The sequence below is a fragment of the Trachurus trachurus genome, assembly GCF_905171665.1.
Source record: "Trachurus trachurus genome assembly, chromosome: 20".
Taxonomy (NCBI): domain Eukaryota; kingdom Metazoa; phylum Chordata; class Actinopteri; order Carangiformes; family Carangidae; genus Trachurus; species Trachurus trachurus.
Window position 1 is genome coordinate 16,110,943 of NC_139911.1, and position 125,788 is coordinate 16,236,730.

Here is a 125,788-nt window from a genome sequence, read left to right on the forward strand (position 1 = left end):
TTTTTGGGTTGATTTCCACCTTTAAGCTTGAAGTTGTGTGTGTGTGTGTGTGTGTGAGGAAGGGGGAGAGACACACTCATAGATTTGTGTGTCTGAGTAGCAGCCTCTGAGTCAGTGTTGAATGGGTCCTGGAGTCACATGGCTACTTGTCAGCAGACTGGAGGAGGAAACATAATCCTGAGGAGGAAGGCTGCTGTTATCAGTTGGTGCATGTTGGTCCGAGAGAGCACTCTGCTCCGCGAGAGGCTGGACGCCACATGATCGGTCAGCGTGCAGGCTCCACATCTCTAACTCTTGTTTCTTTTGTCTCCCTATCTCTCTCGTTTCTCCCTCTTGTTTGTTTTCCCCCTGCACTCTGACCAGCCCCAGGTTGCTCTTCACAGCGGAGTTCAGAATTGCACTACAATGTCTGCGGTGGCTTCTCTGCAGTAAGCACACAAAGGTACGGTATTGCTCCCATTTTCTATATCTTAACCAGTTTTCAAGTGATCTTGTTGCTTTGTACTGCTTGTTTCTGTTGAATGTATTGCCTGTTTAATTCATTGTTTATGTGGGTTAGTCCTTCATTAAGCGAGACATGTCTGTTGTTTGCCAGGTCAGGTCCAATCAAACTTAACAAGATTGCTCTTGTTAGTGTCACTCTGTCTCAATATTGTAGTTGAGCTGAAGGAGAGGAGCTGAGTCAGGGTTGGACCATGATGATCTGTATCCATAGGATCAAGATGATCTGTAGCTATGGACAGCTGTAAACAAATCCTGCTCGGCTCCACACGTTACACAGCAGAGCAAACAAACACTTGAGCTCTAGTGGGACAAACAGACTTTTCCACTGTCATGAATCCCAAATTAGAGTCTTTAAAGGCCATGGCTGTTTTAAATGCTGTGGTTGATTTACAATTGACCGTTTATAGCTGCATCAACTCACAGAGCTTACTTTCTTTCGGTTCTTCAATGGCTTTTCAACAGGTTAGAACGGTTTCATTACCATGCAATGTTCAGAACGTTATAGTGCGATATTATATTAGAAGAAAGGCCACAAATTTATCTCTACAACCCTTGGGTCTATCGCTGCTACACAATCTGTTTTGTCTCTTTGGAAAAATGCATTGTCGGCTAAACGGAGGCAGATGAATCACTCACTGGTTTAGTTTTAAAGCCAGTTCTCTAATGAAACCATAAACTGCTCTTTCCTCTCTGTCATTGTCCTGACTTTATAAGTACAGGCCAGGCTGCTGGTTGAGGTTTGGACATTGCGATCACGCTTCTATTCCTGGATAAGCATTTTTATTGTCAGTTTGTATATTTTATTGAACTCTTCTTTAATTATACCGTTTTGATAGAGGTTGTAGATGAGCGCGCAGTCTGCGGTCGACACTCGCGTGCCAAGCTGTCGGCTGAGGCTGAGCTCGGCCGAGACGTCCTGGCAGATCACTGCCTTTAAACGCATGCGGGCTTGTGTCCTGAGTTCAAGTGAGGCTTGAAACTTCTGTATCATTGTCTGACTGTCTCACTCCTTAATACCATTATGAGGAAATAATCTAAAAGGTCACATGAGAGGACAGAAGAGGAGAAAAATGACCCTTCCTGACTGAGATCTTGCCATAGGGTGACAACTCTGTCGCTTTCTTGTTGCTTTTCTAAGATGTTCGGAGTAGGTTTTGTAAAACGAAAAACAGTTTTTCTCTGTGGGACAGATGAGTCAGCAAGTGCATACCAGATCTCAATATCGATCAAAGAGAAGCCAACACCCTGCTGTAATCTATCACTTTCATTAGAGGATATGTCACAATGTCAACAGTTTGGTGACATTCAGATTAATTTCAAATGAAATATGATTGGACTTGGATACGCTCAGCCTGTAGGAAATGTTAGTTTCTGAGAATTACTACAATGTTAATTCAGAGGCTATAAACAGTTTGTTACCCACTGTCAGCTGTCAAGTCACTCAAATAGGAAATATGAATGAATGAATTTTGACCTGTAAATTGAGTCTCCACAGTTCATACTCTAGGAGAGTTGATGCATTCTTCCATAATTTATGTCTAGTACATTTGTAGGTAGTATGCTAGGTGTAGTGTAAACCACAACATGGCTGCAGTTGTTATTTACTTGCTGTGGATGATGGTCTTTTCTGTAGAAGGCAGTATCTGAAACACACTTGACATGATTGTATACTCTACTCTAAGCGTCCTCTGCCTGTAGGAGGAACAAATGAAGATGTCAGCTCATTATGCCGTGACACATTGAATTAACCTATAATGTCACAGGGTAGACATCATTGGTTAATAATGGATTTTGGATTAACCCATATTAGCTCTGGAACATATGTCCAGGTCCTTGCATAGGCATCGTTTTCACTTAACTCTTTCAAAGGCCTGATGTAAACAGATGCAAGAATAAAAAAAATGCCCTGTTGCCATTTTTAAATGAGTTTATAGCTCCTCCTGACCAGCATCAGTCCACAGCAGTTACTTCTTCCTGTTTTCATACTTGCTTCCTCCTAGAAGGATAGTTTTCCCAAAGCCTTGTGGGCACATTTGAGGCCGTGGCTAAATCAAGTACGGAAATGTTTGGAAAATAAATACCACACTTCCACTTTTCTCCTTGTAGGAACAGCTTGTGAGGCGCTGGACTTCTGGATGACTCTGGAAAGACATGATGAACTTCTTCCAGGATAAATACAGAGCATCTTGTCCACACTTCCTCTTGCACTGTCAGCACTCGTTCATGTCCTTCTGGACATTTCAGTTATTACACAAGAACAGTCAGTTCCTCTTTACTCGGTCCTCTGACAGGCAGATTGTGCAGACAAAACACTACAGTCAATTTGGTGGACGATGGCTCTTCTTGTCTACCAATCCACTTTCAGTTGGTATTATTGTTTTCTTCTTCTGATCATTATTGTTATCCTAACGGTATTATTACAGACATGCCCTCAGGTAGATAAGCTGGTTCCCATGGTTTTCGCCCAGGATCCCAGGGCTCTGTAACTTTATCCCTGTGTAGCCAGCCCTGCCTCTTCCACAATGGTGGTGTCTAAGTTTACTGAGAAAGCAATCTCCAAACTAATGCCAGCAGACTCCTTTATCTGCACTACTGCACAGATTGCATTGGCCAAACTAGTTAAAGTTGTTATGTAGCCATAGAACAGCTGATAGTAGGTAATTAACACTTGGTGCAATGACAAGCAGGTTGGCAGAGCCAAGAAGGGTGTTGCAGAAATGGTGTGTGTATGTTGAGGTCCCCTTGCTCCAATTTAATTTTTTTTCTCCCCAGCTCCTACATACTTTTACATCTCTTGTCACTGATATACTCTTGTCATTACTTTCATACTTCTATGAAACATGCTGCGTAGAAAGCCCTGGCTGTCAACAAGGTCATTGATATGATTGTGCTCAGGCATCATAGAGGCTTATCGCTTCTTTGATAGCTGCTGTCAGGAAGCCAGAGAGCCTTTGGCACAGCATGGACTCTTCTTCGAAAAGCGAACGAAAAGGGGGCCCTTGTCTGCTTCTTGTCTTGAGGAACACCATTGTCTATCATTGTTGCTAGGGAAACAGTAGGATCTCAGAGATTTTCTCAGAACTAAAATCAAAGGAACTGCAGGCAACAGGTTTTGCCGTTTGCTTCTATTAGATCTAAGTTTAAATATATCATGTTTAGCAATAATACAAATTATATGATTATAATAATTCATGCAGATACTGATTTGTCTGTGCAGCCAAACACCAAAGTTCAATGATAATTTCAATTAATTATAGACAGATATTAGATTTTTTTCGAATAAAATATGTAACAGAAAAGTATTTGTACATCGAAAAGGTTAGATGCGGGTGTGTAGGAAAGCATCACTCGCGTCTTGATAAGAGGAAAAAATAGATCCGGCAACACTGCTCTTGCAAACCACCACCGTTTAATAATGGAACTGTCAGTGTGATTTATTAAACGGTGATGGTTTGCGAGAGCAGTGTTGCAGGATCTTCTTAAATATGTGAAAAATAGTCTCTTTTTTTTTGTTAGAATCCTAAAGAACACCAGCATCAGTTTTGGGTCCTTTTTGTTCTAAAAACAGCCCAACTCCCAGACAGCATGTTACTGATTACTGTGCTTTATTGTCCACCTACGTCACTCCATCGTACATCTTCATTGACATTTCATCCTGTCTCCGGTGGATTCCTTTGGTCATTTGTCATAACGGAGACTTTAGAAGTGATGGAGTTGGAGGTGAGCTGAGGCACGTGCCACTGCTTATCGAAGGGTCCTCTGCACAGTAGCCCTGTGTTATCTGGCTCTTATCTGCCTAATGGTTAATGACCTTGACTTGGAGTGAGGAAGTGCTGCAGGGCTTCAAATCATGGACCACACAAAAGAAAAAAGACAGATTGTCACCATTTATAAAAGTCTGTGGATTTTAGCATTGTTGCCATTATGTCTCAAATATAATGTGATTGTGTCCCATTTCCCACTGCGTCACAAATATGATATTCACTTTGTGAGGTCTGAAGTGGGGCCCAGAGAACTCAAAGGTCCTTGGGGGTTCCAGGAAACCCTGAAATTTGATTAGTCCTTAGTTGGACCACATGTCACAGTAGAGACAGTGTCAGGACACTGAAGCATTTTGCCTCATGGTTCATATTTTGTTGGCGCTGCACTTCAACCTCATAGCCACTTTTTGCATTGCAGTGTGCTACAGTGCTGACTCATGGCTTTGCTTGCCCACATGTCCAACCTCAATATTTCCCCATCAACCTCAGATGTAGTTCATGTTTAGTGCTAATATAGTAATGCAAATATTGTTTGCATTTAGCTCAGAGTTCTGCTGAGTGTAAGTTCAGCCTCAGAAAACTGCTAGTGTCTAATATTAGAGGACACAAAGTAAATGTGCAACATAACATTTTAAAGCATATTCTTTATTTTGATATTTATGTTGATATATTTTGAAGTCAGTGACAGTGTGATGTCATTGACCCATTGACCACAGCACACTTGGTGTATTTCCATGCGAACTGGACTGCAGCCACCTTCACTTAACCTTTATAGACATTATATTTTCCAGCTCAGTGTGCTGGAATATATCACTTCATATTTAGAGATTACTTGCCCAAAGCTCTTTCACTCTTGTTTTCCTCAAGTTATAAATCTCCAGTTTCTTGTGAACTAATTCCTGGATCTGTGTCTGTCTCCAGGTTATGCTGCCCAAAAGCTGTCTGAGTCCCAGTGAGAAAGAGAAGGGCTAAAGCCGCACTTATCCAAACCAGCTTTCCAGATCCTCTCCAGCAGCGACTCCACTGCGGAGCCATGAGCAACCCCAGCGCTCCCAACCAGATTACAGATGCCGTGGCAGCGGTTATTCACAGTGTAAGTCCACACGACCGCACACACAGAGGCCTCACTCAGGCTGTCCCGTCAGGTCAGGCCCCAGAGGCGTTGGCATGTTAAATCACATGACTTGGTTGAGTTGTCGACCCTGGAAGCAGGTTAAATGCTGTTCCTGAGGAGATGACACTCGCTATTAACAGATTGTGGTCTTTACGACCCAAGACTGTAGCTATTCAGCTAAAAACTTTCACTCGAGTTCACATTCGCCCACATTTATGCTGCATCAGCTCTCTCGGCCCTCTCTGGCGTTGGAGTGTGTATTTTGGATGTGCTGATCCCTCCAGAGCTATGTGTGTACAACTCTAGTCACATCATAGAGCCAATTCCCTGCCTGTGTACTTCTGAGTTCAAAAATAAAAATGTTCAGAATAGCCCCAAAACACTCAAGATCTACGGAGAAAGCTGCTCCTGTTCATAATCCCCTTTTCATTAGAGCACTGGGGAATGTCAACGGTTCCACAACTGAAACCCTTTCCTTCCTCCTTTCTGTATTCTTTATAATTTTTTTTCTTCGATGGGCTGCCAGCATTGGAAACACTGAAATAATACTGGCGCGTGATTATAAAAACTATAATTGCATGGCTGCTGGTGGGATTGATGTGATAAACAGGATTGGCAAAGCTGGGAGGGCAGCTGGGCAGCAGCCAAAGAAAGCAGCATTCCTCGACTCAAGAGCTTCTGAACAAGTTCATCTCAGGCCCATCAAGATGCTGAAGCAGAAAATATCACAAGCTTAAAGGAAAAATCCAAACTTGAACAGTTTCATATTGTTAGATAATAGATATCATCAGTTGCTGAATTCCAGGAATTATTATGCTTGATTTTATCCCAAGAATTACAAGGATTGTGTCCTTTTTCACTGATTTACCCTTCTTTGTCAACCCCCTCTGGTGTACTTCTACTTGACTTAAGCATTTCCTAAGGTTCCCAGAATGGCTATGAGCAACCTGTGTCGATGATAGTTAACTGAGCTGTTGGCTGAATGTGTAGGTGGCTGGAAATGATGATGTTTGTAGCACAGCAGCAGAAAAAAGATTTTCCACTCTGTAACAAGTGATAGAGACTATGACCTCTCCTGAAGTTCATCTTTTATTGCACTGTCGAGAGATAAAGTGAGAGTGAGAGTTCATTGTCTTAATCATATAGTCCTGTTTTGCTGGCAGCACCAGTGTTGTTATGTTCTAGGATAGTATAGACTTACATTCCCTTAGCTTTGCGTTTTAGTCAGCGTTCTGTAAGCTGCTTGCTTTTCTATCGTACAACTGTATGAGCTGAGCACACACCAACAACCCTGGTGTGTACAGTACAGTACCTGTATCTGGAAGGGGCTTCCTCGCTGGACGTAAACAACACAAGTGCTGCCCAAGTTGGAAATCTAATCCCTGCTGTTAAAGCAGAGAATGCAGAGTATTTAGGAGGTGGAAGTGGATCCGTGACACACAACTAGTCATCCATGAACGGTGTGCAGGAGGGCAGAGAGACCATGTATTTAACTCTAGCTAATGTTTTTTTTTTTTATACAAAATACTGCCTGTATAGATTATCCTTTTATTATTACATAAAATTTCCTTTTGAAACAGTCATACACAAAATAAATGAGGGGAAATCTCAACACTGCACTTCACTCCCCCATGGACGGACTCACCTAGTCGGAAAAGTAGAATTAAAATAACTGGGAAAATAGATAACTGGCTTAAGAGATATAAAAGTAATACTGTGATATCATCATGGAATAATGTTTATGATTTGTGTTTTTGTGAGTTTACTTACCGTGTATAATTACTTTGTGATTACAACAAAACAAGCTTGATTTGTCAAGACTGTAAAACAGTTTTCTTTTTATAGTCACAAGAAATCATAACAACACAAGATTTACAAGTCTGTCTTGTCTCAACAACCATTACAAATTAGAGGAACAAAATGCAAAACCACATTAATGTAACATCTAAATTGTTGAATGTATTCCAAAAGCTACTATCTTTAAACAAGATCAAAGTATAGTTGGCTGCTTTCTGTCAAGCCTGTTGAGATCCTGCTTGTATCTATTGCTGATTCTAAACAGACAGTGAGATATAGTGGACCAGAATATGGCTTTGCTTCAATAAGTCTTGCCAGCAGCAGGTAGCCTGGAGATGAAGAAGCTCAGTAAAGATAAAACTGTTTGCTGTATGACAGCGCCTCAGCGGTTATTGGCTGCTCTTTTGCCTCCAACTCGACCAAGTTAATTATTATCTCCCGAAACAATGTGTGTGTTTGTGTGCGTGTGGTCAGGGAGAGTTCAGCTAATCCTTTGTGGATTTTTAAGGGCTAACATTGTGAAACTGAGAGATGTCTTCCTCCTACCACAGAGATCTACCCTGTCATGTGACAAGGGTTAACTGATACAGGGAACGGGTTTCATAAAAGTGGCCGCCGCTTTTATCCTTTACTTTCTACTCTGGAAAAGTAAATAGAGTATTTTCTCGTTTAATATACACAGCAATACTCCAGTGTGTCATTTGATGGACTATCTGTATGCATTCAAGGTGAGTATGTTCAGTTTGAGCATTGAGGACTCAGTGTAACATACGAGTACAAGGCATGGTTTGCTGTCTGTTGGTGTGCATGACGTTCAGTCTTGTTCTTATCAGCCCGGTCAGTTACTACATATACTGTAATCCGCAATAGTTCAAATAGAGACTGTCTAAGCCTATACGTATGTTTCCTGACCTTTCTTCTGTAGGTATATGTAACCTCAACAGGAACTCTGTAGCTGGTTAATGTTCAGTCCAGCTCTTGAGTTCACAAGATGTACTCCTACTTCGTCAGCAGCTTGATGTCTTTTCCCTGGTATTAGAAATCCGAGGTAATAATTAAAACCCTAATGTTTTCTTAATGTGTCACTAGTTAGAGTCGGTCACCCACCTTAATGTCAACAGGTGGATTACGAAAGATACTTTGACAGAGAAGCACTGAGCTCTTGAACTTGTGGTAGCCATTTTTCCCCCCTCTTCAAGCAACCGCTGCGAACATCAAGATAATCTTAAACGTTCAGCCATTGAAAGGTTAAACAAACTAGATACAGCAAGTTTATTAGTGAGCTGTGGAGCTGATTGCAGGTTTTACCTTTGAACAGAGCCAGATGAGCTGGATTCCCCACTCCTCAGTAATTATGCTAAGCTAAGTTTAGCTAACAAGTTGCTGATAGAAGTTTCATATTTAGTGTTCTCAAATGAAAGTGATATGAATCATCTACCTCTTGCCAAGGGAGTGAATGAAAGTGTTTATCAAAATGGTGACCTCTTCGTTTGAAACCACATTATGTCAATAGCTGATTGCTCACCACGTGTTTTATATCTTGCGGTTCAGGCAATTTAAAGCAGAAGTAAGTGATATATTTGTGTTAATATAAGTCTTAAATAGTTATATCTTCCGACAGCAATGACTTACATAGAGTGTTTGGACCGAAACACGGGTCTGTCAGTCACTCTGCTCTGCTCTGAGCCGAGGAGAAAACATTTCTCGTATCCTACAGTTTTTATCCAATGAGGAGAGAGAATGACATGCAGGGCTGTGTGTGCAGCCAAGGGATGCGCCTGAATGTGGTGACGTAGGGACGAGGACTGTTATGGTGCGTTCAAGGCAGCCCGTAACTCGTGTTTTTCCGACCTGTGAAGTTGTACCAGTTCGATCTGGTACGAGTTCACGGGTCGGAAGTTACGAGTGGCCGTTATAGTGACTTTCACAGGTAAAACAGGTCGGAAAAACACGAGTGGGTTGCCTGGAACGCTACAAAGTCATAAGTTGTGACTTGAAGCTGTAATTTACGGTTTCAAAAGCCTGCCTTGAACGCAGCATTAGCCAAAACGACCGGATCGCTTACTTCTGCTTTAATCTTTATATTGTTTTGATGTTTGAGACCTGAAAGTATAAAACTATAAACAGTATATATTTTAAATTCAGTTATCTTTGGGGATCTCCACCCCCAGGTTTGTAACTACTGGTCATGATCATCTTGTGCACCCACATGAAGTACAACTGTGTTGATGCAGTGAGAGATTAGGTTTGTGGAAGTGAGAGCTCTGTCAGACCTGAGATAGGATTATTAACAGAATGTGGTTTACCCCACCTCTTCCGTAGCACTTTTCTGACTTCAGTGACATGGATCTGCCCGCCTCTGCAGAAACCGTCTTACTCAATAAACCGTTATCAGATGGATGTTCTCAACTAAGATAAGCTAAAGAGTGAAAATAGCACCTCAGGCAAATGAAATGCCTTTGCCTGGCTACTGAAAACCCTGCTTGCATTACATTTCCAATAGGCTTATACTGTATGTAGCGTATATCCAGGAATAGAATAGAGTGAATTAGAGACAAGTTGTCCCACTCCCAGACTCTATGGAAGATTTTATGATTAACTTGGCATGTAAATTTATATTTGATTTTATTTTTAGCAGTGCAAAGTGAGGAAAACATGCCTCCCAAAATGATGTAATAGGAAGCTTGTGGAAATCACTGCTTGCCCAGTCCAAAATGCACAGTTGGCTGAGGACATAACTGGGTTACAACCGCCTTGCTCATAATCATAATCAGAAATCCCGAGCATATTGCGTGCTCGGATCTCCTTGCAGACTCTCGTTAAGATATGCAGGAATGCAGTGACTCATCAGACACACTGTACGACATGATCACGACAGCATGCCCAGCCTATCTCACCCTTTCCCCTCCAGTGCTGACTGTGTGAGATTTGAGCCTACCTCACGACACAGATAATCCTCTGCAGCTTCCACACGCTGCCGAGCGTCCGCCACATGCAACAAGGCGGCCACCGCGCATGCACAGTACTTTATGAGACTGAAAGAACTACTGTGTATTAACAAGATGACCTCTTGTCATGGATGATAAACCATTCTCATTTATCAGCTGTGTCAATGCAGTGAAGATAGAGAAGAAATTATCTTTATTTTTCTCTGGTCTTGTGGCCATATTTCTTTTGCCCTTAGGTTATGATTTCAAATGCATGGTGCTAAGCCCTGCCGGCCATAGAGCTCTATCCAGTCAACCAGACTGAAATACGACAGGCTCATAGTCTTGTTCCCTGGCATTCCTTTTGTAGCAGGAAAGGGTTGTACGTTAATTCTTTTGATTTCCAATGCAAACTTTTGTGTCCAGTAATATTTCTGTTGCTGTGTGTGGGTTATAAGAATTAAAATTCCAAAACCTGTGATAATAATCTGCATATATACTGTACATGTGGTGAACTAGCAGCCTAGCCCACCAATTCCTATAAGTGTACATACATTTAAATTCTGAGTTTACCGGTTGCCATTAGATTAGTGTCACTGTTCTCAGATTTAATGACATACTCTGCTCTGTTGGAAATCTACCAACATGCCTGCAGTAATTTAGTACGGACTGAATTAGTCTAATGGAAGACTTTGACATCTCTTCATAAAACTTCCACAAGGCAGATTTATTGGATTTTGTCAGTTCATCCACCTCAGACATTTTGTTTGCCATTTCTCATGTGGTTATTAGTTGTCTGTGGTTTTGAAGGGGGTGCACAACATTTTTAATCGTGTTTCACTCCAGCCTGTTACTTAATACCACTTGAGTCAATATTGGCTATGAAAACCGCATCCTTTGAAAAGTCTGAGATGTTTAGTTCCTCTGCATTTACATTGCCCTTCAAGGCGCATTGACTGAAAGCACCTCAGTCAATAGTTAGGCTTCACGTGGCAAAGTGAAAATGCAGAGATGAATGTCAATGTGAGGTTTTTGTTCCTGGCTGTTCAAACAAGCCTTGTCCTTTCACGCAGCATTTGTCCTCAAAGCGGGAATGACGGTCTTGTTTATTCTGGCCTGGCACAAAGAGCTGACGGGTGAAGGTGGCAGGTTGGCCGATAGGGCTCTGATTAAGGTATCACGAGGCTTTGATAAGCACGGGGGAGAGGGATATCTCCTCTCTGCAGTTCTTAATAGAGGTGTCCAGGGTCAGAGCGCCAGTGTTGTCATGGTGGACGGCTCTGACGCTTGTTGTCACCAAAAAAACCCACAGACTGTGATTGGGCTCACGTTGCCATGAGCGAGGTAAGTCTCCGAAACTCGTCACTGGAGTCTCGAGAAAATACTCGTATTATTCGTTGTCTGGTCATTTGTGTTGTTTTTGCTCGACTCTCCACGTCTTGTTTTTGCACATGGTTTCGTTTGTGGAAAATTCTCTCACCTTCTTGAGGATCCCTCACACATCGCTCCCACCTCTAGGGATTCACTGTGAAACCGTGATATGAATGAGAGCTCTGTAAAAACAAACTGCAGGATTGTGTAGCAGCACTCCGAGGGGTTTCAGTCATCTGGTGAGGGTACGTGCGTTATTCAGGGAGAGATCCAGATGCTGCGTGATACGCATTACAGAAATGAAAAGGTTCTCTTTGTAGTTTTTTCGATATCACTCAAAAGTCTGGAGTATAAAAGAGCTGCATTCAAAGAAATCCTCTCCTCTGCTTTAGGTGTCGGTTTCACCCAGTTCTTCAGTGTCTTTGTGGTTTTGTTCTGGAGGTCACAAAGGGAAATGTGGAGTTTGCTCTTTTTGATGCTCTTGTTGATCTGTCTGGATAAAAAAAAAGCTATATGAGGAACTGAGTCTCAGGTCGATATTGAATGTGAGCTGAACAGACTGATCTATCTGTTGGTCTTCAACCCTGCGAAGGGGAGTCTGCTTCTATCACCTCCGTGTGGCATGTAAAACGCAGGTCAGAGTAAAAGACATCATAGTTGTGTGGGTCATGGGAATCAGTTTTTCACACTTTGTTTGGATGTGCTTTGATTCAGGACCATCTGTGGAGCGTTAGCTATCATGAATGAGGATGAACTCTTGAGTGTCCAGCTCATGATTTCCTGTCTTGATGGATTTGATGAGCTTAATGTGTTAAAAGCGGAACCATGACGTTGGTACGTGACATGCTCCAGAGACTATGGTGTGGCGTTAACAATGTAAAGCTGCTTTCCATCACATGAGAATGTAGCTACATGTCTTTGCTTGTCCATTTGAGTTGATAGAGAGAGTTCATTTGACTTGATGTTAGTTTTTTTTAAGCATCTTTAGATGGTTGTGATGGAGGTGGTTTTATCTACATTATATTTAGCTACCTGCTTTAGACTAGTCTGTCCTTAATGGGAGGTCAAGTCCTCTGCAATGACAATGGATCAATCTGAACTCTGGAGTTTGATTTAAATAGTCATCAAAGGAGAAACCTCACCTGAGACATCTGAGACATTTGAAATATGACATAAGCCGACTAAGCTGTGGTTTTCATAAGGGCTCATAAGCCAGAAAGGTGTAATCATTAACAAACGTGTTGGATTTTATTATTGTCTTGTTTCTTTATGTAAAATAAATATTAACATGAAGAACAAGAAACTTGTAACCACAGCTGTCACATGCCTAGTGAATATTTACCCTGTGAAGTGGTGTGGATAAAACTATAGTATACTGTAGAATGGAAATACTCGAGTGTCTCACTTACAGTGCAATATTTGAATATATTTATCATTTATTAGTATTGTTATTATACATTATGGTATTTGTGTGTGGTCTGCTGTGAGTTAGAGGCAGAGTTATATTTCATTACGTGCTTTCTGTGGCTTCCTGCAGCAGCGAGGAAAACCTAATATATGAGCGATCCGTGAGGTGTCCTGAGAACCACCTGAGGGGGAGTCAGGTGACTTCTGGCCCCTCGGTTTTGCCACAGGAAGGGTTCGCTGCAGGATGAGGGGCACCTGCGCAGTAGCCATGGCAACATTCAGCAAAATCGTGTCAGACAGAGTAGATCCACTCGCCGTATCGTTCCTTATCACAACATCCCACCAGCAGGGCCGGACGCAGCAGGGCGCCCGAGTCCTGCTGCAAGAAAACAGATCTCTTATCACCCACATGATCCCTGTCACACCACAGCATGGAAAAAGAGTAACTGATCAAAGCACATGGCCATTGTTTTCAATTTAAAGCTTATTTTCAAGAATCCATGCACGAGAGGAGCCTGTCATATGATGCCCTGACTGTGGTGCATTCACAGCACCACTACGCCCTCTACTGTTGGTTTAAGGGAAAGACGACACAGCACTCTGTTTCCCAGATCCACACTTTTTTGGGGGACAAAACGTATTAAATATTATGAAAACTTATTAAAAGAACCAATCAAGTATATTTTGGGGGCTTTTTTTGCCTTTAATCGACAAGGTTAGTTGAGAGAGACAGGAAATGGGGGGTAGAGAGAGGGGCAATGACACGCAGCAAAGGGCCAGCTATTTAGATTTGTATACTAAGTTACATTATGTATTTGTCTTCATTCATTTGTATCACAATTAGTTTCCTAATGTCCTGTTTGGAGTTCAACGTTTCTTAATTAGTTGATTCTTATTCTTTTGTTGTGTTTCTGTGTATTCATTTGTTCTGTTGTTTGTTTGTGTTGCAGCCAGAGGCTCCTGCTGCCTCATCTCTACACGGGCGCTCAGAAGAAGAGGACGATGGGGACCTGAACAAAGCTCTGGGCGTCCAGCGCTTTCAGCAGATCCTCAGTCCTGCTGCTGTACCTGATGAGCAGCACCATAACTACCATGAGGAGGACATTGAATGTAAGCATGCAGGAAATTCATAGTTGTTGTCAATATGTGACACATTTTAAGGGGAAACGACAAACCAAAAGGTTTAAGTGTTAATACGGCAGCAGCTTAACTCTGTTTGGTCTCCGTGCTCCGTCTCCTCTGCAGACCACCGTCACTCGTCTCACCACATCCACCGACCTCTGTCCAAACTGCCCCCCGAGGGACGCAGGAAGAAGAGCAGCAAGAAAAGGAAGAAGGACAAAGATCACAAGAGCAGCCATGTTCCCAACAGTGGCCCCATAGAGGAAGGAGAGGATGAAGAGGAGGAGGAGGAGGAGGTGACGGAGACGACTTCTGCTCCGTCTGACTCGGAGAAAGCCAAAGATGTGGAGGTGATTAGTCTCACAGTGAAGCTTTTTACCATACTTCAGGATTTAAAATATTCCAATATGTCAAAAACATATTGAGTTCACTCTAAAAACAAGAAAAACTGCAAATCCCCACATTGGAGAAGCCAAGAAGACAGATTTGTCTGATAACAATCTGCTAGAAGAACATATTGCACGTATCCTGCCCAGACTCCAGTCTTGCTTGGTTTTATATCTTGGTTTTACAGGTTTCATATATCCTTATGCTGTCCAGTGAGAATCAGATTGCACCTCTTCACACCCACAGTAACAAACGGCTGTTTTGCTGTTTTGATTTGCATGGCGATGGGTGAATGAGTGTTCAGGAATGTGCTTCAACACAAATGGACACAGTCCATGCTCTGATACCCAAGCCGGTCACTCACTGTTGTAGCATTACCATATTTTCCTCTATGAATATTTCAGTGTCGTCTTAATCATTCAACAGTGGGTTTCTGGTTTGGCTGTTATTATGATATCCACAAAGCAGAACTAAATTTAACCTAATGAGAATGTAACAGTCGTGTTCACTGGCACAGGATTTATATAGTTTCATGTAACTGTTCTCGTAAATTATTGAACATTATTTGGGTTCAGCTTCTGCTTCTTTTATACTTTTGTCACATAAACCAAGTAGAGTATAAATGTCTTCAGTGCGTCCTTGTGAATGTGATCTGTTTGTTATGTTTTCTGGGAAAGATTTCCACCATTTTCTACAAAGGAAAATACAACACATGTATATCCCTCTCTACATCCACAGGGTTTTATGGATTTATTTGTCCATTGTCTGAATCTTGAATTTTGGCTTCACCGTCTGGTTTTACTGTAAGCGGTGCTCTCACACTCTGTCTTTTCTCCACAGTTCTTTGTTTCAGATGACGAACATTTGGCCAGTCGTGGCAAAGAGAGTCCTGTCTCAAACCGAGAGCTGGATATTGTACCGCAGTCTGGTGAAGCAGCAGACACTGAAGATGCATCTTCCACAGAGTGAGTCAAGCTGAGTTCTTGGAATAAATAAAAAGACAGAAATGAGAGACTCTTAGGTCTCTAATAATGCTGCAGTGGTTGCATAATGCATGTTTTTGCCGTGATGCTGAAGTGTTCTTCCAGCTGCTCTGATTGGGTCGGATTGCTCAGGCACCAGTCTAATTGGACAGCAAGGTACAAACTGTACGTTACCATGTCTCAGGCATCCAGTGGGCCTGCTGGGCCTGATGTGATGTGACCAGTAATCCTCTCCTCAGAGACCCATATATCACCTCTCGCTCTGGACGACACAGCACACCTCAGCTGGCCCAGGCTCCACCTATGACATTTACTTTTTCATTTCATGAGGGTTTAATCAGAGCCAGGATAAAGCGGCTCCTTTTCAGTCACAGCGGATTTGTATCTTAGAAAACATCCTGATAAGAGGATGGACAAGGAAAGTTGAGGGGAAAGTAGTCTTTTTTTATTTTTAGAAAAGTCTTGAAAGACAGCTGATACTCAAAGAACGGTGAGTTCATTATGTTTAATTTAAAAGTGCTTGTCGGTGTATTATGAATATTTAGGAAGTAAAAGATGTTTGTTTTTAGTAGCAAATGTATTACAGAAGGATTTCCAGTAGATGGGTCCAACACTGAAGGTGCTATTTATGAAACATTCAAAAAAAGGGAAATAATAGCAGAAAATTGTGTTTTTGTAAATCATGGAATACTTGCAAACCTTTGTCTTTGTAACCCAAACTTTGAATTATGAATGGATAAAATGGTTAATCAACTAAAGACAAAAACTGAACAAATTCTGAGCCACAACTTTGTCTTGATTCTCTGCTTTATCTAGTAAGCCGGTTTTGTCCGACACCTCCAGCCCTTCCCCACCGTCAGGGCCGCCTGAGCACATACCGCTGGCCCGGGTGTCCTCCGCCAGCCGCAGCTACGACCTACAAGAGCGCCGGCGTACGGGCAACATGACGGGAGCCGAGCAGGCCAAGTACCAGCGCATCCCCACGGATGAGAGCGAGGCTCAGACACTGGCCTCCGCTGACCTGGACGGCATCAAGAGTGAGTGCAGACAAAATGTCGCTGGGCAGATTTTGCTCTTTCATAATTTTTTTTAATGGATTTCAGCCTCACAATAATTTGGCTGGAGTGCATTCCCCTGCCAACAGTGAGAGCATTTTATAGAATGGGTGACGTCAATTCAAAACTGATCCATACAGTTATACATTATAGGCAGTATATGTTTGCTTTTAAGGGATTGTTATTGTTGCTGTTGAAACACAAAAAAATGTGAGTTTCCAAACTTTTCTTACCAGTTTTTATTTGTGAGTTTTTTTTAAATCTTCTATATTCAGTGTTTTTATATAACCGATAGCAGCTCGAATATGAAAAAAGTTACATCTCTGCCGTTCCCCTCATCTGTCAATGTCTTAAAGCCTTTCAGCGCCTAGTGGCCGTTTCCTTGTTGTTTTTCCAGACTGTGTGGCTTTCTGATGGTGTTTTTTATAGTTTTCAGTCCCATCTTTTTATAATGTCATTACTTCTGCATTGTTGCTGCGGGATTAAACGGCAATTAATGAAGTCTTGACTTTGTTGATGGCCGGATTCCTCCAGAAACATCAGTGTGAGGGCGGGGGCCACCTCAGGTCCCTTCCACATTGCAGTCTGCTCCCCGCTGCCCTGTGACGTTCCCAGGCCCCCGGCCCAGCGTGGGGTTGTGTTCGGGGCCGGGGAGATTTACGTCAGGGAGCTGACCCCTCAGCTAAGAGCAGCAGCTTATCAGAGATTGTGGCAGACAGGCCCACATTATTAAATTAGCCGTTCCCGCTGTCAGCTGAGGCCCCTGGACTCAGGCCCAAGCCATCGTGGTATCTAAACCTGGATCTGAGTCCAAAAGCTTTAATATTTGGTGAAGAGTAATAAGGGGAAGGCAAACAGAAGAAGCTGTAGGTTGAGGTATTGGCTGGATATTGTCCAGGTATTTGGACATTATGAGACTTCGTGACAAAGAGCTCCCCTCAGGCTCCTCACCACTTATTCGGTGTCTTCTTTTATCTTCTTCCCGCCACCGTAAATCATCCTGGGAAAGTCTGTGTCTCTGGCTGCTGCTCAACAATAGGAATTATTAGATCACTGTCCCTCCCCTTTTGTCCAACCCGAGGGAGTTAACACCTCGGCTCACTGATGCTTTCTGATGGTTTCAGGTCCTCGCGGGGTCAGACGCAGGGCAAGTAATTGCAGCTTTTTCCGACTTGTCAAAACTTTAGCACTAGTCACACATGCCAGTTTGAGCAACCAGAGGGTCACGTAGTCAGATAGCTGTGCCAGCGCCAGCCCAACGCCCACTACACACCCTCCTCTTCCTTCAAGAGCTCCATGCCACTCAGGCCCCATTTAACTCCAGGGTCTGCCCCAAACTTAACTCACACACCAGTGAACACATCATGGAGCCACTTGGCACTGGACCTGCTCAGTAGGAGTTGGAGAGACTAAAGCTAGTGCAAAGCTGCAAATAAAGCTAGAATGAGGAGAGGATAAGATTTATATATTTTTTTTTTTTGGTGAACCAGGACCTCCTGGTTTTCAGATAATGAGGTAAAACGTCGATGAGGACCCTCCAAAGCTTCACTTTTTGTTACATAGGATTTACAAGTGGTGATAAAGGTAAGACAAAGGGTGTTGAAGAAGGGATTTTGTGATTGCAAATCGTGATATTATAAAATGATTTGTATAGCGTCATAACATGCAAGCCAGAGGATCCATTAATCTTTGACCTTATAAACCAGAGAGGACAGTTTACTCACGGTACCAGCCAGTGTCTCTGTGCACATCCTTTTCAGTGGCTGGTGGGCTGCCAGCATGCGTAACCCTACTCTCCACTGTGGGACTACAGGAACAAAACACAAAGTGCCCTGGTCCTCTGTGACTTGATGGAATGAGATTTGACCTCGGGGTGAAACGTTTTGCACACTAAAAGCTGCAGAGGCAGTCTGTAACAAACTGCAGTATTTTAAACGTTCGTGCAGTGTGACTTCCGTACAGTGTGATGTGCGATTAGGTTTTTGAGGTGGCTAGAAAATGCTCTCGACTCAACTCAGCTCCTTCTCCCCTTCTCTGTGGCCAGGTCACCGTTTTGAAGATGTTCCTGGCGTGCGCAGACATCTGGTCAGAAAGAGCACCAAGGGACAAGTGGTGCACATCAGCAAAGACCACAAAGAGCCGACCACTCGCACCCGAAAGCAGGACCGGACCCCACATGAGGTGAAACATTACTCACTTGTTGCCCATTCAGAATTTATTTTGGTGAAACTATACTTGTATACTTGTCTTTTGTGATTAATTGATTAATTGTTTGGTCTATGAAATATCAAAAAATAGTTCCAGGGACAAAGGTGGTATCGAATATAAAAATATTAAATTTACAGTGACATAAAACAGAAACATTTACTGAGTATTAACTTTCTGTTTATTCACCTGAAGGAAAAAATCGTACCTCACTGCCGTTTCCTGATACTATTGATGATTTCTTAATCTCAGAAAAGTTGATAGAAACTTTCTATTCATTATACACAAAGACAGTTGGATTGATTAATAAATGTAAATGAGTGAACCATGAATAAAAGTAGGCTACTATTCACATGATCACATGTAGCTGCAGTTCAGTGAAGCCTAGTATGACAATCCTTTATTCTAATCCTTTATTATTTTGTTTAATTGCCTCAAATATGGTTGTAAATCCTGGGAAATGACCCCCTGTTTTTCCTCTGTCAGTTTTAGCACAGCCCCCCTCTCCTTTGTGGCTGAGACAGGGAGGGAAGGAAACAATTAAAAATGAATGAAAGAGTTCTTTCCTTTCACACACAGAAAGGAAAAAAGAGGGGAGAGAGGAGCGGAGGTAACCAGACTCCAGGAGCTCCTGAGAGAGGGAGTTATGTTTTATTAACACACACACACACACACATACTCATACAGCGCTTTGAGCCCCCAGCCGCCCTGGTAAACAACAGGTCCCTGTCAGGTGTGTGTGTGACAAGGAAGAGTAACCTATGGGCATGTGTGTAAAAGTCAGGCCCCCAGCCTTTGTGCCGCCGCGGTCGATTGTATCAGTGTTTGAGTCCTTTCCTGCACCGTCTCGCTCCTCCAGTCGTTGCCCGTGGTTCTGTACCGCTCTGTCTCGCGGCCAGACGGCTTCATGCTGGACATGGACTCCTTTCAGATGGGTCGGTACCAGAAGGTGAGGCTGGGTGACCGGCCAGAGTCAGGTCTGACTCGTGTGAGCGTGATTTCCCAGGCATGCAGCAGGTTGACAACGGCACATGACGGGATTTTCCAGCCTGTTTTTTTTCACAGGACTTGACTGACCCGCATGGTGTTGATTAATTACCCGTTAACAGATAGTGGATGCTGAGAGAAGCGCAGCAAGTATCACGTTTTTAAAAATGTTATCGGGTGGTTTTCTGTGTTTTATTCAAGGTAAACATCAAAGTAATAACACGGAGAACATATTTCCTTTTGTGTTGACTGACTTTTAATAAATCACCTGGAGATCCTGATAAGCATGGAGTCTGATGTCTGATGCTGACATGCAAAATGCTTCACTGAGGCCGTTGCCACTAAACCAAGTTTGCTTGATTCAACTGATTAAATCCAAAGGGCGTTGAATATTTGGCTCATGCTGAACATGCGTGTTGTTTGGTTTTCAGTATGGCTGCTTTCTGACATACAGTACCTTCCCCTCATGTGCGTGTGTGTGTTCCTGTTCGATGTTTCCAGGTGTTTGTGGAGCTGAATGAGCTGACCATGGACAAGAACCAGGAGATGCAGTGGAAGGAAACGGCTCGTTGGATCAAGTTTGAGGAGGACGTGGAGGAGGAGACGGAGCGCTGGGGGAAACCTCACGTGGCTTCTCTGTCTTTCCGCAGTTTGCTTGAGCTCAGAAAGACCATCTCGCACGGTAGGATAGACGGGACGTGAGCACGCACAGTTTTGAAAGCCAAAAAAACTGATCCACTTAGAGTCCTGAGCTCAGTGTGTGTGTCTGTTTGCAGGTGCCGTGCTGCTGGACCTGGACCAGAAGACCTTGCCTGGCATCGCTCACCAGGTGGTGGAGCAGATGATCATCTCTGACCAGATCAAAGCTCAGGACAGAGCCAACGTCCTGAGAGCCCTGCTGCTTAAACACAGGTGACTTGCAGCGTCAGTCTAGAGCGAGACGATCATTCGATTAGAAAAATAATCCCACCTGTTCTGCTAATTAATTAATCATCTCAGTCATGTTTCAAGCTAAAGTTGTGAAGAATGCCATGTTTTCAGATTTCACTCGACATGATGACCGTCTACTGCTCCCCTTTAATACCAACAGTGTGCACAGTCTGACTTTCTCAACTAATTGTAGGTGACATTGATCATTGATTACCTCTCAGGTACGGGGAGGAACAGCCTGTAACCACCTTTTCTTTCACTGCTGCAAACTTCCTGCTGCTAGGTGGCTTCATGCCTTGTCACTTCCTCTCTTCCTTCTGCTCAACCTCACTCTGCCTCTCCCTGCCTCCCCTAGTCACCCGAGCGATGAGAAAGAGCACAGTAGCCCCTTCCCCAGGAACATCTCCACAGCCAGCCTCGGCAGCCTCATGACACACCACCACACCGGCAACCACACCCACCAGCCTGAGCCGTCTGTCACCGACCCACTAATGGGCACCGTCCACGCAGCCGTAGAAACAGACACTCGCATCAACATAGAGAAGAACGAGGTGCAGGTAAGGTCTAGTGTTCAAGAGTTTTTCAGAAAACACAATTTTTTATTAAATCGCAAGAATGCCTCTTTATCCTGATTTCGCTCCCTGTGTTTGCAGCAGAAGGAGCCGACCTTGGTGCATGGTATGCATCGGTCCAAGTCCAAACATGAGCTGAAGCTGCTGGAGAAGATTCCTGAAAATGCAGAGGCCACAGTTGTCCTTGTGGGTGAGTTGCAACCGCCCCTAAAACACCTGAAACACTGGCTAATTTGAAGAAAAGCTGAAAACAGTACAACTTCACTTCAAAACCACTTGTGTTCCTTCATTTTCTAGGCAGTGTGGATTTCCTGGAGCAGCCCACCATGGCGTTTGTGCGGCTGCAGGAGGCGGTCGAGCTAGAGTCCGTCCTGGAGGTCCCCGTGCCCGTCAGGTTCCTATTTGTTCTGCTGGGACCCCCCACCACCAGCATGGACTACCACCAGATAGGACGCTCCATCTCCACGCTCATGTCTGACAAGGTATAGGACCAAAGATTTTTCCTTAAAAGTGTATTTTTTAAAGGGATCGTTCAACATTTTGGCAAATTGGCCCATTGCCATAATCCCTATAGTCATAGCAGTTGGTTTGTTACCTTTAATTGTTGGTGCAAGCTATTGTTAGAACGGCGGAGCAGAGCCACGAGCTGCTCAGAGCTACGCTACGGAGGCTAATGGGATTTCTTGGTTTTCCTCATCAAATACACAATCCAACAACTCCAAAACGCTCTCATGGACAATTTGTGACCTGCACATTCACCACGCTATGAGATAATAACAGAACGTTACGAGACAGAGTTGTTTTCGAGGCAAATGCAGCGACTGCTTGCCGAAAAACAGGAACATGCATCAGCGGTTTTACCTTGAAAACAACTCTGTCTCGTAATGTTCTGTTATTATCTCATAGCGTGGTGAATGTGCAGGTCGTTTGGAGTTTGATGAGGGAAACCAAGAAATTCCATTAGCATCTGTAGCATAGCTCTGAGGCTTAGCAGCTCGCGGCTCTGCTCCGCCGTTCTAAAAACATCTTGCACCGACAATTAAAGGTAACCAACCTACTGCTATGACTATAGAGATTATGGCAATGGTCCAATTTGCCAAAATGTTGAATTATCCCTTTATGCACAAAAATCCCAAGTCACAAACTGGCAGTAGCATAACTAAAGGTACAGCACATATACTGTAAGTATGAGGTAAACGTAGAGTAGATTCCTGCAGTTTGCTCATCTTTGTGACTGAATTTCCATGCAGCAATTTCATGAGGCGGCCTACCTGGCGGACGACAGGCAGGACCTGCTGAACGCCATCAACAGCTTCCTGGACTGCAGCATCGTGTTGCCTCCGTCTGAGATGGGAGGTGACGAGCTGCTGCGCTCAGTCGCTCGCTTCCAGAGGGAGATGCTGCGCAAGAGGGAGGAGCAGGGCGTCAAACTGATGGCCAAAGAGCCCAAAAGCCTTGAAGAAAAAGGTAAAGTGTCGACATACGCATCTGTGGCCTCATGAGAGGATATTTCACTGTGATTTAATCAATCATCAGTCATATAATTGATAAGCTGCTCTTCTCGTCACTCAGAGGCCCTTCTCCAGCCCTCAAAGAAGTCAGATGACCCATTACAGCGCACAGGACGCCCCTTTGGCGGGCTGATACGAGACGTGCGCCGACGTTACCCGAAGTACGTCAGCGACTTCAAGGACGCCTTGAACAGTCAGTGCATGGCCGCCGTCATCTTCATCTACTTCGCTGCCCTGTCTCCTGCCATCACGTTCGGAGGCCTGCTGGGTGAGTAAAACACTGTGTTTAGTCTCGTGTGTCAGATCCCTTCATGTTTTTGTAATGATGGTCAGTTAACAGTCTATTGAGGAGGCTTTAGACCATGTTTGTCTTCATTGTGTTAACGAGTTATGTGTGTGTGTCTGTTGCTAGGTGAGAAGACGGAGGGCCTGATTGGCGTCTCTGAGCTGATCGTGTCGACGGCGGTGCAGGGTGTGCTCTTCTGCCTGCTCGGAGCTCAGCCTCTGCTGATCGTGGGTTTCTCTGGACCTCTGCTAGTTTTTGAGGAAGCCTTTTACAGTGTAAGTTGTTGAGCAGCAAATAAACAAGTGGCTCTACATAATAACAGGAGTCGACAATTTTAAAGTCTAGTTGAGATACTTGCTGCTTATATGAAATCTGCTGTAGGTTCATATTCAGCATAGAGATACAGTACGATGATGATTATATGAATATTCTCATCGAATTAAATAAAATATTCCTCTTCGTCATGAGTGATGTTTAATGGCTGTGCTTTTTCACAGTTCTGTAAAGCCAATGAAATGGAGTACCTCACCGGTCGTGTCTGGATTGGGTTTTGGCTCATCATCATCGTCTTCATCACAGTGGCCTTCGAAGGCAGCTTCCTGGTTCGCTTCGTCTCTCGCTTCACCCAAGAGATCTTCTCCTTCCTCATCTCCCTCATCTTCATCTGCGAGACCTTCATCAAGCTTGGCAGGGTACACCAGAGACCTGAAATAACAACTCCTGATTACGAAAACTTTTTGTTGGCACGCTGGGGGATTACGTCCCTGATGCTGAACTGAACAGACTAATCTTTGGACAATATTCAAAAGTCGGGGTCGAAAAGAGTATGTTTTTCTAACAAGAGCACCAAAAATCTTCTGTGGTTGACTGGCCTTGGAAATTAAATGGATTGGGAGTTAACTATTATCCAGGCTTATGGTTTTGGAAAGTGTGCTATTTTTAGCCCGCCTACGGGCTAATTTCATTTTCCAGGACGTGTGGTAGTGCTAGAATATGTGATGCATGCTAATCCGTCTAAAGGAATCACAGCAGGTTCACATGTATGTGTGTAAACATTTGTATGTTGATTTGAGTGAGTAAAATATTGTGTATTTATTTGAACCCTCTTTGTTGTTGGGCAGATTTTCAAAGAGCACCCACTGAAACGCTGCTCCCTTGACAACGGCACAGACCTGGGCCCCTCCTCACAAAATTTCACCATCATGCTGAGCAATAACACGGAGGCGACAGTGACTGTTCGGGGGGAGCCCAACACTGCGCTGCTCTCTCTGGTCCTCATGGGCGGGACGTTCTTCATTGCTTTCTACCTGCGCAAGTTCAAGAACAGTGCGTTCTTCCCTGGAAGGGTAAGTGGCTTAAAACATGGGCCATGTGATATTAACATCTATATCTTCTATTTTAACCTCCTATCATCATACATCAAGGATGCATGGTTGTTTTTCAGAGTTGGTGCAGTTAGGATACTTTTTGAGGTCTGGATGAAAGAACTATTACATAGTGAAATGTGAGGGCAAATTTGTCAAATGTATGTTTTAAATATTTATAATAGAAAGACACAATGACCATTTTATTTCCATAAATATTAAGCTGTTCCATTATAAACTTTTGAGTTACAATTTTTACTTGAAACGATGGATGCTTTCAAGGTTAAATGATATTTTATTATCTTAAAATGTTGCTTTTTTCTTGTGTTAAAGTAATTATTCAATGAGCATAGCTGACTTGTCAAATGTATGTATGTATGTTATATATAATATGTAATGTATGTTATATAAAAATTGAACTCAAAGTTTATATAATTTGTGCTCACACTGTCCCATCTCGTGGTGTTTAGCTTCGCAGGGTGATTGGAGACTTTGGGGTGCCGATTGCCATCCTCATCATGGTCCTGGTGGATTACGCCATAGACGACACGTACACGCAGGTAAGAATCAAAAGACTTAATCTTTATGTGAAACATTTGGCCCGTGACTACAGGTTTGCTGTGATATCAAAGACTCACAATACAGATGTTTATTTTCCCATCATATTCCTGTCTCGATCCTCTGCATACTGTAGAAACTCAGCGTTCCCAGCGGTTTCTCCGTGACAAGTCCGGACAAACGAGGCTGGATCATCAATCCTCTGGGTAGTGACGGCCAATTCCCCATCTGGATGATGTTTGCCTGCTGTTTGCCTGCTCTGCTGGTTTTCATCCTCATCTTCATGGAGACGCAGATCACCACGTGAGTGACCCGTTTGTTCTGTTTCACCTGACCAACACAGGCACAGAGATGTGTGTTGTCATGACATTCAAATAGCCAAAAAAAACATTAACACATTTAATTGTTAAAAGGATAGTTCACCCAAAATTCAAATTTCACTCATTAATTACTCACCCTTATAAGGGCTGGGAGAATTTTCAGAGTCCTCCGTTCCTTCTCTGAGTTACGAGGGGGTCCGCGCAGCAGTATTTGTCCATATAATGGTTGTGAATGGTGCTCACTTTTCTTCGTCCAAAAAGACACACCAAAAAACATCCAAATACCTCCATACTGCTCGTCTGTAATGTCCCTCTTGTATTGAAGCCCCGACATGAGAAATTGTTCCGAAAAAATTTTAATAAGTCTATATTTTCACTGCTCTTCCTGTGTCATTTGCACTGACCGGCGGAACAATTTCTCATGTCGGGGCTTCAATACAAGAGGGACATTACAGACGAGCAGTATGGAGGTATTTGGATGTTTTTTGGTGCGTCTTTTTGGACGAAGAAAAGTGAGCACCATTCACAACCATTATATGGACAAATACTGCTGTGCGGACCCCCCCGTAACTCCGAGAAGGCACGGAGGACTCTGAAAATTCTCCCAGCCCTTAGTCGACATATAATGAGTGAAATTTGAATTTTGGGTGAACTATCCCTTTAAATATCTGTTTGTTGTTGTGCTACAGCTCAGTGATTAAGTGATAATAGCATTTTAATGTAAAAATATGTAGTAAAACATGATCAAAAGACTGAATATTAGCGTAGTCATCACAGAGAACTCATCCTTCTGCCTGTGTGACGTCCTGCAGCCTGATAGTGAGTAAGAAGGAGCGGATGCTGGTGAAGGGCTCTGGTTTCCACCTGGACCTGCTGCTCATCGTGGTGCTGGGTGGCAGCTCGGCTCTGTTCGGCCTGCCGTGGATGGCCGCCGCGACTGTCCGCTCGGTAACCCATGTCAACGCCCTCACCGTCATGAGCAAAGCTGTCGCCCCTGGAGACAAGCCTCGCATCCAGGAGGTGAAGGAGCAGAGGGTCACCGGGCTCCTGGTCGCCATCATGGTTGGTGAGTGGCGGCCGCTGAAGTGTCATTACTGCTGTTTTCTTTACTTCCTGTCAAACTGCTTCTTTCTCTTTCATGTCATGTTGATGTAGTCGTGCTCTGCTCTCTCCAGGCATGTCTATTGTGATAGGAGACCTGCTGCGTCAGATCCCCCTGGCTGTGCTGTTTGGTATCTTCCTCTACATGGGTGTGATGTCTCTCAACGGCATCCAGCTGACAGAGCGCATGATGCTGCTGCTTATGCCACCAAAGTATCACCCTGACCACACCTACGTACGCAAGGTGAGACACGCAGGGTGGTTTTGTCCTTTTACGTGGAGTAAAGACGGTTCCTAAATGTGAGAAATATTAAAATAATCAAGTGTCAATGAAAATGAAACCTTTTTTCTATTATGAGATATTGGAAGGTTTCCATTGTTCTTTTCTATCAACAACAACAACCAAGGACCATTTGCAGTATTTTTTTCACAGACACATGCTGGGGCTGGTTTTAATTTAATAAACTATCTCTCTCCCACAGGTGCGTACGCTGCGCATGCATCTGTTCACCTGCATCCAGGTGGTGTGTCTGGCTGCGCTGTGGGCCGTCATGTCCACACAGGCTTCTCTGGCTTTCCCCTTCGTCCTCTTACTCACCATCCCTGTAAAGATGTTCGTGCTGAGCCGCATCTTCACCGTCAGAGAGATTGCGTGTGTAAGTTAACCACCACCACCCAAGCACTTTCAGCGCTGTTTTTAATTTAATTTGTACAATGTTTTGTTAAATCTCTCTGTCTCTTCCAGTTGGATGCGGACGATGCAGAGCCAAAGTTCGACGAGCGTGACTGTCACGATGAATACTCGGAGATGCACATGCCTGTGTAACCCACGAGAAGCCCTTGCATATACCACTTGAGTCCTCTTAGTGGACACGAACATCTGTCACTCACAACCACTGACATCTGGGATGCAGCGATAGAGTCCCTCCAGCTTGAAAACACCCACAGAAAATCGTCGCCACGTCACTGTGCACCGCCGGCCTTCTTCATCATCATCCAGACAGCAACAGAAGCGTACGTCTGAGGTGTGGTTGTTTGTCATGTGGGTCAAACTTTTCACTGTTAAAGTAGCTTTTTATCATGTTATAGGAGGCTTTCCTGACGGTTAGCAGCACTTTGTGGCAAAACATAATGTAATCCCACTGTGGAGCTCAAACTATTAGTGTGTGTTCACCCATAATACACTTTTTAAAACATATTTCAGGGGACTAGAGATTCAAAATCATATCATGTGATCTCAAACTCAATATTAAATGTGACAACAGTAGATTTGCAAGACCGATTAGTTTTTAGCCCTGAAAGGTTGCTCTGATTCACATTGAATATGTGGAGGATATATGGGATACATTCCTTTATATTGTCATGCATATAGTTTTTGCTATTCTGGTTTGTCGCTATTTTTCATGTTTTAAGCTCACCAAGCGCCTTATGAAGGAAATGAAAAGATATGAGGGGTGTTTTTTTTCCTCATTCTGTCTTATTGTAGACGGCTGATCACTTTACCCGCCTCCTGAAGCTAGTAGCACTTTTTAAGACACCAAATCTGAACAATGACTGTATTTTATGAAATCATTTTATCCTTAGCGTCCTCTTAAATCCCTCAAATATCAGTGTTGCTTTAGTTTGCCTCTTAAATTACCGTCTTTGATTGATTGATTTTTAGCCTGTCCTTCGTTAACCTTTCAGTTTTTGTACTCCAGTGCAGCAGTCTCGTCACTAGTTGGGCTTTTTTTGTCACCTTCTGTACTTGTAGCGAATTAAGATCACCAGCAGAGGGAGATCTTGCAGGACTGTGATGAAGATGTACCAAAAAACAGTTTATGAAAATGCAATTTCTCGTTACACTAATGCCATTATGTCATGTTTCACATAGTGACATATTTTTGTAGTAGTAAGAAAACACGGTGGCATAATAAATACACTCTAAATGTCTCCACGCACATGCTTAGGGCACTAATGTAGGGTTTATTATGAGGTCTCACATGGTGTGGTCGGAATATTGGGAATCGCTGTAATTTATTGTTTTTTGTGCCAAATCATGTATCATGTAAATAGTTTTATGGTCAGAACAATAAGCTGCAGTTCAGTCATCTCAAATCTCCTAACTGTATTGTTTGTGAAGCCTAATTAACACGTTTTTCATAGTATAACATTCCTTGGTTTATCACAGTTTTGCTTGTTTTATTTTTTATTTTGTTTGTGCTTTGGTCATCAGCTAACTGTCTAAACATTTAATTCACACTCATGAACTTGGTCGACCAAATTTCCACACAAGATGTGTAGACAATCTCAATATTCATGCATTTCTGAGAGGTAAAGCTTTTAAAAAATATCTATATATATATATATCTACGTACGTGTGTAATTATTGTATGTCATGTTGTATCAGTGTGACATGGATTGGTCAAAGCGTTGACTCATATTAAATTGTGTTCCTGCTTCTCTAAAGTGTGTGTTTATCAGACACTGTTTTCCCTCTGAACTGCCCAAACTCAGCCCGAATGTCGCTGTGATCTTGTGCCTGTTTGGTGTCACAAAGTTGCACAAAGTCAAGTGCCTGTGGGACCATGAAGTGATCAGCTCCAAGTGTCTGTCGAGGTTGTAAGGACACAACACACATCATCATAGTTTGCACTTTTGAGATGCTTATAATCACAAAAAAACATCTCCCCCTTATTTATCTGTTGCAATATGCAGCAATGTTGCTGTCTTTGAAGATTTGTCACTAGCTTTTTTTTTTTTTTCAATGTGCACACACATCTGGCTGAATCATGGCCCTGACAATGAAGGGGATATTCATGAGAGGAAGACAGTGAAGTATGTCAAGTTTTATGTCTGCTGATTGTGCCTGTGGATTGGAGTGAAGATAGTCTGTGTACATCAAAGTATTTGTCAAAGTCTTGAAATGCTGATATGATATTGTTAATCCATTTCAAAAGCAATACAAAGTCTAAGAGGCTACTGCTGATGTTCCCTTGTACAATAATGGTTCAAATATTGATGACAAATAAAAGTTATTTTCTATTTATCCTGGCTGCTGTTCTTTTGTCATGTTTTCAATGTAAAACAACTGGAAGATAATTGATTATTTATATAGTGAGATTCACACTGGAGGCAGTTTTTAAATGCTTTCAACAAAATTTTACCAAAGAACAGGAACATGCAGGTTGCCCTGTAAGGCTGTGCAGCACATCAGCGCTTTGAGCTGAACACTTGAGTCATTATGCTTATAACAGCTATGCCTCGACATTTGCTAACGTAAAATACAGCTGAGACTGGGTAATGTCATTGCAGGTGTCCAGTCATAAATAATAAGAAATGTAGATGGAAACATGATAGTGGAAGTTGAGCGAACATGTAATGAGTAATTAATTACTTAATTTATCCTAAGGGGGATATGAGTATTTTTTCTACACCTGGGGACTGTAATTTCAATATACTATAAATAGTCAATTTGTTTGGAAACTATTCCTAATTGTGGATCAGTACACACATTGGTGCTCTGTGCTCTATGCTCAGAATAAACTAAGTGCTCGTGGTGATGAAGGTACATATCACCTCAGTGCTGCAATTTTTCAATTATGTTTTTAAGGTAGATATTTTTTGACAATAATGGAGCAAACGTATGAATCAAAAGTATGATATATCATAAAACAACAAATTACAATACTTCACACTAGGACTTATTCATTCTTGATTTTTATTTGATTTGTTAAGAGCAAATGTACAGTACTACAAGAGTTATTCTTTAAGAATAGTTAGTAGCAAAAAAATAAGAAAAAAGAAAACAAATCCTCATCAATCAAAATCCTTGGGATATTTGGGATACAACTAGATTATTGAAGGCAACATCTTTGTCCTACAACAGCAAAGACTGTGTCGAATGACTTTAAGGACTGCTCCTCCTCAGAGGTGTGGACCTCCTTTGTACATAATTTTTCTGGAAAGATGGCTTAAAAGTTTGACCCAAATCAGCTCCCAGATTAACACAAATCTCAATAACTGAACTTTGTTTCATCTCTCTCCATTCACAACAACCCAGATTTACTGTTTGACCTTGTTTTTAACCGCTGAACTGGTGAAACGAGCTCCTCCTCAACAGGCTGCAGCAAGTAAAGGAATGCGTTAGCCTACTTATTTTATTTTCAGTACTACAACTTTTACTTTATTTTCCACCATGTTATGTTATGTTGCCTGTACTCACTTCAAAATGATTCAGTTTAGAGCAAATTGTCATTCAACTCTTGATTGTTCACAAAATTCATCTCTATTATTATTGTGTGTTAACATGTTAACAATTAAACAGATTAGCAAAGACGTAAACAACAAAATACTGAAGATGTGTGACATGAATCTAACTCTAATGTAACAAAAACGACCACACTGCCAACACAACCCACAGATAAACATTAATGTGGTTAACAACAGGTCGCCAACACCACAGTGTTCACTGAGTTCCTGATGATGCCAGTAGAGTCGGAGCTCCGCTGCTGTAACCCATCCTGTTGCAGTGGTTCACTCTCTCCAGCTTCATCTCCTGTCAGACAGATGGATGGGAGAAAAATAAAAGAAACATGAAATCTGCAATGTGTTTTCCTTTTTCCTTTAAATCATAAAAGACACAACAAAAAATTGTAAGTTAAAGTAAAAGTGGAGCAGACTAACCTCTGTGAGGGCCGGTTTGTGGATACAGTGGACATATGGTTTGGGTTCCCGTTCAATGTTTCCTGCGTACGTTTTGTAACAGACTGCACAGTCAATCAGTGGCTGCATGAACAAACACAAACAAAACACCAGAGACAAGTTAGGACACGGAGGCGCCCCCATTACTGAGTTCTAGTGACGCAGCTGCAAATCAAACAAAACTCACTCTGTCGTTTCTGTACTGACACGCGGTGGAGTCGACTGTTCCCTTTGGACATTTGGAGGCTTTAAGGTAGAAGTGGTGGTAAATGTAGCTCACATCAAACCCAGCCTGAGGAGACAAAGGAGGAGGAGGAGGAGGAGGAGGAGGAGGAGGGGGGGGTTAGATATCAGCAACTCACAAAAACTCACTTTTTCTAATAGAATCACCTCATTCCTGATGATTACAGCCTTTCCAGAGATTATTACTAACAGTTAATCACAGGAAATCCCACAAGCAATGATCCTGTGAAGAGTTAACACAGAGACAGTAGGCTACTGTACCTCAATGTCTGACTTCATGGCACTTCTGAAGAAGAGAAAATGGTGCTGGATCCCATCGTGGGAGTTGACTTTCTCCAGAGACAGATCAACTCCTTTCTTGTAGGTCTCAGGAAGTTGATTGTAAGCCTCCTGTGCATTGCAGAAAGAAAAGAAAGCTCCAACGCTGAACAGCAGCAGCAACAGAGAAGCCATCTTTACTCCAGTGTCAGTAACAGTGTGGGCCGTCCACCCACCGTGCTGTTCTCCAGGACAGAAGATCCAGCCCTCTTTTACCAGGGAGAAAACAGGAAGCATTCCTTCTTGCCTTGGCGATCCACTGTGAATGTTAAGAGGAACATTAAAGTGATATATCTTTCACCTTCTACTATGTATTCTTACATCAGTGTAATAGAATAGTTTTTAATGACGACACTCTAGTTCATCTAGTTTTTATGTGTGTGCAGTTTAGATGAGAGCCAGGGTTATCTGAGCTGCATTTGAACAAAGTTAATCAATTACTGTTGAATATACTGGAAAATCTACACTGTCCCACGGGACTAAAGACATGACCATTTCATTTTCTAAACATGATTAATTTATAAATACAACATTCATTTTTTTGTCTTTATTGGAGAGTTCAGGTCTAAATGATACAGGACTTTGTAAGGAGTTTCTCGCACCAATTAATTGCTTTCCAGACCAATACACTCTGAAAGTTCCTTTACAAAGAACATTTCTTATAATTATAAAGACAAAATTAAGCTTCGGATGACTTCCATTTTTATGACAACTCAGTGGGTATAACTGAAGTAGCTACCTTGTGAATAAAACTGGGATTTCTCCTCTTGCAACATCATGCTGTATGGCAATGATACAGCAGGACTGTGACTTGGCCACAGGTGCAGATCCCGGCGGGGGACAGGGGGGACATGCCCCCCCCAATTTCTGAAAAACATTATTTGTCCCCCTCAATAAAAATACCCTAAATTATTCAAAATTGAACATATGTATTTTCAGACTTCACATTCTTCACATTTTAGATTCACATCTAAAAAGAAATGATTGAAAGGGTGGAACAAATGTTTGACAAATAAAGTAAGAGAGGCATCGGTGGTCCGTCATTCTTGCCATTTCTACCATTTTCTAAATACTCTGCATATGGTTATGGCACCGTGTTACATGGCATCAGATATATGTGCAATTTTTAGTCACTGGATTTTTCCATATTGTTCACCCTGTTCTTCCAGTTAACAGTATCACTTTGGTAAGGAGGTGATACTTTTATTGTACAGGTGTCCCCTGCAGCCAGCCCATGGTGCTGCCTCAACACTTGTCCTTCCTCTTCGCCCATAATCAGAAGCCACGACACTCTACCTCAGTGATCATCAACTGGCGGCCCGCGGGCCGAATCCGGCCCGCCGAACCTTCCAATCCGGCCCGCGACTGAGTTCTAATAGTTTACAAGTATTATAATTCTCGGTCTCTCGTTGTGTGCGCCTGTAAGTCAATGCGCTGGGACACGGAGACACGCAGACACGCGCAAAGTGTTTGTGTGTGCCTGTGAGTCCCTGCACTGGGATTAGGAAACACCGCGGTACCCAAAGCCCCGTACATGAAAGTTTAGAGAGCTGGCTGGACGGCAGGGTTTTCCCTGCCTGCATGTCTGCAGAGCCGAGCTGCCTGGGTGATTTTGGCCGCTGCCGCCGTTAAACCGGGTGAGCACGGGCCGTTCAGATGTAGCGTCTTTTGCGCACTCAAACCCATTCAGATGCGTGTCATGCGTGCTCACAACCCAAAAACGATGCGGTAGCGGCGCGTGTTTGATGCCACTTGGTTGTTGTTTTTTTTGTGCACGTCCGTGGCGCACAGCTGCACGGTCCTGCTTCTCCCTCCCGTGTTCAATTCAATTCAAAAAACTGTACTATTTATCTCCGAGGGGCAATTGTCCCGGTTCCCCCTCGGCCTGCGTCTCTCCTACTGTTTCCCACTGAGCTCTGTCCATGTGTGGAAAAACGTCGCCTTCGAGATGTAGAATGTGTATTATAGAAGAGAAAAAAACAACTGACTACTCAGGACCACTGACTTGTATCATCAGAACCGATTGTCAGCCTCCTTTCATATTTAGGCTGAAAATCACAGGGCAGGTCAGCAGTGTAAAGCTCCAGCCTTTGGCAGTATCTGAAAGTCCAGCTGTCAAGATTTTCATTTTATATCATACCAAACACCAAAGATAATGTATAAATGACAATTATGAGCTTACAGGTAAAATAGAATATAAACAAATAAATTACTAGGCAAAAAGGTGAATTTAATTTCAGTCTCGGCCTATTTGAATATCCGGCCCCCAAGGTGTCTGTTGAGAAAGATTCTGGCCCTTCAACAAATATAGTTGATGACCCCTCTACCTCTTTGGGGTACATGGCACCATGATGGTGACCTTCCAGCCTGCCTCTCTGCACTCAGCAGCAAGGTCGGCATACTATGAGGAACACAGTCTTAGTGCTGCTGGACTGATCACACATCAAATTGTTTCCCACAGGCTCATTAAAGGTACATTGTGTAGGAATTACTCCCATCTAGCGCTGCGGTTGTATATTGCAGTGTATTTTTCATGCTGCATTCACGTGAAATTGGGCAGACGGCAGACAGCCGCTGCACGTAACATAAACACGCCTCTATGTAAAGAAGTGGTCCGTCAGCACGAGGCAAAACAATACATGTGACAACATGTGGTCATCATGGCGATGTGGTATTGTTTACCTGACCCAGCTGTTACCAGCTTTCTCTCAACTTCTGTGACATCTGGTCTGTTACTGACGGCCGTCTGCCCGACTGCACGTGAATGCAGCATCAGTGTAACGCTCCATTCCTCCTCACTTCGTTACCGCGGTGACTTTTCACAGACGCCACCTCCACCTGAGCCGACAGCTCCGGTGTTTCCGGTGAGTTTCCGTGGTTTCCGTGGTTTCCTCAAGCTGCCACTGAACGTAAAAACATGGCGACATTGCATTGCTTTGGCTGGTGCTGTGTTCGTGGCAGTTTTTGCAGATAAGGCCGAGGTCGCTGCCGCTGCTCTGAAGGGGTTCCAGCTCAGATCCACTTCCTCCTGATGAACTTTCACCCCCATGACTCATGAAAACCTGTGTGCTGCTCAGATGGCTGACCTCAAAGTGCGTCTTTTCTGTGGTAAAAGGCTTTAATGACATTAACACAAATTTTAATATAATTAATGGGACTTAAAAAGTCCATATATTCATTTTGCTTTTAATTATTAAATAGTACAAACGTACAAAAAGCATCTCAATAATATAAAATCGTACCACTTACAAACAGAATTTGTGCTTGTTTCATTGAATCAGTACCGTTTCACAATACTATCAAAACTGATAAGGTAAAGTTGTTTGTTCTACCTTTTCTAGGAAGCTGCAGTGAACCTTCAATCCAGCAGAGGTCAGTAAATCACTGAACATTTAATGTAGCACACGTTGGGCTTTCACAACATGGCTGCATGGGTCAGCTGAGCTTACTAATGATTTTCATGTAGTGCAAACAAACAGAATCAAAAATAATGCCTCACAATCAAATGCCAGTAGTTGATCTTGATGTGCAACACAAGCGACAAGATCATCACTCTGAGTCATGTAGACGTACAGTATGTAGGCTACAATAGACCTACTGCAGTAGGACTGACATGAGACCAACAAGAGAAACCAGAACCAAGCAAAATAAAAAGTACACAAGATCAGAGAAACACAGCCAAGAAGAAAATACAAGTAAGAAATATTAGCGTCACAAACGTTTTCGTCCAAAAAAATTCAGTTTTTGTTGTGATTCATTCCACTCTTGTCAGTGTGAAGAAACAGTAGGTTGTGTTGTAGTGTATGTTGTTCAGGTTCAGGCATCTGTAACTTGGGAGTCTGCTTCTCAGAGTCTGAATGTTACAGAATAAATAAACTTCTTCTTTACCTTTTGTCTGTGTGTATCAACATGAGGTAGAGGAGGAGCACAGTCTCCTTGTCCTTCATTTGTTTCACAAACAGCACCTCCAAAACACAGAACGTCTTCACCGTCTTGTTCTCAGCCGTGCAAATCATCATGCATCAGTGTGTTATATAGATCCCATCTATTTTAACTTTGCTGTTTTTTGCATTTGGTTTTTTTTTTTTTTTTTTTTTTTTAAATCTGACTGAGTCCTCAGTGAAGTAGAAACAGCAAAAGACAGATTGTTCCTTTTTGAGAGAATGGACAGTTCACATTCATGTTTGAATGACATGTTCTTCTGTCACAGGTTCTTTTGTCTCTACTGTATGTTTCTGTTTTTTCCGCTTTCTTGTCCATCTGACATGGGTTCTTGTCCGTTTAACATGGATTTCTCAATGGAAGATTTGTCAGAAATAACTTATTCCACATCTTATTTCATCTGAAGTTCAGTTTGCTCTTCCCTGCAAACACAATTAAACAGTGGTCAGTACTGAAACACATTGAACTCAAACTCTTAATCTTCCATTTATTTGTCTTCATTATAAACAAATTCTGCAGAGGATGTTAACTATCTGAAAACAGACTGGAGGACATCTATTAGTTTGTTTTTACTAGCTTTGTTGTTAAATCCCTTTGTATATCATGTGTGACATTATTCTGTGCTGTTGACTTGATTCTTTCTGACCATGAACACCACAACAGTGTCTGCTGATGTAGCAGAGACAGCAGCTAAAGTCAAGCTGGGTGTGAAGCTTTAACTGAGGAGAGACACTCTCATTGATACATTTCTCAGTGAAATGGATTACTGCGTGCCATCATGCACTGCAACATGATGATTAGTTATGACCACAGATGATTTGGCTCTAACTAAATGACAACAGTAGTCTAGTCTGCTTTAGTACAATAGTATACTTACTCTGTATGGTCTTCACTCTTGTCCTTTCTTCTTTTCTGAATCCAGACATGACCATAATTCATGCATTAATAAATATATTATCATTAGTACAAACAAGACACACACAAGTCATTATAATCTGCAAAAGTGTGTTAATGACCATGAATACTGTTTTTGTTATTGCTTACCTTTATATATATATATACTCCTACTACTCCCCCTACTATTACTAATAATACAGCAGTAACTCCAACTGCAATTCCTGCAACGTTTGAAGCATCTGGAACGGAAAAAGATTCAGGTCAGCTTTAAGTGCAGTGACAAGAACTGTAGCACTGAGCAACAATGTAACAGCAGCGGCAGTAACACAAAAGTGCAGAAATTAAACAAAAATCTGCCAGGTAGTTTTTTAGGTAATTCAAGTTGACTGGGCTGCAAATAATAATACAGTGGAGTGAAGTTAAGACCTTATTATGTGAAATAGTGACTCAGTGGTCAGTTTGTGTGATGAATGTCCACAAAGACTGATTTGTATCTTCAGTATGGTGGATGGCTTGATAAGTTGCCTTCTTGACATGGGTGTTGTTGAGGTAGGTTTTTCTCCATCCACTGATATAAATCATCAGTAGTGAGAGTGGACACTGTCTGGGATGGCTGTTTTTGTTTTAATCTAGTGACAACCTTCAGCACAGTGAGTCGCTGTGAACTCTGAATGTCCTTACTTCCTGGGAGCTCACCTTCTTCTTCTTCCTTTACCATCAGAAAGGTGTTGGTTATCAGCGTCTTCTCAGCATCACTCAGTTCACAGGTGTATGTTCCCTCATGATCTGAAGATAAGTGTTGTAGTGTGAGGCTTCCTGATTCTGACACACTCTTCACCTGCTGCCTCCAGCTCTGTGAGATAACAGACTGGTTCACAATGATCTGACTGTGGTTGAATCTCCACACCACACTCTGACTGGAGGTCTCTGACTCCATGCAGGGAATTGTTGTTTCAGTGCTGGTTCCAGTAATAGAAGCTGAAATGAAAAAAAGATAAAATAATGTTGTGATGCAGCTCTGCTTCCAGGTTCTAGTAAGAACTTCTGAACACTGACAAGAATGAAAAGTCATTGTATATCCATAAAGGGAATAAACCTGTGGAACAACCTTGATCATGATTTTTTTTTAAACTGTAGCTCAATCTACCAATTTAAGAAAATGTATAAATCCAATATTATTGATACCTATAGGGCAATTCCATGACACATTGTAGAATTTGCTTGTCTGTTTTACTTAGTCTTCTCGTTTGTTTTGCAAATACAAGTCATATCATTATCATATCATATATCAGTTCTATCTGGGGTTTTTTTCTTCTTTTTTTATGCTCTTTATTTTCAATATGTAAATGCAAATCTTATAAGTGTAGCCCTGTGGCTATTAATTTCATTCATTCATATACAGATATTAAAATGTTTGTGTTGGTAATACATAATAGTTCATGAAGTGTAAATATGTTAAAAATGTTGAATTATAAAATGTTTAACAGCCATGTTATATACAGTCACAAGTCAGAGATAAAAGAGTGGTGTTATCTTAAAAATCATTCATGGGTAATGTCAGCACAAGGAGACCTCGATTGTTGTGGGGTAGTGAAGCATCTTTTATTTTATTCTCCCATCTTTGTATGTCTGTAGAGCCAATCCTGTCCTCACCTTGCTCAGGTAGGAGGGACTTAGCGTCACCTACGTGCCGCAGCAAAGTAGCGGTAGCAGAGCCTGCTTTTATCGGCGTCCGAGTTGGATAGCTGTAAACTTGTAAAAGTAAAAACACTCCTAACTTCCAAGACTGACGGAGAGTCGTCCTGTGGTCGATGTGTGTGAACTCTGTGAAGCTGCCAGAGGTAAATTCATGTGTTTTAATGTGCTCGGTGCTATTGTTTATTTGTAACGTGTATGAAACGAGCCGAGTTGCTAATCGCCGTTAGCCTTTAGCTTAGCCTCCCCATAGGCCTTCATACTGTTTATTCTGCATTGTAGTTAGCAATTGCTAATTTGTGTGATACGTTCTGTGGGTTTTTCACCATGAATAGCCCTGTAGCTTATTTACTAAGAGGAATTGTGTGATTCAGGACCGGACATTTGCCATAAGAGGGAGAGAGTGAGGACCGGGAGAGCCCTGGACCGTGGAGAGAGACTGTAGCTGCTGTACTTGAGCGTGGTTTCTCCGCACCGTGTTGCTGCACGCTCCGTCCCCTTGCCGCTGAAACTGCACCTTGCCTTTGCCCCTTTTCCCCCCATCTCCATCTCTGACTGTGAGGATTCGTGAGTACACTAACACATTGCACGTGCTTTTTTGTTTGTGCTGGTTAAAACCCAGTGAAGTGGCTATTCGTTTCTGGCCTCCACGCTCACAAGCATCGAACGGGCCTGCAACGTTTTTCTTTTCGTTGACATTTAATAGCCCTGTGTGAATGTGTGTGTGAGTGTGGGCTGTGGACATTTGAATTGACCTGGTCACTTTGTTTTTACATTCTCTCAGTGGGTTTAACCGTGGTCATTTGTGTATCAAACTTTCCAGTGCATTATATGAGAGTTTTGAATACTGTTATAACTGCATACTTAAAGGTCAACAGTGAACTGGTTACATATTTTCTAAATCCAATCCTAACATTGTAATAAATACTTTTGGTGTTTCAACTAAAATCCTGTGTTGTAATTATAAGAATAATACTGTTTGGATAAATATAAATTAGGTTTAAGTGAACTTTTATTTTAAAGGGGAAGTACCAAATTTTGTGTTTACTTCTTAATAGTTATTGGAGGCACCGCCAAGTTATTTTATTTCACTATCACAGTTATCACAGGTAGCGCCATCTTTAGACGAACTCAGGCCCCGTCCCACTGTACTACAACACCCCAATTAGTCAGTATTTCCTAGCTACATGGGACTGGGGTTACATAAATGGAGGCACCGCTGGGATTAGTTCACTGTATGGCCAACTAAATTTAAGTAGTCAAGATCAAACTCACATACAATAATGACTCACTCACCCAACCCCGAGCTACTAGCTGAGCTACTGAAATGGTGTGATGATGTAAAAGTAGATCCAGCCAATGCTTTGATACTGAGTAATGTACCTACAGAGGCAGTTGTAGCTGATATAACAGAGTCACTGGAAGCTGTAAAAGCCCTCGGCCGAGTTCGCTATAAAGCTAAAATATCAGTCTCACAGCTACAGCAAGACATGATACTCTGTGAGTGCCAAAACCCAGTTGACCCTAAAACAGTTCCCCCTGAGATCTACCCCCTTAATGGTGGGACCCCATGGAAAGTGACCCTTCTCACACGTGCCACCGCCCAGCCTGATGACTTCACCCTGAAGTTGCTGAACTTGCTGCAAAGTGAAGGTAAATCACTGAATGATCTCCAACCCTTATTTGAGCAAAGCCCACCCACACAGACAGACCCAACCTCCATCATTCGTGCTGTGGGAGAGTTGCTGGAAAAAACAATGCGACCCCCACCAGAAAACAATGCTTTCCGCAGGTTACGTGTTTTTTCAGGAGTGCTACCCACACCTGCAGGAGAGGAGACCCTTGAAAACTGGCTTGAGCAGGCACAGGTAATGCTGGATGAGTGCGATGGTTCTGTAAAAGAGAAAAAGAAAAGGATCGTTGAGAGTGTAAAAGGTCCAGCATTTGAGATAATCCAGGCTGTGCGATACAATGATGCAGATGCGCGTCCAGAAGATTATTTAGCAGCCTTGGAAAATGCATTTGGGATCACCAAGTCTGGTGAAGATTTTTATTTTACGTTCAGATCCATGCAACAAAAGTCAGGTGAGAGGCTATCAGATTACCTAAGGAGATTGGAAAAGGCGTTGTCCAAAGCTGTTCAGAAAGGAGGCCTTCCTCCTACGTCCAGAGACCGTGCACGAGCAGAGCAGCTATTGAGAGGTGCAGCATCAGAATCAGACATCCTGCTACTCCAGTTGCGTCTTAAAGAGAGGTTGAGGAACCCTCCCTCTTTCATGGAGTTACTGAGCGAGATCAGAGTAGAGGAAGATCAGAAGGTTACTAGACGAAATCTCACCACAAGCGCGCACACAGTACGTGCAGCAGAGGACAGTACAGCCCATTCTGCTGAAGTAGATGTTCTTAAGAGCCAAGTAAAAGCTTTAGAAGCTAAAGTACAGCAGCTATCAGTCAAAGAGAAACCCTCAGTGTTACATGTTGATCCTGAAGTGCAGTCACTGAAGGAACAAGTGGCTAGTTTGCAGCTGTTAAATCAGCTCAGAGAGCAATCAGCCATGCAAGAGACCCCCAGAGAAAGGGACCCCCATAGGTTTAGAGCAAAGCAGCCCTTTAAACCTAGGAAAAGCAGTAACACTACCGATGGCCAGAGTGTATTTTGTTACCGCTGTGGAGAGGATGGCCACATCACCAAAAACTGCAGTGGCCCTGACAACCCCTCCAAAGTGATAAGCAAGCTAATCAGAAACAACCAAAAGCTCAGACAAAACCAAAAGTGTCCCCCAACCAATTCCCCAGGGCAAACAGGACATGTAGGCCAACTCAACAGCAGTTCCCTAGGGCTCAGCACGCCAGCAGACATCCCTAAAGGTTTAGTAGGTGAGTCTAGCATTGGGAAAGTCATAATTGAAGGACACACATGTGACGCTTTAATGGATGGTGGCTCTAACGTGTCAATTGTTTTTGAAGACTACTACAACAAGCATTTGTCCCATCTACCGCTTCACTCCATTTCAAGCCTGGAGCTATGGGGCCTAAGTCAGGCTAGTTACCCATATAAAGGCTACATTGCAGCTGAGATACAGTTTCTCGAAGATGGTGATCAGTGTGAGCCTAAGGTGGTGCTTGTTTTAGTCTGCCCAGAAGGTAATGGCCCTGAAAAGCTGCCACTCATCGTTGGCACCAATGCCCGAGCATTCAGTCATGCCCCGCAGTCGAGTGAGGTTCATGGTGACCCCAAGCTAGCTCGAACCATGCGTGTAGCTACACAGCTACCTACCCAGTCTAAGTCACACCTCCCTCGTAGTGATCCTCTGGCTGTAGTTAAGTGGAGTGGACCTGGACCTCTTACTGTACCTCCTGGTAGTGAGCGTTCAGCTATTTGTAAAGTGTTATGTAACGAGAAAATCAAAGATAGCATCCTCGTGGTAGAGACTCCTTCCAACGGAGCACTTCCAGCTGGAGTGTTAATGCCCCCCTGCGTCCTACTCTCCGCAGAGATGGATTGCAACAGATTTTCAGTGTTGTTAAAAAACGAGTCTGCCAAACCAAAAGCCATTCCCAAAGGCACAGTGATCGCTTATGTGCACAAAGCAGAAGTTGTCACCCAGCTGCAGCAGGTAGAGACCCCATCTAGCACACTTGACCCTGCTATCTTTAATTTTGGTGACTCTCCCATTCCAGAGAACTGGAGAAACCGACTGGCTCAAAAATTGGCTGATCGGCCTGAGGTTTTCTCCTTGTCCGAGTGGGATGTGGGTTTGGCGAAAGGAGTGGAGCATTGTATTAGGCTGAAAGACCCTAGCCCCTTTCGAGAGAGAGTCAGGCGTCTTGCTCCCGCAGAAATCGATGATGTCCGCAAACATCTACAGGAGCTCCTTGCTACAGGGATTATCAAAGAATCACGCAGCCCGTACGCTTCTCCCATAGTGATAGCTAGGAAGAAGAATGGTAAGATAAGAATGTGCATTGATTATCGCACCCTTAATCTGAAGACCATACCTGACCAATACACCCTTCCTCGGATCGATGATGCTTTGGCCAGCCTCACGGGAAGCCGTTGGTTTTCTGTGCTTGATCTTCGCTCTGGCTATTATCAAATCGCAATGTCCGAGGAGGACAAGGAAAAAACAGCGTTCATCTGCCCGCTTGGGTTTTACCAGTTTGAGCGGATGCCCCAGGGCATCACCGGGGCCCCTGCCACGTTCCAGCGATTGATGGAAAAGGCAGTGGGAGATATGAACCTGCTTCAGTGTCTCGTTTACCTCGACGACCTCATCGTGTTTGGTCGCACCCTGGAAGAACACGAAGAACGTCTTCTGCGCGTACTTGACCGACTGGCAGAGGTCGGCTTAAAACTTTCACTGGACAAGTGCCAGTTTTGCCAGCCGGAAGTAAAGTACGTGGGGCATATAGTGTCCGCAGCCGGTATTGCAACCGACCCCGACAAAATCAAGGCTGTAGCCCAGTGGCAGCCACCTACCCACTTGAAGTCGCTGCAGTCATTTCTGGGGTTCTGCGGTTATTATCGCAAGTTCATCAAGAACTACTCAGCCATAGTTCGCCCTCTCACTGATTTAACAAAGGGATACCCTCCTGTAAGGAAGGGGAAGAACCCTGCCAAATCCAATGTTAATGACTATTTTCGACCCTCTGAGCCCTTTGGCGCGCGCTGGACCCCAGCCTGCGCTGCTGCTTTTCGCCAAATCATCCAATGTCTTACCAGTGCTCCAGTGTTGGCTTTTGCCGATGCAACAAAGCCTTACATCCTACATGTGGATGCCAGCATGGACGGGCTTGGGGCGGTCCTCAATCAAGAATACCCTGAAGGGTTGCGACCTGTGGCATTTGCTAGCCGTAAGCTATGCCAAGCAGAGAAAAACTACCCTATCCACCAACTTGAATTTGGGCAATTCCAGCGTTATGGATGTTACATTCAGAGAGAAAATTGGAAACTAAGCTGAACTTTGACAAGGCATTGATAAGAATTAGAAAAATTAAAATACATATTTTAGTTACACTTATTGGGATAAAAATAAGCCTGCAATATGAAATGTTTTGACCCTTTGGATTTTGAGAGAAGTGACAAAATACCCAGCGTTATGGATGTTACGGAAATGGACAAGCTTTTCGGACTCACTGAACACATGATGAAAACTCTGTGAATTGATCTTTCAAAGACTAACATGTTAAATATATTTTTGTAGGGAAGGGTTTGAGGTACCCAAAAAGCACATTCAGGAAAACCTTGTTTTTCCTGTTAAGGAAAGAATCAAAGAAAAGTGCCGTTATGGATGTTACATTTTTGCGTTATGGATGTTACATGTCTGAAATAGACAGTCAAAAATAGTGGTTTACCCACATTTGTTTGACTTGAGTGGCCTTTTTAAGCTTGTGTGTTGATAATAATGAAGAGGATTTAGCACTTATATGGTACAATTAACATTACTAGCCTACACTAGCTGATTGTGCCTGATCTTTCACTCATATGAAGCTAACGTTAACAGCAAATTTTAGCTAGCCAGAAGTTAGCCAGGGAAAAGGTATGAATGCCCAAATTACAGACTATATGCTTATAATTTAAAGTGAACGTAATGTTCTTTTTTTCTTTTATACACAAAGTTAAACATAATGTTGATTAGTGTGCGTGTGTGTCACTTTAAAGGGATAGTTCACCCAAAATTCAAATTTCACTCATTATCTTACTCACCCTCATGTCGACTAAGAGCTGTGAGAAGTTTCAGAGTCCTCCGTCCCTTCTCTGAGTTACGGGGGGGGGGGTCCGCATAGCAGTATTTGTCCATATAATGGTTGTGAATGGATACCAACTTTCTTCGACCAAAAAGACACACCAAAAACCCTCAAAATACCTCCATGCTGCTCGTCTGTAATGTCCCTCTTGTATTGAAGCCCCGACATGAGAAATTGTTCCGCCGGTCAGTGCAAATCACACAAGATTTGCACTGACACAGGAAGAGCAGTGAACCGAGACACTGGGAGCTTCTGCTACAAACAAGCTTAAAATATAGACTTATTAAAAAAAATTTTAAACAATTTATCATGTTGGGGCTTCAATACAAGAGGGACATTACAGACGAGCAGTATGGAGGTATTTAGATGTTTTTGGTGTGTCTTTTTAGTTGACATGAGGGTGAGTAGATAATGAGTGAAATTTGAATTTTGGGTGAACTATCCCTCTAATGAATTGGCGAACCAAAAAAAAAAAAAAAAAAAAAAAGTGAGAAGCGCGACGCAAGTCGAACTGTCTGGCCAAAACAAAAGCACCAGGTCTAAGAATAAAGTTTACCAGAATCTCTAGTAGCCTAGGCTACTGACTATAAATAATTACGGACCGACGTGAAAGCGAGCGGAGGAAAACTTAACTGGTATTGAAGTGAGACGAGACGTGAGCTGTCAAACGTGAGTGATTGACAGAGAGGTTGTCACTGTGTGTGTGAGAGAGAGAGAGAGAGAGAGAGCGCGGAGCGGGGCACAGCTGTAGTGACCTGTTTGTGTGTGTAGTTTTCATTCATCAAAAGCACAGATAATGACTCGTATTATTCGTACAATAATCGTAGCTACTCGTCAAAAGTGCTTTAACCATACCAGATACGCGCCGGCTCAACCCTGTTAAACAGCGAGCAAGAATGGCAGTGTACCCGCGTAGCCTAATGTGATACAGTAACATTTTCCCATGTCGGCAGCCCATTCCTGCAAATAGCTCATTCAGGGTGATAAGCACTACACAGCGAGCCACAGGAGCAGTATTAACTTGTATCATAGTGGGGTGTAACCATTAACGTGATACAGTGTAATCAACATTGTTCACACATGGACTGGGGTTCAGATGATTGACTCAAGAATTCATCTACAATATGTAACGTCCGTCACGGTAACGTCCGTAACGCTCGGAAATAATAATAAAAATAAGACCAGGATGACCAATTGTTGCTAATATGTCATCTTCATGAAAGTTAGCTTTGCTTAGAAAGTTTGGCTGAAATTGCTTTCCAGATGCATGTTTTATGACAACTTTTCTTAAAAAACGTTATGGACGTTACACGCGCTGTCCCATAAACGGGCATCATTAATAGCAGGTTCCACCTGACAATGGAAAGACACAAAGTACATAACTGATTTAAATATTGATACAACAGCCCTTCTTGATAAAAAAGTGAGGTTAGAGGACATCTGTAGGTGATTTCTTTTTGCCATTTGGCCATTCAGAAAGTCATACAATTTGGTTATTTGAAAAATAAATTTTTACATTATTGCGTCTCCTCATTGTAGTGTGGAAAAACATGTATTTGCATGAATATTATGATCAAATATATTTTGTACTTCAAAATATAGACCTTGATGATACATTTTAAATGGGTTTTGTTATAAATATGGCTACTTTATTTTTTCATGGTGAGGTTGACATTTGTATGGAATTGCCCATTTCTGGCTTTGAAGTGGGCCGTGGTGGATAAGTTCCACGATTACCTCTATGGTGCCAGATTCACGGTGAGAACCGACAACAACCCGCTCACCTATGTTCTCACCACGGCGAAGTTGAACGCTACTGGCCATAGGTGGTTGGCTAACTTAACTACCTACGACTTTGACATTAAGTATAAGCCTGGCAGAGAAAATGTGGATGCCGACTGGTTGTCCCGGAACGCCATGGAAGAGGACGACGGATGGAGGCACATCCCTCAATCAGGTGTTAAGGCTCTCTGTCGCCCCTTTAGTGTCACTCAATCATCTAAACTGCCCAACCGTCTCATAGACCAATTGGGAGTTCCCCCAACTGCCATCCCCCCTGCTTATGCGTTATCCACTCAGCTCGGGGTGAGTTCTTTGGAACAGCTAAGCAACGAGGAGCTGCGCAAGGCGCAAGACAGAGACCCAGACATCGGTGTCGCCAAACAAGCTGTACAAAGTGGAGTCTGGCCCCCGACCTCCCAAAGCCACACTCCAGATGTTGCTTTGCTGCAACGAGAAAGCAGCAGGCTTCTGATAAAGTCAGGCCTGTTGTACAGGAAAACCACCAGACCGGTGAGCGGCCAAATTTTCCAACTAGTCCTCCCCAGTGAACACCGTCTTAGAGTGCTTAAGTCTGTTCATGATGATTCCGGCCATCTGGGAGTTGACCGCATCACTGACCTGGTGAAAGATCGATTTTATTGGCCCAAAATGGCCTCCGACATTTCCCAGTACATCAAAAACTGTGGCCGGTGTGTTGCTCGTAAAACGTTACCTCATAGGGCCGCACCTTTGAAACAGATAACCAGCAGTGGTCCCCTCGACTTAGTGTGTATAGACTTTCTGTCTATAGAGCCTGATGCAAAGGGTATGACCAACGTTCTTGTGGTAACAGACCACTTTACCCGATATGCACAGGCTTATGTGACAAAAGATCAAAGAGCAACCACCGTCGCCAAAGTGCTGGTCGAGAGATTTTTCGTGCATTATGGCCTGCCGTCCAGAATTCATTCTGACCAAGGGCGTGACTTTGAGAGCCGTCTCATCAAAGAGCTCTTGGGAATGTTAGGCATCAAAAAATCCAGAACGAGTCCATATCACCCCCAAGGTGACCCGCAGCCAGAGCGTTTCAACCGAACACTCTTGGCTATGCTCGGTACTCTCCAACCCAGTCAGAAACAAAAATGGAGCCAGTATGTCAGTTCGCTCGTCCACGCATACAACTGTACCCGTAACGATGCGACGGGTTACTCTCCATACTGCTTGATGTTTGGGCGTGAGGCTCGTCTGCCCATTGATCTGTGTTTTGGAACTTCTCCCGATGGAGACAACTGTAGTGACTACTTACAGTATGTTGACAAGCTGAAAAGTGACCTGAAAAGGGCATACGAGTTAGCAGTGACAGTTGCTAATAAGTCACATGACAAAAACAAGAGGTACTATGACAACAGAGTGAGAGACCAAGTGTTGGAGAAAGGGGATCGCGTGCTCGTCCGAGCTCTGGGCTTGCCTGGAAAGCACAAGCTTGGCGACAAATGGCGTTCTGACCCTTACGTTGTTGTCGAAAAATTACAAGACTTACCTGTGTACAGAGTAAAACCTGAAAAGGGAAGAGGTATGGTCAAGACCCTGCATAGGGACCACCTTTTACCCATAGGGTATCTGGTCAGGTTTCCCTCAGATGTGGAGATGAAGCGTCTACCCCAGAGGCCTGAGACGCGCTCGCATCAAAATAGACAGTCCATTGAAAATCCAAATCAGGAGGAACCCTCGGAAGACGAGGAAGAACATTGGAACCTACCTGCAGACCGGAGGGAGGACATCTTACTGGCCCTTGATCTGCTGGCGGATCACCTGAGCGGAGATGTTCCCCTGGAAAATGCACTAACTCAGCATAACATTGTTGAAGAGGACATGGATGTGGATACTGAGGACGATGTGGATGAAATCTCGGAAGGACAAGATACAGAGCAAATTCAGCAACCGCCGAAGGACACTGTGGTGCACACAGGTCTAGAAGGGGGAGAGCTCCCCTCTACTAGTCAGTCCCAAAGTAGTGCCGAGTCTGGTTGTAACCGTCCCGCCCGAAGACAAGTGAAACCCGTCGTGCGGTTAAGCTATGATAGACCTGGCCATTCCACCAATGAACCTATTGTAGTTGTACATAGGGGATTGAGAATCACTATCAAAAGAGACTCCCCAGTGCTTTATCAAAGTTGGGATAATGTATAATGACAAAAACACCTATTTATGACCCTAGTCTGTAGCATACATGCCAGACATTGATGTTGACATATACCGGACGTGACAGATGTAAACTAGTGTGATGAGGACATCAACACCCTTTAGAAAGGGGAGATTGTAGCCCTGTGGCTATTAATTTCATTCATTCATATACAGATATTAAAATGTTTGTGTTGGTAATACATAATAGTTCATGAAGTGTAAATATGTTAAAAATGTTGAATTATAAAATGTTTAACAGCCATGTTATATACAGTCACAAGTCAGAGATAAAAGAGTGGTGTTATCTTAAAAATCATTCATGGGTAATGTCAGCACAAGGAGACCTCGATTGTTGTGGGGTAGTGAAGCATCTTTTATTTTATTCTCCCATCTTTGTATGTCTGTAGAGCCAATCCTGTCCTCACCTTGCTCAGGTAGGAGGGACTTAGCGTCACCCACGTGCCGCAGCAAAGTAGCGGTAGCAGAGCCTGCTTTTATCGGCGTCCGAGTTGGATAGCTGTAAACTTGTAAAAGTAAAAACACTCCTAACTTCCAAGACTGACGGAGAGTCGTCCTGTGGTCGATGTGTGTGAACTCTGTGAAGCTGCCAGAGGTAAATTCATGTGTTTTAATGTGCTCGGTGCTATTGTTTATTTGTAACGTGTATGAAACGAGCCGAGTTGCTAATCGCCGTTAGCCTTTAGCTTAGCCTCCCCATAGGCCTTCATACTGTTTATTCTGCATTGTAGTTAGCAATTGCTAATTTGTGTGATACGTTCTGTGGGTTTTTCACCATGAATAGCCCTGTAGCTTATTTACTAAGAGGAATTGTGTGATTCAGGACCGGACATTTGCCATAAGAGGGAGAGAGTGAGGACCGGGAGAGCCCTGGACCGTGGAGAGAGACTGTAGCTGCTGTACTTGAGCGTGGTTTCTCCGCACCGTGTTGCTGCACGCTCCGTCCCCTTGCCGCTGAAACTGCACCTTGCCTTTGCCCCTTTTCCCCCCATCTCCATCTCTGACTGTGAGGATTCGTGAGTACACTAACACATTGCACGTGCTTTTTTGTTTGTGCTGGTTAAAACCCAGTGAAGTGGCTATTCGTTTCTGGCCTCCACGCTCACAAGCATCGAACGGGCCTGCAACGTTTTTCTTTTCGTTGACATTTAATAGCCCTGTGTGAATGTGTGTGTGAGTGTGGGCTGTGGACATTTGAATTGACCTGGTCACTTTGTTTTTACATTCTCTCAGTGGGTTTAACCGTGGTCATTTGTGTATCAAACTTTCCAGTGCATTATATGAGAGTTTTGAATACTGTTATAACTGCATACTTAAAGGTCAACAGTGAACTGGTTACATATTTTCTAAATCCAATCCTAACATTGTAATAAATACTTTTGGTGTTTCAACTAAAATCCTGTGTTGTAATTATAAGAATAATACTGTTTGGATAAATATAAATTAGGTTTAAGTGAACTTTTATTTTAAAGGGGAAGTACCAAATTTTGTGTTTACTTCTTAATAGTTATTGGAGGCACCGCCAAGTTATTTTATTTCACTATCACAGTTATCACAGGTAGCGCCATCTTTAGACGAACTCAGGCCCCGTCCCACTGTACTACAACACCCCAATTAGTCAGTATTTCCTAGCTACATGGGACTGGGGTTACATAAGGGTAGGCACAATAAGCTATCGCTTCACACCTTTTGGTCCATGTATTACTGACCAATCAATGCATCTTGTCTTGTCTTGTTTTTTATGAATCAACTAAATAAATAAACTCAAACTCAAAAACCCAGGGATCATTGAGGAGGTTCCTTGGTACCAAGCTAAGAAAGGGACAATTTATTTTCACTGTTCCATCTAAAAGTGACTTTTTGGTCATAGGTTAAACCCTTAATCCAATAACACATCTGAAATTAAAAATGTTATCGTGGGGAGACTGTGGTCTAGTTTGTGTCAGGTTACTGATCCTTGATGTAACAAATCTCCAGAGTGAGTGCTTACTTGTTGCAAACCAAGTGGCTTTCCCCGTGTGTCTTCCACTCTTGATGATGCAGGTGTATTTCTGACCAGTATTTGTGAGCGTCACAGAGCTGCTGATGTTGTAGAGCAGCTGTTCAGTCACTTTAGTTGTGCTCTTGAAGTTCTCATTGGATGGAGGACTGGTGGACCAGGTGAGCTGAGGCACAGGGTAGATCCCTTCTGAGCTGCAGGTGATGTTGTTTTCCACCTGCTGAATATTGACTTTACCAACTGGAGCTGTGTAAAAAAGAAAGAAAAAAATCCCTTTTATTCACATTTGAAACATGTTTTTGAGTTTGGTAATGCTATACTGTAGCAAGTGTCTGTGCTATCTTTGATTCTAAGTGCTTGTTGTAAACTTCTCCTCTCTGAGAGCAGAGACTAACTTGTTCCCCACTTTGCGCATGTTGTGCCTCCTCTACAACCCTGATCCTGATCCTAATCCTCCTTTACAGACTCCTTTGTAGCAACATACTCTTTGAATATATTAATTGGTAAACTGGGGGGATTATATAGTTCTATTGAGTCCATGGAATAGATGTGCAGTGTTGAAAAAGCACTTTGACCTTTCAACATGTCATAAAATAATCAGTATCGGCTGTGTCTTAAGATACGGGGCAAGTTTCCAACAGAAACTACAGAAAACATGAATGCACTGTTTGTGGGCTCTGAGAATGTAGGTATAGATCTTTGAACAGCCACGAAGGTCACTCTTTTTCCAGGTGGTTGTCATGATCACAGCAGAAATATGTCAGCAATATTTTGTCATTTTTACATAATGATTGGAAAATCAAACACAAAACAACAACAAAAACACACATTTCCATATTAAATATAAGTTTAGTGGGGGACACAGCCTATAAAGAAACTTAAAAGGTGTTAACATTCACAACCATGAGACACAGTGGAGGAGTCACAGTGGATTTTGTTGTACACATCTTATCTTGTGGCTGACCTTGCACGACTCTGAGCCCTCCCACCTCCGGAGGTAACTGATAACATGCAGTCTGTGTGCTGTGTCTGAGAGCTCAACACATATTCACCAATACAACACGTGTATTTACACTGTGTCATACCCATTTTCAGTCCAATTCAGAAAGAAACTGTGACGGTGTCCACAGCAAGTTAATAATCTGCTACAGGACTGACACTTGAAGTTGGAGTGTGTGTGCTCACATGTCACTGAGTACATTTCTAGCCTGCAGCCTCCTTGACTGACACTTGACAACTGCACTGAGTCGAGTTGTTCAGGCCACATGTAGCCTACCAGGGCTGACCAGGGCCTGACACAAAGTCTAATGTTGTTCTATCTAGTTTATTCCACAGGAAGCGAACATTGGTGAGAATGATGGAGGGGAGTGGTGGGCTGTCTTTTCAGCCTCTGCCTCACTCCACCCCGCCTTCCTCGCTTCCTTGTCCGAACACGACCCGGTCCATGTTGTCTCAATAGCAGTGATCCAAAGTTTTCCAATCCATGTACCGCAATAGCAGATCGTCTTGGCTCACTCATTGTGTGTGTGTGTGTGTGTGTGTGTGTGTGTGTGTGTGTGTGTGTGTGTGTGTGTGTGTGTGTGTGTGTGTGTGTGTGTGTGTGTGTGTGTGTGTGTGTGTGTGTGTGTGTGTGTGTGTTTGTGTGTGTTGGTGGAAAGCAATGAAGAACATTGCTGTTTACTAAGCAGCAGGGGTCTGGACACAGAAGTGATTTGTGATGTCACAGTAGCCGTCCCCATAGGTTTGTGGGTTTTGATTCGGTGGGAAAGGGCCCAAACGGCTCTTTGATGCTAAAGGTTGCAAACCCTTGTTCTAAAACTGAAACTAAACAGTCACAATATAGCAGTGTTTTTTCTCTCTTTCCTGTGGGTTTCTCATACCTTCTACTTTCAGGTTGATGAATGACTCCTGGTTGCCGGAGATGGTGCTGGTGTAGCACTTGTACCTGCCCTGGTCCTGAACCTTCACCCCTGTCAGGCTCAGGGAGGCGTCTCCTCTGGAGACCTGGTCCTTGACCAGAGACGTCCTGCCTCTGAAGTCCTGGTCTTGGTGTGCCAGCTGGTCTTGGTTGTGATAGAAGGAGTGGACATTTTTTTTCCCTCCCTCCTGAATCCAGTGGACAACAGCTTCTGCACCCTCCTTGAAAGTGCACGGTAAGTTGCAGGTCTTCGTGAAAACACAAAGCACCTCAGGATCTGTACAAATGGTAAAGTAACAAGAATCAGGGTTCAGCTGGGATCTCAGGAAAAGCCTGATTATTAATGGCATCTCTGACATATCTAGATGGACAACTAAACGTCTCTAAAACTGAACTTCATCATGCGGGCCAATCAGGCATTTCATCAAGATATCCAAAAATCAAAATTGTTTCCTTGTCTCTTACCTCAAGCAAGAGACCTGGGTGCCATGTTTGTGCTGTGCCACTGTGTTCTATATACAAAAATAGATCAGCTCTTGGACCAGACCATGGTTATATTTAACCAGGGTTACTACAACACAGTTCTGGCTGCTGAAATTTGATGATAAAGATTGATATAATAAAATTCTCGCAATTTAAAAATCCCACTCCTACTCGGGCACTGATTTGTGAATGATGGTAAGTCTGTGTTCTGTGTTTATTCTCCGCCAACAGCTGCCTGTGGTCAAACTGTGTCTGGCAACACAGGGTGAGTTTATCAGAGCTTGTTTGATAAAAAAGAAGAAGAAGAGGTGCCTGCTGCTGGAAACAGAGCAGAGCAGCTGTTAAACAGAGAATGAAAGTCATTGAAATGTTTTTTGTAGTTTGAAATTCTTGTAATGACATTTCCCTGTAACTTGAATGACAACCAAAAACGAAAGCATGCAGGAACAACAGCCCAGGAATCTGGTTCAGCTGGATGCCAGTCATATCTACCATCTAGTTCTGTTGTGTTCGCATAGTAGCTAAAGTTTGACAGAACAATTTCAATTTCAGCAAAAGATGTGGATAACCCTGAGGTGTAATGTTTTTTTTCCTTTGGAGGATTGACTCCACAATTTCTGTTATAGATCAGTTGAAATCTCGTTTGACCATGACCATTGAAAATGACCATGAGTGCACTGCTTTAAAATATAATCTGTGCTAAATGTTTTGACCTGATCAGACAAGCTGTGAGTGTCACTCACCTCCTCTGGTGAAAGTCCACAAAAAGGTCAACAGTATCCATACGACTAAAGTCTTGACTGCAGCCATTGTCACCTTATATATCCTCTGCCACTGTGTGGACAGCCTTCTGTAATTTTTCCTCTCCGAGCACTACAACCAGGTCGAACTTGTTGGGGGGGAGTGGCTAATTTTACCTAGTTAATCTTTTACAAAAAGGTTTAGGGATTGGTTGGAATGACTCTTCTCTCAAAACTTTAAAGGTCCCGCAGTGTGAGTGAAGCTATACTGAATGTTTTCTGATAAGCAGCGATTTTTATATCAGTTCTGTAAATGTTTCATAGATTCTGTCCACAGAGAAACGCACGCGATCTAAATTCAGTGTTGTGTTTCACTGCTGCAGTCAAGTGAGCCGTCGTTTGTGTGTGTGTGTGTATAAAGGAGGTGCGTGTGTGTGTTGGGGGGGGGGGGGGGGGGGGGCCTTCTTATTTAGGCTACACCAAACATGGTCTAATACTCCACATTTACTGTACAGTAACATCACTTTGGCCCATAAGTTCAGACAATGATTGGTATAGTTGACTTCAGGAGCATCCTGATTACTTCCTCTGTCATTATCAAACATTTTTACTGTATACATTTTGAAAAATTAATCCTAGAAGTTGTCTTATTTTGCTCATATTTAAAAGTCTAATATTCAATTTTTACTGTACAGTATAATCACTTTGGCCCATAAGTTCTGACAGTTGACCTCAGGTGCATCCTGACTCATCCCCCAATCATTATTTTGCATTTCTACTGTATCATTTTTGAGAAATTAAGTCTCAAAGTTTCCTTTTTAGGTTTTAAAAAACAAAACAAAACACAAAAACACGAAAAAAGGTCTAATACTCCATTTCTACTGTAATGTGACATCACTTGGTCCATAAATTCTGACAATGGTTGGTATAGTTGACTTCAGGAGCATCCTGAGTACTCCCTCACTCATTATCAAACATTTTTATTCAATGAGAAATTTGAGGCTTAATTTCTGAAAAATGATACAGTAAATTTGCTTAATAATGATTGAGGAAGTAGCCAGGATGCTCCTGAAGTCAACTGTACCAACCATTGTCAGAGCTTATGGACCAAAGTGTTGTAATTGTACAGGAAAAATGGAGTATTAGAGCTTTCCCGGTGCAAAACAAACAAAAAAAGACAACTTATAGGCTCAATTTCTCCAAAATGATACAGTAAATGTGGTCAGCTGCACCAACCTTTGTCTGAACTTATGGACCAACGTGTCATTACTGTATACAGTAAATATGGAGTATTAGAGCTTTTCCAGTGCAAAACTAAAAAAGAAGACAACTTCTAGGCTTTCTTCTGCTTATTTGTCAGATGCATAGAGCATCAATATTCACTACACAGGCATCTCGTTTTAGTTACCGCTCTCAAACACGTTCCAGGCTGTAAATGTAACTTGATATAAATAGAATGAGCAGCTGCACCATAATCACTGCATCGGTTTCACAGTCGCCTCAACCTCTACTGTTAATATTAACAACCATAATGCAAAAAGGTAGGGCAGGATAAGAGCTGTCTTTTTTTTTTTTTTAAAGATCCAACTCACTGTAAAAATGGTGCACAAGTAGTTCTTATTCTTATCCGGAGGCTGCAGTTAAAACTAGCCCAGAGGTTCCCAACCTTTGGATCTGGGTCACAAGACACAACAACAAGTTTATAGTTTTAAGAGTTTAGGTGAATTTAGCAGACAGTACTTAGAGAGGAACCATGCAGGATTTGTAGCCTAACTATGCTCATTTTTTCCCCTAGATTAAACAGCTTTGGAGTGCTAATTGTGATGGTTTAATAAATGGTTTAACTTGTTGAGAGGGAGAATTCTGCCTTCCACCTATCGTCTCTGAAAACCAACTTTGTAAGGTCAGCGCCTATGACGGATTAAACTACACAAATATACTTAACAGTACACGTCGTAACATCTTATTTGATAACATAATGTTATGTACTGCTCTATTTTTTTTCGCCGGCTTTGTTGTAAGCAAATGCACATGGCCAGGAGGAGGGTTGGCAACACAGTGGAAAAGGGGCTGACTTACATAGTTACTCTTTAAATGCAGGAGAGGAAAAGGAAGTGACAATAAATAAAATTAGATTTTTCATCATCTGGCATTACTAATAATAATATGTACAGACACTGACAGTCACAGATTCTAACCTCATGTCTGTGTGCTGGCTGATTTATGAATGAGGACTCAAGACTCAAACCCGGAACAGCACTCAGGCTCAGAGGGTTCAATGATTAGTCTTTTTATTGACATTACATAACTGTAATTATGACACATTTGTGAAAGAGGCCCAGTATGACTCATGAATGGTGATGCCTAGTGTGGCCCTGCTTAGAGATAACCCATAATTATTTATTCCTCATTAATGTTTAACAGCAGGTTTAGATTGAAGAACACAGAGTTTCATTTTGACACAGGGTTCAGTCTCAATCACTTCACAGTCGCATTCATTCTTTATCCAGGGAACAATCCCAGACGGAGTTTGACCTTTTGGAGCGTTCATCGGTTTGTGTCAATACAGTAGGAAATCAGCAAAACCCTGGACCTCAAACAGCCCAACAGGAGGAACAGGCAATCTGTAAGTGCTGTGACTGATGTCCTTTGTAGATTCAACAATAATAATAAGCAAAAAATGTTGCAAATAAAAAAAAATTGCTACACAATTTATGCAATTCTCTCAAAACTGGAAAGGGCTTATTGCTTTTTCAACCTTTTATGTGCCAGGAACAGGCACTTTGCAAATGATATCCTATGAAGACTATTTCAAGAACAAAAAAAATACAAAGCTCAATTTACTATAGGGAGCTTCACTTTAGCAAAGAACATGTCAAAATTATGCCCACGAACAGCACATGTCCACAAGCCAGGGCAACTCTAAACAGCTTCCACAACACAGTGGCTGACAGCGCTCCAATAGGACTCAATATTTCGATTGCCACCATTATACTACTGTGCCTTCAGTCGCACCAGTGAGGTCTCTAAGATTCTCCATTTGCGTTGCCGTCGTGGAGGTGCATCGCCTCTCTCTGCCAGCATGATGGTTTCTTCAGTCAGCGTCTGGCGGTCTTTCAGGTGATGGATGAATAGCCACAGAGAGGGATGGCGCACTTGCACTGTATCATTCATCGTCCGCTGGTAAGCTAGAATTAAACAATTATAGAAAGATCAAACATCAAATTGACTTGTAGACATTTTGCAACAACACAGATTCAAGGTGGTCATTTTGCAATTACTCACATTCAACATGGTTGTTCGTTCTTTCTTTCGTTCCCTCTCAAAGACATTCCACACAACTGGTGGGAAGGTGGATACAGGGCGGATGTACGTATTCTTCATGTAGGTGATGAACTCATCCATTGCAGCGTAGTGTCTCACAAGACGTCTACAGCGTCTGCTATTGACAAGTGTGTTAAAGTTCATCTGAACCAGAACAAGTGGTAGGTAACCCAGTGCCATGATTTTGCGGATGACCCGAGCAAAGGTGCGGTCTTGGTGGTAGGGAACAGCCAATCCAAGCTCTTGGATCTTCCTCCATAGGGATTGGTTGAAATGAAAATAACACCCTCCAACCATGGCTAGAGGGAACTCCGTTTCCAGTGCTGTCTTCAGGCCATTTTCGAAATCACAGATGTCAAGTTGAGGGCACCAATTGTGGTGGGTTACTTGTCGGATGGCCACTTTGACAACCTGAAGTATTTGCCTGTAGTGTCCAATAGTTCTCTGCTCCATAAGCACATGAACAAGAGGCAGTACAAAGCCATGATGGTTTCCCAATATGGTCGAGGGCAACTCCTAAAGGTGGCATCCATGTAAGTTGTTCTGCATTGTTGCAGCAGGGTGAGATTCTCATTTGTTGCAAACACCAGTATGCCCCAATCATTGTCAGCATGTAGCAAAAAAAGGTCTTCGGCCCATGTTTGGGCCCATGAGCCTCCAACCTCCACTTCATCCACAGTGGCTGGTATCTCTGGCATTGCCTCACACCTGGCTCTCTGCATTGTTGTACGGACTGACCGAAACGCTGGTATTGATGGTCTATCACCTCCACCTTGGACTGCCTGACTATGTCGCACAAATTCTGCATTGTAAACTCGTCTCACTGGCACCGTTGGATCCTGCCTCACTTGAGCCACAACATTTTGTTGGAATTGAGCTCTGCTGACCATGGTTTCATCCTGGGGGTGAGTATGGTGCTCTTCATGGAACCCAGTCACTCTGATAACTTGATCATCATCTTCATTCAGCAGGTTTGTGTACACTTTTGCTCTGCAGTTCTGGCACCAGCAACGCCAATGAATCTTTTCACCTCTTATTTGATGTCGGTGGAAACGGAAGTTCTGAACAACTAACACCTTTCCTCCATGGTTTCCAGGGACCAAGCTTCCAATGCAAGCAGCCATTTGAGCAAATACCGTGGACCAGGGGGTCGGTCCTGTCCGCTATAGCTCTTCACCAAATATTGTGGGGGAAAAAAAGTGCTTCCAAATAATCTTGCGGGAGGATAGGTCTTAAATTAAGCCTGCCTCCAAAAAATACTGACTACGCGTCATGTCGACGCGAACCGCAAGAACTGTGATTGGTCCGCTCAGAAAGTCAGACTGTGACTGGAAGCAACGCCCCTGTTATGATGAATCAGGACTCAGGAAGTGATATTATTGGTGTAAATTGCAGAAACACCAGAACTCTAAAAACACTTTTCTGCAGTCAGATTAAACCCGGAACAGCACTCAGGCTCAGAAGGTTCAGTGATTAGTCTTTTTATTGACATTACATGAATTGAAAATGACACATTTGTGAAAGAGGCCCAATATGACTCATGAATGGTGATGCCTAGTGTGGCCCTGCTGAGAGATAACCCATATATTCCTCCTTAATGTTTAACAGCAGGTTTAGATTGAAGAACACAGAGTTTCATTTTGACACAGGGTTCAGTCTCAATCACTTCACATTCACTTTATCCAGGGAACCATCCCAGACGGTGTTTGGAGCATTCATCGGTTTGTGTCAATACAGCAGGAAATCAGCAAAACCCAACAGGAGTACTGACTCTGACCTCAAGAGGAAAAACTTCAACTCAAAACATCATGAAATTCCCAGAGTCCAAAGGCTTCGTTATACTTTTTATTTTCAGTCTCTCAAAACTTTGCTGAAGATCCGAATTCTTCTAATTCATTCTCCCTTTTTAAAAAACAGTTTCAGGAACACAACCCAAAAACCTGTTTTATGGCACGTGACAGTTTCCTCCCACTGTCACACCTCACTTACTAACCGGTTGAAGAAGGCGTGGTGGTGAACTTTGTTCTTGATTGATAGCAAGCTGTTTAGCCGTGCTGCACTGAGTTTCTTGTCCCCTTAGAGACTGATGTATTAGACATCGGAGAGGCTGCTTTGACCAGGCAGCCTGCCAGTGCCGGGGGTTCACCCCCTGATCCAGAGCAGTTTCACCTTCTCCTATAGGATCCAGCTCCATGAGTAGCAGCCACACGTTTAGTTTCTGACCTGGAGGTGAAGCACTCTGACTCTGCCCCAGCAGGTCAGGGAGTATCAGGAAGTTCTTCCCAACTCAACGGGGACTTTCGGGGACCCTTGTTCCCCACTTAAAGTTCCTGGAAAAGTTCTTGCAACGGAAACTAGTTTACATTCAGCAGGCAGCGCCTCAACGATTCTTCAGAGGAAAACGTAACACCCCCCCAAATATATAAATTAGAAAGGTAGAAAATACAGATTCATAGCGACATTGTGCGCCTCAAACCCTTCATGAAGACATCAAGTTCTACACGGCAGCATGAAAGACAGCAGTTCGTCTCAGGGTTTCCTCTAAAACCCAGAGGGAGCAAGACATATTAAGGCGGTCATCTGGAAGTCAATTGTATTATTCAGTAAAAAAAAAAGAGAAAGAAAGAAAAAGAAATGCTCCTTTTTTCTTAAAGGGTTCTTCCCCCTTGTTCAGTGTGTTTTTGTGCGTGTGTGTGTTAGTATTTTTGTTAGTTCAGGTGCCCAGTTGTTGCTGCCCTTTGTCCTCAGGTCATCTGAGAGCTGGTGTAAGGACTTGACTGTCCGTTGGTGCCACCGACACCCAGAGGGCTGCCCTCATTCAGGTTACCTTCTGCTGCCGAGTCTGAAAGACACAGAGAGAGTTTCTGGATGAGAGGATTGTTATTTTAGATGTTATACTATTTTATGTGTGTGTCCTCAGCAGAGTGAATGGAACTGAAACTGTTTTTCTTTTGAGAGACAAGAGAAAGGAAACATCTGCTTGTTCCCAATTATTACTACTGTTATAACTACTGTGGTTGAAGAGATTAAAACATACTCATAGCTCCTTACAGCTACATTAGAGTGGGTGCTGCTCTTATAAATGAACATTAGGAGGATTTTACCTGTCACAGATCAAAGGACATTTTCTCAGTATAGTGTAACATTGAATTTTAAACCCAGAACCACTGAGTTTTTGTGAAAATGCTGCTCTCAGCTGATACTGTAAATGTTTTACAGGGTGTTCACTAAACATTGACTAAAATTACCAATATGTGAGTATGAATACTGTGACAACAAGCAGTGTTATTCTCTGGCTCCATCTAGTGTTTGTTGTGTGTAACGTTTTATTTTCCATCAGTAACCTTTAACTGCGTGCAGCTCTGTCACCTCCTCAGGGTCGTTCCTGGGCTTCCTCCCTATGCTTCCTGGGACCAGAGGAGAGAGACATGATGTGTGAGAGAGAGAGAAACAACAAATCAGCAGTGAATACTGAATGTAAAAGCAAAGTACCTGCACCTGCCCTGATGCTTAACTGAGCTCAGAAGAACTAATCTGACTTGTTTCTTATGTCACTCCTCTTCCTCTTATTTAACCATGCATGACTATATTTCCTACAAGAAGAGCAGCAGGAAAAACAGGTATGACCCGGATCTCATTCATTGTAACTTGACTAAAAAAAAAGGATTGTGTGCAATAGGATCATTGCAGCAACACAAAGATGCAGAATTTGTCTTTGTCATTCCTGTTGTAACTTCTATTTTTACGTCACGTTTACTGATGAGACTGATGTGTTACGTTGAGCTATTTCACGATAAGTCTGATGTATGTGGATGTAGATGCTGCATTTCATGTATCTCCAGTTCATTTCAAACTGTTTTCTTTATATCCCTCACTCTCCACATCCTCAGGAGTTCATCTTTACCTTTCATCTTCAGGTAGGCCAGCATTCCCACCAGAGCAAGAACCAGCCCTGCAACCACCAGACCCACAATCCACCACTGGAACGGCTCGTCTGATGTGCTCCGCTCACCTGCACACAGGTAACAAACACACACACACTTTTTTTCTTTCTTTTCTTTTCTTTCTTTCTTTTTCTTACAACAAACTGCTTTTTGATTTTATTTGTAAAGGTTTAATCTGGTGATTTCCATATCCTGCCACTTAATTTCTTATGTGTCGCTTCATGGGTTTAGTTAACTCTTCACAATAAGCAAAGAGCACAGCTGCATTATCTATACTTAAGTTAACTTTTTTGTGTGTTTTTCTAGTTAAGTTTAAGTTCACTTTGTGATGATCAGAGGTGATGGTTTTTTACAGAGGGACTACAGCCTTTGCAAAGCTTTGTAATGAGCGCCCTCTTGTGGTTGTAGGAATATTGTCAGATGTGTCTGTTTTTACTGTAGCAGAGACACAAGGTTTAGCCTACAAGGCGTCTGGCTTTGACCTTAATAGAGAAGTGACAGCATGGCTCATTTAATCAAAGCCAATTGAAAATAAAGTTTGATCACAACACAAATGATGGGAAAATAACCACGAATCAAAGATAATGAGACATTTCAGCATCTAAAGCTTGAAATGACAGTCCTTAAATCATCACTAGACCATAAAGTGTATTGATCCACCTGTGGAAACAGTTTTGTTAAAATGTGAATAACCTCAGATTTATCCTTTAACCTTGATGTTGGTGGAATCACAATGATTGTGTTTGTTTGTGACCTCACCAACAAGATTGTCGATGGTGATGTCTGTGCGCTCCCTGTACTTGTTGTGCTGCACGAAGAACGTGCAGGTGTAGCTGCCCGTGTGCTTGGAGTGCTTGGGGTCCATCAGTCGCAGAGAACCGTCTCCGAACCGGACCCTGTAGCCGTCCAGCTCCACGTGCTTGTCCCAGGGCGGCGTGTAGACGGCGTCCCCCGACTGACTGTAGGTGAGGATGTGGGAGACGTCCTCACCGTTGGCGAAGCTCCACTCCAGGGAGGGGTTGTTCAGGTAAGCAGGGGCGGAGCAGGGGATGGTCAGATCGCTCCCTTGGTTTCCTCTTATTTCTGCCAGAGAGAGGGAGCGGAGGGATATAAAATGTGTGGACCACAGACATCATCTAGTCCCTCATCAGCACCTACCAGAGATGTCAGTTTGTCTTTACCTCTTTCCCTGAGCGAGGTGGTCCAGGCCTGACCGCCGTAGGAGGGTGTGACTTTACAGATGTAGATGATGTTGGGTTGTCCCTTGAGCAACCGGAGGCGGCTGTCGACGTCGTAAAGCCCCTGTTCGTTAGTCCGCATACGCGTGACCGGTCGCAGGACCTCGAAGGTGGGCGGCTCAGTGGCCCACGATACACGAGGAGGCGGGAAGACATTTCCGACGGTACACTTCATCTCCTCGTAGCCGCTCGTCCTCGACACCTCCAGAGACACGCCTCGGATGGGAGCTGCACACACACACAAACATTCACAGCATGCTGAAATGTTTCCCAGCAGCCCCTGATGATAGACTCCAAATGCCAGGTCCCAATATAGCCTGGTACAGATACCGTTCTTATGCAGATAATACTAGGACCCTGTTAACACAATATGGTAGCAGCACACACAGTTATACAAAGATTTACAGAGCCTTGCAAATGTATTCATACCCCTTGAACCTTTCCACATTTTGTCATGTTACAACCACAAACTTAAATGTATTTTATTGGGATTTTATGTGATAGACCAACACAAAGTAGGTAGAAAATGATACAAGACCAAAATTGAACCTTTTGGCCTACACGCCAAACGCTGTGTGGTGGAAACCTGGCACTACACATCAACCTGAACACACCATCTGTGAAACGTGGTGGTGGCAGCATCGTGCTGTAGGGAGGCTTTTCTTCAGGGAAGCTGCTCAAAGTTGATGGGAAGATGGATGGAGCTGAATACAGGGCGATCCTGGAGGAAAACCTGTTAGAGGCAGCAAAAGACTGGAGACTGGGACGGAGGTTCACATTCCAGCAGGACCACCACCCTAAACACACAGCCAGAGCTACAATGGACTGGTCTACATCAAAGCATATCTATGTGTTAGAACGACCCAGTCAAAGTCCAGACCTGAATCCTACTGAGACTCTGTGGCAAGACCTGAAAACTGACTCAACTGGAGCTATTTTGTAAAGAAGAATGGGCAAAAATTGCAGAGCTGGTAGAGACACACCCCAAAAGACTCGCAGCTGTAACTGCAGCGAAAGGTGGTTCAACAAAGTATTGACTCAGGGGGCTGAATACATTTGCACGCCACACTTTTCAGATTTTTATTTGTACAAATCTTCAACACCATGTATCATTTTCCTTCCACTTTACAATTATGTGCTTCTTTGTGTTGGTATATCACATAAAATCCCAATAAAAATACATTTAATTTTGTGGTTCTAACATGACAAAATGTGGAAAAGTTCAAGGGGTAGGAATACTTTTGCAAGGCAAACTCAGAAAGACAAAATAACTGCACACATGCTGAGAATGGCCATACTGGAAAATCTTTTTTTTGTTGTTTGTTTGTTTTTCTTATCTCAAGATAACAAAGCTCTTTATCCTGAGTTAACTAGATATTATCTGGAGAAAAGGTTTTTGTTATCTCGATGCTATCTCAGGATAAAATGTTTTTCACCTGATAATATCTTTGGCTTTCTGTGAGCAGCAGTGTAAAACAGTGCAACACAGAAGTCTCTTGTGCAGCCACTGATAGTGGACAGACACTAATGGAATATCTCTGTCATGTGATCAATAAATATGGCCTTTTAGCACTCACCTTCCACCTTCAATATCACTTTTGCATTGTGTTCGCCGTCCGATGTGTGCACGTGACACCTGTACGTGCCCCTGTCCTTGAGGCCACTCCCCCTGATGATGAGGGTGGCGTTGCCCCGGGAGACCAGGTGCGGGAACACGGATGCGCGCCCACCCATCTGCTTCTGGTCGGTGTGCTCCTCGCTGCTGCTGCTGTCGCTGTCGTCGTCCTTCTCGTCCTTGTCGTCTTTGTCGTCGTCATTGTCATTGTCCCCTCGCTCGAACTTGTAGACCGCCACGTCCTGTCGGAACCACTCGATGGTCTCCTTCCTGCCCGGCTCGAAGCTGCAGGGCAGCACGCACTCCTCCGAGACCAAGCACGTCACAGTGACGTCTGAAACATGAAACAAGGTGAGGTCACACGGATGATGATGATGGTTTCTTTGTTGATAAGTCAGACTATTAACCATGACACTGTTCATCAGTACCATGAGGTAAATAAATCATACTCTAATATTTTTTAAGTTAGCCTTTTTCCTCCAGTTTTATTTTTAGTCACTTGTGCAAGTTTAGATATCAGGAAGCAAAACCAAGGTCCTTGCGTTGCTGAGTCCTACGTTAGAAATGTGGATAATTAGGCCTAAGCCTATTTAAATGATTCTTTTTTCTTCTTTTTATTTTATTTACTTTATTCCAGTTGATTTCATTTTAACTTTACCACCTTGTTGATATTGACTGTAGCTTTGATCCTGAAGAAAAAAAAATCTACAAAAAAAAAAGATAAGAAAAGAAAGAAAGATTTGGAGACTGGGAAGTGGAACATTCAGGTGATGAAGGAGGTGGAGCCTGTGCAGGAGGGGAGGCAGCACCATGTTCAGCACTAGTCAACCAAACTCTAGACAGACTCAGAGGCACCAAATGGACCAATATTAACTGTTTATGTAGCACGTTCCAGTATCAAATGGGTAAAATCAAAGGATAGAAAAAAATAAACAAGTGGAAAAATAGATATAGGTATACAGTCCAGGGATCTCAGAGGCCATTGTCGGTGTTAGGAACTGTTGACTAGAATAGAATAGAATATAATAAAACTTTATTAATCCCCCAAGGGGGAAATTCACTTTGTCACAGCAGCAACAGATACAGACAGGCACACAAAAAGGTAACCTATCACTAATAAATGATAAAAAATAAAATAAAGGCTATACATGTAAGGCACAATCACCTCAGGTCCTAAAGCCTGTTCATCCATGTTAAACTAGGTGTGATAGCTCCAGTGTGTGAGGATATTAAAAACCTGGCAGCAGCATTTTGGATGGTTCGTAGCTTCAGGGAAGATTTGTTCAGACAGGTAAAAAAGCCTATTATAATAATCAAATGAGATAAAGACATGTATTAACATTACCATTTAATTCTATGACAACTTAGTTACGTAAGCAACATTTCCTACGCCAGGTAGGCTACTGAGTCACTGCTCAGCTCTTTGCACGGTCACAGACCAGGAGACCCACCAGTACAACCAGTATAGCCATGAACCAAACCACCTGCCCCCTGCACCTCCACAGGAGGGGGCTACAGGATCAACACCCGATGAAGCCTGATAGTGTATCTCAGTGGAGCAAATTTACAATGAGATTTGCAATTAACTGAATGACCAAAAACCATTCATATACATTGATCATGGAGCCTTTGACAGTAGATGGACACTGTACAAGGAAGCTGATGAGCGCGACTATTAAACTCTGCTGTTGCTGCCTGTCAGATATCAACATTACGCTGCAGATACCTAATGACCTCTGTGTTGTGAAGTTGTTTCCTTTAGTTGGTTTAGATTACACTGTCACAAACAACTCTCAGAAGACACCTGTTATTTAGTTTCCATGACATTGTTCTCACCTGGTTAAACAAGCCTCAACTGAAGGAAGAATGTGCATTTGTAGAGCAAGGAGCAAGGCATCCTGGGATAAAGACAACTTTGCTTTTCAGATAGATATGACATGCCAGGGTCCTTTTGAATTATCAGAAAAAAACAATAGTGTGGAATGGAATACTGTGATTAGTTATGTTGTAGTATTTTAGATTTAAAATGTGAGATAGCAGCTATTGTCATTTTTACTCTCTAACCTGAAACAGGGAGTTTCTTCATAGTCACCCATGAGTTCCCTTTATTGCTACACATCCAGGGTGGAGGTGGGTTATTCATCTAGGCAGTGTAATTCATGCTGTAAAAGTTGGCAACTTTCAACACATGAATTACATAAGTGAGGAAATCAAATGGTATTGCTGGGAAACACAAGCAGCTCAGTGACATTAGCCAATGAGAAATAGCCAGTTTGATTGACAGTTTGACAGTTTGCTGACTCCGTCATGGAGGGAATGTTACCAAAACAAAAACCACTTGGCTGCACTGAGTGCTGAGTAGTTAATCAGAATAGCAGCGGTGCTGCTGCCAATATTGACAACTAGTCTCAGCTTGTGTGTGATGTGAACTACAGGTGTGTTCGTTTCCGTTGCGGGTTGGACAGTACAGGCAGTTTGTTGTTTATGGGCTATTTCATTGTAATCTCACAGGGTAACTTCAAATATAAAAAAATATAATGAATTTCCCTTTGGGGATTCATAAAGTAATTCATATTTGTATTTGTATTCGTATCCGTTGGGACTCAAGGATGGATTGATCGTCACTGTGACCTCACAAAACATCACCAGCCTTGTGATGTAATGTCACAGGAACTCTTGGACCATATAAAACACCTTTAAGCTGAGACTCCAGACCTCCCACAGTAATTATATCACAATTTTAGGCAGTGGCAGTTTTTCGGCAAGCAGTCTCTGCTTTTGCCTCGAAAACATCTCTCGTAACGTTTCGTTATTATCTCATAGCGTGGTGAATGTGCAGGTCACAACTTGTCCACGAGAGCGGTTTGGAGTTGTTGGATTGTGTATTTGATGAGTTTGATGAGGGCAACCAAGAAATCCCATTAGCCTCCGTAGCGTAGCTCTGAGCAGCTCACGGCTCTGCTCCGCCGTTCTAAAAATAGCTTGCACCGACAATTAAAGGTAACGAAAACCATAGGGATTATGGCAATGAGCCTACAGTATGTGCCAAAATGTTGAACTATCCCTTTAAAGTTTCATATGACTCTGGTTGAACAGGAACTTAACCTGAAGTTTCACACTGGTTTCACACTGTCAACAAATCCCACGAAAATACCCAAACCAACAGTGTGTCACTTCCTACTTGGACGCATGGAGGAAATAACCTGAATTAAGTGGGGGGAGGTCAAAGGTCACAGTGATAACTATTATGTGTGGGAAAGGTCACAGGTGAGCTTCACTGTGACATCATAATGTTCACCTCTGGCGGCTTGTCGGTGCTGTGACGTTGGTGCGTTTGTTTGGACCTATTTTCAGAGGTGGATTAACCCACATCTGGTGCTGTAGTGAGTATTTGGTGGCCTCAGGATGGTGTGTGTGGTTCTGAGTCAAAATAAACTACAGTGTGTTAACAGTGATGAAGACCTTGTCACTGCCACATTGTGACTCACTGATGTGTGTTAATACTTTATGTAAACAATGGCTCAGAGGAATCACATCTATCAGACTACTACAGTATAAGGAACATTTCATTGCTGTTTTAGGATTTCAAGACAGTTAGAAAAGATAAAGGATAAAGTCAGACCCGTCACTCATGATGGTGTACGGACCTCTGGTGACCTTTCTCATGCACCTGTGCCTTTGTTCCTTCACTACCTGTTGCAGACAGTACACCTGATGGGACATCTGTTAGCGGGGTGGAGCGGGTACAACGTGTTTTTTATAATCCCACAGATCACCGTGTTTGAACTATCTCCCCCACTGAGCTCACTCAGCCTGGGAAATGTTTGGGAAGCTCAGGTCTGAATTCCACACACCTCCACAACATCTCCCCGGAAAACCACTTCATAAGCCTCTCCGTCCATTTACCCACCAACCTCACCCCCCCTGATTCTCTGACAGGTTCACTCAGGGTGCCGGCCTAAACACACTGGAGTCAGATCATTGGGTTCATCTGTCAAATTGTCAGACTGTCCTCACTCACTTCTAGTATGGCTGCATATGCACATCTGCAGAGCTGTGAAAAAGTGTCTGCCCCCTTCTTGATTTCTTTTTTTTTTTTGCAGGTTTGTCACATGTAAATGTTTCAGAGCATCACACAAATTTTGATATTTGGAAAAAGTAAATACTTTAAAAATGATGATTTTATTTATTAAGGGAAAAAGCTATCCGAAGCTTCCTAGCACTAAGTCATAGCCCTCCCTTTTAAAATCATGAATTAAGTGTGATAAACCACTTTTCTTGGAAAGCTGAGTTCAGTTTCACTCTCAACACCCAGGCCTGATCACTGCCAGAGCTGTTGAATCAAGAAAACACTTCAACAGAACCTGAGGGATCTCAAATACCAGCACATCATTGACATCTATCAGTCTGGAAAGTGTTACAAAGCCATTTCTAAAGCTTTGGGACTCCAGAGAACTACAGCAAGCGTCATCATGAACAAATAGGGAAAGCTTGGAACAGTGGTGAGAACCTGCCCATCAGCGCAGCAACGACTCATCCAGGAGGTCACAAAAGAAGTTGAACCCAGAACAACTTCTAAGGAGCTGCAGGCTTCACTGGCTCAGTTACGGTCATTGTTCATGACTCAACAATAAGAAAGAAACCAAAAAACTGTCTCCGCCCCAACCACTGCCAGCCAAGAAGAACACAGGCTCCTCTCACATTTGGCGAAAACGTCTTGATGATCTCAAAGACTTTTGGGAAAGTGTTCTGTGGACTGATGAGACAAAAGTTGAACTTTTTGGAAGGTGTACGCCCCGTTACATCTGGTTTAAAACTATAGAGCATTTCATAAGAGCATCCTATCAACAGCTAAACATGGTGCTGGTAGTGTGATGGTCTGGGGCTGCTTTGCTGCTTCAGGACCTGGACGACTTGCTGTGATTGATGGAAGCATGAATTCTGGTCCCAACCAGAAAATCCTGAAGGAGAACGTCCGGCTATCATTTCGTGACCTCAAGGTCAAATGCACTTTCTACTTTCTGCAGCAGGACAATGATTAGAAACACACCAGCAGGTCAACCTCTGAGTGGCTCAAAAAAAAGAAAGAAAAAAACTAAAAAAGTCAAAGTCCAGTCTTAAATCTGATTGAGATGCTGTGGCACGGCCTTCAACAGGCCTTTCATGCTTGAAAACCCTCTAATGTGGCTGAATTAAAACAATTCTGCAAAGAAGAGTTTTCCAAAACTCCTCCACAACGATGTGAAAAACCAATTTCCCGCCATCACAAATGCTTGATTATTAGATTTAGGGGGGATTACTGTTTCACATAGGGCCAGGTTTGGATATCTTATTTCCCTTAATAAATGAAAAATCATTTAAAAACTGCATTTTTTTTTTCTTCGCCTAATATTCCAATTAGTTTCAAGACCTGAAACATTTCAGTGTGACAGACAGTTATGCAAAATATCTGTCACAGATTCTTCTTCACAGCACTGTATGTGAGTGTGTGTGACCAGGGATTAATAGTTACTTTATCACCTGAGCGGTTCTGTCAGCACCTTCCCCACCTCTGTCCTCGCTCACTGTCGTCTCACGCTCTCAGCTGCTCATTCACATTCTCCCTCTTCTCATAAATCAGCGCTGACGGCAGCGGAGCGGTGACTCAGACCTCTGACTCACACCTGTACAACCCCTGTTTACCTGCCTGACAGCTCGGGAGTGACGTCGACGTGTCGCTGTCGGCTCCCCTCACGCAGCGCTGTGACATTTCATGCCCTTGTTTAAAGTGTTGTGTTTTACTGAGCAAACACAGTCTCCTCATGGTGGCCGACAGAAGGTGAAACATTAACCACACATGCACTGATTTAATAAGATAAACACTCGGGCCCGGATTTTAACTGATAGCTGAGCCGCTGAACTACTTTGAAATGAAACAGTCATTGATAATACCAGGCTCTATTGTTTTCCACTGTGATATGTTATCCTGTAAGTCATGACTTGCATCTTTCTGAAGCCACATGCCTGCACATGTTGGTAGTTTTGTTATTGTATTTGTTGCGTGCTGTGGAGACACATAACACACCATGTAGCAGCCTTCATTGATGTAGATCAGTGGTGTCAAACTCAATCACACAAGAGCCAAAGTTTAAAACACTAAGTATGTCGCAGGCCAAACAGTTTATTAAACAAACTAAAACCAGGGACGTTCTATATTGCTAAAACTGGCATTGTTTTAATCAAGAATATGATTTTTAACAGCCAGTGTACTGGCTGAATGAAAATAAAATTAAATAAGAACATAATGCATAAAAACACTTTGTTGTTCATAAATGGAACCATCACACAAAATGAGAATATATCAAAACAGTATATGGCTGCAAGTTCATTTATGTTTGAGGTTCGAATGGAGCTGAGTGGAGGTGTGACAGAGAAGCAGATAGGGCTTGGTGCTTGGTCACGACCGTATGGTAGCTGTTGTAGTGTGTGAGCACTATACTGGCCATTGATAATAGAAATATGAAATCTTCTTGCGGGCCACGTAAAATTGTATTGCGGGCCAGATCTGGACCCCGGGCCTTGAGTTTGACATGTGTTGTATATGGGCTTTGCTTGGTTGTCATGTAGCGCGACATTAGCTTCAGAAACATCTTGAAATATATACATACTATACTATATGATATGGATAATAGACACTATATGTTATAGCCTATATCTATATATACACCATCAGGCATAACATTCTGACCACTGACAGAAGTGAATAACACTGAAAAACACAAAATGGGCCAGCAGGTGGTCAGAATGCTATGTCTGATTGGTGTATACAGTACTACATCTGTAGTAGGTATATCTCTATATTGAGCCAAACAACATTTAACATCTGTGTGTGTACACAGACGGATGTTTGGTGGTGTTTGTTTCTCTGGCCCACATGGAAGGCATCATGAAGGAACGCAATTATTGGAAAAAGACAAACAGCTGCATCATGATCATTGTTTCCAGCTGAAGAGGCTCTGACAGACTCACTGGTCTCCACCTGCTCAGGTAGAGAACATCTGGTTCATGCAGCTCTAAAAGCAACAGCAGTTAAAACCAGTCTCATAGAAACTTTAGAAACTGTGGGCAGCTTTATCCACCTGTTTTGTGCCGACTACTGCAGCGTGTCGACACTTGACAGGAGAGTTACTGAGGAACTTTATTTTCTGATTCCTGAGCAGATCTACAGATGTTGATTCCATCGTGTCTGATCAGGTTCGACTGAATCAGGACTCACACCAGATTTTGACACAAAAGTTTTCACAACATAATCAGATATTACTACAATATGGGTGTTGCCCCTCTGATCTGGCTTCTTTATCTTGTTATTTATATGTGAATAAATAACAAGATACACTGTCTGCTGCTTTAATTTTGTATTCGAGTGAAAAAAGTTCTAGACCCTTGATTTTGATGAACTACTAATATTTGGTTGTGATTTAGATACACATCCACTTGAATGTACTTGTCTGTGGTGTTGTGGTGCAAGGAGATGAATCAATTCTTAATTTCAACACAGTGTGTGAACAAACTCAGAGTTACCATGGAGATGAGGACAAGATACAAAGAGTGAAAACGTCAAAGAGTTTCCAGAACAACTCTGGACTTTTTTGACTTTTGTTCATGTTCCTCACCTGCAGCACTCTCTGTATGGTCGGTAAGCAGAGGTCTCAGTGAACATGACCTTGGAAACAGTCAAAGTCCACTCAGTAGCTTTTATCTCATGGTTGTTAATGAAATACTGCATTTTAGAGGCACTTGAACTTGTAGCCTACATATACCTTTGTTACAACATTTACCAGATAATACAGATAATACTAGCCTGGCTGACACCAGACCTCATCTCAATGTAGATTGAGATTCGGTCTGGGAACCACCTGTTAATTTTTTCGTATTTGAGGCGTGGTTTGCGAAAGCCCAGAGCTGTTTATTGGGCGCTACGAATGTCTATCAAATGTGTCTGTACTTAGCCAATCGTATCAATCATCATAGATATATGTATATTGGTTTCCAGGCTGACTTTCAGAGTGAATAAATTTGCACGCAAGGCAGCATGGGTATACCTGGGCTAAGATAATACATTATCTTGTGACATAATGTGTTGTGTAAAAATAAAAATACACAAAATGTAGTTGAATTGTGCTCCAGGTTAATCTGCCCCAGTAATAAAATGCATCTGTACATATCATTTATGATCTCATAATGTGAATCTGTGCATATTAGGTCTTATAGTTTTACTCCAGTGAATTTTCTTTCTTTCTTTCTTTCTTTCTTTCTTTCTTTCTTTCTTTCTTTCTTTCTTTCTTTCTTTCTTTCTTTCTTTCTTTCTTTCTTTCTTTCAAAGTATTTTTGGGGCTTTTGCCTCTAATTGACAGAACAGGAGAGATAGACAGGAAATGTGGAGGTAGAGAGAGGGGGAATGACATGCAGCAAAGGGCACACCAGGGGATTCAAACCTTGGCCAGCTGCAGCAAGGACTATAGCCTCTGCATAAGAGCTAAACAGCACCCCTCCAGTGAACTTTCAATGTGAAAGTTGTCATTGTTAAAGGATGGCAACAGAACCAAACTCTGATGAAGTCTGTACTGCAGGTGAAAGCTCTGGAAAAGGCCTTTGAGTCGATCATTACAGTAAATCTGTCTCATACCTCCATCCTGACAGGAAGTGGAGGAGGACGGGTGAATCAGCTGTGTTGACGTGCAGGGCTGCACAGCACATTTCACTGTTGGCTCACAGGCCCCTCCCGCCACAGACCCATGTGTCTCCACTAAACCCTGAATCCTGCTTCATCCTACATGTGCACGGACTTCACTTCCAAACGAGCTCGGCCAAATTAGAGAGCTCTCCGTCCGCACATGTTATTAATAAAGTTGCTGAGTCAGATATTATCTCAGATGAAAGGAATGATGGTCAGAGCTGAGAGGGTGAGAACAGACCAGGTTTTCCCTCCACTTTAGCTGCTCTGTCACTGGCTGCGCCCGCACAATTTTTTCCATCCTGACGTCAGAATTTAATTTAGAGGGAAAGTGGACGTGTCGTCTGTGTAATCTAAGAACCTTCTCTTCTGCAGAGTGAAAAAAAAACCTAATCTTACAATGTTACACCTTCAAGAGTCACTGTTTTTTGTATTTCTGTGTATCAGGTTCTGCAGAGAAACCCTCCGGTCTGCGTTTCCCTGCCGGACAATGAGGCGTTTGTGTCCTACCTGGGGTTTTGTCCTGCGTGGTGAAGCCGATCCAGAGGAGGAAACAGACCCAGGTGTGTATCGCTGACATGATTTCCTTTCAGCTAGACGCATTTAAAACACACGCACACATGCACACACAAACACACACACACACGTCGATGATGCAGCCAGGGCCTTCAGTCCATACTGCTTCCACCCTGGCGATCTCAGCTTAGACGTTCCAGCCTGGGTTTTTTTTTTTCTGTTTTTTTTCCCCTGTGGCAGGTTTTTCTTTGGATCTCACTGGGTGGTTCTGCACACACGCACACACAGACACACACAGAGACAGATACAGGGGGAAAAAGGAAAAGAAAAAGCATGATTAGAGACACATTCCTGTTGATATGGACACATGAAGGTGAAAGAGTGACGTGATGGAACATGCGCAGCTTTCTGAGCAGACTTCAGGTTTGATCCTTTGATGAGTGCGGAGGATTTTCCTGCCTTCAGTCGACTCTCAAACCTTCCTTGTCATCAACATTTCAAAATAAAAGCTGGATTTGCAGCCGGAGCCACGCAGCCTTTCATCCTCCACAACTTCTGAACACCAACGACGACTGTCTCTCTCTCCTCCTCCATCACTTCTTCATCTTCTCCTCCTTTCCTTTTATCTCTCGTGTGTGGACTCCATAAATGAAAAGGAAGAGGAAGCATCTGTTGTTCACGCACAATAAAAGCCCTCGCCTTATCTCGACACTATCGTCACGCTCCAAAAACAAAGACAGGTGAACTTGGTGCTTCACTTCAAAGAGGAGGAGGATTCCTGCGGCTGATAAACACTCGCCCTCGCTCACCTAGATTTAACGGTGAGGGAAGTTTCCTAGAAAACCTTTGAAGTGTCATGATGAGGAGGGTGAGGATGTTTTAGAGCGTGCGCCGGGTGCAGCTGAGGCCAGTTTCATTGTCACAGCCTGGATGTGTTTATGTTGAGTCCTTCCTGCATTAGAACTGAGGACAATCACCTTATAGAGATGGCACAAGCACACCAGCTCATATTTACTTCTGATGCCTTCCTGTTGGCTGATGAACAGGCCATTGGCTGGATTGACGCCAAATCTTCCCGCTCGGTAACTGAGCTCAAAAGCTGCGACGGTTGAGTGATGACTAATGGCTTTTGTCTTTTGTCTTTTGTCTTTTTGTGCTCAGAGCTGGCAGACGTCCGTTTCTTCCTGGTCAGAACTTGTTCTTCTCAGCAAGAAACAAACCTTTTCAGCTTGTACTGCAAACACAGCAGGTAAATCTGCCTTTGCACTTGTGCAAGAAAACCCATCAGGAATCAATCAGTTATTCTAATACTGAATGAGTTGACTTTATACGGAGAGAGAGCGCTTCCTCGCTCTGTGATGTGGAGGCACATCAGGACAGACACTGTGAATCATCAGGAATGTTTCTCAGTTGCCATAGCAAAAGTGCATTACCTCACAGCTATAATCAATGTTTTTTACACTAACACGCAACAGGTTTCATGTCAGAAAGAACAGAATAAAAATGATCCAAGAAAAAGTAATCCAGATTTGTACAGGACTCATTATATTGTTCTAAGTTAATGATGCATATTCCTAATAGAGTAATAACAACTCTGAGCTCAGCTGCCGACTCCAAAAACACTCAATTAAAATGTATCATTAATTCTTCTTTATATTCTGTTTCTATTAATGCCATGCCAACTACAACTCTTTTACCTTATTAATCCCAGAGGTTTGGAATAAAAAGTGTTTTTTTATTTTAAAATGATTCAGCACATTAACACGCACACTCCAGCTTCTGTAACACACAGCAGCGTATTGATCTTCTTCTGTGTCAGTACCACTTTTTATTAGATATTAACTTTTATTAGACACAAACAGTAACTGGCTGACCTCAGGTGACGTTCACTCCTGACAGTATACACAGAAGAGGAGGCTATATTCAACAAAATTCAAGACTTACTGTACAATAAAAGAACAATAATCAATCACTGAATCATTGTCCTTACAAAACCATATGAATATAATATCAATAATATCAACAGGAGCCTCACAGACAAACAGTAACTAGTCCTGACATCTGACGACAGCTCTCTGACCTCAGCTGATCTCACAGCTCATCTTCACCTCACTGAGCTTCACATTCTCATTCACACAGTGAGAATGGATCAATGAAACTGTGCAGAGACACACACACTCACACACACACACACACACACTCTGCTGCTTCCAAAACACACACTCTCCATTTATAACTGGAATAAACTATTCAGTCATTACATATACTGTACATATAGGTGCTATTACTTTCTAATAGAATGTGTTTATGTACAGAACTCCAGACACATTGTAAACAGCTGAGTCTTCATAATCATCATCATCATCAACATTAACCAAATGGATGTCTGATGTGATATCATGATAAAACCCTCTGACTCTTCGACCTCAGATGAACTCACAGCTGATCCCAGAACAGCAGCCCCTCTCATCACAGACTCCATTAGTTTTCATCCCCCAGAAGTCTACCTCATCTTGTGAAGCACTTTGTACATTACGTGTGTTTTGACAAGCGCTATGTAAACAAAATGTGTTATAATTATCTTTTGACATTTGTGTTTAAGCAGCTGGTTAGGTCTAGAAGTTTCTGTGCAGTTCAGATCTTCTTCTCTTTTAAAGGTGATCAATGAGTTTACTTTGGTTGCTCTTGCTAGCATGGAAAAAATGTTGTATCCTTAACTTACAGTAATAATTCAATATTATTATTCATCATTGACATTATTATTTAAAAGAAGTGGTGATGTTAGCATCCTGTAGAAAAGCTCTGTATGAATAAACTACACAAACTCACAGAGACTCACCGAGGATCCTGGACATCAGCAGTAAAAACCTCTTGATTACTACAAAGTGAAGCTTTTATATAGAACAACCAAAACCACTGCCATGTGCTCAAGATTTCCTGTGAAGCCCGAGGAAATGCACACACACAAATTCACACACATATAGAAAAAAATTACCTTGACTCAGCTGAAGCTCTGGATCAGATGAAATCCAGGAGAAAGAGGAAGAAGTGAAGCCAAGTCTGCTGCCTCCTGAGACTGAGTGTGAGCCTGACTGGATCAACAGGTTATTTAGAGAATAGGCAGCACACATACACACACTCTCCCTCTGCCTCTCTCTCTCTCTCTCTCTCACACACACATTTCACCATACGCAGGGCACCGAAGGGGAGGGTCACATACACACACCCTCTGAACGGGGCGGGGTTAGGATGTGATTAGCAGAGTCATAAATGCACACACACACACAAACAGAGACACATACATGACCCCCGGTGCGAGTCGGTGTTTCCTCCACCGCAGCGGCAAATGTCAGTGGGGTGTTCTTTCAGGGCGAGGGGCTGTTTTAGTGCATGCTGTGTCCCATGTGCTATGTGTCAAACAGGCCACAGAGAAGCTGTGAAACACCTGCTCGCACTAGATGCACACACTCTTACAAACACACACACACAGAGTGCAACACTCTGCTTTGATTTTCCCTATTGTCTTTAGGAAGTGAGCTCACGCGTAGAAGAAGATCGACAAAGACAAACGCTGCCATGTGACATTTTATCACCGATTGCTTTTTGTTTCCTTTCGAGTCATCGTGAACTTTAGTTTGATTCGGGGAAGTTTTGATGACCATGTGTTTCTGTGTTAGAGGGAAACCCTGATGCGCTGACTTCCACACACCCACACCTGGAGTGACCAGTCTGATCTGCAGCTCCACGAGGAAGCAGTGCTGCCCCCACGCTTCACCTTTTTATTGCTTTAATTAGGGTAATCTCTGATAAGACAACATTCAAATGAGCAAACATGATGATTTGTTTTGCTCTTGCTGTGATGTCACTGCAAGCACGATAAGGAAGTGATAACTCAGAGTTAATTATGCACTGTAAAAACAAGCAGAAACTTGAAAAGTCATGAAAACTCCCACATTCATCTGCTCTGCTGTAATTTGATAAATGCAAATGAGTTCAGACAGATACAAAGATGAAGGCTCTTAAGTCGTGACTGCACCTGAGCTTTTTAGTGAATTGACCCAGATATGGAACGACCCCGACGCCATGACAACCCTCATTACTCCAACATCTGTTCCACAGTAAAAGACTTTGAGGATGTGGAAAAAGTTTCCTGCCCCTCCAGTTGGGAAGTTTTCCCAGAGCTGCTGTTAATCCTGGTAGAAGTGGAGTCCTCGTCACATTCCTGTAGACCTCTGCTCTCATGTCAATGAAACATGACATATGGTGGCATGTAAAACCCGTGTTTGTGCAGCTTGTCACTCTCTCCCATCATTTTCTCTGACATTTTTCACTCAAGCTCATCCTCTGTGACAGCTGTGAGTCTTGGCTGTCTGACAGACTTTCTCCCCGGTTCGTCTCAGCAGTAAAAACTTCAGAGACGCCATGAACAAGTGTGTTTCAAGAAACTCTCAACCTGGAGCAATGAAACGTTTAATGGCCGACAGATTCAGAGACACACTGAAAACACTGGTGTGTGTGTAGTGTAACATCATTCATGTAATAGTTGTACTTATTCATAGGAGCAGTAGGAGCATCGGTACAAAAGCTGAGCAATGAGCCGCTGTGGGCGGGGCCAGAAAAGTGTTTTAGCCACAGAATAATAAAAACTCATGTCAGTGTAAGAGTACGAATAGTTACAATACTTCCTTCCTTTATCTTCTCATCACACTTTATACTGTAGTTATTCAGACTGTACACCATACAGATCAAAATTATGTTGCAAATACTAATACTAATACTGGACAAGTTGTGACCCCAACGGGAACACGGATCAGCAGTTTTGCATGAATTTGCCTCGAGAACAACTCCGTATCGTAACGTTACGTCATTATCTCATAGCGTGGTGAATGTGCAGGTCACAACTTGTCCACCAGAGCATTTTGGAGTTGTTGGATTGATGAGTTTGATGAGGGAAACCAAGAAAGTTCTGAGCAGCTCACGGCTCTGCCTTTCTAAAAAAGAGCTTGCACCGACAATTGGTAACGAACCTACTGCTAAAACTATAGGGATTATGGCAATGAGCCAATTTGCCAAAATATTGAACTATCCCTTTAAGATTAAAAATAATGTATACATGTATTACACATTAAAATGGCTTATAGATGTAATTGCTTAGCAGCAGGAAGTGTAGTGCAGTCTGGTAAGAATGCACATATTGTATTGCACCTTTAAAGTTCAATATAATTGTACATAATTATTGTGGGGGAGGTGAGCCATTAGACTTGGAGGAAGAAGCTGTTTTGCAACTGATGCTGTTGAACCTTTTCCCAGAGGGCAGCAAGGAGAACAGTCCATGACAGGAGTGTGTGTGTGTGTGGGGGGGGGTGGTTCTGCTGATATTCTGGGCATTAGTCAGACAGTATTTTCGTGCAACATCCCTTATATGAAGAAGTGAAGTCCCAGCGATCTTCTCTTCTGTCCTCACCACCCTGTGCTGGGACGTCCAGTCAGCCACACTGCAGGCGCTTCAGACATGCAGCTGGTCAGTATGACCTGATATCACATAGAGGCAACAAACAGCCCATAAATCAACACTTGATAAAACCACAATGAACTAATGCTGTCTCGTTCTCAAGTAAAAAGAGAACAAGCAACACCTTTTTTTTTTTCATTCTCTTATATTCAAACCAGCTCATGTTCCAGTGGATTAACTCTGGTGTACTACACAGTGCAATTTCATTGTGGCTTGTCTTTAGTATTTTGTTTTCTCACTTTGTGGTGATCTCAGCCGACCGAGGTTTGGTCTCATGTGATCTTGAATTGTAAAATGTTTAAAAAGCTGTTGAGGTTGATTGAGTGAGAGTGATGAGTCATCTCAAGAGAAAACACTTAATTTCACAATTTAGAGCTGCAAAAGCGGGGAAACTCCTCAACCGCCCCAAAAAATCCACAAAACATTTTATTCACAAGAAATGGATTTTATTGCAGTGTTACTTTGTGTGTGTGTGTGTGTGTTTGTGTGTGGTGGATTATATTTTAGAGGTGTAAACTGAGGAAGGCCCTTGATGCGGATGGATTAGATGCAGTTTGCTCCACTCCAGCTCGGATTAAACACCAGCTGATCTTAACAACCTGTTGTTTGAGCTGCTTCCAACACTGTGATTCATTTTCTCGCGCGCACACACCTCCCTCCCTCTCTCTCTGTCTACACACACACATACACAGGTGTGCGCTTCCTCATATAATCACACCAGGTGCCTGTTTTTTCATTGTCCCGCTAAAGAAAATCCTGATTACTGATGGGTGTGTGTGTGTGTGTGTGTGTGTGTGTGACTGTTTGTAGGTTAGTGAAAGATTGCTGTGGCTGTAGATAAGAGGATTATGGGGGAATTAGTGTCATTCCTCTATCGCTGCGAGGAATAGATTCATATCGATTTTAATCAGAGATTGAAAGATCCACAAAACGACAGATAAAACAGCCAGAGACAGACTGTGGGAGAGAGAGAGAGAGAGAGAGAGAGAGAGAGAGAGAGAGAGAGAGAGAGAGAGAGAGAGAGAGGAGGAGTGAATGAATGAAGAGGAGGGATAGCAGAAGACAAACATCACTGCAGCTGGGATGCTCAGCAGGAGCTGCACAAACAGATGCTGAATTTAAATATATATGTGCATGAGAGGAAGCTCATGTGTTTGCCTTGTTTGGTCTCAGAGCTCTCTGGCTGAGGAAACCTCCAGCTGCTGTGGGATGTCCGACCACGACCAGCAGCGTTAGTCAGCAGGACGGTCTGGACGGCCTGGACGGTCTGGACTGCAGAGACCTGGAGGTGGAGGTGGAGCAGCGGAGGAGGGGGCGGCTCACCGGGGCCGGGATGCTGTGGCAGGGGAACCTGTGAACCATGAGGGTGGACGTGCTGACCTGCATGGCCCTGGCTACGGCCAGCCTCGTCGCCACGGTGACCGGTGGTCGCAGCTCTGGACGCAGGAAGCACAAGGAGGTCTTCATCGGCGAGAACAGCAAGTTCAAGTTTGGAGGGTGAGACGCACAAACACACTCACACACACTTAAACACACTGTCACAGTTTTGTGTTTTTACTCAAAAACCTCTGAGTGAATGGAGCAGATGAGTGGAAGCATCTTTCTCACAGCAGAGGTAAAGTTTGTGCATCTTAAACCTTCATTAACAGACTTTTTGGCCACTTGGGGGCAGCAAAACAAGCTGCAAATACGACATTAACTGGTTATCATGTGGAAAGCTGTACGGACTGTCTTATAAGTGTGTCGCCAACAATTATTTCAACATGCAGGCGAAAAAGAAACACCTGCAGCCTTTATTTAGTCATATATGATCAGAATCTTGTTTAATGTGTTCGCCTGCTAACAGGATTAGCACTTAACCAACCCAGCAGGCACCAACACTCTGGACTCTGGAAACTGGCCTTCTTCAAATGGCTGCGTGAGACTGGGTCCAGCATGTTTAAATAACTTCCCAGCAGAAACAAACAGCCTGGCACAGGGATTTGTTTAAATTATGTGTTACCTAATTGAGGACTAAGCCGCTCTGAGTGCCAGGCTGTCCAGTGCAGGTTTGCCTTGTTTAGCTAGGAGGTAGGTGCTGCCAAGATGGCGACTGTGAGCAGCCCACTCCGTGCTCCAAAACCATCTCCGCATACTAATGGCTGATGTTAATTAGGCTTGTCTAATGAGGTTTGTCTTTATTTACAGTCTGTGGTTGTGAAATCTGGTGCGAAAAATGGTAATTTGATTCACATTACTGACGACAGGCCACGTTGGTTTTAAATAAAAATCATCATCCATATATCATAGCTATGTTAAAGGGACTACAAGGAGTTTCGGAAAGCAAAGTGGTTTGAGCCTCCGCGCATATGGTGAAATTCTTGGACCAGCGCAAAACCCACGAAAATTTGCCAAGAATGTTTTCATTATCAAGAATGAAAGTCGGAGGTTCGAAGACGATCAGATACTATCGTAGTTCCAACCATAAACGATGCCAACTAGCGATCCAGCTGCGTTATTCCCATGACCCGCCGGGCAGCGTCCGGGAAACCAGGAAACTAGGAAATGCTGGGTGATTTGACCACTAAATATCAAAATAATAAAACCAACATCTAGTAAACGTCACATGTCAATTAGCTAATGTTAGGTTTTAATTCCTTTCTAATAGATTTATTCAAAGCCAAAGTCAACATCTTCCTGATGTTGCACCTGAAACAGCTGGGGCTTTTTAAAGGTATTTGCTCTGAAACCAAAATGTTAAATTGTGCTAAATCTAATCACATTGATGCTGGTCGAGCAAAACTCAGAGGAATAGCGAGGCGCGCTAACACCGTTTTAGCACAAACTCAAATACGTCAGCAATTGTCCGATGGATTTCCATGACATTTTGCACAGATAATCCATGTGGCACCCAGAGGAAGGATTAACCCTTCACTTTGGCAGTCCTTTGGCTTCTTTCTTTTAACCAGCAGGTCAAATTTGTTTCCACATAATTAGTGAAATATCTAAACATTAACTTGATGGACTGGCACAAACCCATCCTGATGACTGTGGAGATCCCCCATGAGGCTCAATGCTCCACTTTTTCCAGGACAATATCCCAACATGGATTTGATGCAGCCTTCGTGCGGAGCCCTGCATGGCGACCTTGATGATCCTCTGACACGTCATGTAGCCTCACCACGAGGCTGACATGTGTGGCTTTACGCGAAAGGTCTCAACATCTATTGGATGAAATAGTAGCCTATCACTTGATTGATGATACGGTGTACAATTAGTTTATTACTGAGCTTGTTTACATTATAAGTAATTAAAAAGCTGAGCTGTTATAACACATTTGGCAACAGGGCCCTTTTGATTGCTACTTTTTCCAGTTATAAATAGTCACATATTAATTGTTCATAGTGGTCTTTCACTTTACAATAACAATACATTTGCCAGTTACTGGTAATAACTAATCTATTAGATAAATGAGTCCTAAGCATGGACTTGATCTTGCCAAATAGTGAGCCTGCATGTTTATTTAAGATTTACATTATAACTTTTGGCAACAAAATTAATAACCTAATTATTGATCATTTATCAACCCTTATGAGGGCAGTCTAACTGTAAAATGTTGCTTGTGAAACTAGGTTCAGTCATTCACATCATAATTCTTTGTACAGTAACAGTCCTCAGTGATTCACCTCAGTTGCAGCATCTGAACACCAGATCTTCATATGTGGGTGAGTGGAGTTGAACCAACTTCTGTCTCTTTCACAGAATGAAACTCATGAGCAGCTCAGAGTTTGTGCAGCTCAGCACGACCTCAGCCTGACAGGTCACAGAGAGCTGCTATGAACACGTCACTCAGAGTAGTTCCCACAGTGCCATCTCTCTCACTTCCTTTTTCATATAAAAACCTTTCTGAAGAACACTTTACTTCTGCTGAACAATAACACAATGACTCTGATGTGTCACTGAGCAACTTCCAGTTCCAGATAAAGTTATTTCACAGTAGTATTCCCCCTGCAGAGGAAAACGCTCTCTTCACTTCACCCGCAGCAGAGCACCAACCAAGTCAGGTTGGAAATATTCCCACTTTTAGCCAGAGGTTGCTCCTCAGACAGGTTTTATTTGTTTAGCAGAGAAAGAGCAGCAGCCAAACTTTTCCTGGAGCCTCTGCTGGAAAGACTGAATGAATACAGCTTCAGTTTAGTGCAACTACAACATTAGAGCTGAACCTGAGGGTGAATCTCGGAGTGTGGAGGCAGAGTGCTTTGCTTCTTCAGAGTTGAACTTGTTGTCTTTGTGAATGTGGAGTTTAATCTTCTCAAAGTTTTAGTCCAACATTAATTAGTTTAATTTATTCATTTAGCTTGGTTTAAGAATATACAGAAAAATGACAAAGATGAGTAATATACAGTACGGAACAGGGTTAGGGCCAAAAAAAAAAAAAAAAAAAAAGTGAGTTCTGACTTTTTTTTTCTCAGAATTCTGACGTTAAACTCAGAATTCTGAGAAAAAAGTCAGAACTCACTTTTTTTTTTTTTTTTTTTTACAGTGGCCCTCTTCCGTAGTAATATATCCACAAGTTTCCGAGCGTCATCTATGGTCAAAACCGGAGGCCGGTTTTGCATTTCTGGTGGAATTGTATGTTTACGTTTCCATGGTTTTCAGTCGTTGTCATAGTTGCGGTAAACGCATGGATCTATTAACGCTGGCTTTTAACATGGATGTCAATTTGTGTGATATCCATTGTTAAAAGCTGGTGTGATGATCCATGTGTTTTAAAGATTTTCATTGAAAAAAAAAAATCCACGCATTTACCACAACTACCGAAACCAAAATTCCATCGGAAGAGCAAAACCGGCTTACGTTTTTGATGTTCGGAAAAAGGTGGATAGTGCAGGGAGAGACAGAAAACCAGACAGTAGCACTACTGATGGCAAACTAATAATACAATTTGTTTGATAACAACAATTATAATCAACAAAAATGATAATACCCATTTTTAATACACATCTATATATGAGTGCGTGTGTGTATGTTGGGGGATTTGTTTTACTGTATCAACCCCTGAGCAATAGTAATAGTATTCTACTGTAGATAATACGGTAGTACACATCACTATAGGTACATAGACAAATACGACCTGGACAACATTACACAGCAGTGTACACAGCAGCAGTTAAATGCTTTTTCAAGCATCTTCTGTAACACTGAAAGGAGATACAGTCAGATACAGACACACTCACATGTTTTAGGTAAAAAAAGAAAAAGTGACTTCAATGTACCTCTGTCTAACTCTGAGCTCCACGTTCAGGATGCGTAGCATTACTCGCTAATTTATGACTTCAATCATTAAATCCCGTGATTTCTTGCATTTCAATCAGAGGAGAGCCGTGATTTGATCAAATCTGGAAACACATGATGCTGGAGAAAGTGTAAGTTTGGCTGGGAATCATAGAAGCCAGTTAGCAATGATACATGTGACCGACCACCAGCCCCCGTCGCCACAACGCTCAGCGTTTCAGCTGTTCCTGATCAACCCATGAATAATGCAACATGTGGAAACATGTGGATTTAATAATGATGATTCAGGCTCTCAGTCTCCACTTCTTCCAAGGTCAACTGAGACTTATTGGAGTGGCTGATAACAGCACACAAAAGGAAACTGGACCACATTATGTTGCTCCTCCTTCCCCTCACTATTTAATATAATTCAGTTTTAACAATGTTATGTATTTGTGGTGATTTTACTTCAGGATTAGAGTAGTTAGAAATGAGACTATAACAGTTTAAATAAGACACATGACATGTGGATGCGTTTAGGAGAATAGGTTTTGATTACTGTATATAAATAGTAAAATTGGAACCAAATTTCTACATAAGAAATAGTAAAATAAACCACATTGTTGAGGACAATGAAGCTTTTGAAACACATGCTGTAATGATTATTAACATACAGTATAACCCACTCACTGTAAACTCAGTCATTCCAGGCAATAAATATCTGGTTTTACTGCTCTGTAATTAATGTCAGTGCGTGTGGCAACAGATAACAGATAACGGTGTATTACAGTTTAACCTTGGTCCACTGCGTAATGTCACAGCTCAGTGTTGTAACAGGTGTTGTGCAGAAACGACAGTGACACAACTGATCACACTGAAAATGGTTTGTTCAAAGGAATATTTCAACATTAATGGTAGAGACACAGAGACACACTGAATTATGGAGCTCCTTCTGTTTCCACAGCATTTCAAACATTTCAAACGGTTACTGTACTTTTACTGATGATTACGTGTATGTGTGTGTGTGTGTGTGTGTGTGTGTGTGTGTGTGGTATCGTGTTACAGCTGTGGTTTTGGTTGAATGCTGCTGCCAACAGCTGTCCTCATCTATCGTGCCTGATCTCAGGTTTTCTGAGAGGTTATAAAGAGTGTGTGTGTGTGTGTGTGTGGTGGATTATACCTTCTAGAGGTGTAAACTGAGGAAGGCCCTAGTTGCGGCTGGATTAAATGCTCCACTTACTGTAAAGCTGCAAAAGGGGGGAAACCAGAAAATCCAAGTTGGACATGAACACAACACCTAAAACATTTTATTCACAAGAAACCGATCTTATTGCAGATGTTACTCTCTCTCTCTCTGTGTATCTAACTTTTCTATCACTTTAGGACCAGTTTCTCCGAACAGTGCAACGATTTGATCGATGTCTAAAAATCAACTTGCTTTTCATTTTTGCCACTTGCTCTGGTCTGGGATCAGGTTAGGACTGGCTCTGAGTTCAGTTCAGACGAGGGATAAGTCTGGTTTGTTTGTCTATTGTCGTGTTTGTGATCCGAGTTTAATTGAATGGATTATGGAAAATGGGATTTGACTCAATCAAAATTTGTGACCTCATGATAACAGAGGAACAGAGAAGTGTGTGTGTGTGTGTGTGTGACTGGACAGGTGGGTGTGTCTCTGTTAAGGTGCATGACTTTCAAAAAGGCTTTTCATCCAGCAGCTTTTATCGCTTTTACCACTGCATGCTCACCTGTGAACTGTGTGTGTGTTACCCGCTTTCCCAACACACACACACACACACACAGTGCAGCAGCGTATCGGTGCAGCGAGCCAGCCGTGCTCAGGCTGTAATTACACCTTCTGCATCCTGGAAGTCGTCTGGTTGGGGTTTCCCTGGTTGAATGTCAGACATACACACAGCAGTTTACAGTTTATTTAACTTTAGACTGTTTGTTTAATGTTGTCTGAGGACAACATCACTCAAACACACTGTTGACAACCACTGCGTATTGCATTTCTTGGCTTGTTTTGCTGCTTTTCCTGCAGACAGACTCGGGGTTACAGTATATGTGTCCAGTAGGTTCTGATCCTGAAGCTTTATTCTGGAGTATTTTCCTTAAAGAAACCTTATTTTGTCTTTCAAAGCATTTAACCTACATATAATGATCTTATTAGTTAGCTGCATTTACATCTGATATAGAAACCATCTGTATCTTAGAGCAAATTTGAGGTAGGCTGAGGCTCCTTATACTGGAGAATCTTTTCTCACCGCTTTCTTCTTCTATCATATTACACAGAGGGAAATATTGTATATTCCTCCACGGCTTATATGTCAGCAGACATCCACACTTAGGTCACATGACGGAATGACAACAGCTCAAAAGGACTAAGACGTCCTAATTCCCTAGTAACAACCCCACCCACCAGATGCTATGTAAAAATCATACAATTTCAGATTTCATTCATCCGTTCATTTCCCAGAATAGTTTGTCTTTGCCTAAAGAGACATTCAGCTTCAACCTAAAAACAGGAAAGGAAAACCATGTGTGTGCATGAGTGTTTTTTTGTTTGTGGAGCCTCTGTAAAGGTTTTGAATTTTGAATGTCCAGTTGGTCCTGAATGCATCTAACGTAGGTGGAGCCTGGAGGCAGATTTATAGGATCAGGATCACAAAATAAATCTTTAAATTAGAATTTTTCAAATAGTTGTGCTGAGATGCGAGCAGGGAAGATGACCTTCTACAGCACCGTGGCCTCACTTTGTCACATGAACTGTTACACAAAGTAAAAAGGAGGTTCAGTTTGGTATAAGTTATGATTTTTCATGTTTTACAGGAAGAGAAAATATAATATTAAGCAAAATAAATTCATACATCTGTTCTGGTCACTTACTTTAGAGAGAGAATGACAGCTAGTAATGTCTAGTAGTCTGTCATCCAGTCTAAATTTAACATAAAGGTTGAGAGACAGAGGACTCATGGGAATGTAGTGTAATGTAAATTGGAGCAACACGTTCCCAGGATCCGGTTTTATTTGTTCTGCAGCCGAGGTTTGTTTTGGAGCACAATAATACACTTTGTGTGACGGGGGAACATGTGCACACGTGTACACGCGCGTGTGTTTTTTGTTTGTTCGTGGAGCTGTGCCACGCCTTTGATTAAGGTTATGTGTGTTTGGCAGAGGGAGGGACAGACAGAGAGAGAGGGAGAACCACCAGTTGTGTTTTCTCTATAATTAACCCCTGCAATTAAAACCTCAATAAGCCGATCAATTACTCAATGTCTTTCTCTGTGTGTGTCTGTGTTTGTGTTGTTTCTGCAGACGTATTGACCACAAACTGAAGAGGCAGGACAGCACCAAAACACTGCTGATAAAAAGTGAACAACTGCTGAGAATCGAGGAGCACGACTTCGCCATGAGACCAGGCTTCGGAGGTCAGACCCAAACACACACACACACACACACACACACACAGGGGCGTAACCAGACATTTTTGATAGGGGTGGCCCAAGTGGGGCACTGACTTGTGGTGGGGTGGCATGAAGCGTGAGCACGTGCACACACAAACACACACCCACACAGGTTTTGGCCATACCCATTTTATCTGCAAAACCCATATCTACTTAAATTACTAACACTGCAAGAAAAACTAGACAGAGAAATACAGAAAATACAAAATACAAGAGAGGCAACATACAATTGTGATAGAAAACCTCAATGCGAAAAGAATTACTTGACAAAAGCCAGTATAAACAATGTATAAAATGCCTCTGACTGGGCATATAGCTCATTATATTTTGGGGTGGCACCTGGGGTGGCCAATCAGATTTCAGGGCCCGTGCCACCCAAGGCCACTCCCTGAATACGCCACTGCACACACAGAGGGAGAGAGAGAGGCGGGGGGGAGACAAACACCCAAAGGCACCCCTCATTTCATCTCTGATCCCTGTTCATTTAATCCACTCACTCACACATCGTCGAACACAGAAAACCACTGCTGTTGATGCTGACGATGGGCACTGGGTCACCCAGACAATGGCTGTGCCAATCCCCAAAAAAATCTGCCAAACACTGACCCAGATTACACGAGTGTGTAGCAGCACGAGTGTGTGTGATGGTTAATGCATTTCAAATACAGTGTGTTCACTCAAATGTGATTGTGTGTCCCTGTGTGTGTTTTTGCAATATAATGAGTGCCTCAGTGTGTGTGGGCATGTGGGTATTGTGTGGATTGTGTGAGTCGGGGGGATTCGTGTGCATTAATCTGGATTATATTCAGGTCTGGAGCAGATGGATGGGTGGGAAACAAACTGACGTCTGCAGCGAAGATCATCACGATCAGACACTCGACAGCACACACACACACACACACACACACACACACACACACACACACACACACACACACACACACACACACACACACACACACACACACACAGACACATCGCTTCACTGCAGGAATGATAAATGCTTTTAGAACAGTCGTCCTTTCAGTGGATTAAATATATGTACTTAAAGCCAGTAATGAGATATACACATAGATCCATGAATACAGCATCTGCGTGTTTAAATGAAGGGAAAGTGGAAAGTGAGACAATACATCCACTGGTGATGTGAGCCGTGTCGGTGCAGGTGTGTTGTTTCAGGAACTGGTGCGATAGCGAAACACAATCAGGCCGGTTTGAGTCACAGATCCGTTTATCTGACGCTGAAACACCGACAGGATTTTACATCCAGTCAAACTTATCACAATGGCAACAATTTAATCAAGATACACAGTGGAACTAGTCCATTAGTAATCAGCCAGGAATGTGAACCTGCACCCGTGATTGGCCGATGCAGGACCTCACCTGTTTTACCGGCAGAGCCCTCAGACCTGGCAGCACCACGGCCGCCTCCTTCTAGAGAGTGACTAGAGTCTGAATGCAGACCGGGATCACGGCGGTGGTTTTACTGTAAGAACCACTGACCGATGGTTTGACCCAGCACAGGAGCCGTGGTCACAGTTTGTGGTTTGTGGCCCGTCGTCTCTGATCTTGATCTCAGAGTTTGTTTGTCATCATTTGCATGAGCACAAGAGGCTGAGATGAAAGTGTAAACAGAGTTTTGTTTGAAGTTTTGCATGCGGGACAATGCTTGTCCTTTCTCTGGTGATGACAGACTCTTCCTTTCTTTCTTTCAAAGAAGAAAAATCCTCAAAACTGAATCCAGGATCCATCGAGGATCCTCTTCATCAACCTAACTATCCTCCACATCAAGGGCCTCTGCTTCACACAGGACATCCTGACCGTACATCTGCTACCAGATCTAAAACCTTCCCGATAAGTGTTGATATTATGCATCATAAAGCCCTCTCCCTTCCGTATGTCATATCCTCTTTGGATGGGTTAAATACTGTATAACAATGCCTCATATCTTCAAAGATACAATAGTCCATTAATTGAAGGTCCATAGATATGTCCTGCCTGCATGTCCCTGACAGTAGAAAGGCTGCTGGACACGTGGTGGAGCTGAACAGAGGATGAAAGGGTGAACGCTGGGATGGAGCAGCTGGGAAGAGAATATTAGGGTGTAGAGTAGAGACGTGGTGGAAAACGTGTAGCAAATATTGGGAGCCAGTGACCTGTCGAGAACCCCATACCGTCGTCCTATGTCAGCTTTGATTGGCTCCAGCCCCCCATGACCCTGCATGGATATACAGCAGATAATGGATGGATGGATGGTGCGGTGCTGCTGTGTCTTTCAGATGTAAAACAACACTAAGATGGTTTTTGATTCTTAAAACAAGGCAAGGCAATTTTATTTGTATAGCCCGTTTTTACAAACAGTTTGTCTCAAAGGGCTTTACATGGCATCGTAACAACATCCTCTGTCCTTAGACCCTCACATCGACTGAGGAAAAACTCCACGGAAACCCTTTTAACAGGGAAAAATCGGAGAAACCTCAGGGTGAGCAACAGAGGAGGGATCCCTCACCCAGGACGGACAGACGTGCAATAGATGCTGTTACAGACAAGAAAACAGTTTACAGTTTGTCACAGAACACAAAACACATATATCTTTTTTAATATTGCTTTTTCTGGGCTTTTTATTACTTTATTATTATTATTATAGGACAGTATGAGAGTGACAGGAAATCAGGGGTGGGGAGAGGAGGGGGGTGACAGCAAAGAGCTGGGAGTCAGATCCAAACCTGGCCCACTGCAGTTACGTAGGACTAAGCTTATGTGGTCTGTACAAAAAGTTTTTATATCCTCATTGTTAATTTCTAAACTATTAAAAGCCAAATTAGTCAGTGTTGAAAGGATTTAGTGGAAATTTACATCTGAAAATTTGTGACATAAAAGTATGAAGCACCATTAAATCAAACTACAAGTAACTCTGTCCTCTGTCTTCTGTCCTCTGTCTATACGGTTGGCTGGCATCTCTGTGGTCCTACTTGTCATTCAGGGTGGGGACAACAAAAAGCGCCACTGTCTGTCCCACGGCCCTGTGGCATTTCCACGCACTATAATTTTACATCAGCGTGGAGGGAAATTGCGGCCCCAGATAAGCCTATAGCTCCTGCTTGTGTACGTACATCTGCGTGTGTGTCAGTGTCAGGCTGTTTACGTGTGCGCTTGTGTGTGGGTTGTGAAATGTGTAGAAGCTGAAGAATCAAAACCATCCCCTCCTCGGTTCCCTCCAGGGACTCGAGTCCAGAAATACACCATGTGACATTTCTTGTTATGTCCTGCATGTGTTAAGCACTCGTCATTGAGGTCAGCCTTTAAAGGACGCCTATAAACTTAAATTAATCCCTACAAACTGTCATAAACTCACGCCGGGCGTCCTCGCTCCCTCCACATCATAGTACACATCAGTGCTTGTAATTGATTTACCAGCAGTGTCTGCATTCAGCTGGTGACCTGCCAAAACTGGTATATTTTGGCTGCAGCTCTTCACCGTGTGACCTTGGCTGACCTCAGTTTCAGGTAACCAGCCTTGATGCTGATTGGCTGGAGGCATTCGTAAAGAGCAGCTGACAGTGGCGATTGTTGTAATCTTCACTGTCCTTACATCTTTTAAAATCTGATACAGCATCAAACAAAGAAAGTTACACACCAGCCCATGTCTTACTCCTGTTGATGGTGATATTTTTATGAACTGTAATTAATATTCTGTCTTGAAAAGGAGAGTATCGGTGTCGTTTGAAAATAGAAAGTAATTTACTGTTTAGACGGCTGAACTGTCTTAACCTTGAGGAGCTATGGCCCCATGTTTTTGCTACTAACGTGGGGTCATCCCTACAGTATGTCCCCCGGGTCCTATGTTCCCGGCTTTGTATGTGACCGGTTAAAAAAGGGTCCTATGTTCCCCGCTTTTCCCCAAGAGGACCCGGGGAACATGCAATTTTTGGTCCCATACCTGGAAGTGGAGATGTGACTGCAGATTTGCAGATTTTTGCCTATTTTTGAGTGAGAAGTGGAATTGTCCCATTGGTTGGTTTAGGCAATGAAGAAAGGAGTTGGTGAAGTTTAGTAAAAAGACCAGGTAGAGGCTAGACAGGCCAGATAGATAGAGAGAGTCCAGATAAGTAGAGAGAGTCCTATGTTCCCCATTATGTATTGTGACCAGGGAACATACAGTAGGACCCTTTTTGGGAAAAACAGGGAACATAGGACCCGGGGAATAGGTATGCTCCCCATCACTCACAGCTAATCACAGTAGCCAATCACAGTAACTAATCATAGTAGCCAGTCATAGTAATGTGATTGGCTACAGTAATGGTAGTACTGTAAATGAAATACAGTAAAAATACAGTAAATTAAATTTCAGTATTAGTACTGTAAACTAAATTACAGCAATGGTACATAAAATTACATGTACTGTAAGCCAAATTACAGTAATGGTACTGTAAATAAAATTACAGTAAAAAAAATCAGTAAATTCAATTATTAGTACTGTAAACTAAATTACAGTAATGGTACTGTAAATAAAATACAGTAAAAATACACTAAATTAAATTACAGTACTAGTAATAGCCAATCACAGTAGCCAATTACAGTAACTAGCCAATCACAGTAAGTAGCTAACCACAGTAGCCAATTACAGTAACTAGCCAATCACAGTAAGTAGCTAACCACAGTAGCCAATTACAGTAACTAGCCAATCACAGTAAGTAGCTAACCACAGTAGCCAATCACAGTAACTAGCCAATCACAGGGGGTCCTCCCTAGTTCCCCGGGTCCTATATGTTCCCCCTTTGTATGGGACCAGGGAACATAGGACCCATTTTTTAAAAAGGGCTGAAGTATTTACTGAGGTATTTTCTACAGGCTACAGTGTCAGTAAGATAACTATGGGTTTTGATGTCAATATTTTTATTTTTATTTATTTTCTTAACCTCTGTCTGGTGTTAGTGTTGCTGGAGTCAAACATCTTTCTAATGTTACATTAATGTCTGGTGCCTGATGGGATGGGTACGGCTTTAAAAACATATTTCTGCCTGGTAAGGCGATGCAGCACAGGTTTTATCACATGTTTTATACAATTACACACTCTCCATCTCTTTCTCAGAGTCTATATCGTTTCCACAGTGGTTAGCTGTGATGTAAAGTGTGGGTTATTCGCAGTAGGTGGAATTCCGGACTGAAAACCACTGGTGTGGTCCTTTAAAGGTTAAAGACTGTGTGTGTTTCATTCCTCTGGCAAAGGCGAGCTTTCATTACATTACAGCGTTCCGGGCTGAGCTGCCAGCGTTACGCATGGCCGGGGTGAGTCAGTATGGACGGTGCAGCAGGCTGACGTTGATGTTGTCTAAAAGGTGCCCAGAGAATGACCCGTTAATCCCATCACCTCTCACCTCTCCCCTCCTTCAGCTGGTGGCGATGGAGAGTGAAATCACAACTCTGTGTGGTGATGGAGGCCGCACAGAAATTATCCCTGCGGCCTCAAAGCTGCATTATGCTGCTTATGACTGCATGGATTGATCCATCTGCATGCTTGTGTTCTGGGATTAAACCAATGATTGTAAAATGCTGAGCACACAAATATTTTTGCACAAAAACAGAGCAAAAAAACAAAACAACAACATGAATTTAACGCTGCAAGATTAAGGGACCTCACTAACTGGGATGTTGTAGATTTACCCAAATAAAAGTCTGGAGCAGGATTTTGTCTCTTGCAGACAATGGACTTAAACTGCTTTTACCACCAAAGCACATTCTGAAAATGCAAAATGCGTGTCCTCACTTTAACTTTGAAAAACCCTGACCCACTGATACTGAGACTCTGTAACCACCTGATGCAGACTGAGCAGGAAGACTCACTTGCAACTTGTTGTGCAGATTAATCCTGCAGCAGTAGCAGAACAACAAAAAAACCTTTATAATAATGACTCACCAGCCTGTGTACAGCTGGTCGGGAAAAGAAGCATTCAACCATCATATCCATTGTTGGGTCCACATACAGTTGAGTTTCTGTTGCTAATAGAAGACAGAAGATCAAACTCAAACCAGAAAGAGAAACAAGTCTTAGCTGGAAAACTGGCGTTGTATAGACGACTGTTATTCACATGCTGCTTTTGATCTTAGTTTTTTTCATGGCACAGGAAAGAGGAAAGCTGTATTTGCACGGGTGGATTCTCATTTCACTCAGTACAGACTAATAAGAATAAAAAGAATGACAGGTTGTGAGATGAGATGACATTTATTGTGCACAAAAATATTCTTTGGCAGTTAGTCCCCACAGGAAGTAGATCGGCTTAACTGAAAAATTGCTTAAACCCATCGATGGATGTGAAGCTCTCATCTAAATAAGACTTCCTGCAGGCCTAGACACTGGTGATGATAAGGAGTATGACACTTTGTGCCCTTGAAGCCTCTGGTTGAAGGTTCAGATGAAGATGGTGCGTATCTTGATTGAGGTGGTGAGGGGTGGAGGCGAGCTGTGCTAAACCGCTCAGGCTGAAATGACAGCTGGATAACAGCAGAGAGAGAGAGCGCTTTCAAATTTGGCAGCTAATACCTGATTGGTGAAAGAGAGAAGGTGGCAGATTGTGACTGGATGAAACAGATGATGAGAGGTGGAGCGTAAGGATTGCGGAAAAGCTGATTGGTGACTCAGTGGGCATGCCCGAACAGATAGTCCTCCTAACTGAACTTTCGCTAAGCTTCATCAGTCACAATTGGTGTTGGTGATGTATCCTTCTTCCGTTATAGGCTCTTTGGGTAGGCTATCAGAGGAGGAAAATAAGGAATAGGAATAATTTTTTATTACATTTTGTAATATTGACTGTACAAAGTAACAGTAAAGCAGAGCAGCACCTGCAGCTGGAGCTGTTGGCAAGGTGGCAGCGGCCTGAGTTGCTCCAGGAGGGAGTGTGTGTGCAAACACACACGTTATCTATATGTACTGTCTAGAGCTAGACTGCAGCTCTATGTGCTGCCTACTGCTGTAACATGTTATGTCAAAATGTCATAAGTAAAAGAATGCTATATCAAAATGTAAAAAAGAAAAAACAAATGAAAAGATTATGATATGATCTGCATACTACCTATTGCTGTAACATGTTATGTCAAATGTCATAAGTAAAAGAATGTTATATCAAAATGTAAAAAAGCAAAAACAATATCAAAATGTAAAAAAGCAAAAACAAAAGAAAAAGATTATGATATGATCTGATTATGAAAAAGATTTTATTCTGTGGGTAATGGGGGCGGGACTAGATAAGCTTTTGCTTCTCCCGCTTTCCCTTTCGGCCATGTGTATTGTATTTCCTGAGCGATCCAAGAAAAGTTAAAAGTAAATACCCAGAGAAACCAAATTCTGCAAAGTTGGCAGGTGTATCTGTGGGCGGGGCATGTGGCATAGCTAACAGCACTGACTGCTTCTTGTGACATCACAAAATTATAGAAGTCCTGACAACTTATCTTAAGGCTCAGTTTCTGATACAGGCTGTGTGTCTTTCTCTGTGAACTGAGGCTTTGATACTTTCACAGTATTAAAGAACCGAGAGCTGCTTTATAATCACACTATGGGCATCTACCTGTAAACAACGGGACCTTTAAATACAAAGCCTTTGCATCGACAGTGAATCTGCTCGTCATATAAACCTAGAGAGCTGAACTTGACCTCATTTGCACGTGTGCGTCTATAAAATGCCAGCCTCATGCTTTAACTGGGTGTGACCTTGGAAAAGGAAAGCAGTAAAGAGAAGAGCAAGGGAGAGGGGTTGACCTTCTGTTTCATGTTTTCCCCACCAGCAACCCTTGTTGCTGGAGTTACGCTAAATGTTGAGTCTGCAGCGCTGCTGCTGCTGGTTTTTACGAGTCAGACGGAGACAAAGCTGAGCCGCAGGAGCTTTATAGTCCTGGCTGAATGAACTTCATTAAATAAAGTGTTTATCGAGCTGCTAACATTCAAGTGGAAGTAACACACTTTACATCTAAGCTCACACAAACAACACACTGACACTTTTGAGTGCACATGTGTTTTTTTTTTTCTTCCCGTCCTTGAGGGTGAAACCAGGAATGTAACCTGGTAAACCACATCCAGACGCAGGTCACAATCAAACCCAGACAAGTGTGTGTATGTGTGTATGGTTACTAAACCAACAGACATGGTTTAGGAGCTTTTTAGGTTAAAAGGCATTTGCATTATCTCGTGCTTATTAAAATAACCAAAACTAAAAATAGTGTCCATGATGCACTGTTTGTATCTAAATCAATCAATCCCGTGATTTCACCAGCACCAGAATTAACCAAAGTACAAACCGTGGCTATAAAGAGACTTTAGACCTAGATACATTTGAGTCTGACAAAACAGGGCCCTTCCCTGGGAGAGATTAACTGCAGCACTGAGTGAGTGGGGTAAAATAAAATGAGTTTGGTCACATATAACAGGGGGTTGGAAAAGTAGTGGTACTCAAAGTAATGTCAATTCAGTATATTACTTCAATAAAAGCACTCATTCTGCAGAGTAGTGCTTGTCAGACTGCTAGATTATATTGCTCTGTTTTTATCACTAACAACTTTGTAAAAGCATTGTAATAGTGTAATTGTACTGTAGTAGTATATATAATTGTATCTACTGGATACATCATATACATGATGTAATACCGCATCATGTCCTTTAAACATATCATATTGTTTGTTTTATGCAAATAACCAATGTAAAGTATGGCAAAATCAAACCTAAATCCATTTATTGGAATATCATAATCAGATTATCATGTTTCAAGATATTTGTATCGTCTGTGTTGCTTCATAATGTTTTGTCATCAATGCAATTCATGTCTTCGTAGCAGACAGTGATAGGACAGTTTGTAACTTGTTGTTGGTGACACTGGGCCTCATTCACGAACCGTTCTTAAGAACAAATTTGTTCTTAAGTCCTACTTACGAAGTTTTTACGAAGATTGTGGCATTCATGAATGTTTTCTTATCCAGAATTTGTTCTTAACTAAGAACAAAATCTACGAACAGTCAGGAGTATACTTACGCACTTTTAAGTGCTGAGACTTCTGCAAAAATAACCGATTATAGTGTTTTCTTTTGTTCTGCAGTTGTATGATATTATATGATTTGAATAAGAATTATTTTCTTATCTTTTATGATGTTTTTAATAATCATATATTAATAATAATAATTGACAAATCATTGCAGTTTCTTAAAAAAAACATTATAGACACTTAATTCATATCAGTTTTTTTTTTTTAAGTGTTCACACTACACACAACAGTTTTTTGTTGTTTTTAAATATGTGATAATATGATGATATTTATGATGGCACACGTGAGAGTGTGGTCTCTCTGATAACAACCCGAAGAGCTGCATCCACTGCTGGCTACTAAATATAGCCTAAATATAAATATAAAAATATAAACTAAATATAAGCCTTTTGTTTGTTTCTTTGTTTCATTCCTGCCGCAGTAGCGCCACTTCACTACTTAAGTTCTTTTTACGTTTGGAGTCTGGTGCTGCCTCCCAGATTTTCATTTGAGCATTTCAACTTTGTTTCTCACTCCACCTTCTCTGCTCAGCGCCTGTGGGTTCTGTTTGCACACGGCCCTGCAGTCTCATGCCCTTTTACGGGCATTGATGGGGCTGTTACCTATGCTAATCATATGTTAATTAGACTCACCTGGCACACGCCCTCAACTTACGAGGAGATGGCATTCATCCCCCCAATTCCAATCCGCCCCCTAAAGACTCAGGCCCTGAACCCTCACTGACTAAAGTGACGTCAGCTGTAAGTGACAGAGTGTGAGAGTCTGTGAGGGTCCAGATTCTGTAAATATGAATGGAACAGCACTTACACACTCTCACGACATGTTACCTTGACAACAAAATGTTGTTGACTCCGGTCTTGGACCGATAATTTACGTACTTTCAACGCGCACAAGGTGTGTGAGGGACGCGGACTCAAAACAAAATGTTCCCAGATCAGATCTGATCAAATCATCATCAATAATCACAAACTGCACGTTAATACTGACAGTAAACTTACTCTTTTTTTTTTCTTTCTTTCTTTTTTTTGGTTGTTGCTCATGTCCATTAACAATAAAGAGAGCGGCGGAGCTCTCTCTGTCCACGTGTGTTAATTTACTTTTTTTTTTTTTTCCGACGACATCTCATGTGTTTGACTTCATAACGCTATGAACTGTGGGTAATTCCCCTACCCAAAGTCAGCATCGGTGCTGACTTACGGTAAGGGGGCAGTAAGGGCTCATTCACTGACTCACTGACTTGATGATCTGACAATGGAACAGCCGCTCACACACTCACGGACTTCCCGTGAACGCGCCTCTAAGTCAGTGAGTCCGTGAGGGGTCGGATTGGAATTGGGCTAACAAGTAGGAACACAGCTGCGAACAATTCTGAGGCTTACGAACGCGTTGATGAATCTGACGTAGGGTTTTCTTAAGGAACCTCTTAAGAACAACTTAAGAAAGAATCTAAGAAGGTTCTTAAGAAGATATTGGTGAATGAGGCCCACTGTGCTGATGGCTTAGGAAATAATACATGTCACTATTTTCATTTTGTCCCACTGCTTATTATCCATCTATCCATCTGCCTAATCACTTATCTTTGCAGGGTCAGAGGGAGGCTTGAGCCAATACTATGCTTATTATAAAATACACCGATCAGGCCTAACATTATGACCACTGACAGGTCAGGTGAAGTGAAAAACACTGAATAACACTTCATGGGTGATGTGTTGATGTGTTAGAAGCAGGAAAAATGTAAGGATGTGATCCAGTTTGACAAGGACGACTGGGTAAGAGCATCTGAAAAGCTGCAGCTCTTGCGGGGTGTACCCCATCTACCAGCTACTGTTGCTCAAACTGCTGAAGAAATTCATGCTGGTTCTGATAGAAAGCTGTCAGCACAGTTTGTTGCATATTATAAATAAATATTACTTTTATTGCAGTAAAAGGGACCAACACAATATTAGGTAGGTTCAACATTTTAATCCTTATAGTTTTAGGAGTAGGTTCGTTACCTTTAATTGTCGGTGCAAGCTATTTTTAGAACAGCTGAGCAGAGCCGCGAGCTGCTCAGAGCTATGCTACGGAGGCTAATGGGATTTCTTTGTTTCCCTCATTAAACTCATCAAATACACAATCCAACAACTCCAAAACGCTCTGGTGGACAAGTTGACCTGCACATTCACCACGCTATGAGATAATAATGGAACGTTACGAGGCAGAGTTGTTTTTGAGGCAAATGCAGAGACTGCTTGCCGAAAAACTGCCCCTGACTGGAACACGCTTCAGTGGTTTTGCATGAATTTACCTGGAAAACAACTCCATATCGTAACTTTCCTTTATTATTTCATAGCGTGGTGAATGTGCAGGTCACAATTGGTCCACCAGAGCATTTTGGAGTTGTTGGATTGTGTATTTGATGAGTTTGATGAGGGAAACTCGCGGCTCGGCTCCGCCAATCTAAAAATAGCTTCCACTGACAGTTAAAGGTAACAAACGTTACTCCTAAAACTATAGGGATTATGGCAATGGGCCAATTTGCCAAAACGTTGAACTATCCCTTTAACAAAGCACAGTTCTAAAGTGGACTGGATGATCATTCTTCAACCAAATATAGCCCATATTTGGTTTAAGATAACTGCTCCTCCATGATGTAATGAGAATATTTCAGTGTCACTGTGAAAATAGCTTTTTTAATAATAGACATCACCAAAACCAGTTATACTGCATCAGGTTCAGAGGGGTCAGGCCTGGTTTACCAGTTGTCAGTCACAGACTCATTCCTCCTTTGCATTCCCCTCATTGTTGCAAATGAGCTGCAAAAATGTTCCAGCAAGGTTTTCTGACTGAAAGACAACAGTAAAATCACTGCTAATGTTTGTGGTTGAGGAAGGCAGGAATGAGTATTTTTGTCTCTTGGCTGCAGCGGTGAATGAATCCTAAAATTAGCCGAGCGGGATTTTAGCAAAGAACAAGACCACCACCAGACATCGTCACAGCTGGTCACAGTCTGGACAAACGTATACTGGAAAACCTCCTTCTCCAAACTCCGTCAGATCGTGTTTGTTCAGAGGCGGAGCAGCAAAGAGGGGGAGTGAGAAGCTGTGATCCAAGTTTCCTTTTCTGATGTTATGACCTGTGTTTCAGGTTTGAAGGTCAACACAAGTCAACTGATATTTGACATACTGGTGTTGAAGTTTTATTCCAAATATTTAGATATTTTTACATGTGGAATATGTGTGAATGTGGAAAAAGCCCTTGAAACAACATTTGACTGAGACTGAGACTGATGTTTTTCTTTTTGGAAGCAGGATTTAGTTCACTCTCTTGTATATTAGATGTGATCTGAAGTTTAATTTGACAGTTGACAATTGTTAAGTAGTCATTAGTAGTTTCAAGATCCTGAGATAAAAGATGCAAAATGCCAAAAGGGCAAATGTGTCGTGACTCGTGAGTTTTGCGGCTCGGAGGTTTGACCTCAGGCGGAAGGACAACATTTCTGACTGAATGCTTCAGTGATTTATGAGTTTGAATCTCTCCCGTGTTGTTGTTTTCAGGTGCAGCCATCCCTGTAGGCATTGATGTGCAGGTGGAGAGCATCGACAGCATCTCAGAGGTCAACATGGTGAGAATGCGCTGAACCTCATACTTGATTTTCAGCTCAGACAACTGGTAAAACAAGAATGACTTGAGCCACCTCCTGTCTGCTGGTTAATGTGGCGTGGACACTGATCTGTGCTGCTCACTTAAGTGTACAACGTTTCTTTAAAAGCCAGAAAATCCAACAGGTTAAAGCTTTTTGTTTTTATGAAAATAAATGATATTGGGGACAGTTCTACTGTACGCCAACCTATGTGTAAAAAAAACAAACATAATGCACATGTTTATTCATATCTAACATTTTTAACCTGTTTGCTTTATGTTCACAATAGAGTAGAGCAGATTTAAACAATTTAATATACCTTTCTTGTCTTATGAAGGATAAAACTGACTGTGCATTGAGTAAGAAACTTTTAGAGACTAAATCCTGATGAATTGTCTATTATTAGCTTGTGTGAAGACTTGAACAGCGTCAGAAATATGAGAATCTGAACTGAAAACTAAAGTTCAGAGGGTTTATAAAGCTCATGATGAAAAAGATCTGAGTTAGGAAACCCGCTGACATCACTTCCTGTCCGTTCCCTTCATCTGGTTTCTGACCCCTCGGCGGCTCTGCTTTCAACTCAGCCAGCCACTTCACTTCCAAGAACTTCACCCAGTTCCTCCGACTGAGAGAGATAAATGGTGAGGAGGAAGGTGTTGTCCTGGGAGCCTGCACTGGAATGGTGGCAGTCTGCATGTGGTCCATTCCTCCGTTCAGAATCTATAGTCAAGTTTCCTCCTCAGGCTACTGCAGAGGAATATCCATGTCATCCATCTGACACCAGATCAGAAATGTTTCAAGCTCCCGAAACAAGTGATGACAATGAATTATAAACCATGGCTGACTTTGATGTCAAATTCTTTTTTCCCCGCCTAATTTTATCCTCCTTAGCTCACAAACATGAATCAGTTTATGAGGAAAATGTGTTTAACAACACAATATGAAGTCTTTTTGTTGTTTCTTTTGAATTATTTCATTTAAATTTAATTCAATTTAAATCATTTTAAAACTGTTGCACAAAAGGTGGGAAAGGAAAAGTCACAGAAAGAAGAGCACAGGCACTAAACAGAGAGATGAAGAACATAAAGATCAACGTAGTGTACATTCTTAAACACTCATGTTCTGCAATTTACACCCAGGGATATCAAAGTTAAAGAGATTCCTGTGGTTTTGCGTCTGTGTCTTGCAGGACTTCACCATGACTCTCTACCTGCGCCACTACTGGAAAGACGAGCGGCTGGCGTTCCCCTCTCGTACCAACCAGAGCAGGACCTTCGACTCCCGACTGGTGAAGAAGATCTGGGTTCCCGATGTCTTCTTCGTCCACTCCAAGCGCTCCTTCATCCATGATACCACCATGGAGAACATCATGCTGCGGGTCTACCCCGATGGAAACATCCTCTACAGCGTCAGGTAAGGCTGGAGAAACAACAACAACAGCTATATATATATATACTAGCCTATATATACTGTATATATATGGGATTTCTTGGTTTCCCTCAACAAACTCATCAAATACACAATCCAACAACTCCAAAACACTCTGGTGGACAAGTTGTGACCTGCACATTCACCACGCTATGAGTGGTAAATTCATGCAAAATAGCTGATGCGTGTTCCTGTCAGGGCAGTTTTTTGGCAAGCAGTCTCTGCATTTACCTCTAAAACAACTCTGCCTGGTAACGTTCTGTTATTATCTCATAGCATGGTGAATGTGCAGATCACAACTTGTCCACCAGAGCGTTTTGGAGATGTTGGATTGTGTATTTGATGAGTTTGATGAGGGAAACCAAGAAATCCCATTAGCCTCCGTAGCGTAGCTCTGAGCAGCGTGCGGCTCTGCTCTGCCGTTCTAAAAATAGCTTGCACAGACAATTAAAGGTAATGAACCTCCTCCTAAGACTATAGGGATTATGGCAATAGGCCGATTTGCCAAAATGTTGAACTATCCCTTTAAAGTTAAGTTTGTGTCCAGCTGATCAATGTCTGTGACCAATATCCTGTCTCTTTTAACTCTGTTTTTGGTCTGTTGAGGAAACTATCTGATGCTTTAGCTGCTAAACGCTCCACCATGTTCACCAGCTAGTTACTAACTTTGCCTTTTGGTGTTGGCAGGAAGTGTGCAGAGGTTTTATAGACCCTTTCAGAGAGTATAAACAAAGACAGGTGTGGCTCATTAGAAAACGCTCTGGTACACTAAATGGAATGGAGCCTTAATTAGTATCCTTGGTAACACCTGTCTTTGTTTATACTCTCTGAAAGGGTCTATAGAGCTTTTATGTTACGTTTGTTACTCATGCTGCTGGAAACAAAGTTGATTAGAGCCGTGAAAAGGAATCAAAAGAGTTGTGGGGCGTAAAATCATTGAGTTGAAAGACACAACACACCTACAGCTGAGGGGAACTGCACAGTCATTCATTTTCTTCATTCCTTCATGTGCTGATTTTCTTCTGTGCAGATTTTGGCAATAGAAATGTATTTCACGTACTGTATGAGGCCAAACAAGGACACTGAAATTGAAAAATTGAGCTCAGGTTTCCTTGGCAACAGCAGAAAAGGGCTAAGCAGGACACGGTAAAATTTCTATCTGCACTGCAGGAGTAACTGTGGTGAAAGCTGTGTGTGTGTGTGTTTCAGGGTCACTGTGACAGCTCTCTGTTCGATGGACTTCAGCAGTTTCCCTCTGGACACACAGAACTGCTCACTGGAGCTGGAGAGTTGTAAGACAAACACACACACACACACACACACACACACACACACACACACACACACACACACACACACACACACACACACACACACACACACACACTGCATAATAGGCTACTGACACCTTCATATTTTCAAGTCACGGTGTAACACGCTGCAACAAATGAGTGGATAACCTCAGATAACTTCCAAATAGACAACCAGTCTCTGTAATCCCCTCTCATCTTTCCTGTTTTCCATGTCACCTCCTCTCTCTCTCTCTGTCTCTCTCTCTGTTCTCCCTCTCTCTCCCTCTCTCTCTCTGTAGATGCGTACAATGAGAATGACCTGATGCTTTACTGGAAGAATGGGAACGACTCTCTGCGGACAGATGAAATCGTCTTGTCACAGTTCTTCATTGAGCATTTCCACGCCTCCAGTGGCCTGGCTTTTTACAGCAGCACCGGTGTGTGTGTGTGGGTGTGTTTGTGTGTGAGAGTGTGTGTGTGTGGTTTAGTAACCTGAATTCAAGGGCTCAGGTGTCTGTTTACAAAAGTTCAAAATGGCCAAAAGTATGTGGACCATCCTGTTGGCTAGTTTAGTGTAATCATGGTCTTGTGCTCTTTATCAGGGTGTGTACTACTTTCATTTATAGAAGGCAGATCACTGTGTAATAGCATCAAATTATCCTTTTGACCATTTGGGAACCTTCCAGGGAGTAACAAGATAAATCTGAGGAGTGACTGAGAAGGAGAAAGCAAAGTTGACTGACTCAACTCTGTTGGATAATTTAATAACTGTTCAAATAAAATATGGTGAAATAAATACGTCAGTGATTTAAAGGAGCATTATCGCAAATACAGCAGTAATAGCATAAAATAAGCTGAAATATGCAAAAGATGGGTCGGGGGGAGCCATAACTAAATTTACAAAAAAAATCGCCAACAGTATAGTGTCCGTGGGGCAAATGCAGCATTTGTCTTTGTTATGATCCAAGCCGGCCCGGCGCTTGCTGCGTTCGATTGCACTCGGAACTCGCAAATCCGACCTCCGAACCGGAAAAATGCAACAGTAAATAGTAATGTAGCAGTGTCAGGCTGCTTACAGTCACTGAATCGCTCGGTAGAACACTTTGTCTCCACGTCCCGTGTCTTTCTTCAGCTGTCCTCTCAGCGTTATTAAGGAGGAGGAAGTTGCAGTTGCTGTTGTTGTTGTTGTTGTGGTTGTGCGCGACGTAGAGCTGCCGCTTCCACTAGCGAGTTTTCTTTTTCCCGCGATTGCACGTTCATTCAACCTGGTGAGGGAGGAGGAGGGGGGAGGGAGGAGGAGGAGGGGGGGGGGGGGGACTAAACGAGGCTGTTCTCTCTCTCTGACAGGTGCCCACTTGTTTATATCTGATAAGCTCCGCCTGGCTCCATCTAGTGGCCGAATTAAGAATTTGGATTTGCGATAATGCTCCTTTAAACTGAATAAAAAATAAGGTTACCTAACTAACCTCAGATGAGGGGGCAGAAATAGACACAGTGTTGGTTCAGGGTGTTGCTATCCTGAAAAGCTCCATATCCACATTCAAACAGACAGGGTTCTCCCACTGTGGGTTGTAGAACTGGACTGTCCTGCCTTCAACCCCATCCAACACCTTTAAGATCAACTGGAACAGGAACTATCACCCAACATCAGCACTAGGTCTCAGTAATGACATGTTCAACACCAGAGGGATGCAGGAGTGATCGTGGTCTGAATGAGACATTGAAAATCAGTGTTTCTTTGTTTTGTTTTGTTGTTTTCATCAGGTTGGTACAATCGACTGTTCATTAATTTCATCCTCCGGAGGCACATCTTCTTCTTCATGCTGCAGACGTACTTCCCGACCATGCTGATGGTGGTTCTGTCCTGGGTCTCCTTCTGGATCGACAGGAGGGCTGTTCCTGCACGCGTCTCTCTGGGTAAGACCGCACAACACCTTAACTTTAAAGGGATAGTTCAACATTTTGGCAAAATTGGCCCATTGCCATAATCCCTATAGTTTTAGGAGTAGGTTCGTTACCTTTAATTGTCGGTGCAAGCTATTTCTAGAACGGTGGAGCAGAGCCGCGAGCTGCTCAGAGCTACGCTACGGAGGCTCATGGGATTTCTTGGTTTCCCTCATCAAACTCATCAAATACACAATCCAACAACTCCAAAACGCTCTGGTGGACAAGTTGTGACCTGCACATTAACCACGCTATGAGATAATAACGGAACGTTACGAGACTGAGTTGTTTTCGAGGTGAATTCATGCAAAACCGCTGATGCGCTTTCCCGTCTGGGGCAGTTTTTCAGCAAGCAGTCTCTGCATTTGCCTCGAAAACAACTCTGTCTCGTAACGTTCCGTTATTATCTCGTTGCGTGGTGGATGTGCAGGTCACAACTCGTAACCTCATAACCCTCTGACTCTCGTAACGTAATATAACTTAACAGCATTTTTGGGATGATTTGGAGTTGAAGAATCTATAGCTTTCTAAAGACAGATGTTTATTATGTTGCTTTTTCATTAAAAGACAAAACTTCCGGTCTTTAAATGTTGATGTTAATGATATCTACTACTAATATAGTAGTTATAAAAACCAACATATGAGATAAACGTGTCAAGAAGCATCAGCACTCAGTTCTAGGTGCAGCACAAGCAACACTTTATCTACTTTGCCGTAACTTGACTCTTATCCGTTGACCAATCTTCACCAAATTTCATGTTTTATTTGAAGGTGTTTTCTAAAGACATCATACAAAAAGACACATTCAATTTTGTTATGTCTGAATATGAATGTCCTGTGCTGTAATAACCTGCCTCTGCCTTGTCTTCCTGCAGGTATAACCACTGTGCTCACTATGTCCACCATCATCACAGGAGTGTCGTCCTCCATGCCTCAGGTACAGTGCAGTTTGTGGTGTGGCTTCACCCTGAGGAGACAACATGAGCAGAAGGATTAATATTGATTCAATACATCAGTTGGTCGCGAGAATTTGTGCACATGTGTCTCTCGTCGTCCAGGTGTCATACGTGAAAGCGGTGGACATCTACCTTTGGACCAGCTTCCTGTTTGTCTTCCTGTCCGTCATCGAATATGCGGCGGTGAACTACTGCACCACTCTGGAGGAGATGAGGAAGATGAAGAGGGGGAAGGTCAGCACAGGGGATTATGACAGCTCACAGCAGTAAAGAGGGAATCATAGGACCAACAGGAGATCAGTCCACTCATCTGCACCACATCTCACTCTAGTGGTTAAATGCAGCCATTACACCAGGGAACACTACAGGAGCCTGTGGGTAAAAAGTGATACTAGAACTATGATGAGTCAAGACCAAGACCGAGTCAAGCTTTCAAGTCAAGCTTTACCTATATAGCACCTTCGGCCAAGGCGCTTTACAATTACAAACAAATACAATTACAATTATTACAATACATTAGATAAAAGCACAATAAAATAAACATAAAATATAAGAAACAATAAGAACTGTCACGATAAAATAATCAGTCAGTTAGGAGTGTTAAAACCCAGGGAGAAGAGTGGGTTTTGAGCAAGGATTTAAAATTTTCTAATGTTGGATCTAACACAGAATGGCAAATTGTTCCAGACCAAGACTTTGAGGGGGTCCAAGACTGAGACCAAACCAATGCGAGACCATTTTCAAGACCATTACTGTATTCAATACCAGTAATAATCATGTGACTTGATATTTACAGTATTCCTCAGCTAAAAAGAATATATATATATATATATTTTAATATAAAATCTATACAATATTTAATTTAAACAAAGTTTGGATTGAACAGAAGAACACAGCACAGAACCTGCTGAAGTCTCCTCCCACTGTGACACTGGTGACACCACGTTTTTCAGATGGTTACATAAGCAGATACTTTAGTAGAACAATTTTATTGATTTATTACATAAAGCAAAGTGAGCGAGTGACAGAGAAAGACATTTGTGGTAAAAAAACAAACAAACAGTCACTGCGGCCGTGGTCTTGACTGATCTTGAGAAAAAATCCTGACTCCAGCTCCAGACCGAGACAAGACCAAGACCTCGAGTCTCAAGTACTACAACACTACTGATGACTGCATAAGCATGCAGGAATTAGTGTTAGGAGGAGTGTTAGAGTTAATGAACAGTACAAGATAACTTAACTAAATGCAAATAATAAAAAGTCATACACAGCCTCTGTCTTCTTTACACTAACAGATCCCATCCACCTTCAATGCCAGCCAGGCCATGGCCTTCGACGGCTGTTTCCACGATAACGACATGGAGCTGACACCGTTCTCCCGGATAGCCCCCACCCTGGCCTCCGACCCTCTCGCCACCCCGACCCAAACCCCAGACATCCGCCCCACGGAGGGAACCCGTCTGCGGCGGCAGCGCTCGGTGCGAGAAAACGTGGACCTGCTGGTCAGCAACAGCTACATGATCGACTCGTACTCCCGCCTGGCCTTCCCTCTGTCCTACCTGCTGTTCAACATCATCTACTGGAGCCTGTACTCCTGATCCCGCTCTGCAAATTAACCATGAACTGCAGGACACTCAACTGAGTCCAAGTGTGGAGCAAGGGAGCAGGTTGGAGGATTCCTCCTCCCCCTCAGGGCTCCACTGGGCTCTCTACAATTAACTCTTGATCGCAGGGGCGCTGTTCACACAGTCAGCTGCTTCATCACTAATCACGTTCTTTGCAGAAGAGACTGAGATAAAAGCACTCAAGCGCGCCTACTCTCTCAAGTAGGGACTTGTTAATTGTGCACCATTTCACCCTGTCACTTGTCTCATGGGAGTTGGTTGGTTCCTGAGAGTGGGAGAGTATTGAATCCTGGTTTGTTTTTTAAAATTATCTGTACATATGGCTCCTCTTCCCGTGCATTATTGGTCCTTTAACTCTAGACTAGATGTTGAGTTCTTTGGCAGGGAAGTAGGTAGGCTACTAAATTATAGCCTAAGTCAAATCAAATTTCAGGATCAAATTCATGTGGAAATGTGTATTTTTGATGAATGAGCAAACCAATCACTTGTGAAATGTGTAATTTAATCTATTTCTCAATAAATTTTTATCTTGTTAAAGATGTAAACTGACTTTCTGTGCCTGTAGCTAATGCAGCCTGCTAACTGAACTCTTGATGAAGTAATGGGTAAATAATTTTATTCCAGTGTGTGTTTAAGGTAAGTTCAAATTGTGCAATTTCATAATGTTTTAGTAGTGTTAACACTTAAAGGTCCAGCCATACAAATATATTAATTGGTAATATATTCAGATTTTGCCAATTAACCTTGACAAATATTACACACTGGACCTTTAAATGCACTGTCCACAGTGCCAGAGACTGGCTCTGACAGTGCTAATATCCATGCAGAGCTGCAGATGACAGGGCCAGGGCGGGGTTTACCCTGGGCTGACATAGTAAATATCTTGTCTGATACCTTGGTCAAAGTGATCTGAGAGCTCAACACTGATATTCCTTAAAATATTGCAAAGGAGTTTAATTTAATCTTCCACTTGCTTAACTGTCCACATTCATGGAAATTTTAACCAGGGGTGCCCAAACTTTTGCATGCCACAGTATGTATATCAGGCTGACACACCCTCACATCCACACCCACAGGTGATGTGATCAAGAGTCACCAATCAACAGAACCCATGCATGCAGAGTCAGGAACTCCATCCAGAAAGGCTTCAGGCCTGAGAATCGAACGCAGACCTCGTTGCTGTGCAGCAACAGTGCTACCCAGCATGCAACCCACCATGCCCTCCCTACCTGAGAGAAGAGCGACTTACTGAGACATGCAGGTGCTTTAATTGAATATCAATTTGAAGTTTTGATTTTTGAATGAAGAAAAGGGCTGTTAAAGATTAATCCATATAAATGAGAACAAGCCGATGAGCCCTGCAGGTGCAAAATATTCTGATTGACAGTTTTTTTTTAATAGCAACGTGCAGTTGCCATATCAACAACAGAGTTCTTGTGTACATATGGGGCCAGTAATGTTAACGGGCGGTTTGATGGGCGCAAAGCAAGAAGAGAAAGTCTACTGAGGCTGTGCAGGACAGACACACACCAGGTCCGACCCCGGCCTCCAACAGACAGAGTTTCAGGTGAGTTCCCGGCTCACGGTCGGTGGGTGTAGCCCGGTACTGAAGGCGCATTTTGTGGAGAAAGTGTCAGAGCTACATCAGCATTAGCCGTTAGCCGTAGTAACGTTGCCGTTATTGTTTGTTTTTCTGGACGTTGTCTAATCAACGGTTGGCGGATGTTTTAAAGCTCCACCGGCCGCTGCCCTGCTCCTAACATGTCGTTTACACTGCAGAAGACAAGGGTTCATGAGCTAGGTTAGCTTAGCTTTCATGTACACAGGTGTTTGGAAGTGCAGCCCTTCAGATTAAGCTAACAGCAAGAGGTTCACTGGACTGTCAGACCTGACCGAGGTCCTTGAAGGTAACACAGGAGCGTTGACCGCTAATGGTTTGTTTTAAGTTACTTTTCAAAAAACTTGACCTAGCTTTGGAAAGTTTGTTAGCAAATGTTTGGTTAATGTTACATGACAACTATTAATATTAATGTAAGTTAATTTCTGCTCAGTTAGCATGCACACACCAGAAAGTAAGTTACTGAGAAGTCAAAGTTTAGCCTACTTTTCACAGTTCACACCCTGGCACACCAATGATCTAGTGATGAACCCAGCTAACCTATCACTGTCAATGACAGACTGACATGTCTGAAGTGATGTCCTGCAGTAAAACCTTCTTGATGGTTGCAATGTTCAGATTTTTACTGAACACGTTGAATGGTGTTCAGCATAAACTGCACATTACAACGGTCAGAAAGTTATCAAGGTTATTGCAGGAAAGCTCTAAAGACTCTCTTAGGTTTTTTGTAGCCTAATTAGTAATTCAAAAGTATGAAAGAGGGAACACTACCTGTTAAGTTTATTTTGTGCCATTAAACTATGATTTATTAAATGGTAAATAAACAACAAAAACAAAAGGATAGTATTCATTCACGAGTGTTGATTTATGTTTTTGTATGTGCAAGTCTGGCACCTTTGTCTGCAAATCCTGAAAAAGAAAGTAAAGATTCACTGTTGAAATGGCACTATTATGTAAATTTTTTTCTATCAGTGTCTGTAGTGATGTTTCAGACAGTGATGATCGCGATGATGAGGATTTGAAAGTGAAAGAGGTTACACTGTGTCTGGTGTTAATCTTCACTACATGACTGCATTTAATATAATTTCTAAAGAAAAAGTGTGCATGTAGGCCTAAACATATTTTTAAAAGGTGACACACTCACATTTTAGAAGGAGCTGCAGTTTAGTAACTTATTTGCTGTTATAAGTTTGATCAATTTAACCTTCATACCTTTTTTAGTTTCCATGTGAAATGATTTACTTCCTGAGTGGGTTGTTTACAGCAGCTCATCCTGCAGTGTTTACCAGGATGGCTGCAGTTTTAGTCCACATTGAATTATCTAGTGGTCGCAGTGTTTCCATCATGCCAGCTGGTGTTGTGACTCATTTCCTTCTCTCCCATCACTCTCCCCCTGCCAGTCTCCGTGGTGACCACAGACAGCGGCAGCAATCATCCCGTACAGTTCCCCACCATCCCGAGTCAGATGACATCAGAGCAGTATCCACTGTATCCAGCTTGTCAACAGGTACAGTTAATGCTTGGAGCACTTCGTCCTGGATACTACTACTTCTACCAGGTACTGTATCATTAATTCACTGCACTCACATGCTCTTTTACACATCTAAAATAATAATAACTAGCCTACATAGCACAGTCACTTTTTGACTTTTAGATGACTTTTTTTTAGACCCAACTTAAATATGATAAATATATTATTTTTATGAATGGAGGAAGAAGCACACGCTATCTGGATAGACAGACATGCAACGGATGCACAAATAGAAGTAACAACAGTGAAGTTGGGGTGCAAATTGATATAATTTAAAAGTTATTGATAGGAAATTCCAATTCAAAATATGGTTGGTGATAGTCAGTTATATAAGGAACTTAAAATTAATATGGATCCAATTACAGTACACACATTAGATCTGTGGTTTAAAGTACTGAAAATGTACAAGATCCAGAATGATGCAAATATATTAAAATGGGTAGCTTACGATAGCAGTTTCAAACCGGCAAAATATGATCAAAGATTTAAACAAGGGGCAGAAAAGGGAATAACTGATTGGTGTGTGTTAAAAAACAAAGGAGAGCTGGTGAGTTTTGAAAATCTCAAAGGGAGATACAAATTAGATACACACGAAATCTTTAGATACTTTCAAGTAAGGGTCAACTATAAAAAGGAGATCAAGTCGGATTCTTCTGTAGAAGTGAAGGATGTCATCTGAATCATAGTCAAAGCCTGTCAGGGAAGTAATATAAGAATAATCTCATCGTTATATCAAGGATTAAATACTAACAACAAACAATTCAACTAAATCTATTAAGGTGAAATGGGAGGAAGAACTTAATGTAGAAATTTCAGATGAAGAGTGGCCCAAAATGTGGAAGATAACATCGCTCATCCACTATCACGAATTTGGAGGGAGTTTGCATTTTTTTTTTTGTTACACTGAAAATGAAGAAGCAGCTGCATAGCTGTTGGACATGTTGGCGAGGATGTGGATCCTATCCACCTTTTTCCGAACGTAAAAAACGTAGCCTGTTTTGCCGGTTTTGGAATGTTATGTTTATGTTTCCATGGTTTCAGTAGCCGCGGTAAATGCATGGATTTTTTTTTTTTTTTCCCCCAATGAAAATCTGTAAAACGCATGGATCATCACAGCAGCTTTTAACAGTGGATATCACACAAATTGACATCTGTGTTAAAAGCCAGCGTTAATAGATCCATGCGTTTACCGCAACTATGACAACGCCTGAAAACCATGGAAACGTAAACGTAAAATTCCACCAAACCGGCAAACCGGAAGCCAGTTTTGACCATAGATGACGTTCAGAAACTTGTGGATAATGTAGACCACTCTCACATTTTTTAGAAATGTCAAAAAATAACTGTATTTTGGGAAATGGTATGTAGGGAGCTACAGCAAATATTAAGATATGGAGTGCCTAAGACTTGTTTAGTGCTTTATTTATGCAAATTCTCAGAAGACACTGTTATCACTCGTGATGGATACTTGATTAAATTACTGTTGGTGGCGGGCTGGAAAGCAATCACTAGGAACTGGGGAAAGGAAGCACCACCAACAAAAGATCAATGGATAACAATTGTGGAAGAAATCTTTTTAATGGAAAAATTGACACACATACTGAGGCTACAGGAAGTTGACAGCGGCCTGGAAACACATCTGAATCATTTTACACTAACTCACCTGCAGACGAACCTGACAGCATCACTCCTCCACTGGAAACGTTACAGTACCGGCTGACCGTTAGTTAGCATTAGCATTAGCACAATGCCATTTTCTCCACAGAGCTATCACGATCTGCCCCCCCCCCCCCCCGAGCTCCGCCTCACGTGACATCAACATACTAATGCTGTTGATGCAGAGATCATTTCATGCCGACATTGCCACGGTAACCAGACATAAATACTTATATATTTCTAAAAAATTTCTAAAATTTCTAAAACAATTATTATATACTATTAAAAAAAAATCTGTAAAATTAATACTTTTATTCTGCACCTCCCTAGACGTTCTGTGGATGTATTATTTTTGAAAAATTAATCATTTTGATGAAAAAGTTGTAGCTATACGTTTAATTAAAAAAGACAAAAAGAGTAGTAAAGAATAGACAGACTAAGGTGACTGGTTGTCAGGGCCTGGAGGGGGTGGCTTTGTCAGTTGGGATGTCGAGGTTTTAAAGCAGTGAGAGCAAAACTGATATGGTAAGTGAAACAGAAAGGTGTCAGGGGGAGGGAAAGAGAAGTGAATGGTGGGATGGGTGGGAGTCGGGGGAATTTCAGGGAGGGAGGAGGAGGAGGAGTGGACACTGCTGCAGTACTGCTCTGTGATTGGTGGCTGCTGGGCCATGTGCTGACCCTCTCAAACTGTAGCCTAACTAGGGCTTCCACATACATTCATACAGACACACACACACACACACACACACACACACACACACACACACACATAAAGTGGTGTGCAACCCCCTGATGAGTGGCAGGGACATGTGAGCCCCTTCACATTTACTATTCTGGGTAGGGGAGGAGAAAAAGGGGGGGACGGAAAAGGAGGGGGGAGCAGAGGGTCTTTTCTCTTTCTGCATGTGGCTGAGCCACCGTGAGGAGCTGCTCATGATTTTGTCTCGTGTTGCGTAGGCTCGTAGTGCGTGGTGTGGCCACAGCGGTCTTTTTTTTTTGGTTTTTATTCCCCACTCGTGGCTGTAGAAGATGGGCTGCTGTTTTAGTAAGGAGCTCAACCCAGGCCTACAGACTGAGAGGAGCAGCCTGTTACAGCCCCCGCTCCACGATGGGCTGAACGAGGTGACGGAGCGGGTCAGGCAACACGCTGAGGCTGTGGCTCAGCATGTGTGCTTGGAGGAAGAGAGGACGCGTGAGGCGGACGGGCCGGGCCAAAAGAAGCATCTGGAAGATGAGGAAAGACATCCACAACAGGAAAACAAAGTTTGTACAAAGGTCGGCACGGTGGACAGGGACGGCACCACGCTAATGGAAAGGGATCTTAAACCAGTGGAGTCCGAGGAGGAGGAGGAGGAGGAGGAGGAGGCTATTATTATCACAACCGGCACAAACATACATACAAACAGGGACACAGAGGCGGGCGTGGTACACACGGCCGGGCCCAGCTGTGAGCCGGCGCCCTATATGGAGGTGTCCACACAGAGTCCAGTCAGACAGAAGATCTTAGACAACGCCACACGCAGGGCTTTATGGTTCAGTCAGCTCCCTGAGGCGCAGAGGCAGCAGAACAAGCCGACGGGCTCCTGGTCATCCCCCACCAACTCGCCGCCCTCCTCTGACCGTCTAAGCAACGTCCCGGCCGGCGAGGCGTCAGGTGAGCACAGGGATGAGGATGGCGGGGACGTCTGCGTTGTCACGACGCTGTGTCAGAGTTTCCAAACGAGGACCCAGAGCTTCTACAGCATATGCTCCATCGACGCCGACGACCTTGAACACGACCACGACCACGACCATGGTCAATCCCAAACAGCTGGACTGCCGCCGCTCACAGCTGAAGCACAAACAGCTGCTCTGCCCGGCATGGCGGAGTCCACGGTCACCGGCCAATCAAAGCCGGAGGCATCTGCTGCGGCCTGTGAGGAGGAGGAGGCATGTGTCACGGAATCTAAAGCGACCAGCCGGTCACATGATGAGGAAGCTGCTTCTTTCCAGTCGCACGCCACCGAGCCGTCGGCCACTGTCCCGTCACATACACACTCACACACTCCACTCCCAGAGGAGAAGACCACCTCACCTCCACCTCCCCCTGTTGTTTCTCCAGAGCCCGTAGACCCTCAACCTCCATCCAGCAGTCAGATCAACACAGAGGACCCTACACCACACAGCCCTGAAGATGTGACCTGTCAGACAGCTGTAAAGAACACAGACCAGCTGAAGGATGACATGTCCAGTACATGTGTAGAGGAAGAGGATAATGAATGTTTGGAGAGAGGAACTAGGAAGCAGTCAGTTACAGAGGAGTGTGTGTGTACAGAGGAGCAGAGTGTGTACCTGGAGGACCACACACAGGTCGATCCCACAGAGGAAACGCTGGCCGACCTCCAGGAGGAGGAATTAGATCAGAATGTGGATTCTGACTTCAACATACATCTACATGAGTCTGTTCCAGGCACGGAGACAGTACGGTACATCGAAAACGTCCAACCAGCCTCTGAACCTCCTGAACATGAAACTTCTGGTCAGAGCTCCAGTTCTTCGAAGCTCGACCTCAAACTGTTGCACCAGGAGGAGAGCGATGCTTTGCTTCTGGCAGGAAGATACATCGAGATGGATGAATCGCCCTTGCAGAGTCTGGCCATCCCAGTGGGTTTCTGTAGAAACCGCGCCGACGAGGGCGACGGCGTCCACAGCGCCACGACGGACACTCTCACAGAGGTGTCGTCGTTCTCCACCGTCTCCGTCGTGTCGTCGCTGCCGGTCGAACTGACCCCGTCCTGCCGCTCAAACCTGACCCCGCTATTCGATTTAACCAAAACCGCGTCTCACCGGCGCGACTCGTCCGCCGCATCCGACGGGTTGGACCTGAATTCAAACGATCCAGCGTTTCGAGTGAAAGACGCCGAAGCTGCATTTAGTGAATCTGAGCGGAGCGAGCCCAGGTTTGATGAATGCGACAAACGCGTCGGCGGCTCTGATGTGAGAGCTGAAGCCGAGGTGGTGTCGGACTCAGGCGAAACTTCTCAAGATGTCTTGTCGAGTGAACCTGTTGTGGAAGATGATGTTCCAGTAGAATTAACGGAAACGGGCCAGGACACCTCTCACCTAGAGACAAGCGATGAAAAATGTGATGTGTTGTCTGACCACTGTGACAAAAGTGCCGTCATAGATACGAGCATCACTCTCCAGGACGCCGAGGAGCCTGAGAGCAGCACTGAGGACTCGAGCCTTCGTCCTCCCACTCCGCCTCCTTCTCCCGAAGCAGAACTTTCCGATGTCACTTCCTCCTCTCAACCTCCCGTCTTATCTGCTTGCACATTTGAGGAAAGTTTCTGTGCTTCTGTTGTGAGTGAAGAAAGCCCAACTCTAAAGAATGAATATCAGCTGGTGAAAGTATCGGTGTGTGAGCGTGGGGAAGAGGAGGAGGGAGAGCCGGTTGCACAGGTGACTCAGATCTCCCCCCTCTCTGTGTCAGGAGGGCAGGAACCTGCAGACGGTTTTGAACGGTGGTCTGGTCGTCCTCAACCGTCCCCTGAACCGGCAGAAACGTTAACGCCCGCTGTTTTCTCTGAATGTGAGAACCCTCGAGTGGATGTCACAGTGGACTGTTTACCTCAACCTGGAGAGCCACTGAACCTGGAGGTGAGTGTGGTACAGGAGCAGCTCTGCACACAGGATGGTGATGTTCCTCCAGAGACGCTCAACATTTCAGCTGCGGAGACGTCGGCGGAAAACATGGAGGTCAACGCCGACGCCGGCATCTGTGACACAGACATGATTCCTGCTTACTTCAGATGTCAGGACGACGGAGCGTCATTCTTAGACTGCCAAGAGGAACACGCTCTGATTACCGTGGACCCGGGACAGATCGACGTTTATGCGTCGACGCCGTCCTACGAGATTCACTTCCAGGGTCCCGTGCTCCCGTCGGCGGCCGAAGAGGGAGAGAGGGAAGGGGGGATGAGGGAGATGGTGTCGGAGCTGCTGGGAGAGGACGCCGACTCCTCGGCGTGTCGCCTCTACCCCCACCCCTGGATCAAGCTGGGCCTCGAGGACAGCTGCGACGGCTGGGCTCAGGGGGCGTCCAAGACCGAGCCCGGCCGGGACCAGAGCAGGACGGGGACGGAGCAGATCCCGGCGTTGGTCTCGGAGCTCCAGCCCTCCATGGCTCTGCTGGGAGCGTACCCCTACAGCACCGTGATGCCTCAGGGATCATGTGTGTGGGATTGGCACACAGACTGCTCCCAGGCTGTAAGTGTTCAAGAGAGAGAGAGAGAGAGCGTGAGAGCATTCAGTTTGATGTCTCATTCTCCCCAATTTAAAATGTTCTAAATGGTTCTGGAAGGAAAGAAAGACTTGGAGTGTCTCAGCGGATGATATTTACACGTTTATTTATAATCTAAACACACAATGATCATGTCAGAGCTTAGGATTCATTACAGGAATAAAAGGCAGCAAAATGTGTTGCATAACTAGTGGTCATTGTTCACACAGATGTCCTTGATACGTGATGTATCTCTCGTTTTATAAGAATGTGATAAGAAATTATGTAACAAATAACATTATATAACAAATAATACAAGTACATAGACCACTTGTCTAACTAGAAGGGTAAGTAAGGGGAGTATGTGTGGTGCAAATTAGTTCAGTGCTTTTTCTTTAATACTTTTTTTTTGCCTGGAGTTTTTCTGCCTTTATTTGACAAAAAAAAATTACATAGATTTTCTCTATTGTCTGTTCCTCTCAAAAATATGTCTTTTTCCATGTCTTTTCATTTCAGGAACCCGTTGCTGCTCCAAGCCTTAACCCCGACGCTGAGGTATGGACCAATCAGAACTTTAACCTGGACATCCCTTGCGCCGCTGCCTACCCTCAGGCCGAGCAGCCATGGCTTCAGTACTCCAACGATCTGACCAATCATGAAGGTAGAGCTCAAAGACCCCAGCAAGAAGATCAGTATTCAGTCGCAAATGTTAGATTTCATCAAAATGATCATATTGACATTGGAAGCCATTGCCTGAATGTATTTATTTTTTTAGGGTATGCTGAGTTAGGGTTTCAGCTGGAGAACATGGGCCTGGTCGAGGCGAACATGGGCCTGGTCGAGGCGCCTGGCCTGGTGGAGGAGCCTAGCCCACCTGTCACGGGTGTGAATCTGGTTTATGTTTTTTCCATATTATATTGAGTAAAAATGACTCTGTGAGTTCAGATGTGAAATCCTTTAGTTTCAGATGAGGTCAAAGAAGAGCTGATGACTGTTCTGGAGTCCTGCCTGACCAGGTCACAACTTGCAACACATCACTCATCACGTCATCAAATATTTACATGAGTTCTGACCATCATTGTGAAAAATACAACATGTTTGTCTCGTCAGGAATCTAACATAGTGTGTTTTTGTTTTGTCAGTGTTTTGTCCAGTAACGTGATGTAACCTCTGGTAACCCCTCCTCGTGTTCCTCAGTAAGGATTCCTCTGATCAGATCCTCTGTCACTCCACAGGGAGCACCTGGGCAGCGACCTTTACCTCACATCTCAGATGGACAGTGACCAGTACATTCCTATCGCAACTCTGGCCACGCTCGACAAGATCAAGAACCTCAGCACAGACCTGGACCTGATCTCTGACATCCTGAATTGTATGTGTTTATTTCTGTGTTTCAACCTCTGAATGCTGTTTACTGTTATTCAGGGTAGAAAATGACATGTATCAAATATTAATGAAACATACTTTTTCATTGTTCTTCCTTTACAAAGATTTGCTTTTTGGACTGTAAATCTGGGAGCAATGAATGTAGTTTTATGGTTGCATCTGAGACACTCTTCTGTTTTCTGATTGGATGTCAGCCCTGCCTCTGGTCCAGGTGGCTCCGTGTGGACAGAAGGTTCGGCCCAAACAGAGTCGATGTGTTATCATCCTGCGTGAGATTCCAGACAGCACCCCTTGTGAGGCAAGGCCGCACCATCCACACCAACACAACCTAATGCCTTTCACAATTAGTTCAATGTAAATATTTATCCTACAGCCAGTTTTTCATTAGATAAATAATATTTTCCCACTGTGTTCTCATACAGGGCATCTCAATGGGAATCTATTAACAGATAGTATTATATAAGAAACTGGTAAAATGCTGAGGTTTCTAAATGTTATGTTTATAATACTAGTGTGTTTAATATTGCTGTGGTGCAGGAGGTGGAGGCTCTGTTTGATGGAGAGAACCAGCCCAAGTTCCTGAGCTGTGAGTTCGTGAGCAACGATAACTGGTTCATCACGTTTAAGTCTGAAGCCGAGGCTCAGCAGGTAAAATACAGCTGACTCATCATCACTGAAGTAAAACGGCTGACAATCTGAAAACACAATTATCCAGACAGTGATATTTGTCTACACAGGTGCATGTCAATAAATTACAATATCCTGGATAAGTTTATTTATGTCAGAAATCCAATTCAAAACGTGAAACTAATACATTATATAGATCCATTACACACAGAATGAAACATTATATTTCTTTTTTAAATTTAATTTATTTTAATCGTAATGATTTTGGCTTACGTACATTTAATGAAGGCCTAAAATTCAGCATCTCAAAATATTTGAATATTACCAAAGACCATTTAAAAAAAAAAAAGGATTTTTAATATGGAAATGTTGGCCTTCTGAAAAGTATGTCCATTTATGTGCACACCATAACTTGGTTGGGGCTATTTGACTTCCATGATATTCTAATATTTTGAGATGCCCCTGTATGTGCATGTCTGCAGGCCTACAAGTACCTCAGAGAAGAGGTGCAGGTGTTTAAGGGAAAACCCCTGATGGTGAGGATAAAGGCAAAGACCATGGCAGTCAATTCCTACGCTCCCAAAAACGGCTACAGACCGGCCCAGGTGGACCAGTACAGCTCCTACCTCCCCTCGGCCACCTACCAGCAGCCCTGCCCCGCCCACCTGTCAGGACAGCAGTTATATGATTTCACCAGTGAGATGTGGGCTTCAGGATACCAGGACTGTGGTGAGGTGAGGACCTTTGATGTCTCATACACGTCTGGGATTGATGTGCAACAGCAACATGCTTTAGTTTTGCATCAGCATTGCTACATTTCTTTTCTTTTTTTCCATTTTCTTGTAATCGTGGGTGCTGTTGCTGGCTTTGGCACATTGAATGTGTGACTAGTAGCTCTGTGGTATGTGTGTGTGATTTGATTTTCATCAAGCACCTTTTTTGTCCATAGCCTCCATCAATGAGTGAGTTCACAAATGGATTCACAGCAGCCTCCAATGTCAAACCTCACAACCCACACAGGCTGAGGTAGCTACGTGTCATTGTGTCTTGTGTGTGTCGTTACATAGATAACTAGAAAGAAACTAGTGCACTCCCCGTTCTGTCACAGCCATTAGATTTTCCTCATCATATTTGTGTAGCCGTCAGTCTGTTGTTAATGTTGCCGTGAATCTACACCAGTCAACACAATGTTTTCATCAGGAGAGGCTCGAGGTGGTCAAACTCCGGAGACCGTTGGCAGGCCAATCACAATGACTCGTCCCACTCGGCGGAGCAAACGGAGCGCTCCTCTTCTCCAGGGAAGTCGGGCCGAGGCCAGTCACGGGGAAACATGTGGCGTCAGGGCAGAGGTGGAAGGTCAGAGCCCAACAAGCAAGTCATGGCACCAACAAATGACCGGGGAAGGTAAAAACATTTACTTGATATTCAGACATTAGAGACTGGAGTCTCAACTGTCTAACTGTTGTGTCTGTGCTTGTACATCCATTCATTGGCTGTGCTACTTATCTGTGTAGGGCCACGGGGGGCTGGAGCCAATCCCAGCTGACATAGGGCGGGGGCAGGGTCACCAGTCTATCACAGCGTCACATATAGAGATGAATAACATACTCACATTCACATGCTACAGTCTGCCTAGTGTTCATGTGGAGAGACCCACACACACACATGAGGAGAACATGCAGACTCCACCCAGAAAGGCGGAGTTACCTTTACATGATATGACAGGCCTGGGAATCAAACCCAGAACCCCTTTGCCGCCCCCTTCCATTCCTGCATAACTAATGTACCGTAAATAGAAGCCCGGGCTTTATTTGCTTCAGCTGCCGAACTGACTCACTTATATTTGCGACAGGCGTCTATATGGGAGTGGGACAGGCTTTTGTTTAATTCTGAACAAATCTTATTTGTTACTTAGCAAAGATGGAAAATATTATCAAATCTTTCTATTATTGTTCAAAAGAGTAGGAATAGAAGGAAAGAGCTGGATCCAGAGCAAACATTCATTTAGTCGGCACTGATCAAGCTTCTCTGCATGCTCTGGCCATAGACTGTATATATGCTCCGCCTCTTTCCTTGGGTCAGTCGGAGTTCTCAACGGGCCGACTCGAACAAGCTGACTGGACACGCCGGGTTTGGGTCGAAAACATATAGGCTACAAATAACTCAGGTCAGGTCGGACTATGGGCTTCCTTTTTTGGGGGGGTCAGGAGGGTGGGTGTTGAGAATTAATACTCGCGAGTCCGGCTGCATTGAGTCCGGCTTTAAAGGGATAGTTCAACATTTTGGCAAATTGGCCCAATTGGTAAATTCATGCAAAACCGCTGATGTGCATGCCCGTCAAGGGCAGTTTTTCGGTGAGCAGTCTCTTTTCAGCGCCACACCGGCTCTGCATTTGCCTCAAAAACAACTCTGTCTCGTAACGTTCCGTTATTATCTCATAGCGTGGTGAATGTGCAGGTCACAACTTGTCCACGAGAGCGTTTTGGAGTTGTTGGATTGTGTATTTGATGAGTTTGATGAGGGAAACAAAGAAATTCAATTAGCCTCCGTAGCGTAGCTCTGAGCAGCTCACAGCTCTGCTCCGCCATTCTAAAAACAGCTTGCACCGACAATTAAAGGTAACGAACCTACTCCTAAAACTGTAGGGATTATGGTAATGGGCGAATTTGCCAAAATGTTGAACTATCCCTTTAACACCAGATCAGACCGTGTCTTTATTTTCAGGCCCGCTGAGAACTCTAACATGAATTAAGCAGAAACTGTTAGAAATTAGAATTGAGACCGGCTTTTATTTGCTCAAACCTGTAGCCAGACCCGGCCAGTAGAGGAGACTGGTGTCTAGTTGAGGATTTACGGTAGGTCATGTAGTTGTGAGTTCTAAAAAGTCACTTGCCATGATTAAAATAAAACGTGTTGTTAGTGCGTTAGTACTGTAATTGATACATACACCAATCATCAGACATAACATTCTGACCACCTGCCTAATAAAGTGTTGGTCTTTTCTGCTGCCAGATACTGTATGCAACATACTGCGCTGCACTGTGTATCCTGACAGCTTTCTATCAGAACCAGCATGAACTTCTTCAGTAGTTTGAGCAACAGTACCAGACCCAGTCGTCCTTGTCAAACCTTCCCTGCTTCTAACACATCAACTTTTGCTGCCCAGTATATCCCACCCAGTAACAGGTGCCACGATGAAGTGTTTTTCAGTGTTATTCATTTCAGCTGTCAGTGCTCCTAATGTAATGTCTGATCGGTGTATTATCCTTCAATAGATTTAACAAATAGCTGAATAAAAAATGGAGAAGACAGATAAATAATAGCTCTCTGGCTTTTTTCATGTTCACAAACCAAAAGCTGTTGGCATGAAGCGAGACAGACTGACAGCTATGGCAACTGTCACACTCAGTGCTACATGAGCAAAACAAATCCTGCACACTGACAGCCAGCCACGCAGCACTTTACTGCACCTTATGTGTTGATTTATTATTCATGCTTTTACGTGGAGGATAAAGTACACAAGGAAACTGTGGAATCAGCGAATCATGAAGACAGTAAGATGATAAAGACAGTAAAAAGGAACTGCTGGTGAATTTTGGAGGATTTATGTCAGAATTATACTTAATCATCACGTTGCCCTAGTTACAGCCACGGGTGCTGCAGAGTAGGGAGCGAGTTAGAGCCCGAGGTGAGAAGCTGCATCTATACATAACTACTGTTGTTAAAAGCTACACATTGATGGCTGCACATTGCACACAGACACATGTGGAATACAGATGATTGAGTGATGCTTTAATGTGAAGTGTAAATCAGCACTGCTCTGTTTGCTCCCTGCACTGAAGGAGACCAAACTCCTACCAGAGGAGGAGAGGAGGGCCCAGGAGACCAGAGTCGTCATCAAACAGTCGTGTAAGTGGCCACCGAGCATTAATATTTTGTAAAGTTAATTTATCCTGAGACTGTATATTCACTGTGTTTGCGTTTGTTTGTGTAGAATCCACCAAACCAGTCCCCTCCTCGACAGCCGTCTCCTCCTCTGGAGCTCGGGCTGACGAGCTTCCCTCCTCTTGCTCCAGCAAACACTGCCATAGCAACCGTACCTGCAGCTAACGGCAACGTCAAGGTAACCAAGTCTCCGTCTGACACGAACACACTCAAATTATACTTCTGAGTGACAGATTCAGAATGACAATCCCGACAGGGGAAAGTCACAAACAGCCACATACATGCACTGAATTCGTCATTCGTCATCAGAGTCCAGTCCAGAGCAGCAGCCCCTGTCCCTCCACGGCAACGGTTTCACAGGAGGCTCAGCCTGTCTCAGAGCAGTGAGTATCACTGAGACAGATCCACCTCTGCAGGTGGACTCTGTTGTGGTTCATTTCAGTGTTTTACATCTTAACATTCCTCAGACACACTTATGTCTGAAGTTATTTTTCTTTTTCCATAGATAATATTTTAGATATTACAGATAGATCATATTTTGTGCAGTTGTCATGGTACCAGTTGTGTAGACTGAGATTGTTCTGCTCGTCTCCATAGGAATGTGGAGGAGAGTGCGGAGACAGCCGTTGAGGACAAACCTGCTCAGCTCTCACAGGAACCAGTCTCAGTAAGATTTATTCAGCTGCACATTCACACACTTGATGGTGTTGACTGTTGTTGACCTCTGCTGTTTTCATTTCAAGGATTCTTTTTGAAGTGGCAGCATATTTTCTGACAGCATGTACCTGTCCTGTGGTTTATTGAAACGGACATCAGAATATACATATAAAGGAATGGAAGGAAAGACAGATATTTCAGACCAGCTGCTCCTTCTGTGTTAAATGTACACAGTCTGTCCACATCAGTCAGTCCCATATCTTCACTAAAGAAAACATGATTGTCCAACTTTAGTTGTAACTTTTATTTAGTGTGTGGTTATGAAAGATATTTATGTAGACCTCTTAATTAAAGTTGAAATATTACATTACATCACACCAGTGTGAACCACACCCACAAACACTGTTGGCTCTGTTGCTCAGCTGTAGAAAGTTAATGATGGGTAATTAACACAATTAAATTTTTCTCTGAGTGTTATAGAGTGGTGTAGAGAGGATAGAGATCAATGTGATGAATGCTCCGCTGCACTTGAAAGCCATTAACCTTCGTCTTGTGTTAGCTTTCTGCTACCATCTCTTGTGTTAGGGTCGGTTTTGACCCGTGTCTTAAATCAGCTGTAAAATACACTAAAAACGTTTTTCTTCCAATTAGTTTTTTATTATTAGTTTTTAATATTTTTGGTGTGGGCCCCTGGGCCTTTTTTGTCAGTATACTCCTTGACTTCAATTTAACCTTCCTCTTATAGCTTTCTGCTACCATCTCTTGTGTTAGGGTCGGTTGTTTTCGAGGCAAATGCAGAGACTGCTTGCCCCTGACGGGAACGCGCATCAGTGGTTTTGCATGAATTTACCTCGAAAACAACTCGTAACCTCATAACCCTCTGACCCTCGTAACGTTCCGTTATTATCTCATAGCGTGGTGAATGTGCAGGTCACAACTTGTCCAGAGCGTTTGGGAGTTGTTGGATTGTGTATTTGATGAGTTTGATGATGGAAACCAAGAAATCCCATTAGCCTCTGTAGCGTAGCTCTGAGCAGCTCGCGGCTCTGCTCCGCTGTTCTAAAAATAGCTTGCACCGACAATTAAAAGTAACAAACCTACTGCTAAAACAATAGGGATTATGGTAATGGGGGAATTTGCCAAAATGTTGAATGTTGAACCCTTTATATCATTCCATTTGTTTCTCATCTCTTGGTTACGTTGTTAGGCTTCCTTATCCATGAAAAGGTTGGTTTTGCACTAATGATTTCAGTTTTAACTCTCATTATTGTTCTTATCGTTATAACCAGCTCAAAACCAACCCTGACAACACAAATGTCATAATTTTAACCAGAGCATTTTAGCATTTTGTGAAACAAATGTTTTTGTTTTATTTTGTTTAAATATAGTAGACAAAGCCAAAACGCCTTGATGCAATAAACAAATTTATGTGGTACTTTTATGCATTAAAAACCTAAAAACACAAGAGGAAGGTTAATGTGCCGGCAGAGGAAACGTGTGACGTGACACTGACGCCAACTTGTGCTGTGATTGTTCAGGAGTCCAAAAAGCCGAGCTACGCCGAGATCTGCCAGAGAGCATCGTCCTCCTCAGACGCAGAGCACATCCCCATCCCAGACTATCCAGGCGTCACCACTGAACCCAGCTCTGTTTCCGTGGTGATCATATGAGACTGAGAGAAACACCTGCGTTTTTGTTTTTTTTCCTTTTTAATTTTTTTTATATTGGTCTTATGTGTCTCATACAAGTAAACTGTGTATCATTGTATAAGCTGTCTGCATGTATTTCACTCAGAAACAAACACAGGCTTTACATCAACTGAATGTAGTGAAACTGAACCCCTTATAAATTCTGCTGGGGGGTTATGGGGAGGGAAGGGGAGGGGGGGGTCTTACTGCTGCCTGGTGTAGGACATTATGGGCCAGTGTGAGCTCAGGGGCATTAACCACTCAGGATGCCTTGCCAACTTTTCAGTTTTTAAGATGGGAAGCTGGGGAAAAAAAATCTGTAAATGTTGATGTACTTCTTTACATTACTTTTATTTCGTGGTTTGTGTTTCAGGTCAGTTTATCGAGAGCCAGGTTCCATTTTGATTTAGTCTTGTTTTGCTGATGGCACTGGCACTTCTTTCCTGGCCCGTGTGCGTGCGTGCGTGCGTGTGTGTGTGTGTTGATTTCTCTCTGTACAGGATGTTCTGCCACAATCCTGACCTGGTTTTGGTGGTTTTTATTTCCATACATCTGTGTTATGATTTAGTCTCCAGGCCCCTGTGGGCACACATGATGCTTTTTCTCTAAATGTTAGTGCCATTCACCCAGTTTGTTTCCATTTCAGATGTTGGTGAGATGTGGAGGCTTGTAATGATAGGGTCACAACTCTGTATTGATTTATCTTGCTAGTCAAGGAATCAAATTGAACTTGAAAAGCTATCAATCCTTTATTCTCTGCATGACTTGGTTTTTTCATTTTAGAATTTAATTTATGTCGTATTTTAATTTAAGTTAGACAAGAGTGCTTTTGTGTGTTAGAGTTTTAGTCTGACCTGTGTCTGTTGGATGCACCTCACTGTCACAGCGTCCGGTGTTTTGGACACAGGTCGTTCCGTGAAGGGAAGCATGCTTTGGCTGGGGGGGGGGGGGGGGGGGGGTAGTTTGGGTAGTGTCCATGAGAAAGCACTGTTTCAGCACAAAGAACTTGAACTGTATTTGGGGAACTTGAATTTGATTGTATTACGTTGAGTCCAATGTTCTTTTTGTTTAAAATATAACATTTTAAATGTAAAGCAGTTGCCATGAAAAAAGAGCAGGCGTGGTTTTGGCACATGTTACTTTGTCTGTACAGATGTACATAATACTGAACGAATATTAAAGAAGTGCCTTTGAAGTTAAAGATGTTAGTTTTATGTTATAAAACAAACGTAGTGTTGTCTTCATCAGACCACAGCTGATTTTTATTTGTTGATGTTTTAATTTTATATTGCCTGTACATATTTTCATTACTAATATTCCTGAAGCACATTGATCACTCAGTCACAGCACTGTCTTTGGTAAATTGATGACTTCCACTCTCTTGGTTGTGGTTCCTCTTTCTGACCAGCAGATGGAAGTTGAGTCACATTGTAGGAGGCATTACTCCATTATGTGGCCCCACCACTTGTTTACGATGAGGATGATTTGATTCTTGGAAGGCCATAGGCCTAATGAATGGGACGAATAATACTAATGAAATACAGTATATTAGAGGGGCAAATTGATGCTCACATATGTGTCACTGCCACATTAGGCTTGTTCAGATGTACTAGACTTAATTAAAGGCCGCTTGACCTTAAATATTAATCACATTAATCTGTTGAGGTTTAGTTTCCACATGCAGCTGTTGAACATTAAAAGGGAGTGGAGAAGACAGGCAATCTTTAAAACAGGAGAGCACCACTGACCAAACAAAGCTTGATTACTTTGGCTTCAGAAAATAAGAGATACGTGTTTTTGTTTTGTTTTTTCATTTCAAAATGTGAAGTTCCTTGTGTCGGCTGTTCTAGCCCTGGAGAAAGCAGGATTTGAGGAGTACATGAAACTTCACTACACAGGTAGGTAGCCATATTTAAAATGATTTCAACAGATGTAGGTTATTTTGTTGTTGCTTGGACTACTGTGGCTTTATAAAATTTAGATTTTGTATGATGAACATAAATAATGAACACATTTGTAAAGAAGCCCAGGAATATAATTTAATGTGTTTGTGTAA

General features: G+C 42.9%; 4 protein-coding genes across 6 annotated transcripts; 2 read left to right on the forward strand and 2 right to left on the reverse strand.

Moving 5' to 3' along the window:
• Positions 1 to 208: 208 nt before the first annotated feature.
• Positions 209 to 29,295, forward strand: slc4a2b (solute carrier family 4 member 2b). The gene is made up of 23 exons (XM_083995728.1): positions 209 to 442; positions 5,187 to 5,358; positions 13,832 to 13,991; positions 14,127 to 14,353; positions 15,231 to 15,355; positions 16,190 to 16,410; positions 18,473 to 18,609; positions 20,122 to 20,302; positions 20,397 to 20,532; positions 20,906 to 21,107; positions 21,204 to 21,312; positions 21,420 to 21,604; positions 22,373 to 22,589; positions 22,695 to 22,901; positions 23,046 to 23,194; positions 23,417 to 23,611; positions 24,041 to 24,265; positions 24,754 to 24,843; positions 24,978 to 25,144; positions 25,974 to 26,227; positions 26,337 to 26,506; positions 26,745 to 26,918; positions 27,008 to 29,295. Exons 2-23 carry the CDS (start codon positions 5,299 to 5,301, stop codon positions 27,086 to 27,088), a joined length of 3,672 nt encoding a protein of 1,223 aa, XP_083851854.1. The 5' UTR covers positions 209 to 442; positions 5,187 to 5,298; the 3' UTR covers positions 27,089 to 29,295.
• Positions 29,296 to 29,944: 649 nt separating this feature from the next.
• LOC311003867 (uncharacterized protein) lies at positions 29,945 to 31,874 on the reverse strand. The gene is made up of 4 exons (XM_083995772.1): positions 31,450 to 31,874; positions 31,133 to 31,237; positions 30,928 to 31,029; positions 29,945 to 30,799 (listed from the first exon to the last, which is right to left on the reverse strand). Exons 1-4 carry the CDS (start codon positions 31,741 to 31,743, stop codon positions 30,710 to 30,712), a joined length of 591 nt encoding a protein of 196 aa, XP_083851898.1. The 5' UTR covers positions 31,744 to 31,874; the 3' UTR covers positions 29,945 to 30,709.
• A 3,744-nt stretch (positions 31,875 to 35,618) lies between these two features.
• LOC311003866 (programmed cell death 1 ligand 1-like) lies at positions 35,619 to 53,116 on the reverse strand. 2 transcript variants are annotated; one of them, XM_083995770.1, is made up of 7 exons: positions 52,895 to 53,116; positions 51,631 to 51,945; positions 49,742 to 49,996; positions 37,042 to 37,323; positions 36,493 to 36,584; positions 36,326 to 36,360; positions 35,619 to 35,870 (listed from the first exon to the last, which is right to left on the reverse strand). In XM_083995770.1, exons 1-7 carry the CDS (start codon positions 52,959 to 52,961, stop codon positions 35,840 to 35,842), a joined length of 1,077 nt encoding a protein of 358 aa, XP_083851896.1. In that variant the 5' UTR covers positions 52,962 to 53,116; the 3' UTR covers positions 35,619 to 35,839. The 2 variants fall into 2 exon arrangements, with proteins under 2 accessions (XP_083851896.1, XP_083851897.1); XM_083995771.1 differs by lacking the exon at positions 36,326 to 36,360.
• A 7,046-nt stretch (positions 53,117 to 60,162) lies between these two features.
• Positions 60,163 to 106,748, forward strand: LOC311004016 (gamma-aminobutyric acid receptor subunit rho-3-like). 2 transcript variants are annotated; one of them, XM_083995955.1, is made up of 13 exons: positions 60,163 to 60,237; positions 60,978 to 61,186; positions 72,173 to 72,288; positions 78,927 to 79,250; positions 86,322 to 86,434; positions 99,033 to 99,100; positions 100,308 to 100,531; positions 101,756 to 101,838; positions 102,138 to 102,275; positions 103,603 to 103,755; positions 104,658 to 104,719; positions 104,841 to 104,972; positions 106,034 to 106,748. In XM_083995955.1, the coding sequence occupies exons 4-13, from the start codon at positions 79,114 to 79,116 to the stop codon at positions 106,334 to 106,336; spliced, it is 1,413 nt and encodes a 470-aa protein (XP_083852081.1). In that variant the 5' UTR covers positions 60,163 to 60,237; positions 60,978 to 61,186; positions 72,173 to 72,288; positions 78,927 to 79,113; the 3' UTR covers positions 106,337 to 106,748. The 2 variants fall into 2 exon arrangements, with proteins under 2 accessions (XP_083852081.1, XP_083852082.1); XM_083995956.1 differs by lacking the exons at positions 60,163 to 60,237; positions 60,978 to 61,186; positions 72,173 to 72,288; positions 78,927 to 79,250; positions 86,322 to 86,434 and adding an exon at positions 94,815 to 94,846.
• The last annotated feature ends 19,040 nt before the right edge of the window (positions 106,749 to 125,788 follow it).

What these genes read in the sequence shown, in the direction of transcription:
- LOC311003866 (XM_083995770.1), bottom strand. Translation starts at nt 52,961, where the DNA reads ATGGCTGCAGTCAAGACTTTAGTCGTATGGATACTGTTGACCTTTTTG. An exon ending in GTGGACTTTCACCAGAGGAG is followed by an intron (nt 51,946 to 52,894) that starts GTGAGTGACACT and finishes CCATTTGTACAG; the next exon opens with ATCCTGAGGTGCTTTGTGTT. An exon ending in AGCCACTTGGTTTGCAACAA is followed by an intron (nt 37,324 to 49,741) that starts GTAAGCACTCAC and finishes TTTTCATTTCAG; the next exon opens with CTTCTATTACTGGAACCAGC.
- slc4a2b (XM_083995728.1), top strand. Translation starts at nt 5,299, where the DNA reads ATGAGCAACCCCAGCGCTCCCAACCAGATTACAGATGCCGTGGCAGCG. An exon ending in GCCCTGCTGCTTAAACACAG is followed by an intron (nt 20,533 to 20,905) that starts GTGACTTGCAGC and finishes TGCCTCCCCTAG; the next exon opens with TCACCCGAGCGATGAGAAAG. An exon ending in GGCCACAGTTGTCCTTGTGG is followed by an intron (nt 21,313 to 21,419) that starts GTGAGTTGCAAC and finishes TTCATTTTCTAG; the next exon opens with GCAGTGTGGATTTCCTGGAG.
- LOC311004016 (XM_083995955.1), top strand. Translation starts at nt 79,114, where the DNA reads ATGAGGGTGGACGTGCTGACCTGCATGGCCCTGGCTACGGCCAGCCTC. An exon ending in GCATCTCAGAGGTCAACATG is followed by an intron (nt 99,101 to 100,307) that starts GTGAGAATGCGC and finishes TGTGTCTTGCAG; the next exon opens with GACTTCACCATGACTCTCTA. An exon ending in TGTCGTCCTCCATGCCTCAG is followed by an intron (nt 104,720 to 104,840) that starts GTACAGTGCAGT and finishes CTCGTCGTCCAG; the next exon opens with GTGTCATACGTGAAAGCGGT.
- LOC311003867 (XM_083995772.1), bottom strand. Translation starts at nt 31,743, where the DNA reads ATGCTTCCTGTTTTCTCCCTGGTAAAAGAGGGCTGGATCTTCTGTCCT. An exon ending in GTCAGTACAGAAACGACAGA is followed by an intron (nt 31,030 to 31,132) that starts GTGAGTTTTGTT and finishes TTGTTCATGCAG; the next exon opens with CCACTGATTGACTGTGCAGT. An exon ending in ACAAACCGGCCCTCACAGAG is followed by an intron (nt 30,800 to 30,927) that starts GTTAGTCTGCTC and finishes TCTGTCTGACAG; the next exon opens with GAGATGAAGCTGGAGAGAGT.